The sequence below is a fragment of the Limanda limanda genome, chromosome 2 (assembly GCF_963576545.1).
Source record: "Limanda limanda chromosome 2, fLimLim1.1, whole genome shotgun sequence".
NCBI lineage: Eukaryota > Metazoa > Chordata > Actinopteri > Pleuronectiformes > Pleuronectidae > Limanda > Limanda limanda.
In genome coordinates this window covers 27,782,869-27,927,047 of record NC_083637.1, presented here as the reverse complement: position 1 = coordinate 27,927,047, position 144,179 = coordinate 27,782,869, and the positions used below count along the sequence as shown (strand labels likewise).

General features: G+C 40.5%; 3 protein-coding genes across 5 annotated transcripts; 1 reads left to right on the top strand and 2 right to left on the bottom strand.

Moving 5' to 3' along the window:
- Positions 1–76,551: 76,551 nt before the first annotated feature.
- On the top strand, positions 76,552–105,840 carry LOC132996700 (FERM and PDZ domain-containing protein 1). Its single transcript, XM_061067037.1, has 15 exons — positions 76,552–76,605; positions 84,774–84,896; positions 85,904–86,067; positions 89,165–89,267; positions 89,402–89,447; positions 90,528–90,632; positions 92,882–92,977; positions 93,300–93,425; positions 93,551–93,670; positions 95,609–95,745; positions 97,203–97,422; positions 97,544–97,726; positions 98,269–98,413; positions 99,166–100,497; positions 102,335–105,840. Exons 2-15 carry the CDS (start codon positions 84,778–84,780, stop codon positions 105,838–105,840), a joined length of 6,402 nt encoding a protein of 2,133 aa, XP_060923020.1. The 5' UTR covers positions 76,552–76,605; positions 84,774–84,777.
- A 2,001-nt stretch (positions 105,841–107,841) lies between these two features.
- LOC132996709 (high affinity choline transporter 1-like) lies at positions 107,842–120,335 on the bottom strand. 3 transcript variants are annotated; one of them, XM_061067065.1, is made up of 9 exons: positions 119,859–120,335; positions 119,583–119,790; positions 118,632–118,745; positions 117,766–117,921; positions 117,517–117,665; positions 116,408–116,551; positions 112,920–113,073; positions 111,548–111,765; positions 107,842–111,367 (listed from the first exon to the last, which is right to left on the bottom strand). In XM_061067065.1, exons 2-9 carry the CDS (start codon positions 119,764–119,766, stop codon positions 110,783–110,785), a joined length of 1,704 nt encoding a protein of 567 aa, XP_060923048.1. In that variant the 5' UTR covers positions 119,767–119,790; positions 119,859–120,335; the 3' UTR covers positions 107,842–110,782. The 3 variants fall into 3 exon arrangements, with proteins under 3 accessions (XP_060923048.1, XP_060923038.1, XP_060923030.1); XM_061067055.1 differs by having other exon boundaries at positions 120,108–120,335; XM_061067047.1 differs by having other exon boundaries at positions 119,583–120,335.
- Positions 120,336–122,837: 2,502 nt separating this feature from the next.
- On the bottom strand, positions 122,838–135,222 carry LOC133023172 (multidrug and toxin extrusion protein 1-like). Its single transcript, XM_061090139.1, has 16 exons — positions 134,983–135,222; positions 130,836–130,937; positions 130,635–130,703; positions 130,281–130,429; positions 129,661–129,703; positions 128,955–128,999; positions 128,764–128,861; positions 128,549–128,646; positions 127,165–127,346; positions 126,977–127,085; positions 125,665–125,740; positions 125,265–125,334; positions 125,040–125,172; positions 124,841–124,935; positions 124,674–124,737; positions 122,838–123,765 (listed from the first exon to the last, which is right to left on the bottom strand). Exons 1-16 carry the CDS (start codon positions 135,169–135,171, stop codon positions 123,521–123,523), a joined length of 1,767 nt encoding a protein of 588 aa, XP_060946122.1. The 5' UTR covers positions 135,172–135,222; the 3' UTR covers positions 122,838–123,520.
- Positions 135,223–144,179: the final 8,957 nt, after the last annotated feature.

The following is a 144,179-nucleotide window of genomic DNA, read 5'->3' as shown; positions in this document are numbered from 1 at the left end:
TTATGAAGGAATATAAATTAATAATGAGTGGAAAGCATTTTTTCCATGTTTTGGCCATTTAAGACACACACACACACACAGAAACACACACACACACACACATGCACAGGCTCCTCACCTTGAGAAGAGGAAAGAGGAAGCCTCTATCAAAGCTTTGATGTGAGACGGGAGACTGAGGGAAGTTCAAAGGGCATGTCAGGGAAGCGAGAAACAGAGGGAGAGAGAGGGAGACAGGGGGGGGGGGGGTGACATGGGAAGACTCTCACCAGGCTTCTCCAGGGGATAGCGAGGAGACTCTTAATAAGGACACCAGCTAATGAGGTGCAGGGACATTGGGTGTATACAAACCCTTTTTTCCGAACTGTCCCTCACAGCTGCTGATGTTTGTCCATCAAGAAATGAACAGCGTGCTCCTCGTGATCTTATGAAAAACAGGTTCTGGACCTGATAAAAGAGCCACTAACAGGGAAAGCAGGGCCATGTGAGGAGTATGTTGTTGTTTACCAGCATGCACTTCCCTCCATGGCACATTGTTAATCAAAACAGGATGCTTTTTGAAATAATTGTGCACTATGAGATGTTTGCAGTTTCAGCAAGGCCATACAAAAACAATCCCTCAACCAAGCAGATGGATCGTATCATTTCAGAAAACTTAGCGATGTTAAAATGTCACTGTCCCATGATATATTCAAAGCGGGGAAGGTGTGCTTATGATCAGGAACTCACTTGGGGAGTTTGAGATGTTGGTAGGAATTTCTTCATGCTTTGCACCGTTTAAAGATTTTGCCCTGGGGACACCATGCCACATCATCAGTTCTGGTGGAAAATATAAAAACTGTTCATGATTTTGCTAATGATTGAGATTAAATTGTGTATGCCTTTCTGTTTCTGGCCACCGGGGATGGAAAATGATTTAAAGAAGGCTTTTTACCCCCTCCTTATCAGTACAAGACAGCACATGGGGAAAAGGTGTGGGGTGAGACCCAACATTCCAACATGTAGCCCTCATTAAGCCAAGTGCAGAGAGGGAAAGACTGGTTTAGATTCATGGCCATTCCCAACCTCAGCTCAATTGGAGCATCTGAAAAGACCTTGTGATAGAAACAGTATGCAGCAGGAAATTGAATGCAGCTGCATCCCTGTTGATTCTTTCAGTGTTATAGCTTTTTTTTTTATCTGGAAATGAGGGAGAAGGACTGAGACTATTTAGACCTCAGGCTCCAGAGTTGAAGTAAAGGTTCTTTGCATATGCAATGATGTTTTCATGGATCTCATTGAGCGGGATCATCTGCCCACCCCCAACCTTGAGGTCTCTGCGGGACTTGTGCAGAATGCCTTTGTCAGCCATTACAGGGAAAACCAGGAATTTTCGCAATCACAAAGCCGTGTGTTTGGAAGTGGATGTCAGGCCCGCAGTCAATCAGTGGTGCCTCGGTCTGATCCTCAGAGCGATCTGAGGCAGCTTGAGAGTGTGACTAATGCTGCCGACACGTTGCTCCCATTTTATGCAAACCACTGAAATTGTTTGTCAATTTTAACAGGTGGAATTTTTTTCTATATCTATATCTCCCTCTAATGCATTTTTTGTATAAATTGGAAACATATGACAGTTGTGGTACAGAGAAAGAAAAAAAACATTTCAAACTCTTGCAATTTGTCACTTATCAAATCCTTTTCCAAATAACCCACACTGAGTCTCCCTCCCCTTGAATGTTAGTTTTGTGTCTTTACTGTAAGAGGGAAAAAATTTGAGGTATAGGCAACATTAATATAAGATGTTTCTTAGACATGAACTCCGTAGAATGTCCATACAATAGAGTTTGCCTTTAAAATATAAACAGCCCAGCTGATTCTCCACTCAGACACGTTCACAACAACATAAAATATTATAGTTTTTTTCAGTTTTGCCTCAACGTGCCCACCCATAGGACCTCCTATGTTCTCACATGGGTTTATTCTGATATTGTCCGAGTTTTGAGTAGAGGGCGGGCAGGAGAAACTCTGTAGAGTATCCGCAGCAACTGACTCAGATATTTGCGTTCTCACATACAGCTCCTGGGACTGTACTCTGGATAATCTCATGAGATTATCCAGAGTTCAGTGCACGTCTGACAGCAGCTTAAATTACAGAAGCAAGGATTTTGTGCCACCACAAGCCAATGAGGTGGGGAGCCAATCCTGGTCCAATCTGCAACTCACACAAATATACTTAAAACCTTGAGTGTTTATACACTGAGAATGGATCGTCCAACTCAGCAGAATATGTTAGTGTGGAGGTGGCTCAGTGAGCTCCTCCAGGTGAACCAGGGAGAGGGGATTTGCAGAGCTGAGACTAGTTGGCCAATCAACTCTCCCTGGATTCAAAAGGCAGCAGCGGAGCTGCCAGAGAGGGACACTTGGGAGAGAAGCACAGGAGACACACAAAGACTGAGACGCACATCAGCGGAGCTGAAAAGCTTGAGGCCAGCATGTTGCTTGTTTGTTCACGTTGTTAATAAATGATGCTGAAAAGCAACACCTTTGTCTCTGGCTGTGTGTGAGAGACCCCGGCGACATCAGACACAGTTAGATTCAAAATATTGAGAATATTTAGCTAATTAAAAATTTGGTGTATTAACATAAATTGAAACGCATGCATTCATCTTTGCAGAGTTGATATGTGTGTGCAATGAATACCAGCGGGAGGTTAAGCATAAATATACTTTTACTTTTAACCTTGTTGCACTATTAATCCATGAGTGGACAGAAGTCGTCAAGTCGTGCAAGGTCATGATGTTAAAATCGACCTTCCTGTGTCGGACGGCATCCTCACAACTTCTTCTCCACATGCTGCTGCTCGTCAGCTCTGTTACTGCCCAACGCACGCACGCACGCACGCACGCACACACACACACACACACACACACACACCTGCTCTGTTTGGTTTCACTGCTGCTGCTACCTGCTGAGTGAACAGCTGCACGCAGCCGTCGTAAATTCAACTTACTTCATATCAACACCTACCTAATGTCAGCTGTCTGACTGACTGTACCATCACATGGTTTATTTGAGATTTTATTCTGGTAATAGTCTCCATCTCCGTACAATGAAGGTGACATGTTTAGAAGCATTTTACATCGTTTAAACTGCACTAATCAATACTTTGATATTTACAATGGACAAAAATATTTTGTGATAAAACCAATGAGATTTTCTGCCGGGTTTCCTTTAGTTCTATGGACAGTTTTATAATGTTTTGGTTCTTATTTGTTATTTTTTGTATTATTACAGCCTGCTACATCATTGTTTTTTTTTACTTCTCTTTCATCATCCTGCTTGTGTTCAAATCAGACTTTATTTTGAAGCCACCGCAGACGAATAGACCTGTACCACCAGGGTGAGCAGTCTCTTTTAACTGTTCGTCCAATAAATGGACAGGCTCGGATATTTTTGAATAATAGATTTATGGATGAAGAGCTGAAGGTTTGTTACAATTTGACAAGTTGTCACCACTTACAGGGAATCACTATATTTAGTGATATTAAGTATATTTCGGTTCAGAGGTCTTGCGAGGTGTTGCAGGGGTTAGTTCCAAACTCAAGTGTTACAATGAAGCCGTTTTCAGACATTTACTTTCGATGATGTCCGGTCAATGGATCCTGAACTGTCCAGAGCTCAGATATGAAGTACGCAGCTTTCATTGCTCAGACACGTTCACAGTGACAGAGAAATGTATGGATGGTTCACTCCAATCAGAGAAGAGCAAGTGTGATACAACTTGTTGAAAACCTCATTGCTGGTCGTGATTTAAAGCTGTCAGAAAGCTCGGTGCAGTGCAGCTTCTTTTGCATGGGGCAATATGGCCGCAGAAGACACAGGAAGCCTGTGCTGGCCGCTGTCCACATACGGACATGTTGGCAATGGGATGAATTGAAATGTGGATGGCCAGGTGAGTGTGCATTGTTTACCTGGGGAAGAGATGGCATCAGGATGCACTGTGGGAAAATTGCAAGCCGGGCAAGGCGGCGTGCTTTTGTGATATCCTGCTTGGAAACCTTGGCTCCTGGTATGTATGTTGATGCTGAATGGTATTTATATATAACATTTATGAAGTATGTTGAAAGCGTGTTCTTTTATTCTTTAAGAGAAGATGAGCCAAACTCAGTTTGGTCAATCAAAGTATTTATTTAGGAAAGCAATGAACAGGTTACGCAAAGCAATGGGCTTCCAGTACATTAGTTGTATCAGAGCGCGCTGAACATCCGGCATCTGTCTATTTTATAGTAGTAGTTCTTCGTTCCTCCTCCTCGGAAGTGCGCAGGCGTAATCCATCCTCCTGGCTTTTGGAATACGGAAGTAGAACAGGGACACTCCCAAAGACGCTATAGTTGCTAGGCAACCTGTTTACTTCATAAAAGACCTTGAACCAGCAGATGCAATGTCGGCCAAAGATGCTTACAATTGGAGAAAAGATTATTATGTTTCAGCTATATCAAAACAAACCTGACTGTGTAAACATTCGGATCCTCGAAACCAAACAATGTCACAAAATTAAGTCAACAACGTCACTCTGTCTGACCTCCTATCAAGACAGCTGTGAGACTGACCATCAATGTGACGCATGCATTTATAATTTGTAGATTAAACATTAGGAGAGGAAAGGTTATTATTAAAATCATTTGTATGAATGCCTAATATCTACCTAAAACTACCTCTAGCTTTATTTGGTTGGGATTCTGTCAGCTCAAAGAGAAACTAAAATTTAGAAATCTCAACAAGTACTTTTCTAGACTCAAAGCACTTTACAGTACAGTTTTGCCATTCAAACATTCACACACACATTCATACAATGTGTCTAAGTGCAGCACTTTCTCGTTCACACATTACTCACACAGCAATCAAGGGCAATTTGGTAAAGTATCTTGCCCAAGGACATTCCAAGGGGGGACACTTTGGAATGGGGACAAACAGACGTCGGACCGCCATCCTTTTGATAAGTGGACAACCCACTCTACCTCCTAAGCCAAATGCAATGTTGATTTTACTTTGAATGTTCTACCTAAACACGGTTACATACCAAGTTCATTCCTTCATGCCGACGGTATTCCCTGATGGCAGCGCAGGACTCCTTCAGCAGAGTAATGCCTCACTACAAAACATGACAAAGAGTTCATATTGTTCAAGGTGTTGATCTTCCTTCCAAGTTCCCCAGACACTAATTCAATCATGCATTTGTGGAGTGTGTTGGTGAAACAATTCTGATCCGTGGACTCCCGACCTAACAGCTTACAGAACTTAGAGGATTTGATGCTGAAGTCGGTGCGCCTCACACCACACCACACCTTCCCAGGTCTTGTGGGATTGAAGCCTAGATGGATAAGAGCTGTTCTGTGACGCACACAGAGTCAGGCAGGTGGTTTCAATGCCGTGGCTGATGGGTGTAGATTTTGTGCAGCTTCACTCTCAACTTGTGTCCCTTCACTATACTTCCATATGTAGAACAGATGACAGTTGGTACAAACAGCAAACAAAAAGGAGAAAACCTTTAGGTGTGACTCGAGGAGAAACAGATATCACATATAGCAACCACTCTACTCATAGTGTACGATGAACCTGTTCACCTTGGTTCACAGATGACAATAAAATGGACTCCACATGACAGGATGTTCCAGCATGTTTATATTTCCGTTTTCACAAACACAAACACACATTGTAAATAAACAGAGGGCTCACCATGACTGTCACCGCAGCGCCAGATGACTGCGATGACGCACCATCAACCCCCGAACAGGGAGCTCGCTGTCATGATTCAACTACAATGTGGTTTCACCTCTGTGTCACTTCAGCTTTGACACCTCAGTTTCTGTTGTCACGGGTGAAGCACACAGTGTAACACTTCCAAGTTATGTTTTTGAAACAGAAAAGAGACAGAAAAAGTATTTTCTAACTGACACCTGTCAGGCTCACTGCTGTACATCCACAATGTCAGCAGAGGAGTAGCTGTGAGTGCAGCAGGTTGAACGCTGCCTTTACCCCCAATCTTAAATGTCCATTTAATGTTTCTAATGCTGTGGATGGGATTTGCCTGAAAATGTATGTTTCAGAAACCATGGATTCTATCCTGTATATTGGTGAAACCTGGGGGATGGTGTCGCTGTGCCTTACTTCTATGCTTTTCCCTGTGCACAAGGAAAAAATAATCATTTCATGGTCTGAATAGAACGAAGAATGATGACATGAAAAGAGAAATCATTAAAGCTGTAAATGTTCACATCTTTTTAAATCCTCACATTCAAATCAAATCTCACAATCTCATAAGTGCAGCAGCTGACACTATGGATGTCACTATTGGGGGGTTGCATTGCTGTGTAGTTTAAACATATTTCCCAGTAGTGACAAGTCGCTGGAGGATGGAAAACACAGATTAGCATATTAATGAAATCATTGTGCTGTTTTTACATTCAGCCTAGTGTCATTTGATTTCAGATCTTTATCCGTTGAGTTCTCCTCTATTGCCTATGTTCACTTATACACTCATTTAATACCACTGAATTCCAAATAAAGCTGTTCACATTTATGTTTGGAACAATGGAGCAAGAAGGAAAAAATCATGCAGCCCATTTAAATTGTTTTCAAACTGCAGTCATTTCCTATCAACTGCTGTAATATATTTTTCATAACCACGACACATGGCAGGATAAGCAACTCTCCTTTATGAAAAGTAAATATATCACTGTTTAGTTAATTGACTCAAGAAAATGCCTACTGTATCCTATTCCCAAATGCAACAGTCTACTTCACAACATATCAAGCATATTGGAGTAAATGTACTTCCCAGCACTGGTTAGAATAGTTACCTCTGTCAAAAAGGTGAAGTTTCATCTGCGTTTGTTTGTTTTTCTGTTAATTAGCAGCGTTACACAAAAACTACTGGACGGATATACACAAAGCTTATGTGTAGCTTTTACCTTTTAGCTTGCTATCAGACTGAAACAAGAGTGGTGTTGTTGTACCTTAGTCAGAGTATATAAATATATAATTATTTACTTATTGTAAGTCACTCTGGATAAAAGCGTCAGCTAAATGAAATCTAATGTAATATATATATATATATATATATATATATATTATTTGTATGTACCACTAGTGGGACAAACAAGTTGCTTTATAAAAGAATAAATCAGTAAACCCGAATGAAAGGCTGGCTTTTGTCAGAAGACAATAGTGGGCAGCTGAAACATGAATTTCATTTGTGGTTCAGTATTTTACAAAAACAGTATTGGTTTTGTTAAGTAGAAGACATGAGAGACTATAAATTATCATTCCAATGATCCATGGCTGTTTTTCAGTTATAGGGAGTTACATAGTGAAGCAAAGGAAAAAGCTCCCTCAACCTTTCAATTACAGCCCACAGAGGACCGCGACAGCTCCGTCCTCCTATATTTGGTCATCGTTTCTATTTACCCTAATGCTGCACAAAACAAACAAACATCTCATGATGTGCCCTAGCATGTAAACACATGGACAAAATCCTATGAAACATTATATATAGCTCCTTCTCATCTTCAGAAACATCGACACAAAGAATAGTTGCCATAACACTTCTCAAGTGTGGCCCTCCGTGGCTGACTCCTCTCTCTTTTAAGTCCTTCTTAATGTTTTTAGTGCTCTGCAGAATAGTAGAAAGCAACAATAACAGGAAATGCTGCCAAGACAGAGAGGCAGTGAGAAAGAAAGACCATCTTTCAAGACCTTTCCTCGTCATTTGTTTTTTTTCTTTGTAATTTTGGTTTCTCTCATGTTTGACATCAAAGATGTTGAAATTGTTTTCCCCGATGTTGTGTACTCTGTAATTATTAATCTGCCTTGCAAGACGACTGCCTTTGGGGCAAGTCAGACACAAAAGGCCCCTCTCTGGATCTCTGATGTGGAGCGACACACAAGGAAGAAAAATGGAGAAAAAAAAAAAAGTACATTGCTGCCACCAAACTAAATGTGTGAACTTTCAGACAATAGCTCTAAACTTTGAAAGTCAGACGAAGAGAGAGTTGTAGACGGTTGAAAAATGAGAAACACAAAGTGAGACACAGAGAGAAAGAGAGGGATGGGGGAGTGAGAGAGGGTGAGACAAGGCTTTAAAAGAGCAGTGTTGTTATGACAGTGTCAGGTGAAGGAATAGTGACTGGATGCAGTAATGAGCTACTCTTTTTCTTACAGGCTCACTCAGCTCCTACACTCGTCTTAACACCTTGAACTGATTAGTCCCCATTCACAAAACTGTGGATTTTGTGGATGTGGCAGCGGAACATGAAAAACACTGTGGCAGCTTTACACAGATACATTTCACTATTTGTACACGAGATAGTGCCAACCGTCTCTACTTGTTTCCAGGATGTTTCCAAGATGCTATACACCCCAGTTGGACATGAAAGAAAAAATATATACGCATAAAAGTTATTTTTCCTCAATAGGGTTACAAAATAACAGATATAATCTAAACTCTCTTATATTTTATTATTACTTTGCGTCCACCCATTAAAATGCTTTTCAACAGCTTCTAATCCTTGTGTAGACAATAGATAAGAGGTTTTTTGTTGACAAACTGGATGCATGCTCATCTGTTGTTGTAATCAATTTAGATTTGTCACTGTTTTCTGAATTCTTTTTGACTTAATAATTAAATGCCATACGCACAGCATTGAGACAAAAAAAAGATTTACACATGTCACAAAGCTGAACATTCTCACTATTTACTATGTAAAAACTACTGGACGGATTATCATGAAACTTAATGGAAGAGTCAAGGAAGAACCCCTTAACCTTTAGTGTGGACGCATGCATTTTTTTCTGTCTTTAAAATCATGAGATAGGACATGTTTTTTATATTTAATTCATGCATCTTGAAAAAAAAATATATATATGCCTGATTTGTGTGTGTGATTGTTGGGCCTTGGCAGAGGTATGCACTTTGCTGAGTGCCCTTCTAGTTGTATGTGTAACATGACATAAATCCTGCATTCTGGTTTCAAAGCCATCAATCTGAATCTATATTGACAACTGGTCCCAACCTGAAACTCTAAACTCAGACAGACAGTCATTAATCTGCCTCAAACACACAGTAACAGTGCAGCTGGCTGAAGGTGAAACAACAGTTTTAGAATAAAACCATCCACAGGCAAACAGCTAATTCTGCGCTCTGAGTTAACTGGCAGGTTTAGTTTGTGAGATAGTGATAATTTTCTAGCCATTATTTCTGCAATTAAAAAGGTTCTTATACAAAAATACTTTTTGTGTTGCTCTCCTCAAAGATTTTCAAGTAGCATACACAAACTACGCAAACTACCTGCGTGTACTTGAAAGCACGATGACACATTGTTGTTACACAAGCCGACGACACAGCAGAGAAGTCCCATCCTTGATTAAAGGGTTCCCAACCTAATCAAGTCAAAGCTAACAGTTCAAACTAAAGCCGTTTTCAGACATGCCCTGCAGGTAAAGTCTGGAGAATTGGCTCTGAAGTTTACCCCCATTTTGCCTTTCACACATGCACAATACAGCGGAATGTTCTCTGGACAGACACATTCACAACAGCAACAAATCCTCCACATTATTCAGGCGAGAGGTGGAGCAGCCGGGTGCAGCAAGTGGAGGCAGGAAATGACATATTAACTCCATTGCGGAGATCATGCGATTTTCTTGACAACACACAGACATACAGTAGGTGTGAGCTCTTATCACCTCAGACTCTTGGATTCTCACACTGATTGCCTTATTTTCAATTGACTTTATACGGGAGGCCATAGATTGGGAAAGTCTGCAATAACTGCGAAGCCTTTCACTTGGACATTTGTGGGGAAAATATAGGATCAGTGCATGACTGAAAGTAGCTTAAGTGTAGGTTCAATTAGGAAGACTATGTATCTGTTCGATTCATAATGCTATTTCACTTATGATGCCTCTTCTAATCAGGTGAATGTTGGATGTTTACGGTAATCCAGTCAGATATTGCCATGTTCTCAGTCGGCCCATCATATTGTTACTGCCAAAACTTAAATCTCTTCTCCTGAATGTCACCTCCAGTCTCCATATCCAGAGTCCCGCTCAAGCCCAACTCCGAGTCCAGTCATCTCATTAGATCCTCAAATTGATCCAGAGCCAATCCTCATCACCAGTGTTAAGACCCCGCTGGGTTTCCTATACAATGCAGCCATAACCACTTTCAACCTTGATGACATTACGAGGGTTTTAACTGCAGAATAGATTCATTTATATCACATCACTTTCATCTCTTATTGTGCACATTCTTATTTTTTCTTATCTAAGCGGGTTGAACTGCCTTTAAAAAACCCACATTTTCCCGCTAATTTTGGTGTAAAAGCGGTACATCTGAGAAGCTCCTTTAGTAGATGTCTCCCCACATCTCCAGACCCTGCACAAAGCTATCAAGTGCTAGCAGCTTGTTGTGCCATGCTGCACAGTAATAAGTGAATTTAAAGCTACTGTCATATACGCTACTTGTTATTAAATAGGTGGTTTAACACATTACTTAGTACCGTCCAATGCTGCTGGACAGACAGGTTTATGGTCTGATAATCTGACCTTGACAACACGTTAAAGTTGGTTGTTTGTGGGTAGCTACTAGTACCTGTTTTTCCCAGTGAGTCACTATTTTATGGCAGTTTTGAAACCTGCATTATGTTTTGCTGAACATCTCTTGCATTTCACAGTCAGTCTTTAGAAATCCAAGCCGAGCAGTTTTACCTTGCTTGACGGTGCGTGGCGCTCCGGAGGAGGGAGAGCTGACATGGTGGCTACACTGAGGTGCTGATAGTGAAATCCCATTAGCTGCCCTCCTACTGACGCCAAAATGACATCAATAGGTAGAGCCAGAGCAGGTGGGTGGTCTGTCAGTCTCTCAGCGCTCACTGGCAGAACAACCTGCTTGCACACACACACACACACACACACACACACACACACACACACACACACACACACACACACACAGCTGGGAGAGTGCAAACACATTGCTGCTGTTGTGCTGTGCCTGTCAGTGATAGTGTCTGTGTGTATGGAGTGGCTTTAGTGGTGGCAGTGGGGTTTTGTGTTCATGCTTGACTGTGATGATTTAATATGATGGACAATAAAGACAGGAAATACATTTTCTTTTAGTTCCAGCCAAGACAGTGGAAGGTGGAAGGAGAAGGAAAGAGAAATAAAAAAATCCACAGAAGTGAACAAACCATTAAAAAGAGGAGGAAAAGGGGAATGCCAGCTCCTATGAGGCCGCCAATTTGAAATGGTTTCTGGTCACGGGAAGTGGCAGGAGTGGATGCCCAAATTAGAGATGTCCTGTCGGATCTTAGGGAACCCTGTTATCCTCAGCATGCTGGCATTCCAGTGAATGAGCAGTATGGGAGCCGGAGCCACCCGGACAATGTTTGGTTCAGACGAGATGGGAGGGCCCCGCTTCGTGGCGGATTTTCCGTAACTCCTAAACCACAAGGCGCTTGGTGGGAAGACAGGGGCTGGGAGTCTATCGATCACAGCCGGGGCTGTTTGCTGTCAAACATGCAGCCAGGGAGGTCCCTATCGACTGTCACAGAGATGAAAACACTCTTCGCCCAGCAACATTTACACAGATTCCGAATGAGACGCTGTTTGAATGGTTGAATGATATTGTTTCCTTTGGAGCAGAGAATACTTAAGGATCAGGGTGAAAGGTTTAATTGTCTCATAATGCCCTGATTAGTAGCTCTGTATTGTATTAAAGCTCTTCTACTTTGCTATTACTCATTTTAGTGAGTCCAAAGTATTAGACAACTCTACAGTATCTGTTGTCATTGTTCCCATGCAGTTTTTCTTCTTAAAGGTAAGACTGCACTGTGAATCATAGTGGGTATGTGGGAGTGAAACGCATGTGGTTTAAAGTAAAGTATGTGAACATATGGAATTCATGGGGAAAATTTCTTTATTTGAGCATTTGTGGAGCGAGACTCATGCAGAGTGAACTCATCCAGATGGTGTGACATTCCAACCAAAGCCAGATCAAAGGACGTAAAGGAAAGACAGAGGATTAAACATATTCTTTTCTTTTGTTTTTTGTTTATCTCTTGAGCAGAGAAAAAAGGGAAAATAGCAGAGTGGGAAGAAGACGTATTAGATTGTGGTAATGCACCTTGAAATGGTTGCCACCTTAAACCGAACTAAAAAGAAGAAGAAGACAATAAGTAAAAACTGATACATAAAAATATGAATATATTCATCACAATCAAAACAGGCATCTTTCTTCCATCCCATGAGAATACACACTACCACTGTCAGCTTGTGACTTTCGCTTGAAGGCCCATGTGTATATGTATGTATATATACATATGCATGCATACATTAGCCAAATGACAATCACAACTATAAACAGGAGAGGAGAACAAAAACCCACAACAACCGCCTCTCATTGTACGCCTGACAGCGAAGGTCACGAAAGTCAAGATGAAATACGACACAAGCATAAAGCGACGAGACAGCTCGCCACAGATATTACATATCAGATGAAGAGCCACGCAAAGAAAACAACTCCCCTTGTAATGAACCAAGTCTTCTTCCTCTTGTTTACAGCTGAAGGGCCTTGATGTACCAGTGGAAGGGAATGAGGACTGGTAATGGCGAGAGGAGGGTGAGGCGGGTGGCTTGGGAGGGGGGCAGCAAAGGGGGCTTATGTTATCTGTTAGGCTTTGCCTGTCCAGTGCATTACGAGTCCTGCATCGCTCATTTCATGGCAAGTGTACTGGAACAGATTATCGCCGGCCGAGGGAGGAAGCGAGAGAGGAAGAGACGGAGTAAAGGGGTGGGGGGGTTGAGGGGGCCAGGCCTGGTTTTGTAGTCAGAAGATGAGCAGTGGAGTGAGCAGCCTCCAAATCCCTGATTATGCACACCCCTACAATTGCCTCACATTATCCAGTGATTTATTTACTTTATTTATTTACTCTGGCATTCAGCAGGTTTCTCTCTCAGCAAAATAATTCTCTGGCCTGACAGAAAGAAAGTTTTCTGTCTGAATAAGCAATCCAACTTTTCCAAACGCAAAAACCACTGGGACTGATTATTTTTTATTTAATTGAACAGTTTCCTCTGTATTCTTATATTATCATTGTGTCCGCATAACCTGTCAGATTCTATCCAAAATGCTCCCCAACGAGGCATAATTTGAATGTACCACAGAACATGGTTTTGTGTTGTGTTCTGTTTGTTGTCTTGAGGCTCAAAGGTTTACAATTGCCGAAGCCACATGGCCATCCCAGGAGGAAGCCATTTTGTGGCTTTCCCCCTGCATCTGTTGGTCCCCGTGGATATTTCCTGTCTCTTGTGATCTATGAAAGATGAGATGAGTGCAGACCACCGGGTGAGGATGGGATACCTTCACCCTGGGGAGGCAACAACTGGAGTCATCTGGTGGCCTAAACTTGGCCAAAGGGCCTGGAGAGGTAATACAGTTGTTTGGGGGCAAAGACAGGGATGACCTCTCACTCTGTGGCCGCGCTCGTTTAGTGTCCACGGCTGTCACATTTCTCAGATAACATGTCTCTTACATCTTCAGTTACAAACCTACAATGCTCAGGTCAAAGAGACAATTCATATACCACAGAAACTTAGGATCGATCAAATTACAAGTATTACAATCTATTGCCTTCTGGAACTATGCCGTGATTGTTTTTAAGTAGCAATGATAAAGACTTGCATTAAAAATAAACTAGTGCGGTGCTTGTTCTAAACCTGTCCTCTGTGTTAAGGCTGTAAAGCAACTTCAGGACTCACTAATGAGTCCTCCTCAAACTGTTCTTCAATATACTGGCAGTTTTTATTGTTTGTTTGCTTGACGTTGTGTGGAGAACCTACCTGGTTCAACTGCCAATAAAGATCAATGTTTTTCATAAAATTTAACTGAATTAGCTTTATTATGCATGTGTGTAGTTTATATATAAGTTTGAATGATCTACTGAACTACTGTTGTTTTTTTCATGAATTGCGTGTCGGCTATTTCATTGTTAAAGGCAGTCAACACAAACTTCAGACCCAAGTTCAAAACATTCTATGAATGTTACTGCCGTGACAGTACCTAGGTAAAGTCTGTGTCAAATTCGGTGAAATAAAAGGAAGAATACTATTATTGCGGGTGGGTCAGTTTTAGCGCACTGGCCAGATGCTAGCAACCACTGCTGTTGTTTATCCGATGTTGAAGAAGACATGCTCAGTGTTTGCAGACTGAAGCCACACTGCCCCGCCACTAATGACTGCAATGCCCTATTCGTCTGTTTATTGATTATCTTTCTCCAAATGAGTTGATTGAGCTTATAGGTCCACTGATAAAACTGTTGCAGTACTTGTATATTTGCAGTATTGCAAACTGGCTTCCAACGTGTGGCAACTTTTCCGCAAATAGAGCTGTATTCAGTCGCTGCTACAGAAAAACATTTACGACTGCTGCAGCTTCACATTTAAAGGTGACATATTATGCCCATTTTACCGCAGTTGATATGGTTCATTGGGGTCTCAATGAAATGTCTGAAACATATTTTGGTCAAAATACCACAAGGATCATTTAAAACAGCACCCTTTTTGCCGAGCCGTGTAGCGTGACTATGACGTGTCCTCTGGTCGTAATCCCATTCAAGGCCATCTAGCGTATCGTTTCTGACATAGAGGACCCACAAAAAATTGCGGGAGTTGTTTTTTTCTAGAGTTTTTGGGACGGTAGACATGCTAGATACCCAAATTAACGTGTAGAAGCACTACAAAAGTGGAATTTTCATAATATGTCCCCTTTAAAACATGTTACCGGCACAGCATAAAATTACATTTACCATATATTCACAGGAAATCCAATGGGTTTGTCAGTGATTTGAGCATTTACCACTACTAGTTAACCAAAATGCATATTTGTTCATTTTCAAAATTTCTTGACAGCAAACCAGTTTGATATATGACAGGGAGAAATGCTGTTACCTTCAACCTCTCATCCACGTAACCAGCTCCTCACTGTGCCCTGCTGTAAACAGACCGGCACAGAATAGAATCAGTTGACTGTCGGTCACAGAATGATGTTAGATTTAGCTTGTTGCCATTCAATCTGACAGCTGTAGTACAAGGTGCACATGCACCCAGTGTGGCTAAGAGGTTATTGATCATGTCACATTTACCTCGGTTTAACTTTCATTCAGGTTTCAATAATTCAAACTTGTCAGCTTTATATGTTTGAACCAGGACCTCCAGTATTTCAGTCAAGCAACTTGTAAAGTGTTAGCTGTGTGAGATGCAGTAGGTTACAGCTGTGTCAGGTACAGTCAGCAGTAAAAACACTTGAACTGGGATCATGTACAAATAAAACTGGGTAGACACTTTTAATCAGGATATCCTGTAAGCTAGTGAGTACATGTTGAGACTTGCCCAAATAAAAACACTTGCACAAGATGTCATTACTATGCATTTGTCGAAAGCCTTTTACATTTCCAATGTAAAGTATTTGTTGTCATTGTTAATTTGGGTTTGTGAGCAACTTGATGGGTCAACTTTATCTTGCTCGTGCTATTTTATATCGGATTTTCAAGTAATTTTATATTGTGTTTAAAAGATGAAGTGATTTAGTTTGATTTCAGAGAATGAGTTAGTGACAGGGGGCACTGGACATGGTTTGTGCTGCTATGAATTTGCTATTGACATTTCTCCTGTGCAGCTATTGACAGGATAGATGTTGAGATGGCAGACCTCCACCAAAGATCCATTCATTATCTATATCGGTTGTCCGTTTAAGGGTTGCAGGGGGATCTGGAGCTGAACCCAGCTGAACAAAATTACAAAAGAGGCGGGGTACATCCTGGACTGGTCGCCAGCGTAGCAATAGGGCCAACATACAGAGACAAACATTCACACCTGGGGTGGCTGTGATTCAGAGGGTGGGTGGTGCGGTCCAAGGCACCTCCTGTCAGCTTTCTGAATTCAACCCCATATTGTTGTGTATGAGTTGTGTGTAATAGAAAAGGTTTTTTGTGTAGAAGAGCTGTATCAATGTGTGTGAATGAGTGAATGCAAATGCTTTGAGTGGTCAATTAGACTGAAAAGGTGCCCCATAAATACAGTCCATTAACCATTTTAAAGTCAATTTTGAATCTCTACCTATCTCTGCACATAGGATTTGAACCAAGAACTCTCTTTCTGTGAGGAGGCATTGCACCACTGTGCCGCCCTCCCCCAATACCTGGAATTTAACATGCAAAATATCTCATAAATGAAACGTCTCTACAAGCTTATGAGAAGAATTATGAGATTTTATTTGTTATTTATTTACTCCCATGGTCATTAAAAGCAGTGGTTTTTGATTGTTCTGATCCTGTTACACAGCACAGCTGTTACACCACTATTGTGTGTGTATGGCATTAACATTGCAGGTTAACTCAACATACACCTTTCACACAATAGTGATTATTTGTAAATAAATAAATTGTCTGTGGATTGTGATCATGGTTTAAGCACAACAATTCACTCTGGGTTGTCCTCATGTAGAAAATTGTATAAAAATTATTTATTAAATTTTTTTTTTATATATACATGATACACACCAGATTTCCTTGCTGTTAAGTTCGGGTTTGTTGACTTGGTTTAGTGCTACTAAATCCTTGTGTGGTGATTCTCAGAGAGCACGAGAGGAGGAGAAACACACAGGAAGACGTTTGATTCAGTGTTACTATCAAAAATATCCTTTAATGGAGCTTTAAAACCTCTTTACACATGTGTTAAGATTCCTCGTACACTGTCGTAAATGAAGCTCGCCTCCACAGGCTATAGCATAGCCCATTGTTCTCCCTCCCTGTCTTCTTTCGTAGGAGCACCCACCACAGGGGTGTGCCAGTAAGACAGCTTTCCTCTTTCTTCTCTCTTTCCCCCTGATCTGGCCAGGAGACAAAGCATTCAAAGAAGAAGAAAGGTTCTTATCTGAGGCAGGGAAAAGGTTTTAACCCGAGAAGCCAGGGCAAAGAAACTCAGAGGTTGTTGAGCCCCCCCTCCCTTCGCTCTCACTTTTTCTCTTTCTGTTTCTCTGTTTTTTCTTTCTCTCTCCCTCCTTTAGTGTTCCTGAGGGGAACAGGCAGTGGGCCGCATTTTTGTGTTGCTCAGTGCCCACTTTATGCCGCGCTCCCCTGCCGAGCGAGGCTACGCAGCATGGAGTGAAAAGGCCATTTCGGAATGCCTATAACGCACTGTGGAAACTGTGACTGCTTTTGATTTAAATGGTTTCAGATGCGCCTTTTGGAGGTGTGCAGTGAGAAACAGCTGGTTGCTGTGGTTATTGATATGCACAAGGAGTGTTGAAGCTGTTAAAGTCGCCTCGTAGGCAGGATTGAGGATTTTGCGGAAACATGGCGTTTATCATATTTTGCTATGTAAATGGGTGTTTTTACTAGATTATCATGATACAGATTTGCCTAGGCCCTTTCATAAAAACATGTCTACCTTCCATCATCCTGAACTTAAAATATTATACTGTCAAATTAATATATGAAAATTACCACTGAGCTTTGAACTGCAACAATGGGCATCAGCCTATCTGCTGCTTAACTCCTTCCATGAAATGACTTTGAAAAATCTTCTAAAAGACTGTAGATTGCTATTAATCAAATGGGATTTGAGTTGATATCCCAGAGGGAAAAATCCCTTAATGGCTATTTTGAAAAATATAATTTACCAAAGGAACAATTTAAGCACAAGAAAAGTTTGTCACTGAGTTTAGACTTAATTGATGAGCGCATTGAACAAGAAAGAAAAACCTAGTGCCGTGTTTTGTTTTTTGGGGGATTAAGGGTTCAATCAGTGAGGAGCTCCAGTGAAATGTAATTTCCATCCGGATCCTTTGGTTTTGCCTTTGGTTGGACTGACCCGGCGTGATCACTCAGAATAGGGGCATGTAAGCAGGTTCATGGGAGTACAATATGCTGCCACAGAGAAACCAGCCTACCAGGTCATAGTCCTATCCAATCACCTTTATTATTCTGGGCCACATGGTTTTCACCCTAAACCAAGGGAGCTCAGTCAATTTCAGCTCCCGACTGAGCTGAAACTGACCGAGCACAGAAAAGAGGTGTAAGTTATTATCACCTACTGAGCGTCTTCTGAGGTGTTTTTAATGTTTGAATGGCATCGCAACACAAAGAACAGATAGAGCACTATGAAGTTATATTTGTCTGCAGATGAAAGACGGCACTGTATATAGGAGCACTCACTTTCAAAGACATAGAAAATGGATTTGTTTTCCTTGTTTTGTCTGATTAAAACTCAGTATTGCCAATCTGTAGTGGTTGCTGTATATATATATAGCTGTTGTATTTAGAAGCGGCTGCAGTGCATGTTGATTTGTCCCAGAAAACGTGACGTAGACTCCAAGAACACACTTAATTTTATTTTTTCCCCAGAAAGACTGATTAAATAAATGTTGAATGATAAATTGCATTTATGTTTGGAAGGGATGTTAGATTCTATTTTGCCCTAAATTATTAGTTTCAAGTGACAGACACATCCTACCGACATCATGTTGAGGGGATTTGGAATCAACCTGTGTTTCTTAGGAATGTAGCTAAGTAGGCAGTGAAACGTAATAACATGACACTCCAATTCTTCCAGTTTAAATGGTTGGTTGATGGTTGTTGTGGAAACAACCATCAATAGAGGCAACATTAAATTTGTAATGGGGAGAAAATCTGAAAGCCTGGAACCAGTCTGCGAAAGTTTTAGTTTAAGTTTGCTCCATCTCTAAACTGTTTTTTTTTCCTCCTTTTTAGTCTGGCACACAAAAGTAATTTACTTCATAAAGAGGAACTATTGTTATGTTCCACACGCTGTGAGAGACTGTTAGTGTTAAGCGCACATATACCCGCAGACACACACAAACACACTTACACAAACCTCCCTTGCCTCTACCTGCAGACAGTGTGGAGGGGAGATAAGGCTGCATCAAATGCACAATGCAGTATTGATTTCCATGCCAACCAATCTCACCCAATCAAAAAAGGTCACGCTGTGTAGAAATCAAAAAAGAGGCCTCTTTGTTTTAGAATTGCATGCTGGGTAGCCTACAGGCAGACAGATTCAGTGAGTGAGACAGTTTGAAGCGTAACGTTTTTCATCTGTGGCTAACCACCTCGTGCAGCAGGCAAAATTGGAAAACAATATTGATATCTGACCAATGTAATGGCTCAGATACCAGTGTGAGAAAAGGCAGTTGTTTTTGTCTGCTTTCTTTTCAGAAAAGTAGTCTGGGCCCACTCTCATGCATGGCCAAAGTACACCCGTTACACACTGGTGTTGGTGTGAATCTCACTTTGTCCGCCCCATGCTCCGACTTCCAAACTCAATCTGTAGCCTTTTTCTGTCCCTGCGGCTCACTGAGACACGATAAACAATTCAAATCTATGGGGCTAGTGGGCGGATTTCACAGCCTTCCTATGGCTTGGTGTAATGATGGTCAAGATGGGGGCTTTGGAAGGTGTTTTTGATGTGTTTGTGTTGTTCCATGCTGGGTCCGGGTCACCCCTACATGCATTAATGAGCTGATGCGGCGTTTGATGTTGGCCTTCAAATCTCCTTTGGTGCTCTGGCCCTGGTGTCGACCCCTCTATCCTCCCTCTTTCTCGCACACAAATACACTCTTACAACCACACATTCAACATCACACGCAAGCTGATACTCACTCATTTACATTGCCAGCAGGAAACCTTCAGCTCTGCTCTCCCGCAGCGCTGATGATGAAATGAGGAAGAATGTGTACCTAGTTTGTTTATTTCATGTTTGTATGGAAGTGGTAGAGGTGGAGACAGAATGTGGGACTGGTTTGTGTGTTTACATGTACATGTATATGTATGTTGACAGGATGACACTGATACAAACAGTGAGTGCAGTTACTGCAATGCCATGAAACCCTTTGTCCAGCAATATACTTTTATTTATTCTTCTGCTTGTCTATATTCTCATCATGATAGCTTTTTTTTCAGTGTGTTTTTTCCTCCACTCCTTAGCCAAGTTCCCCCCAAAACCCCCATTTTTGTTCAGGTAGCCAGCACGGCTTTCCAAACGCACAATTGCTTTCCTCTGTGTGCTCTCCTGTTTCCCGGTATGCTAATTTCCTGTGATGATCAGAGGGACATAGGGATAAAAGTGCTGCGCTTTAAGCACTTTGTAGTTTTTATGTTGTTGCCATAGTAACATGAAACTGGAGGCCAAATCTATGTGGCTTTTCTCATTTGCATGGAGAAATAGAAACCTTAAACAGAAACAGAAGGGAAAGAGAGAGGGAAGAGTCGAAAAAAATGAGGCAGAGGGAAAACAAATGCCATCCCACACAGCAGAGCATCACCCTTCCTTCAGTACAAGCTACTTTAACAAGAACCGCCACTACGTATGCATGGCAAACACTTCCACTACAACAAGGCCAATCCCTCATTTCAGCGAACTTGCAAGAAAACAGAAACAACCTAACTCACTCTCCTATCTTCTGTAGCCATGTACAGTATCTCCTATTCACTTGATATGCACACTGCATGCTGCTCCCTCCGCTTTGAAGTTGTTCGCAGGACTATGGAGCAATGATTATCCTGCCCCCCTGTCAAACCTTCCACTCCTCCTCTGAACCGTGTGCTGCCGACTGCAGGGGCCGTTCAGCTATCGCCCGAAAACCTTCCAAACTACTCCCACCAACCACAGCCCCGGTCCCATTCAGCTGCAGCTTGTGAATGCTTAATTACTTGTTAATTAGCTCAGCTCTGCCGAACGCCACTCACCCTATCTCATCATTTATCAGGTTCCCAGACAGGGCAGCTGTTAATGAATGGTGTAATTTATTCTGCCCAATCTGTTTGTGCTTAGAGTGCAGAGCGGCATAAAGACTGAGTGAGTGCACATGCATGAAATGATTAGGGAACATCTTACTGCGCCATCACAGCCGCACAGTCAAAGTGTCTGCAGGTAGTGCAGACCTACCCACTTTCTCTGAGTATTAACACCAAACCCCTCAGTGTAATTATCATTCACGCAGACAGATTGGAGGTGGCACCAAATACACACCTTCTGTCAGCGGTCTCCTCCCATTCATCTCATACTACACCCAACTGACTCCAGGGGATACAGGACTTGCACAAAACAGTTCCAGCGCGTCTGCATCACCTTTATAATCCATCAGGCAACAGTTGAAGTTAGTGACAGAAGGAGGTTGATGTCAGATCAGCGTTCAGGAGGCTCCCACACAGGAGAAGAGTTGAAGGGAGGTGATGGATGCAAAAAGATTCTATCTATCTATTCTATAAAAAGTTCTATGAGGTATTTGTAGCAGAACTCCACTGGATCTCATTATCTCCATGCATGGTGAAGAAGTCATGCTTTCTGTCGGTTCTGGTGACTGATATGAAAAAGAGAAGCAAGAAACAAATTCAAAATCAGAATCCACAGGATAATCGTGTGGATATTAGAAAAAACTCCAGTGGCCTGACATTATCAGAGGTCACAGACTGTACTCCCCTCAGGTTAGAGCCAGGGGTTATGCCAGTTCAAAGAGAAAAACTTCAGCAGGTTTAGCAACATCTCAAGGAAACATGTTGTTTGTAAGGGCTGGCATGTAATTACCTCCCAAAAGCCTTCTGATTCCACTTAGCACTGGGCTTAATCTTTATAGGCCTCCATAAAGTATGGCAGCCATTAGTCACTTCACATAGGTTATTTGTCATCTTGCTGCAACATGGAGTGTTGGAGAAAACTGAAGTCTGTTTTGAGCCCCGAGAGGGGAGGCGAGCGTGGAATTCCTGCAGCGGTATCAGAATTTCAGAAATCCCAAGAGGGAGTTTTGCAGAGACGGAGTCAGATAGTTGCAGTGAAAGGGTTTGGGAAAGGAATTCCGAGATGAAAGCCAGATCCCCTCACCATACTTCACACAAGGGGCCAAATTACAGATGACGTCGTCATTGTTTTCTACAGCCAAACAGATTAGTCTTAAATGAGGCCCTGGCTGGGCGACTACACAATCCACTCATCAGGCCCGAGTCCACGTGGTAGGCTGGTGTGATATCTCTCTGGCAGGAGCCGAGTAAACAAAGAGTAAACACTGACATCATCTGTGGGAACCAATCAAGAGTGACATCAGCGGGAAATCTTCAAAAGCAGTGCCTAGCAATGTAGGGGAAGTTGTATTTAGTGTTACTATTAGAACTTTTAGAAAAAAACAGCTGCCTATGTGTGGACCAATGAGAAGTCTTTATCTACCTTCGTTTTTCTTTTTCCTTTTAAATGGTAAATGGTTTGTCTTTATACAACACTTTTCTAGTCTTCACGACCAGTCAGCTTTGCCGTTCACCCATTCACATACACACACATATATATTAGGGCTGGGCAAGTTAACTCGTTTTAATCGAGTTAACTCAAGTGATGAGTTAACTATTAATTATTTTATCTTGCATTAACTCAGGTTGGTTATTTATTGTTTTATTGTGAAAGTCAGGCTTTTATTTTGTGAAAGTCTGTTGCTGAATGCTGCGGAACAGGAAAAAATAAAATAATTGGCGGATAAACAACCATGGATAAGGGTACGGAGCTTTTACATGGCCATTTTCATTTTAAAGTTCTTCCAGACGGCGGAGTCGACAGAACCAAAGTAATTTGTAGGCACTGCCAAGGTGAATTTTCTTATCACCGGAGTACTTCCAGTCTAAAATATCACCTAAATGCAAAACACACATTTGAAACAGCGAGCGGAGCGAGGCTTCGGCAGACTACGTTATACGCAGGGAGGAGTATACATTTTTCATAACGAAGAGGATAACATTAATGCCCTGGCAGTGGCATTGACCTTTAATTTTGTATTTGCTTTGATGACATTGTTAATATTTACACTGAATATTTTATTTAACTGCTACTGTATTAAATGCTGATGTTAAAAGTGTTTGCACAACAAATGTTATGGCACTTTCGTTCATATGGCAGAACATTGAAAATAAAATTGCGCTATACACTACTTTTTAATTCATTATTGGATTTTGCGTATCGTGATTAATCAGGGAAATCATGCGATTAATCGCGATTAAAATTTTAATCGTTGCCCAGCCCTAATATATATATATAAACTGCATCTATGTGCAACACTTTTTCTATCAAAAACAGCTGTCGGGGGCAATTTGGGCCCAATATCTTATCAATATTTTGCCCACTATATCTTGACACTTTGGGATGCAGAATGAGCCATAGTTCTCCCCATGTTTTATTTTCTTTTAATCCACATCAGCCTCAAAAACACATACAAACGTAAAGAAAGCACATATCATCTTCTAACTTGTCTATTTTGCACTATTGCCCCATCCTCTGTTTAATGTAATGCTTTACTTACTTTATTTGTATCTTCAGCAATAAAACATAATGAGGTTGTAGCAGAGTTGAAAATGTTCAGAATTTAAAATAAACATAATCATAATCCAAGATTTATGTATTTATTGCTGTTTAATGTATTAAGGTTTTGCATTCAAAAAACATATAACATGTGGTAAAAAAGTTGGTTTAAAACTGTTGTGGAATCACTGTAAACAAAATCAATGGAAAGTAAAAAGGCTGCTTGAAAACTTGCTGGATGATTACATTCATTTGTAAATAAAACAAGTTAACAAAAAAAATATTTAAAAAATGAAATACTGGATGTGGGCTATACAAAAACAATACAAATATTTAATAAAAAATATACTAAGAGTCTGAAATCTGCTGTAGTGAAAGCTAGCTATCTATTCATGTCGACAAAAATAAACATTATGATGTGCAATTCTCGTCCAAGCAGCCGCCTGGCTGTTCACACAGGAAGCGCATTTCTCCGCGCCGGTTTGTGTGCCAGATTGTGTGTCTGTGTGTTTCTGTCTGTTAAGACACAACTGACAAAGGTGTGGATTAAGTACATATTTAAGGATGAGGAAATGTCATCATGTGGGGGCAAAAATCGGTGAAATTGAAACTCCAGGAGAACAGCGGGGAAATGGAAAGTATGGGATGCATATTTAGATAGATAGATAGATAGATAGAGTACTTTATTCATCCCCGAAGGGAAATTAAGTTGTCATAGCAGCCGGTATATTTGAATACAATTAAATACAATACAATACAATAGAATAAAATTAAAAGGTAGAAAGAATAAAAAAACAGAAGCACAAGATAAAAATACAATAAAATAGGTAGATAAGGTGCATTGGCAAGATGATGGTAAAAGTACTGATGATATGATGGTAATGGTATTGTTAGACAGTATATAAGTATAGTACAGTATATATAGTATATAATATAACATAATATATATTTATATATGATAGTAATTATACCAATATAAAAGCAGTATATGGTAATAATGGCAGCAACAGTATATATAATAATAATAGTAATGGTGATATAATAATAGTAATTATAACATGTACACATAAATAAATATGTGTATATAGACTTATGTAAACAAGAATATACAGAGAGTATGATATGATATATAGTAGAAGTATGAATATGAATATAAGTATTTGACTATACAATAGGTAATATAATATACTATGAATCTAAGAATATGTATACAGAGTGTGCAAAAGACAATATTATTGTATAAAATGATATATAATATCAATATGGTTTATATGCACACATATCACATATGATGTGAAGTAAGTGTATAAGGAGCGGTTGTACAGGTACACAGTGCAATATTACATCAGTTATATTGTTTAAAATCGATTTTCCGGCCCGGTTTGCTCGCGGCAAACGCAACATTTTTTAACAGACCACGAAACCATCGGTGTAGAATGGGAGCTGGACAGAGGGATTCCCGGCTCTTCTCTGCGCTTCCCACTACTTCACTGCCGGTGCGAACAGCCCAATTGATTAACATGGGTGTAGAAAGGAGGCGGACAGCTTTTCGTGGCGCTTCACTGCGCTTCTACCTCCGGTGTGTCTCCTGGGTTAGAGGATGTTACTGCATTGGTTTACTTTGTATGTATCACGTCATGATTAATCAGTCTCTTGTGCCGCCCTTTCGGCATGTTGCGCCCTAGGCAACCGCCTATGTCGCCTATGCCAGGAGCCGCCCCTGCCCTGAAGTGCCCCTGTCCTGTCAGTGGTCTTCTATTTTTTTTAAATAAACTAAATATATAATAAGAATCTTAATTTTGAAGAACACAATGTGCTTGGACAAGGAACATTTTTCAATATGTTCAATGGTGTGTGTATTTGCTTAAAGCTATAGAGCTAACAGTGAACAAGTAATGACTTAAATGTGCATCTTACTGAATCAGGAATAGTGATTGGTTTTGCCAATATCATTGGCCTCTGTGTAAATTGTGGCCCCTGATAAAACAAAATCCTCGATCCACCACTGAGAACGACAAACACCATGGGATCATAGAAAAGCTCCAGCTAGCTATCAATAGTGCTCAAGGTTTTAGAAAAGGACATGTAATTAAATGTAGCTGGAACAAAATTTTCTTTAATAAACATGTTAAATGCATGGTCTTACCCAACCCTTGTTTGCTGATTGTTACTTCACCTGGATGTTTGTTTGCAGGTTGGATCATATTTTCTGCATCTTGGCTTTTATTCCTGTCTGTAAAACAGTACTTTTCTCATCAAGATCTGGAGACACAGCGAAAAGAAACAGCAGTCAGATATAGTAAGAAACATGAGCAGTTAAACAGCCAGACAGGTTTTAAACAAACCTCCAGGCTCAGCAAATTTGTTTAGAAGAAAATAACAAAGGTGAAAGGTCAAACTCAAACTGTCGGCTGCAACTGTCATACATAGTTTAGAGACCCACTTACTGGTTCAACTTAACCTGACATTCTTTTAAGCACCAGCATGGTTTAACCTCCAAACAAAATAAACTCTATCCAGCAGCTGTGGTATGGACTTTAAATTGATCACTTCTGATCACATATTCAACCCTAACCCTAACCTGATTTACATAATGCTGTGAGCCCACTTCAACAGTAATTGATGATGGATGTAATTGTCCCTTTTTTTATTTTATTTTTTTTACATTAAGAGGACCACACTGTGTTTAAGAATGATGTTCTCTGTCTCATGTAACATGCTTTTTTTATGCTAATTTCTATCGATGTGTATTATTAGGCACTGGTTCTGCATTACTTTGTATTTTTATTTCATTTAAAATAAATGTATATATTTTCATTTATATTTAACTTAATTGTGTATTGTTTTACTCACAGTATTATATATCATGTTATATTGTAATGATACTGTAATCTTGGAGCAAGCTGGCAAGATTTTCTTTTATTAACAAAGTATTATCTTATCTTGGTCAATATCTATACAATCAATACAATGATGGGAAAATTGACCAAAGTTGTAAAATACAACTGAATTGTTATTTAAATCAAGAATAGCTAGAGAGTGAACCCTTAGTGCAGGTGTCAGCAGTCAGGAGAAAAGGCCGGTGTGCAGGACACCCACACACACACCCAGACTTGGTCTTTCTGTAGTCTGATGACACGCACTTATTGACATAATGCATTTCTTGGGTCCTTACCCTTACACTAACCTAAACCTAATTCAAACCTGAACATTCAAACCAACACTGAACCATCAAACAGCCCTTTGAAGTTGTGTCGACAGGTCAAAATGTCCCCACAAGGACAGTTTCGAACTAAAATCTGTCCACACAGACACGTACACACACCCACACACTTCTCAGTTACAACTTAATTGACATTGCACCCCGAGACATTGACCAGGTGTTGCCTTCATGCTGTTCACATACCTGTCTCCTCTCAGCCACCTGACTGTGGAGAATGAAAGCCTTAATTAATTTAGGCTGTAGCTTCCCCTCTCAAACCAGTCCCCTGCTCACTTTGATCTGTTTGCACTGCATTTGATCTTTAGTGAGGCTGTTAACATCACCACTGAATTAGACCATTGGCCCCAGACGAAGTCCGTCCTAATTACTAACCCCTCTTCTTAACAAAGGGCCCGAAGCCTCAGGCCTAACCAGTCCACCCTCCTCAACACACCCATACGCACACACACACAAACACACACGTTCACATTCATTACCTCACCAAGGCTTCATGAAAAACACACCTAATGTTGTGATCATGCATCTGCATATTCTTAATAATTGTCATGTTCTTTTCTAAAAAACAAAGATGTAGACCTTATGCAATGCTACAATTTAAGGCTGGTATCTTGTCTTTTGAAAGCTTCTATTTATCTTTCATTTAATGATTTGCTTATAATTCAATTTCCAGAGACCCTATTGTTGATCAACCTAATTCTGACAAGTAATATCATGTACGTTATACATTATATATTAAGCCTTTAGTCTTATAAACACACTATATCTGCTGAGATGTGTGTTTTTCACGTGTTTTTTTTAAGCAATTGTATCATTCAGAGGATGTTTCTACAATTTCTAAGATAATATATTATTTATATGAATGCATGTCTATCACATTATAATAGTACCCCATTAAAACATAAATCCCCCTGGGCTGTCCATAATGAAGCCATTTGGGAATCTCCATATTTCTTTTCAAATCTCACCATTTCACCCTTGGTTGTAATTGTATTTCTTTTTAGGCTGATATAGATAAAGAGATAACAAAGTGTGCTTTTCAGATGCATGTTATCTAATCAGTTAAACCTTATTACATGTCAGTATCTCTGGAATGAAACAGGTTTATTATCTACTCATACATATATCCACCTTAAACCCTAACATTTAAAAAGTATTTATATTAAATAGACAGCAATAGTACCTGTTTAAAATAGCAGTCTCTTTAATGATTCATGGCCTGTCAGTCGAAATCTACATGTATGAGTCATGAATCTCCCTCACACACCTCAGGCATGCTCTGAAGACTTTCTACATCTAATCAGATTTTCTTTTTTAAACACGGACCTTTGATGATTTTGTAAAGCACAGCGACTCTGGCAAATTCCCACCAAACATCATGAGGGCTGTTCAAAAGGAACAGCGGAGTCACACGGTCAGGCCCACATTGTCTCTTCAACAGAATTCCACATAAAGAAAGGAATGGGAGGGAAAGTTGTTGTATATAGTTGAAACATTTATAAAATGACTAACTAAGTAAAACCAGTTACAACAGATACAGCTGCAGTTTTCAGTTAAATCATTGTAGGTAGTTTTAAATGTACTGTAAAAATGTATTTGTACCATCAAGCCAAACATGATAAGCCTAGATTCGATCAGAATGAGGCCATAAAAGACAAGAGACAACAAGTTTGAGCAAGATTTGGTGTTAAACAAGAACAAGGCACTTCATGTCGTAGATTAGACTTTAATTCTGAATATTGAAACAAGCATATGAACTTGAACATTATTCAAATTCATTTTGAACTGCCAATTGGGAAACTCAACACTTGGCCAGCCAACCAGTGGTGTAACCAGTTATGCGGCACTCAGCTGACCTATGGTATAACTTCATTCAAAATTAAACTTGAGTCAAAGACATCTGAGTATATAGGGCTGGGTTCCTTGTTCGGTCCAAAAAATGTATGAAAGAATTCTACTGAAAGGGAATTTGGGATTGGTAAAATCACATCAAATCAATTTTATGATCTGAAAAACTGCTGACAGTGTTACACCCAATCACATCACAGAACAATAACCTTTCAAAGTCTACATTAATTGAAGAAGAGTGAGTACTTATTGTGAGGACTGTATGCACTCAGTCACTATAGGGGACCAGGGACAACAGATGAATGGGCCACCAGAGCAGAGCAGCGAAAATACAGGTTGCCACCACAGTCTATGGTTGCCACGTATGGGCTAAGAGTAACAATGTTAAGGTAAAGAAAAACAATTATTACAGAACCATGGGACCATGACTCCAAGGAAAATAATAAATCATAAAATGAATAACTTATAAGTTTACAGGACCTGTCCTATGTATCAGTCAATTTCTGCTGTCAACAGCATTTAAACAGGCAGGCAGGCGGAAGAAATAGAGAAATTTGCTTTTTCTTTAGAGTGGCAAAATAACCCCAAAACCCTGAGGGCATTAAAGCGAATTCACACGAAAGAACTTGATCAGATTGACTCATGGTTCATTTAGCTTTCTGGACCAACCGTTTCTTCAAGACTTATTAAGGTTATTCTTGTCTTATTGACAAACAACCCATAAAAACCAGCACATAGAAGATGTTAAACGACTTTCAATAAAAGAATGATGAAAGTTACACATATATTCTTAGAGCGATTCAAAGAATTTAGCTTGCTCAGGAGAGTAAGCAGTCTGTCCAAAAACTAGAATGAAAGAAGTTTACTCCAAGATCCTCCAGTTGGAATGACAAAGGCTACATCCACACTTCTACCTTTCAATTGAAAATGCAACTCTGCTATGGACACATCTGGCATCCACGCTAATCTGCAGTTTAAGTGCCTCTAAAACTGAGAAGTTTGGAAAAGATGACGTAAACGCTCAAAAACGCTTGCTCTTTTCGGTCATGATGATGCCTTTGCTGATTTGTCAGCCTCCTATCACACGACCCTCTTGCGAAGCAACAGTCATCAGACTCAGCTACCTGTGTAGAACGCAACAAATTATCTACAAGCTGTTGTCTCTGCTGTTGTGTGTGAGTGATACAACTGTTGACATGTGTCATAGACTTATTGTTATACATGAGTGGTCACATGACATGCAATTTTAGGCATGTATTGGTAGCTGGTCATATTTATCCTGCAGTATCTGGCAGAACACTGCTGCACAGGTAGGAAATGCAGCAATTGTTATAAATATTGTTGCTGTCACTTCTGCTTCTTTTTAATGTTGCTTGAGCCAAATATGTCCGAGTGCTCTTTGTGTGGGTATGTGAAGAATGTAATGTTTTGGCATATGGATAGGATAGATGTACATACACTGCTAAAAATGAACGTGTGATTCGACTCATGCACAGACAGGGCTAGAATTTCGGAATGCAAGAGGTGCAGGTTTATACACCTGACGATGAAAGAGTTATTTGATTAAGGCTTTCAAGTTTCGAGCCAAGAGTTGATGTTAATGGCTTGCGGTGATTGAAGGTGAGCGCTCCTCTCTTTAAAGTATAAATCAGTTTTTTTCTCATGTAATTTATGATCACACTGACAAGCTCCAACAATAACATTGTTGTTATTCTTGTGGTGATTGTGAGTTAAAGTGTTTCTCATTCCAGCTCTCTGCCTCAAGTACATGCAGCTTACTTGTTCCTACATGACATCATAATTACCTGAAATCACCAAGTTGTTCCAGATATGTGAAGGAGTCTTTGTCAAGCTTTCAAAATGTATGACAAGCCGTCAAAAAACGTTTAACGAAACTCGAGATAATTACAGATGAAAGGAAAATCAAGTTTGCTTGAGGGGCACCAGAAAAAGAGAACGAGGAGATGATCAAGTGTACCACATACCATTAGGAGAAGTCATGCTCTGTGAAATGTCTGGAAATGTCATCTCATTATTGACAGGTAAGAGTTCAACAATGACAAGTATTACATTTTTTTTTACTGTGTATGCACTAAATGTACCCGTTGCAGTTGCTCCTGCATTGTTTTCTTAATTTTCAAAATTTCTTCTTTTATCATACTTGTTTGAAAACACTAGTTTTCTAGTAACTTCTTTAAAGGGCCCATATTCTGTAAAATACATTGTCTGGGCATTTACTATCTGTAATAACTTGAAGGGGGTCAGTGGGAACCCTCAAAGTATAAAGGCCAATTTATGCCTCTCCGTTTCTTCTATTACGGACAGATAAGACCGCCCTATCCGTCGTGAAACGCCCTCTCCGAATGCTTCGGACAGCTTTTCGTACACGTCTGATTTTTCTAACTATCCGTCTTCATGTTTGAGACCCGACGGACCGCTCTTGGCTGTGATTGGTCCGCGAACGACATCATTTCCGTATGACGTCATTTCCGTATTTCCGGACCTCAAACTTCCTGTTTACTTTCTGTTTACTTCCATGTAGCATCAAACCCAAACACAACTATGATTCTACGATTAATGTGACGTGTGTGTTAAGCCAGCGGAGTTGTCCGGCTGACGGTGGCTCGTTCGAGCACTGAGGGCATGTGTGCACGGTCACAGACGGTTATAACGAGCTTTCAAAACGGCGCTAGCAGGCTAGGCTAGCGGGCTAGGCTAGCCACCATGCTAACTGCGGTGGTAACAGTGCAAGAACCCGCCGTCACGACTTTAATTCCACTTCTATCATGACACTGTTTCTATAATACCGTCAGGTTAGAAGCAAACACTGGATAGTAGTAGTTAGTGTCGGGAGTCCCTGCTGACTGTGTGTGGAAGCTTGGGGGAGCTAGGTCCGTGTAGCTTCTAGCTACATGTAGCCTCAAGCAGATTCAAGCTGTGGAATCAGCAACACAGTTCAGAAACAAGACCGGGGAACCGCTGCGCTAAGAAACGATTACATCAGCATTTTGACCCGCTGGGTGTCACTTTATTTAGTTCTGTTAGTTGCCATGGTTCAGTGTGTGGGACGCAAGCTAACATGTCAACAGAGACACGTGGACTTCTTCTTCCCAAATGGGGTAGGCTTCTCTGAGCTCGTCTTCCGTTGCGCCACCTATGGGTTTGGCGAATTTTTTCCGGACGTAGACTGACGGAGAAGTAAAAATCAAAAAGAGTCTTTGCCCCCTGCTGAGAACTCTCCGAGAAATGGACACGTAGTAGTATATAAGAGCCTTAAACCCTCACAGTCACTCCGTTGACTTTTTCACTCAGTCCATTCTAAAGGCAGGCGAAAACAGCCTGTTCTGTCTGCTGCTCCAGAGAGAGGAGGAAGAGAGCACATGGAAATACACACTGCAGCGGTTTTTTCGACTTTAAACCACTGATATATCATCTTCGGGGTACCAATACCTCAAATTAAATCCCAGAAAGGTGTAAAATATGGGTTCAATGATTAAACTAATGGAGAAGCGACAATATCACCATGAGCAACATTAACCTCTAGTGAGGAATCGGAGGGACTTCTGTGAAAAGCGTCAGTGAACTTCCCACTTTTATCAACAACAGATGCCACCCTGGTCACATTTCATAAAGGAAAGTTTCTTCAGCTAAGGCATTGAAATGTTGGGGTAACATCCATATAACATTACCAGGTAGTTCTCATACACAATCTTGCTTGTTGTTTATCGCCCTATACTCCATTCGCGCTCACGTTGCAACCACATGTGATGTCATCCACTCTTGTTTCTGCCCGACTCCCGGCTCTTCACCCTGGTGCTTTCTTCATAATATATAGCTGCAGCTGCGAACAAGGATAATGAGAGCAGACAGAGTGCAGAAAAAACTGTTAAACTCTGTGTAGTAAACCAAACATTATCATCACTCATTCGAGTTGAGTGGCTGGCTATACTTATATAATTAAATTCTTTAGGTGGCCTCATGTGGCCTTTTGTGGTTTTATTAAAGCTGCCATATTAAAACTCTGGATGTCAAGTTTTTTGTAACATAACACACCAACCATCTCTCTCCTTGCTATATTAAGCTTCTTGTTGCATTGTTGGGCGCTTGCTAACCTGTGAGTCAGCCACAGTGAGCAGCAAATGCTAACCTGAATCCTCGGTGTGAGAGATGTGGTGGACCAGATGCACGTTCATGTATTCATTTAAATTCTTCTAGTTAATACCAATGCTTCCTGGGGCCTATTCTTTAACACAATCCATGCCCACCAGCCACCTAGTGAACTGAACTCCGGATATTATCCTGACATTATCTGGAGGGGTTGTTTGTGAGATCATAGATGTCAATGCAAGAGACTCTTGGGTCTCATTTATAAAACATTGTGTGGGATTCATACTAAAAGGGTACGTGTGCACAAAAGTCGGAGCACAACAGTGTGTGAGAGTGAGTATGATACAAAAAGAACGGAGCCTGAAATTAAAAAAGATCCAATACAAAGGTTGGGGCAAAAAAAACAGAGTCTTAAGGCTGATATATGCTACTCTGTTTTTTATGACACGGACAGAAACGGAGAGAAACGCCCTCTCCGAGCGCCTCGGAGAGCTTTTCGTGCACCTCTAATTTTTCTAACTGTCCGTGTTTTTTTCGGAGACCCCACGGACAGCCCTTGGCTGTGATTGGTCCGCGAACGACTTCATTTCTGTACAACGTCATTTCCGGATTTCACATTTCCGGACCTCAAACTTCCTGCTTCACAATAAACACAAACACAACTACGATTCTACGATTAATGTGACGTTTGTGTTAAGCCAGCGGAGTTGTCTGGCTGACGGTGGCTCGTGAGAGCAGTGACGGCATGTGTGCATGGTCACATACGGTTATAACGAGCTTTCAAAACGGCGCTAGCGGGCTAGGCTAGCTGGCTTGCAACAATGCTAACTGCGGTGGTAACAGTGCAAAAACCCGCTGTCACAACTTTAATTCCACTTCTATCATGACACTGTTTCTACAATACCGTCAGGTTAGAATCAAACACTGGGTAGTAGTTAGTGTCGGGAGTCCCTGCTGACTGTGTGTGGAAGCTGGGGGGGGAACTAGCTAGCTCCGTGTAGCCTCAAGCAGATTCAAGCTGTGGAATCAGCAACACAGTTGGGTGGGTCTGTTAGTTGCCATGGTTCAGTGTGTGGGAGGCAAGCTGACAGAGGTAAATAAACACACGTGGACTTCTTCTTCCCAGAAATGGGGTAGGCTTCTCTGAGCTCGTCTTCCGTTGCGCCACCTATGGGTTTGGCAGTGAATTGTTTTTAGACAGACTGTCGTCGTAGAAAAAAGACTGCTATCCGTGCGTTCCCCTCGGCGAAACGGATCAGGGAAGTATGGAGCAGATAATGGAGCCTTTAGAATTTGAGGGAACTTGTTGTCTGTTTGTATTTTAATCATCCCAAACTGCAGGATTATTAATTTCAGAGACAGCTGTGATGTCCTCAATCTATAGAAAAAAAACGAATTATTATTATATGCTCGTCTTGTTTGTAATGGGATGGTTTGGTTTAGTCGGTCGATCTGTGTGATACTGGACTCAGCTCAGCACAAAGATCACAGATCACAGATAAATAGAACCTATATTAAATGTTCAGACATCACTGAACCCTCTATTCTTCCTCATCCTTCCATTCACGTGCACACATCACGCAGAATCACGCACCAGTGTCACGGCAGGATTTTTTTTTAGAGCATTCAGACCAATTACCTCACATCAGTGGATCCTCTCCTCCACTCTTGGATATTATTTGGAAAGTTTCTTAATTTCTTGTAAGTGATCTCAAGTGTGCTATATGCGCTCTGTGCGCCTGATGGCACAGTCACGTTCACTGCAGTGATTTTATGATGCATTCACAGTGTATGAAGATATTATTAAAAACTGTTTACGACTCGGCTCTGTAACTCCGCTGTTTAATGGAATCTGAACGTAATTTGCTGTACGTGTGGAGCAGATATGTCATGCGAGGACAACTAAGCTGTTGGTATTAATGTAAATGATTAATTGGATTGTTAATCTGGCTTCAGTTAAACACCTCACGTCTGCATCACCACTTTCCCGTCTCCAAAACGTTTGTACCCATGGGTCAGAGACTAGCGTGGAAATGCGCAAAATTTCCGGTCAAGTTTGTTTTTATAAGTCCTAACGTTTGTGTGAGAAGTGGCCTACGCACGTTTCAGGCCCTGTTTTGTGCGTAAGCAACGGCTATAAATGAGACCCCTGGTCATTCTGCAGAGTTTCTCCGGCCATCCCTCTGCCAGCCCCCCAATGTTAGAGATAGAGAAATGAGAACAACAGTTCAGATTCTCCAGAGAATTCCCAGTAAGCAGGTGGGTGTGTTGATGACATTTCTCTTTCGCAAAAGAAGCTAAATTGAAAAAGGACAAAAAGAATACAAATATCTCAGGATGAAAAGACGAGCCTTACACATAGAGGACACAGACGGAGATGTCACGAGAGCTATCGGTGATACAGGTTGACACTAATGTCGATGTGCTGTAAACAAAAAGACAAGATCTACGCATCAGAATGTTTTTGTTATGTCCTGCCTATGCCTGCTGTGCCCCTCCTCACCTGAACACTGCAGTGATTATGTTATTGTGAACGCTTCTGAGCGGAGAATCTTCTGCTGCCATATTCAGCAAATGAAAGGCAAAGTCCACGGAAAGTCTGGACCCCATTGTGCAGACATTTTCTGGAGTTCATATCTGAACACAGCATTTGTCTCATATTGGTTTAGTAGAACTTTAAAATTTAAGAAAGCTAAAGTGTGTCATGGTATGGGGGGTTTAACAACTTCTAACTGGTGAGGCTAATATAGCCACACTCCTGCTACTCACAGGATTTATGTGGGAATGAGATTAACTAACGTAATTAAATCAGTTTGAAAACCAGAATAAAACCATTTCAGAATTTAATTGGTCTTGCTTTAGATTTTCTTTGGGTTCATACCTGGTCAATGTGTGTGCAGAACATGTTAGTGTCTTGATTAAACTGACTTGTCTACATGCCCTTGAGGAGCTTTCTGCACAATTTACTTTCAAGTCATCATCATCCGCATGTGACATCAGCGGCGCTCTTGCATACCTTTGTTGCCTCCTCGCTTTAATTCACAGCCACAAAAGATAAGAGGAGCCCATAGCGTACCAGCCAGCAGGAAGAAGAGCGCCAGAGAAAGAGCAATGCACAGGCAAAATAAACAGATTTCAAAGCACTTTTTGTATCAAGATCATCAAACGTCCCATGCGATGAAACAACATGCTGCGGCTCGCTTTAATTGACACACTGACAACCTCAAACTTATGATAAGAAGGGGAGAGTAGGGGGAAGAAGGATGTGGGGGAGGAGGGAGGTGAGAATAGAGGGGCTAAGGAATGAAAGAGAGATCAGCCTTAACTAACAACAATAATGGAATGATAGAAGGGCTTAATTTCGCCTGACAGACGGTGCTTTCATCAGATTATATGCCTTGAACTGCACCTTGATTAATAATTAAATAAGGCGGCCTGCTCTTCGGCTCCGGCCTCCATTTGATGCTCCCACAAATGTGTTTCTGCTGACAGATAGGGTCCACTACTGGCCCCTGTTTACATATACCAAAATAGAACAGCAGGCAAGTCCCAATACTGCGTTATAGAGCATGACTGGAGCTTTGATGGTATTACAGACGCCTCTGGGAGATTTTTTACGATCCAGTTTCAGCCTTACACATAGATGTTCTTCTTTGCCACTGTTAAATATTGAATGTTGATTAGTAAAATGTGTTTGTACTTATTTTCTCTAAACGAATAAAAATAAAGAATGTTTTTATCCCAAGACTATAAAAACGTGTGTTCCCACTCTTTGTTCATACCGACAGCAAAAGAATGTCCATCTTGCCCAAGTACCTTGTCTTTTACTTTATATTATATGATATTTACATGTTATTTTGTAATGGTTAATGTCTTTTACTTTGCTGGTGGGACCTTAAAACACACACACACACACACACACACACACACACACACACACACACACACAAACATGCATACATACAGATAGAAGTGACCTTTAATCAAAATGCTTTAATCAGAATGCTCCTGCTGACAGTGTGTTAATGTGTCTCTGTGGAAGTCACAAAAATAACTGATAAAAAAGTTGTGGTCATGAAAATGGAGGTGAAAAATGTGAGAGTTGTCATGACAGTTGAACATATTTTTCAAATCTGTGTTAATTAGATAGATAGATAGATAGTGCTACACCGATTGCATATAAGCTGTGTAGCTATAGCAATATCTCCTTCTATAGCAATGAAACATTACCAGCAGATGCTGCTGTACCTGGTTCCTCTTCTGTATTTGAAACCTCAGGGTTTAACTCTGACGGGCACATGTAATGCAGTGTACCACAGGCGTGCAGAGTTGTTGCAAGAGCATGATTTATGAATACCCATAAACAACATGGAACTGCCTGCATTTTGACATGCTTGTAAAAGCTCCCTCCAAATCATTTAGACATTGGAAACAATAACCCAGCCCGTCCTTCAACAAATTAATATCTCATGATTTCCCCTGAAATGGTCGCAGCCTTCGTTACCCACTGAAATCTATGCTTCTAGCCTCGATCTGACATGAGATTATATGGGATTGGTGTCGACCTTTCTTTTTCCCCCTATCGCTTTTCCTTTGATTTGGGAGCCCTCTGTGTGAGGCCTGCATCTCTTCAGCTCCTCTTGTTTGGTTTGGGCATATCTGGCATAACTTTGGTTTTGTGAAATCTTAACCCCCCAACTCAGTGAATATCCCTCCCACATACTCTATATATGACAACCCATGCATACGATGTAAATATACACATTCATAAAAGGAATACATAGGTTACCACACACAGATAGACAGGGTAATTTTACATTCTTCCCTGATGCCAGGTTTATCCTCAGTTAAATTGCCCAGCTTCCATTCCATGCTTGGTTTAGTTCTCTGAGGACATCTCCTGCCCATATACTCACACTTCTACTCCTCCTGAAAAAAAGAGGAGAAATTAGCACATATAAACAAGTACTCTTGGAAAGAGAGGTAGTAGTATTCAGTAAAGCCTTTGATCTAGCCTTAACAAGATCGCTCTGACAAGTCTAATTTACGGCTGCTTCTCAGCACAATAGCTCCTTGTGTGGAGACGCCGGAGACGATCTAATCACCGCTGCCCTCAGAAGTCTGAGTGATGAGTTGAAGAGGAAACATAGTGGAAACATTGTCATCCCTCACTTTTGATGTGAAAACACATGATGGCTCCGCCTTATCGGATTTTTCTTCCAAATTAGTAAAACCAAATGAAATAGAGCAGATCAAACAAGAAGGATAAGTCATTTAATTGCATTACACACCCACCCTCCACATCCTGCAGTAAACTGTCCTGTTCCTCTGTAGGAATGGACATTGTGCGAGGAGTAGATGGAGAACAATGCTCCTGCAGATGATGGATTGTTGAGTGTTTAACATGGCTCTATCAGATCTCAGCTACCCTGTTGACATAGCTACAAATACATGTCACATAAAAATACACACAAATAGTGTTTCAAAGATTTTAACTACAAATAAACCTGGTTACCAAGAGACAATCAGTGTCACCTTATCGTTCTGGTGAGACTTCAGATGTCAGCCACACACTCAAAGACAAAGCCGAGCAAAGATACTGACTCATGCCATGCTCCGCTCTGTGACAAAGAAAAAACACAAGGCAGATTCAGAAATGCCACCTTGTGACTTTTTGGAGGAGCTAATCTATTCTACTTAATGTAGTTCAGAGGGGCACCGGCTCCGCACTGAAGACACAAGGCAGGATTAGTCCTCATATAGTGGTGGCAAGATGAAAGGAGATAAACCACTTAGCCCGGTTCTTGGATGACTTTATATATTTATTTCCCACAAGTCTCTTCCCAACGTTTGAAAAGGGATTTAGCAGCAAAGACACTTAAGTCTCTGGAAGTTAATCTTTCTTTTTCCTCTTTCAAATAAGTTGTGGATTTCTTCTATTTTTTTTGCACAATGTTGAGTTTTATGAAGTTTCGACAGTAGCTCAGGGAGGGTTGAATGACAGAATTCCCTTGGCTAAATATGGCCGTTGTAATAAAACAAACTGTAGTGTTGCCTTTAAAGTGTTCCTGCTGTTCAACCAAAATCTGTGTTTGTTATAAACTGCTTTGACATGTTAATTTACTTAACAGGTCACAGACTGTTTTTCTCTCTGGATCATATATCTCTAGGTCACTAACCCCTTTTTTAATTTAGATGCAGATTTCCCCAGCCCTGAAATGTCTGGCTGAGAGTCTGACCCATCTGCTCCTCAGAATCTTCCCACTGCTCTATTGACTCTGCAGACCTTGTGCTCCGAGCTGAGCCCACTGAGGGGTGCCGACCCAAGGCTTTGGCCCCGTCACATCAAAGGCTCCTTATGGAGGATGTTAATATTTGCTCAGGTGCATCTCGCGGGTCTCCCTCTTTGAGCAGAGACTGGTCTGAGAATATAAATATATCCGAGGCCAAAGGGACGTCTGGTAACGCTGTCCCTCTGTGTGTGAGAACAGGGGAAAGGAGTCGATGACAGTGTGTGTTGTCACGAAACACATACACACACACACACACACACTCATATACTTAGACTCCACCCCTCCTATTGACTCCTCTGGCCTGTATTTGAACCCCCTCATCTCCCTCTTCCCTTTCTTCTTGGTGGCCTTCTGACCTTCTGGGTCTGCCCTTCGGTCAGGGGGGACATGGACAGGACAGCTGGGGACAACAGGAGCCCTGTCCCAACCGAATCCCCCCCTGCCTCCTGTCTCTTCCATCCCATGATCCCTGCATTGCCTTTGAACTTCTGCCGCCTGATACCGAGGCAAGAGATCCCTGCTGAGACGCCGCCTGTTTACCCAACAATGTTACAAATAGAAGCACAGTGGCAAGATTAGATGTAACCTTTCCCAGCCTTTTGTTTATGGCGCAAGACCTCCATCTCATATCGGCACCGATTCCGTCAGTGCCACTGATTACAGCGGCTATCAGAAAGCCTGGGCCCCATCTCCCAAAATGACTTGTTTTTGCCGATCTCAATATATATATATAAATAAATATATATATATATATATATATATGAATAAGATCTAACCCTCAGCAGCCTCTGTCGTCACACAATGCAGAGAGACAGACATGGAATGTAGAAACTCCAGCGTCACATCAAAGCAGCAGGAAGCCAGCCAGCCCCACATCTGTGGAACAATCTGACTGCGAGACTGATGTGTTTCATAACCGTCTCACTGACAATACCCAGTATGTTGAAGACCTGCAGAACTGCTTCTGCTGGAGAGAACACGTAAACACAGTCTCACATACAGTAAAAGCCTTAGGATCCCAGGCGACCAGGGAGTTCTGGTGTCTTTGTTAAAAGCTTGAACACAGCAGAGGCCTCCTGAGCAGCCCAATAACTTGTTTCATTAAGTAGGAGAGTATAATCATGAGAGAGATATTGAGTAATCAGACTTTAGCTATAAGCATTGAACAGACACTTATCTTTTTAATTTTTAATATTCAAACTAAAATGAGTGAGGTGGGACAGATTGTAGATTAGTGAGAGCAAGGTCAATACACATGGTCCCGACAGCAAATTGCCTTCAAGCTGTTTGTATCACATCATACATCTGTACATAATGAATTTCCCCAATGCCAGTGGCAGAAAATGTATGTTGTGAACGTCAGTTTTTCATCGATGTACTGATTTTGTATTTGACAAAGACCTTGTCTATCTAAACTCAGTAATGTTCCAAGGACATGTGCAGAAGGAAATGTCATTCTTTGATGGCATTTTCCCATATTGTCTGTGAATGAAGATAAGATTACGAGGAAAAATCAAACTGGAGTGGTAAATTATATAATATTGATCATCAGCTCTTATCAGTGGAGCCCAGGGCTCGTCCTTCATGCTATTGTTGTCCTCCCTGCTTGATATAATCATCACTTTCTCAAAGTTAAAGAAGTAGGACAGTATTACTTTTAACTGAGAAATTAAATGGTCACTCAAATAACCAAAAGATGTTTTCAAGTTAACTTTATTTGTCAGTAATCTTGTTGTTAGGGCTGGATTATCAGTCAAATTACCTGAGACACATCATCAAGTTGTGTTTGTGGTGATTTTAATCGTTGCAAATTTATTTGATAACACCAAATTCTGTATCGAAATCAGAATGTGGACTGAAAAGACCAGGGGCCTAATTCATAACCGTTGCGTACGCACAAAACGGGGCTTGAAACATTAACGTACTTCTTACGTTGGGATTTATAAAAACAAACGTGTCGGGAAAATGTGCGCATTTCCACGCAAACTCTGACCCATGCGTACAAACATTTTGGAGACAGGAAAGTGGCGATACAGGCATGAGGTGGTGAACTGAAGCAGATTATTAATCCACTACAGCATTAACATTAAAACCAACAGCGTTATTTGTGCTCACTCGACATAACTGTTCCATATGAACCTTCATTCGATAAAAGATATAAAACAACGTACAGCAAATTACATTCAAATAATAACAGCAGAGTTACAGAGCCGAGTTATTAATAGTAAATAATATCTTCTAAAACTGTGCATGTATCATCAAGGACGAGTGTGTGTCAAATCGCTGCAGTGAACTTGACTGTACCACGAGGAGATCTCTCAAAAAATAAAGAATAACTATTCACTTTCAAACTTCTATTTACCAAATAATACCCCATAGTGGGGTTCAGGATCCATGATGTGTGTAGCGATCGGTTAGATTGGCTAAATATATAAATACTGCGGTGACATTTTCTCGACTCCTGCGTAATGCTGCATGTTGGATGCGCCCAAATGGAATAGTGAGGATGAAATGAGGGTTCAGCAATCACGAAGAGTTTTGTCCCATGCCGATGACTAATCAGTTGATATAGATTCTATAGATAACTGCCATATATTTATTTTTTGGAAATAGTTTTTGGGTATTAAACCTTTATTGATAGGACAGAGTTTAGTGTGAAAGGATGAGACAGACAGTGAAGACAGCAGGCCACAGCAAAGACCACTGTGGGGCAAATAAGAGGGGGTATCAATCTTTCAAAACTTCCAAGTGTTTTATTTTGCATTTATAATTAATGCAAGTGCTTTATTGCATATTATTAAACTATGCAAAATTATATAGCTATGCGATTTTGTATATAATAACTCGTTGTTCTTCCTAAAATGGGTGTCTAGACCCTCCTGTTCTTTCTGGAGTTTCTCTGTCCAGTCCCCAATTGAAAACTCTAGCGAATGTTCAAATGAGCCGATGTGAGAATACTACATGAGGTCATCCAGAGGATTCACCAAGAGTGAATGGACCAGTTGAAAGCTTTTTTAAACACGGAACAGATGTCAAAATGAAAAAAAAACAGCAAAAGAATAAATATATGTCAGTGCATCGTGAAAAAGTGGTGCCAAACACGTACAAGATACAGACAAAGACGTCACGGGAGCTTTTGGTGATTCGGGCCAACGCCGGTGTCAATGTGCTGTAAACAAAACCACATGACCTCCACAGCAGAATTTAGACATTAAAGCTCTGCCTCTGCCTGCTGCGCCACCCCTCACCTGAACGATCCCGGGATTTCTGATTGGAGAATCTCCTGCTGATTTGTAAATGTTTGAATGACAAACTCTGAAGCTGTCACAGTCCTGACCTAATTCTGTTGACATTCTCCATAATTCATGTCTAAAAAAAGCTTTACAGTGGAAAAGCATGAGACCTCTCTGATTCGACACTTTGCGTGAATTCAGAGGTGAGGGAGGCTAGAACGCTTGTGTTGAGCACTTCTGCTTTCGTGTGACCATGAGCTGTGGGCGAATCAGTTGTGGTTTCAATTATATTGTATAGTATAGCAAAGACTACAACAGCCATAATTCATGTAGGGAATGAAGAGTCAGATCAGACCAAAGCAATCTTTTACAAGCGTAAGTATTTTATGTTTTATTAGACTACAACTAATCAAAACTTGTTATGATACTTGAAGCATTAACTGCTTTGAGGCTTTATTTTACTACCATGAAAACTCTATATATCATGTTTCCTTATGTATTATTTAATGAAATCGCATAACTGCACTCATGTGTTAATCTATATAAACTACACCCCCTAATTAATCCAATATTCTCTTTAATATACTATATGTAGTCGTGTGGTAACTCTATGTATAATTTTCTATCCAGTGAATGGGTGTTATGTCTGAAAATATCTCTTTGAGCACTTTTTCCCTGCTACACTTTCAGGTGGCTTTTGAGGATGACCTTCCACAAAGAGCACAAAATACTAACACAGCTTTTCTACTCTGTCTCAGTTGATTTACGTTCACAAGCAGCTTTAATAATACATAGAAAAGTCCCATAAATAAAAGAATAGATAACAAACAATGGATTTTTTTCTATCCTCTTGTGGAAGATACCAAACTACCACAGCGTTCCTCATTTCAAGTTTGTGGATTAACAGTAATCAGTAAAGTGTGAAGGAGGCAAAGACATTCTGAATCATTAATGAAGACTGACCTTGTCAGTATAATCAGTCTGATGTGCCGCCATGTCAGGACACACATAGTTGACTGGAATTAACACAGACTCCCAGAAGGAAAAAACTAAAGTGAGGGCACCATCTGTTCAGCAATATGGAGATTAATTAACTGCACACAAATGAAGTCAATAAACCCTATATCCATTTAAATTAGACAGAGATTAGTGGAAGAGAACAACCTGTGAAAAAAGACATAAATGTATGTTGTAAAATTATATAACTCAAATGACTCCTTGTATTTCAAAATATTCAGATAAGAAATGTCTTGTTGTAATCTGTGCAACTTTGAATTCAAATTCATGCCACAAACACTTATTGTGTTGTTTTTATCCCAATTGGAACTATTTCACAGTATTTGTGAGTTTCTTTTAACTGTTCATTTAATATTCTTACTTCCAGTGGTGAAATCTCTCATTACCCAGAAAGACTTCTAACCACCACAGAAACCAGCAGAACTGGGATGTTAGTGGATAAAAGTTGATACTGACAGCCAAGTATCCTCAAGAGAGAGTTGCAAGGCATGAAAACCAGAGTTGTGCTCGGTTTACTTAGAACATTTCTTCCTTTCTATGCATAGCTTTGTGATTGGCTGAGGCTACTTCCAATGGTTGTAGTGGTATCCTCTAATACTATGTTGCACTTCATTTGACATCTTAACTTTAGTGCACAACGATGTGGTCTATCAAGAAGCTTAATAGAGCAAAATGTGTGTTTTTTATGCTTCTTTATTCTCCTGATATTCCTAAATGTATTTGGGGTTTTGATTTATATAGCTTGATATTGCGACACCGAGTGCAGTTCTCAGCAGGTAATTAATCCTATAGCCTAAAGTTGTCCTTTAGTTTCAACAGTTTTAACTTATGGAGCGATGCTTGCTAGCTAATTCAGAAAACTTGAACTGCACGGCTCCAATCATGTGATGTGCCTCACTCTCAATCCTCTGTAATCCACACCCTCCAAACTTTTAGCGGTCTACTTAAGCTGCAAAAATGTCCCATCACTCCCTTTGCTTGTCCCCCTGCTGCTGCAGCGTCAGGTGGCTGCCGGTCGATTCAGCCCCTCCATTACACCTGTAGGCTCGGACAGGGGGTTATACATATCTGCTCATCAATCCCATCATATCTACAGTATGTAATCATATCTGGGCTGTTCAGAGCCAAACACTTACTATGTGCTGCTGCAATTTTTTCATGGCATATAACAATTTATCCCTCCTCTTCTCGACTTCAATGTGTGTGCATAGCAGGGCCCCCCCCCCCCCCCTGGATTCACTGCAAGCGAGTGGAGGCGTTGATGACGCTTCTAACACGCGGCAGACACAAAAATGCAAAAAACTAAAGGGAAACAAATATCTTGGTGAAAAATGGCACACAAGGACACCGACGAATATGTCAAGAGAGTTAATGGTTTTAAAAGCTGACGATGGCGTTTGGGTGATGTAAAAACATGATCTCTGCCATGGATTTGCAGAGTGTTTGTTGCTGTGTTTAAGCGTAACCGCTGGTCGTGAACAGTATCGTTCTTAGGAGGAATGTGCACCAACACATTGTCTTCCTTGCATCCCTCCATGCTGCTGTGTTTCTTCAGTGATGTTTGGTGTGCTTAGCGGGAGCGGGGGTGGTGGGTTCTGACGCTGGTCTGGTACCGGTTGGGTAGGGCTGAGAGACGAGTGCGATCCCGAATGACATCATACCGACAGGAAGTACAAAACATGAGGTTTCGATAACATATTTCTTAGAATTTACTAAGTGAAAAAGTCTGTGGAGTGACTCTTTTCATACTTTCAGGGAACCTACTGAACCCAGATAGTAATGGATAGTAAAAGCCCAGAAAATGTATTTTACACAATATGGGCCCTTTAATGAAATAATTTATTGAGCCTTTAAAAGTTTGGACAAGAGTGTAGGATGTAGATAAGGTCAGTGGAAGTGAAATAACAATAGGAGAGATGAATAATGCAGAGTAACACTGATGATACAAATCTATAATTATCAAAGATGATGTGGAACAACTCCTGAAAGGACGAGTGAAACAAGCACAGCAGGAATAAAACTGACTGTGAGGAAACCTCACTGACATATTGCACGTCACAAACTCTCCTTGTCAAATATTCATCACATCCCTTTTCCCTCCCGTTTTTATTCCAGCTTCAATAGTAATAAATATATTAGTGGATAAAAGAAAATCAAACCGGTTCCCAGAGGGAGCATGTGAAGCCTCACAATCTCCATGCTGTTTGTACTTGGGAAGAATCAATTAAAAATGTACAGCTGCCATAGATTTATTATTTATACACACATCTTTTTCAATTCGTCGATGGGCCGACACATGTATTTGTCAGGCGAGTAAATACATCAGCGAAGGAGGAAGCGAGAGGAGCTCAGGGAGCGTTTGGGATTTTCACCATCTCCTTCTTCTATCTGAGGTTTATATCCTTTCAGAGAGTAATGGCAGACCTTTTGCTCAATGCATCTTTTAAAACACTCTCTGTCCGTCTGCCTTTCTATCAAATCAGTACCTCCCTTTTCTTTCTTTACAACCCACTTTCCTTGATCTCTTTTTGTCTCATCTTCTTTGTCAGGCTGTCTCTCAAAACTCATTCTCAGAGCGCTCGCTCAGGTGCTTGGCCAAAAACATGGATTATTGACAGATGCATTTTTTTCAATTTTGACAGATTCTTATCTGATATTTTAGCATTTCGTCCTCACCCATCTGCCTGCCAGTCAGGTTGCCGGTGCTATAGATCCCTCATAGCGCAGCCAAAGAAACCATTGAAGCTTTGCTACGCAACCTTTCCCCCTGCGCTTTGCTTATAGGATCCACAACTAGACCTACAAAGATGTGATTGAAGTGAAAGAGTCAAGTCAATCTGAGCTCCCTCTTTGGCACGCACACACACGCACACACAAACACATGTGGGTGTTTCGTCTTGTAACATCAGAGATTCTTTGAATGCGCTTTTAAAAAAAGTTTCTCGCCAACCACATCAGTAGAGGCGAAACTTGTGAAAAGGGCTGCCAAGTAAGACACAAACACACACATGCACTGACGCACCTACCTTCAGGTTTCTCCTCCATAAGAAGAGTGTCCTTTCTTCCTCCTCCTCCTCCTCCACCTCCTCCTCTTCCTCCTCCTCCTCTTCCAACACTTCTTTCTCCTTATTACATTTTTATTAAAAACATCAGCCTGTGTGATGCTCGCCTGACATCTGTTCTGGCGAAAATTGTAGAGCCTTAATAGGGGATCAATAGAGGGAAAATTACTTGTGCTCAGGTGAATGGGTGAAGAATATAGTTTAGCAGATGTTCCATGCAACGATATGTGTCTGTGTGTGTGTCTGTGTGTGTGTGTGTGTGTATGCATGCATGAGCATAAAAATAAGCATATGTTAGAGCACATATGTACGTCGTGGTATGTGTGAGAAAGCAGATTTAGAGGATCCCTGAGGGAAATCTCTTCCTGAGAGCGTCATCCTTCAAGCAGAAAAGCTTTGGAGGAAACATTTCATACCTTCATAAATTACAAGCTTTGAAATGTGAGCGACTGATAGACAGCAGCGTTCAGGCTGAACTAACGCCTTCGTTTAGTCTTAATGTGTTGCCCTTGTCGAGCTGGATCTCTCCAACATGTCTTTGACCAAACTTGATGGAGGGTGCTCACACATCTTCTGTCCATCTGCTGTGTAAATGTTCCTTACATCTCTGAGATGTGTTGCCTCTAAAATAAGATGAGATCTGAGATGACTTTGCCCAAATCCCAAACCGAAAGTATGAGGGTGAAAAAAAAAGATAAATCTGGAATGTTGTTGATTTGCTCCTCAATCCTCTGCTGTTGTTCCAGCTATTCACCTCTAGAGGGCGAGTTTAGGCAGAGACTTCAACTGACATGTCGAGTTAATGACTCTCAACTTGCAGCGCCGTCGTTGTTCATTCACAATTTGGTAAGAAAACAAGTGCCCACTTTAATAAATAAATGCAATTTTGGTTCTGTGATAATTGATAGATAGTATAAAGTAAAACAGCCCATCTGATCACCAGAGCACCACTGTTTCAAATTCATCTATCTATCTATCTATCTATCTATCTATCTATCTATCTATCTATCTATCTATCTATCTATCTATCTATCTATCTATCTATCTATCTATCTATCTATCTATCTATCTATCTATCTATCTATCTATCTATCTATCTATCTATCTATCTATCTATCTATCTATCTATCTATCTATCTATCTATCTATCTATCTATCTATCTATCTATCTATCTATCTATCTATCTATCTATCTATCTATCTATCTAATAAACACAGATTTGAAAAATGTGTTCAGCTGATAAATTAAAATTACAATTTTATAAGTATGAAATCTTACAAAATAACTATGATTTTTTTTTTTTTATCCACCGGAATGTATTACTTTAATCCAGAAGCAAATAAAAATCTTATTGAAACTCTCTGACAAGCACTCCAGGTAAATCGCTATTCAAGACAAGCATATTAACATTCTGAGTTAGAGTGATGAGTAACGTTCATTACTACAGTGTCCCATATATGAAGTTAGAAAAAAACTTCCCCACTAATGTTGTAACGTTTTCAGTGCGGGCAGAAGCTTCTATGGTCAGGACTAACGTTACCATGATATACCCGATGTAGACACGCTATCTGACTTTGTATTGATCAATAGATCTATCATGCAGTTGTCGGCAGTGTATCTGTTATAATGTTGGTTGATATTGTTTGTCACTGTAACCATGTTGGTTGGCTGCTGATGACGTAGTGAGCGGTGTCCCAATTCCTTAGGGAAATTTACCATTGTGGCTTCGTTTGGAGGGAACACTCCCAGTGACGGGCCCTTCATATCCAAGGGATGGGCCAAGGGAGAAGAATATGGACAGGGCATTAAAACACAATTTTACTGTAATGTCTTATATTGACGGAAAGGTCTTTATAACTTGGTTAACAATGATGTCCCCTCTCTCATCAATCAATCCATCTCTTCATATTTACGAGCTGCACTGATGGCTCTGAAATTTGAAGCAAAAGTAAAATTATGGAGAGACAGAAAGGAGGAGTGAGTGAAAACACATGATGACCTGCTAAAGCAGCTTTCTGACACAATTCCTTCTGGCTCTTTGCCACAATCTCTCACCGCTTCTCTCCACATCTGGCGGTGGAACATAAAGGGGGTATTTGAAGGCTGGAGATACTGTAGGTTACTGGATGTTCCTCCACCTGCAGGTTGCTTCAATCACACACACGCACGCACACACACCTGCACACAGACACACACACACACACACACACACACACACACACACACACACACACACACACACACACACACACACACACACACACACACACACACACACACACACACACACACACACACACTGTAAAACAAGCTTTATCTGGTATGTTAAAAGCACATCCCAGACGCAGGAGGAGCAGCTTGGATGTTTCCAAAGGCGCTGTTTTAGATAGACAGCAGGAAAGGTGTGAGGTGGAAAAAATATGTGGTCTTTGCCCTCAGAGGAAGTGATTTATACAGGACTATAAAGCAAGCCCCCAGGTTTGGAGCTAGGCTGTGATTCTATAGCAGTGGCCACAGTCAGAATTACAGGACGAGAGATTTCCCCAGACCAAAAACATCATAATATTACAAGTTAAGCCATCACTGCCGACAAAAAATAGTATTATTGTATGAATCAATGATTTTACCAGTTAATTGAGTAATTATATTTGTCTATGTAAAACATCAGCATGATGTCAGCCTTGCAGTATTTGTGCACTGAGCAACTTTATCAGGAATGAAAGAGGAACACAGTCTTCAGTTTGCTCGATACATTTATAAAATCATGAAGGCAAAAAAAACATTTTTGAATAAAATGACAATGTCTGAGATAAAGTGACTTCAAAATTGATTCTCCTCGCTGCAGTTAATTGTGTTGCTAATATGACAAAGAACACATAAATGCTGGGTTTTTCCAAACTGATCTAATTATATCTCGATTATAATTGTCCAAAAATAAATGGTTGGGGGTTGAACAAGGTAGAGTTAATAATGTATATCAAATAGAATCCAAAACAAGTCCCGTTGAGATACTGACTAACTGAGGTACAGGTTCAGATTCACAGTACAATGACATAAGCTGTCTCCCACTCCACTGGTTGCCTTTTTCAGACGATACTGTCTACACTGCAAATGGAGGTTATTTTCGTGAGCCGCATAAGCCATGAGGGCCAAACCAAAAACGAGACGATCTGGTCTACAGAAGATTTCGGAGATCACTGTCACCAGCTTGTCCCACCCTAACTGCTGTCGCCTAGCAATGCAGCTGCAGATTGGATATGATAAGAAAGTTTGAATGACCTATGGATGTTGTTTTAAAGGACCCATCGTATGCCCATTTTACCACAAGTTGATATGGTTCCTTGGGGCCTTAATGAAATGTCTGTAACATATTTTGGTCAAAATACCACAAGGATCATTTAAAACAGCACCCTTTTTACCCTGTCTAAAACAGCCCTCCTCAGATTGACCTGTTTTGAGTGCCCATGCCAGATACCTAAATTAACATGTAGAAGCACTACAAAAGTGGAATTTTCATAATATGTGCCCTTTAACATGAGCACCGTTAGCTGTTCAGTTGAGCTGAAGCTTGATACTCAAGCACTAGAAATCTTGTCAGTTTCCGGCACCATTAACTCTTTAAAAAATGGTTTGTCACAGAAGCGCAAAGAATCCTGGGCCCGAGAAGGATACACCCGTTAGACTCTAACGGGTTAGAGCCTTCATTCCTCTGGGATGGACGGATGCACTGTCAGACAAATTTGGAGAAGCCTTCAAAATGGGATGATTGTCACAATGATACGTCATTGTGACGTAGCCCCTGAATTGAGACACATAGAGACAAACACGTAGAGACAAACTCCCATCACATGGAGCCATAGACATTTAATTTGAACCCAGAACCAGATACTTAATAGTTGCTCATCAATCATCCACTGTAATTAACATGCAAACTACCCAATGGAAAAAGTGACCTACTACACTGAAGGATCATGGGATCTTGCATGGATTTAATACTGCAAACTGCTTTGCTTGTCTGATTGGTCACAGAGGAACACACAGGAGGTATTCTGTCAAACGTATCTCTTTAGCTTGGTTTCTTCTCACAGCATCAACCAAATAGATGTTCGCACACTCATTTTCTCATCTCTCTCTCCCTCTCTGTGTCCTGCCCTTGCAAGAGAACAGGACGGGCTCAGACAGCCTGGGAACGGTTATAACTACCAGAGGATCCGAGCAGTGCTACATCAAAGGACATCCCATTTGCACAGCAGCGTACACACACCCACACATACACAAACTCCAGCTTACATATTTGGGCTTGCTTCCTCTGAAGTTCATTACGAGTGGCAGAACTATTACCCTCTTTGACAGAGTGTGTGTGTGAGTCAAATACAAGAGGGGAGAGTTCAGCTCATAAACAGTTTGAGTTGGCCCAAAACTTGGGAAGTTCGGGACGGTTCCCTGCATAATCATTGGTTTCTCTCTTATTTCCAGATTGTGAGGGAGAGTCGACTGTCTGTGTTTGAAAGTGTTTTATCAAAAGATGCTCCAAAAATGTGTCATTTTGGGTGACTGGTGGTTTAAGTTAATGGAACAAAGCAGTAAGAATCATAAGTAGATGGATTAGTGGACATCTCCTCCCACGTCCTATGATCTTTTACTGCAGCCTCATGAGAAGGAAGACCCCTTCAACAGTCATCTAGTACACTTAATCTGAAGTGGCAATAGTAGAACCCAGAGTGTGTGCCAAGACAAATGCAGCTCGTGCACACAACTGGCTGTTCTCAGTGGTTCCTGGTGTACTATGTCTGAGAAAGCAGAGGGGGGGATCTCACATGAGTAAATGCTTGGACGAGAGTGGAAATGAGTGAGGGAGGAACTGGTAGATTAACGTGAGAACAGAGGAGGAGTGTATCGTGTGTGGGAAGGACAGATGATGGATGCAAGATGTGTGAAGATCCTTAGGCAGGATGAAAGAGTTTGAGGAGTCATATTGAGTTATTGGAGCAAGGCTTTGAGCAATATGATAATAACAACAGAGACTGAGAGAGCGGAGGTCACTGTGACATCATAAAAAAGGGGATTAATGTGCAGTTTCTTCTTAAAAGTTGCGGTGGAAATGGACTCTAATCGGGCTGCTGCGCACTGTTAGTTAGAAAGGCTTCATTTCAAGGCCAGGCCTGGTCAAAACATGACATCTAAGTCCAGATGAATGTGAGCTCAATCAGGACTGAGGCCACAGTGGTTAAGGTGGTTAAGGTGGACCAAATACTGACTTTGTTGTAAAGTGGAGTTTGCATTTCAGCGTCCGCTGGTGGTTGGATACAAATCGTCTCACCACATGTTGGAACCATTACATGATGTCATGGCGGTACAATTTCCCACCAGCTCTTGCATGTGCAAGAGGAAGTGATGTCACAGACCTTGGCTGAACCCTGGCACAGATGGCACTCTGACAGTCCAATGGAGATACTATCTAAATCGTGTGTGTGTGTTTGTGTGCGTTAATGAGACATGTCAACAGATGGTTTATTTCCAAGACACCGCCCTGCAATATAATTTCCCATCCTCCCTTCTTCCTGTGTAAGATATGAGGTTAGCATTGGTTTGATGTTTAACAATTGGTCTGTGCCTTTAAAGCTGCTCTGCTCCAATGTGTATATATCAACACATTTTTATTCGAAATTCCAGTGTAAGTGAGGCAGAAGAGATGGCACCAAAGATAAGCAGAGCAACATCAAGTGTTCATCCTCTTCTGACTTGTGAGGGGGGTATTGTAATAAACAAATTGTGTGTCATGTCAATTTCATTCAAACTTGATTTTTCAGAAAAAGTGACTTACAATAATTTTTTTGTGAGTGTGAAACCCATTGAGAAATATCTCCTGAATCTGCCATCCTCTTAAGCTCATTGTTTTGGTTCATACTCCTTAATGTTGATTATAATGTCGGCAGGGTTAGGGTTATAATGTAAAGACACAGTATGGCCATTCATTTTATGTTACTTTATTATTTATTTCCATTTCTCATAAGAAAAGGTATTTGTTTATTTGTTTATTTGTTTATTTAGAAGGATCCCCATTTGCTCTACCCTAAGACAGAGCTACTTTTAGTGGGGTCCACATAGAAGACATACATACAGATATCAAACATTTAAAACATACATTACAATACCTATATCAAATATTTAAAACATACGTTAAATTACAAATATCAAAAGTTAAAATACATTGAATAATGATCATACAATTATATGTTACAAATATCAAAAATAAGTTAGTGGTTATATGCAGTTTTACCTTTGTCATGATATAAAATACTGATAGGTAATTCCATAGAAGTGAAAACGTCAAACCATGTAATGGAGTATTAAATGTTTTTATCTCGTGTTTTTATCTCGTGTTTTTAATTACAAATAGCCTTTCCACCTTGGGTTTTACCCTTTCTCTGATTCTTGTGTAGTATTTCTCATGATTCCCACTACATATACTTGATAAGTAACTACATTGCCCCCCCCACTACTTGCAGGATTAGGAGCTGCGAGCTACACATATATAAATCCCTACTATCAGGTATGATTCACATCATTGCAGTTTCATTCTTCCTGCACGTGAAAATGTCACGCATCTTAAAATAAGCTAAACTATTCACCCTGTGTAACTGACTATATATAATTAATTTATGATAGACCTTATGTGGAATGCCAAGAAATTGTTGGCTAAAACAGTGTTCAACATGGAAAGATACAATAAACGCTGCCAACAGCCATTTACATTTATATGCTGACAGTAAATTGGAACTAAATACTACCACAGCAGCTCACAAGACAATTTACCCAAACCTTAAAAATCCCAGGTGTTTTTTTGTTTGCATTTCAATCACATCTCATTTTGTGTGTAAACTGGTTAAGCACTTAATCATTAGTTTCAGGGGGAGGCAGAGAGGAAACTGAGTGGGGCGGTTAAAGTGGATTATTTAGCAAGAGGGAAAAAAATTGGGGGTAGAAGAGGGAAAAAAGGGAGAGGGAGGCTGAGCAGCAATCGATGTTTTTTTTTTTCTCAGCGCTCCACAGGGATTTATGCTGAGTGATCTGAAGTGGCACCCCGCTGTGCAAACCTGAGTGCCTTGACTCCACATAAAACCATTCAATCACAGAGCACCATGTTCTACTAAAAAGCCCCTTATGAGATCATTACCAAGGATGAACAAACAGGCGCTAATGAAAAGAGCCAGAGCATTTTTCCTTGTGTGAAGGGGACAGTCGGAAGTTGGAAGTGGGGCTTCAGTCACAGACTCATGAGTTTGAACTGTGGGTTTTCTCCCTGTCGCCAAACTAAGAGGTTATAGAGGCTCTTAACTCATGTCCTGCTTTGAAATGTTTTAGCTGGGAAAATTTCTGGTTTTGAGTCCAAGGGGAAGTCCACCAATTATAAGATCCCTTTACTCCGTGAGGAGCAGCACTGAGGATGTGAAAACAATGTCATGTTTTCTGTGGCTCTGGAGGATCATCGTCAAATCTGACATGACATCAGGGTCATTACAGCTGTAATATATAGATTGTACAAATTACAGGTATTGAGTATGTGGGTGATTGCCACACACAAATCATATGAGGAAAGATTCTACTGAGCTGAATTATGGGATTTGTAGAAATCCCCATTTCAATCCCTGGGTACTCCAGTCCACATGCAGTTTCTTAACTTCCAAAATACTGAACCCCAAATTGCCACTGACAACTGTGCCGGCAGTGTGCGAATGGTGTGTGATAGAAAAAGTGCAGCATATGTTAGCAATCTATATGTGGCTTGTAGTGTAAAGTCCATTCACCATTTAGTTATAGCTAAATAAGTTGAGGGCCGCTAAAACTTCCTGATGGTTGATGTAAGTCGTTCAACACTTAGTTTGTCAAGAATTTAAACATTTGGTTGAACAATTTAAAGATGTCCCCTTTCGCTCAAGGGCATTTTCACTGTTTCAATGTCTGTCTGAAGCTATATCTGATATACAGTGTCCATAAACATTACAACAGTGTACCCAGGCTCAAATGATTAATTTGCTCCTGGGAAACTGCCACTATACATCAGTTTTTAAATGGATCTCTGCCAAAATCAAACAAATCGGTAACCCATTACAAATGAGCCTCAACAATTCCAGACCAAAACAGAATCCTCCTTTCTTTCTGTGGCACTCAGGACCTGGGAAACATGAAACCCAAAACGGTCATATTGACAGTTCCTCCTGTTTGCACACACAGGAAAACAGAGTAAGGATAATGATGCAATCCATCAAACAGGAGTGGTAACAAGGGGCAGCCCCTATGCAAAGTGATACTGCTGTGCTTTAAAGCTCTCATAATGCACCTGCTTGTTTCCATAACACAAGACAATTGGTTCACATTTGAAAGCCAATGACTCTCTTTACACTTTGGCCTAATGGCTCTGACTTGGTCACACTCAAGTAGAATGGAAACATGTCTAAACCGAGGCATCTTAACTATTAGAGCTCCACTTTCATGTTCTCTGTGTTTGTTGGAATAGCGTCTGATACCCAGGATTACACAAACTCTTCTTTCATCTTTCCCAATAACATTTTGCGGGACTGTTCAAGAATAACCTGAGAACAAATGGGAACAAAGAAATTGTTATAAGCAAACTGCCAGTTGTCATGGACAGGTGACAAAGACTGTGTCAGTGCTTGAACAACACTGCGTGTCCAAAACACAGAGAGCAATACACATGTCAGCGGTGGATTAAGTAGCTATGCCTTGCACAAAGTCCTGCGTCTGAGGACAAATGCAGGGTGGACCACATGAAACGGCCAGCAGCAGCAGCACAAACTGTATCACAGGTCTGCCAGTAAAGAGCTCTTGGTCAACATACAGTGCTCCCTGTTTTACAGCCACATGCACAGATTAAAAGCCTAGGAACATTAAAGAGGTTGACCACCTGTCTCAGTCTTCTCTCTCAGGCCTGAATGAGACCACAGGGAGATCCTCTTCCTCCAGCACACCACCTGCTACCACTGCCTCCGCTTTAATGTTGGGCAACTCTTTAAAGATCCCACAATGGCACTTTGTAAGCGTGCCCAGTTTTACATGGAGGCTATTTGCACAATCACGCCACACTGTGCTGTGACTTGCCTTAAACTAAAAACAAATGAGGTGTTTATTATTCCAGATTTTCAAAAATGTATTCCCAAATGTAAACTCAGTGGGGCATTAATCCTTGTTGAAAATATTCCAACACATTTTTACAACATTTAAACCCTGAAATTACTTTTCAGTTTTTCTTGGCCACCTGGGGGCAGTAGAATATATCATCAGCTTTTAATTTGATAAGTGAAGATTGTTGACAAACAGTTTAGACAACAGTTTACAGCAAAAGCAAAGCAACGTCAGCATTCATTTGGAGTCACGTGTATGGCCACCTGGTGAATGAAAGTCTAATATTCACTCTCCTCCTTCCTATTCCTATGGGAAATATCTGTCCGTATAGCTGCTGAATGAGCAAAACAATGAGCTGAAGGACAATGTGGAGCAGAGGGGAGCTGCAGGGTCGGCTGATCTAATAGTCAGCACGTACACATACAATCTTTTGATCCATTGTTGATATAAAAACATTAATCATAGCAGCTTTACATTTCCATTAGAGGTTCAGTTGTTGATAATTTCCACAAAAGGAACCACTTGATTCCTAATAATTCAGCTGGCTTGTTATTGAGGATGATTCTGAATCTGAAAACATTTAAAGGAGACACTTGAAAGAGATGGGCATTGGTGGCATGCACCATGGACAGATAGCCAGTCCATCAAAGGTGTGATATAGAGGCTTAAAACACACCCACATTACATTTAGCAGGAGTGTGTTATGAAACATAATAAAAACACTTTCAGCGTGCATATATCTTACAAGAGGGGCCGGAAACTTTGGCCTCTGGAAGCTGATATGTGGGTTGAAGCGATGCTACATGTATGACACGTAGTGTGAAGAATGAGATGAAAATAAAGTGTTGGTTGTGCAACTGCAGCCTTTAGAAGTCGGCTCTGCAGTAGCATAAGAAGAAACAAAAACCAAGAAGTCAAAGCCTTCCTACAAAGCCTCTCTTTCTAACTCCGTCTGCCTCTCTTTGCTCAAGGCAAACCTTTTCATCTGCTGTACCCACCAAAACAGCCATCTTAGGAATCTGTTTAACTGTGATGGAATAATAACGACCACAAGAAGGAGCTGATCTCTCTAGAAAAGAGTAAATTATAGTAATAATGAGCAGCACAGATTATATAAGATGTCTGATGGATCGGGAAATACTCACTTTGATGGAAGTTTATCACACTGAACAGAAAAAAGAGTGAAAAGAAACGACTTTATGCCAAGTTGTAGCCAGTGTTAAATTTAATGGTACAAGTCAGAAAGGAGTCACATCAAAGGCTACTTAAAACAGGGGGTTGTTTTTTCTGGGCAAAAAAGACAAACTGTCGTCATCATTAAACTTGGCCACAGACTGTTTTTTCCCTCTGTTTCAGATAAAGAAAAAAGGGTCTATTTATCCTCCATTCCTCCCACTGCCATGTAGGTCAGAGTCAGTGAATCAGATGTAACATATATTAGTCGGAGAAAAAAGAGTCAGAGCCGCAGCCAGACCCAGACGGGGCCATCTGGCAATTTTGGCACACGCCCGAAGAGAGAGTCCACTTTTAAGCCATTGCTTACTGAAATGATTTAGTGATAGATATTTGTGAAATACTTTTGTATGAATGTGATGGGGTTGCTTCACTGAGCTGCTCCTCACCATTTCACTGTGAAGTCAAAACACTTTGATGTACTGTGCTTATTATAAATGTGTACGGTTTTCTGTTAAAGCATATGTTTATGTGTTTGCATTTGCTATTTTAAAGAAAGATTTTAATTAAGAAGTGATGTAGTGTACAAATATCTTTAATTATAATGTGCTGTACAACCCCTTATATAGCATTGTATACAGTTTCAAAATCTGATGTGAGGCTGCAATCGGACATTTTGACCATTTGTCAAACATATATCTGTACACAAGTATTTAACTTGTGTGGGACATAAACATTTCAATTGGAAAATAAAATTCAAACCAAAGCAGTTGCTCTAATTTGGCAATGTTTCCGTCATTTAAAACAGCACAACAGTATCTCCATTAGGAGACGGGCACGAGACCTGTTGTTGCATTTCTTAAAGAATTATAAAGTATTTTTTCGTGTCATAAGGTTTCACTCAAATCAGCACAATCTCAGCTAAGATAAATATCACTATACTGTATATGAGGATATGAAGACCCTTTTTAAAAACTAGTTGATTAATTTAAAGGGGTTTATCCCGAAAAATTTAAATAGGAAATCATATAATCATGACAAATCCATTTAAAAGAAAACAAAAAAGAATTTGAGTTTTATTATTTAGGACATGATATTTCCCCCCTGCCAATTCATATCCCTAATAATCCTAAATAAGATTCACATCCAGGCCACCTGGTATGCACTTTATGAACTTTATGTTATTTGAAATGATGAAGACATTTTACTAAACTCGGGTCAAAGGTAATATAATAGAGTCTCACCCTATGGCTCACTGAGGAAAATAATAACGATGTTTTATCAAGAACTTTCAAACAAAAATTCCAATAAAATGTGTGTTTTAAATTGCTGCTAATGTATCTCTAAAAATATATAATTGCAGAACGGTCAACAGATGACACCCGCTTGGTTCTGAGGATTGTTGCTAAACCAAACATTTGCTGCTGCAGTAGCCTTACATTATAGGCATTTAACTGAAGAAACCAAAATTCGTCCTTATTACCAAGTAGTCACATGAAATGTAAAGTTTTTGTCAGTAAGCTCAGCACTTACTGATATCATTCATCAAAAAAATATGTCTACAAAACCATGGATGGACCAGACAGGAGAAACCTCAGTGAGCTTTTAGATGAAGCAAAAGGCGACAGGCTGCAAAACGTCCAACCTTGTCATGCCGTGGGCAGGAAAGGCTCATTATTGCTTGACTTCTTAAAAATTATTAGAGCTTGAAGACTATACAGAATGAAAATCAGAGTAAAATAAGACCAAATAAAATTAGATATTTATAAACACTGACATATCCTTATAAGGTTGATACAGAAAACATGAAAAACATTGAGGAAACATGAAGCAACATTATCATTCTCTAATTGAATCTGTGACCTAGTTCAGATCTGCTATCAACATCCATTTCTCAGTGATCGATCACAAGTGGTCGGCTCTGAGTACAGTCCACGTGTGAACGCACCCAAGAGTGAGGTTGCATTTGAGATCTGATCATTTAGACCAGAATTTCAAAGGTTCTGGGATGCAGGTGAGCACATGTAAAGGACCGCCTACTTAGCTGACTTCTCTGACCTGCTGAAGTTTCACAATAAACAGAAAAGTATTTTAACATTTCTACTTCTAGCGGCCATACACTAATTTCTTGTGGCAACCACCGCAATATTAACACTGATATCCACACCACATGTTGATTCTTTAAATTGTTTCAATAAAGGGAAATATTATTTTATTGGAAAACTACACACAGTGTTTTGATTCTCTCAGCCCATCTTGTCTCTGCTCTCTCTCTCCCTCCCTATAGCCCCTTCTCCTACAGACACACACACAAACACATTGTCTTCAGACACATCTGATTCTCTGACGGGCAAAAACAGCAATCAGTTCTGTTTATTATACTGTCTGTTTTTTACCTTCTAAATGCTAGCTCTCTTGCAAATTGAAGGGGAATGATCAGACATGATTAAGTTCAACAACTGAGACCAACCAATTTAAAGACATATACATTGTTAATCATTGCTTCCCATGAGGTCACCATTACTTACCTGACTTGTTCCCCACTGTAAAGTCACATTTTGGTACTCATTTTTAAATAATTACTTCACAAAGATTTATTTAAATCAAGTATTAGCTGCTTTGAATTCTTACCATTTTCATTTTTGAGCTCAAAATTAATATTTCATTCTCGAAGTATAGCTTAATTTTTGTTAAAGGAGCAAAATCTAAATAGAACTTCTCCATTTGCGGGTGTACCTATTCACAGACAGCCTTGCCTGAGTGATTTGTACTGTGACATTGTGATTTTTCCTCTGCTGAGGTGCACATGTACATAGACCCTGTTCAGATCATCAAAGGAGGTGCAATACGTTCTCCTGCTTGTTCCTTGGGCCTTGCTATTAAATATAAGACGATCAGGTTAAGCGATCAAAGACCCTTGGTCTGTGGGTCTTAACTGTTGCTCCATTTCATCAAAGGCCAGCAGTCTTTTTAACCTCCACTACCTCATGGTAACATAACACTATCAGGTAATGGAGCTTTGCCTTTCCTGTAAATATTGTACGTGCCTTATTGAATGAGAAACAATATGAAAGAGGATATAAGTACACAAAATGGCAGCTCCTTTTCTCACATTCCACCAGTCTCCCGACAAAAAAGGCACCTGTTTCTTTTATCTACAAATAACAATGCAAACAGACTTCAAAAGAATATCCGGCTGACACTTGGTTTTCCTTTGACCACAGTGTTTATCAGACAGGCATATATCAGGCCACTCTGGGGCATTGTGTTGCCAGTAACCCGCTTCCTCCAGGCTCTGGTTAATTGTCACGACATGTGTCGTTCAGAAACCACAACTTGGGAGCCATTAGTATCAGCTTCCTGTTGATGACTAATGTGTCTACATGGTGCTGCGTGGCACTGGAGTCAACACAATAGCAGTTAACCATTTGTTTTACCTTAACTCAGATAGTAATACAACTAATAACTGTACAAATTAACCTTTTGATGCAAATCATTGTATGTAATTACTGCTTTGGTGAATTTATATATTCAGCAAATACTAAAGCATTGTCATGGACAATGAGCAGACATAAGACAGAGTTCTTGAGGCCACACATATTGTATCTGCACTTTTAGTGAAAATTATAGCTCAAGGTCAGATGTCAGGTAACAATCAGATAACCAGGAATCTAGGAGTCTCTACAGGTCCAGTGTTTTTCCTGCTGGTAAAGAAACTGTTTTTCTCACAGTCGTGTGATTTACTGTAACCATCTGCACGCCAGCTAGATCTTGACCAGATGGAGAGGAAAATGAATGTTCCTCTCTCTCTCTTTGTCTGTCTCTCTTTCTTCTGAGTGTGATAGAGAAAGCGTCTGACAATGTGCATGGAAGACACACAGTCTATTGAACATAAGGTCAGCATGTGTTGGCATTCTGCACCTATAGAATACTTGTCTAACTCAAGCACTGTGAGCGTGCACAGCCGCCACATCATCAGTCAGCTAATTCCACTCACTGTGTCAGCTTCAGTAACATACAACTTTACTTGTTGGCTGATAGCATGGTAACAAATTACATTGTTACCATTCCTAACAACTAAAAGGATGCTAAAGATTCGACAGAAATGAGCAAAATCATATCCTTTTTTTTCTTTTTCTCAACCCCAGATTTCATTGTTGTCTGATACTTCTTGTTACCCGTAAGATTTACCTTACCTCTAAGTGAAATGAATGCCCATATAACTTCAATGTGCTTGTGATGGTCAGCATATTTGGAGTCTGAGTTAAATTTAGTTGAGTTTTGGCTTAAAAGTCTGATGGAAAATCATAGTGATGCACACCTCCACTGAAGCACTCTTTAGCAGCTCCACTCTCCACTGGAAATTACCCGCCTTACTCTGGACAATACTGCTCTTGTGCATTGGGTGTATGAGTGCCTAAAATCTGGAGTTAAAAATCAGTAAGATAAGGCTTTATTTATATCTAACTTAATCTGTAAATAACCACTTGCTCTTATTTTGAAAGCAAAATAACCAACATGCTTTGGGGAACTACAAAAATTTTGGAAACTTCTCCCCTTTCACACCTGTGTCTGACAATTTTTGTGAGGTACCAAAACAGTCATTGTGATATCACAGAGGCAGAGGTGATGAAGATTCTGGGATGTTTTTATCAGGCCCACTCACAATTTTAATCTCATTCTGTCACGCTTTGTGTATATAGACAAAAACAACACCCTGGGAGAAAGTCCAAAAGGGAAATCTGTGAGACTTTTCCTCCCTTTTTTGTTGGTGGCCATTGAGAATATACATAAACACTTTTGCCCTCAGATGTGGTCAGACGACACTTCATACATATGTTTCAAGCATACTTTAGCCTTAAGGGTTCTCAAGCACCTGACTCCTTCCTCCAGTGGCACGGTCACTGCTTAGAATTCTTAGAAGAAGGAGAAGCAAGAGCGAGTTTTAATTTCAAAACATAATGCATCTTAATGGTGATAATGATTAGGGGATTTGACCGAAAAGTCATCTGAAAAATATGTATGCTTCACACGCTTCCTCCCTTTAACATAAAACATACCTTTGCTTTGTTCAAGCTGTATCGCTGTTGCTGGCCTCCTCTACACTTTCTCTGTCTGCGTCTCAGGATCTGTTGCCAGCTGGCTTGGAACCCAAGCCGTGCTCTGTGTATCGGTAAATATTCTTTGGCCACGCTTTTCTCTGACAGTATCTGGTGACTTCACAGCACTAATGATCTCACTTTGTTGCAGACAACAAATGACATGTACTTCTATTTCTTGCTCAACATTCTGTATTTTTCCCCCTAATCCTTTCAAGTTTGTCCTCAGCAGTAATGAAAGTGCGAAATTCCGTCTCTCGCTCCCTCCCCTATCCCTCATCCCTCTCTCTTTCTATCTAATCCCAGACGAAAGGGAGTTGGACACTCATTCCAAAAGTTGGAATTGTAAATAGCCTCAACAACATCTAACGGAGAGACAGAATTAGCAAGAAAACTCAGGGCAGAGAAAGGGAGATCGAAAAATACCACTGTTCTATACTCAGGCCCAGAAATCTTCTATTCTACTGCAAGTTGCACACAAGATGATCCAAAGAGTCCAGAGTAAACCTTGGAGAAATGATTTATTTTCATCCTCACTTAACTTAAGAAGTCTTGTATGATCTCTGTTATTCAGAAGAAATTATCAAAGGTAATGTGATCACGCTTAGTCCCATTAGATTAATCACTGTAACGTACAAATGTCTTCAAGAAGTGAGGAGGCGTTTATCCAGTGTGTGGTCAGATCACTGACCACAAAGTGACCCATAGTGGCCATCACAGCACTCTGTGACTGAGCACGGCCCCTTTCATGTGGGTGACGTGTTCTGCCCGCTTCTCCAGGAGACGTCAGCGAGCCACCGTGGTCCCAGTAGGGAGCTGCTGGCAAACAATGCCAGGGCCCGATGCCATCTCCAGCTGCTTCCTCTCCACAAAGGCCAGCGCTGAAGTGGATTGTACATATTTATTCCTCTTTTATAAGGCTGACATGAAAGACAGAGCCGTTTACGTGTGTTTATTATGACTTGGGTTCACAATAGGAACCTTAAGGAAGAGAATCAAAGTACTGGTCCACGTTTGATGCTGGAACCGAGTATTTTCAAATGCTGTGATCAGCAGGTTACACTGCATACATTCAATCTGCCGACTTTATACGTGATCTGGCATAACCCAAGATTCTCCTTCTCCTCATCTAAAAAGAAAAAAAAACACCCAAAACAGAAAGATGGTTCTCAAAACCCTAACGTGACAATGCTTCTGCCATTGTTGAGCTTGGTACCTCTGCACTCGCTCTGAAATCTTGGCCATATCCCATATGCAGCTCTGTGGGGAATAGCAAAGCCTTACGTCTGCAGCCGATTAGGGAGAGAGATTAAGGCCTGCCAGGAGAAACCGGGCCATGGTGGAGGTGTGGGTACCGGGAGTAATGGACTGAATAAAAGACGAGTTCAAACCAAATCAGGCCTGCTGGGTTTATCCACCATCAACTGCAGAGTGGATGGAGCTTCCTGATAAAGATGCAAGAAACCATGTTGAGAAGAAGAAGGAGGGAGAAAAAAAAACGCTGAACCATTAAGTTTACATAAGTTTCAATCCCTACCAATTGTCTGCGTGCTATCCAAAACCTCTTTCTGCCTTTACCTTCATCTCAGCTCCCACCCGATGTGATGGACCCTCGGATTCAGAGGCGGGCTGAGACTTTAAGCTCTTAACGAGCCCGTGGAGATTTTTCATCCTTCTCTGTCTATATTCATTTTCAGATAAGAGGACACTGTCTCATTCATTTATTTGCTCAAGTGGCATTAGATGAGTGTTTTAGATTGTACAATGTAATGGCTTATATCTGGCACTGCAAAAGTTATATGAATTTAACTTGTTTTGTCCTGTTTTTGTAATCTAAGAGCACATACCACCAGTGGGCACTGTGAGGATATTTTGTTATTAAGTCGTTTTGTACAAGATAAGGGTGAGTCTTTTATATATTAGTATATATTAGTTGTGCCCATTCAAATCATTCAAGGTCTGTGACAGACAATTAACTACTATTATGTGCTGCTGAATTAGATGTCTTCTCTCTGTGTTTTGTTGTGAATGTATGCATCAGTAAAAATATAGGGCAAGTGAATAAACTGTATATGTTTAAAAATATTGGAGGAGATGTATTGGAAAGGTTTGTCAGTACTTGATGGAAACATACTTGTTTTATTATAGGGTTATGTGGTTTATTTAATACGATTAAATCTTTAATATCTTCCAGCATTTCTACTCTTCTTCTCCATCACATCTCATTTTGAGGCAGGAGTAGCTCCACCATCTAGTGGTTGCATCTGAAACATGTCGGCTTTCCTCAAATCGCACCCACTACATTCTAAATGCAGTCTTCACAAACACAGGATATAACATAGCGCTCTTGTTGCATCTATGGTTACACAAATAACTCCAAGCCAGATATTTGAAGATCATCTATGGTGTGCTAATGATGCTAATAAGGCTAATGACATAGAAGACCTTCCGTTCTCTTTTCATGCCAGCCACAAAACAAGAGCATCTCCCTTTCATAGGACAGCGTTGAATGGATTTTGGCTTCAGAGGGTAGCTCAGTTCGCTTTGAAAAACTGTGATGTTTTGTTTTTTAATCACGAGAAAGGAAGCAACTGGAGCAAGCAAAAGATAGTGGGAAAGGATTGTTTGGAGTCAGAAACACATTTCAAAGGCTTCCCAAAAACAGCCTGGAAATCTGAGATGAAACCAGCTAATAAAGCGCCACACGGCAATAAATAATGCAACAAGAGGAAACAACATGAAAGATCTTTTCATCTCCATATAGAGAGGAAAAGGGAGAGGAAGCAATAAGAATGTGTATACACTCAGTTCTATCATCAATACGATAGTTAGTCTCCTCTGGTCTTCACACATCATTGCTTATGGTTTAATTTTCCATAAGCAGTGCTTCTTCTACCACCACAGCCCATCTCCCTCCTCTAAGCCAATTCTTATGACTCAGTGAAATCAACAGGCTAGAAAATCTCCTCATACCCACCCAATAGAGTTCTGTGCACCAGCTGACGGCCAAGGACAGAGATAAAAATGACCGCAAGGCAGGGGGAGGCCGAAGTAAGACCAACAAAAGAGTTTCTCCCCTAATCTCTGGTAAATTAGAATAGACGTGCGTTGCAGTGTGGTCTTCCTGGAGAGGATAAAGGGACTTGAGTAGTAACTGGAAGTGGACTGTGTGGTTATGATATTATTATTAAAGGCAGCATGGAGGGTGGACATGTGTGAAAGCCGTGTGTGTGCCTGTGTGTGGAAGAGAGAGAGAGAGAGAGAGAGAGAGAGAGAGAGAGAGAGAGAGAGAGAGAGAGAGAGAGAGAGAGAGAGAGAGAGAGAGAGAGAGAGAGAGAGAGAGAGAGAGAGAGAGAGAGAGAGAGAGAGAGAGAGAGAGAGAGAGAGAGAGAGAGAGAGAGAGAGAGAGAGAGAGAGAGAGAGAGAGAGAGAGAGAGAGAGAGAGAGAGAGAGAGAGAGAGAGAGAGAGAGAGAGAGAGAGAGAGAGAGAGAGAGAGAGAGAGCGAAGAAGGAGCAAAGTTGTGTAACACTGACATCTTGTGACCAAAATGTGAAAACTACAGACTACAAACAGTCGGACCACGGGAAGTTGATTTACTGTTTTATTTATCCACTGATCGCCACAATCACAAATCACTGCACAAAATGAACACAACTCTCTGTGTGCAGTGTTGTCATTGTGTAGTCAAATCTGCACATGCAGGAGCAAGATATAGAGATTCAAAAAAGTGATGCACTCCACCTCGTCGATTCGCCACAAAACCCCAAACGTCTTATGTTGTGGGTATACTATAAAGCAACGTCCATAGGTGGTTTGTTCATTCTGACAAGAGGTTATGTTATCAACCATGTCTGTTTGTTGGTAAGCAAGATAATGCGTCGCAATAACTGGCTGACCCCAATAGGAGGCGACAGAGATCAGTCTATCAATCTATCTATCTATCTATTTATCTATAAACTTTATTACAGGCTCAAGGCCCACATGATAAAAAACAATACATACATACAAACAATACATTACATAGAAATATACATCTATCTATCTATCTATCTATTTATCTATCTATCTATCTATCTATCTATCTATCTATCTATCTATCTATCTATCTATCTATCTATCTATCTATCTATCTATCTATCTATCTATCTATCTATCTATCTATCTATCTATCTATCTATCTATCTATCTATCTATCTATCGATATGTCATTCTGTCTGTCCAGTGTGTGTAATACTAATTCTCTTTGTGTACTGACAGGTAGTTGCCTACAGAAGGCTACTTCAGTAATAAAAAGTGAACTGATGATGCACAGATGTATACAGAAAGTTTCCCGTATGGAATCCAGGTAAGGGGGCATTTGGACACAAAAATACAGAGTTCTGCAAAAGTATTCTGCGGGAACTACTTGAATAAGACCAATATCCAGTACTTTATTATATCCTGAGAGCTAGCAGTGTAAAGCCCTTGCCTACCAGGAGTTGAACATAGAAAGGAGTCCCCTCAGCAAACTTGTCTCGAGGCTGGCTAACCTCTCCCCCTCTGACATCACCCCAACCAGCCTCAGAGCAGTTACACCATTCTTTGAAAGATCCGCCCTGAGAGGACAGGCTGTGCTCTCACTGTGATGAGGGAACAGAACTACACTTCCTCACAGTGTCAAAAATACACACACATTAGAGAGGAATTCCTTATAAAATTCCAAGAATAAATGCCAGAATTCCTAAGAGGAGAAATGACCCCCTTATTCTAGGGAAACAAAGAATGTGCAGTGCTGGCAGCTCAATATGTCACTTCCTGACCCAAAAAAAGAGACACCAGTGGACATGTAATATATTTTTTAGTTACCTTCAACTCCTGCTGGTTTTCCCTTTATAATATATTTTCATACATTATTGTTGCTTTAATATAATTATGGTAATTGGGATTTGGCAAGATGTTTTTAATGAACAGAATTGTGAGAGAGGGATAGGGAGGGGATAGTGTTGAGGAGGAGGAGGAGAGAGAGAGAGAGAGAGAGAGAGAGAGAGAGAGAGAGAGAGAGAGAGAGAGAGAGAGAGAGAGAGAGAGAGAGAGAGAGAGAGAGAGAGAGAGAGAGAGAGAGAGAGAGAGAGAGAGAGAGAGAGAGAGAGAGAGAGAGAGAGAGAGAGACAGATTACTGTCACTTACACCGCCTTCCTCTGGCGCGCTCACCTGCTCCGGGGAACCTGACCGAGCGCACCTCTCCGTGTGTAGCGAGGACCCGGCGGCTGGTCCCGGGGACGAGCGTGGACCTGCCTCGGTGCGAACAGGCTCCGGATGGATTCTTAAACGGCGCTTTTCGAAGTTGTCCCACATCCAGCCCGGTCGGCACGGCCCGCCCTGTGCTCAGGAGAGGATTACCCTGGAGACACCCGCTGCTCAGTAAGGTCTTTACAGCTAATACTTCACATACAGCCTCCCACACCTGAAGAGACACGCATGTATAATATTTGTTTCCCCTTCCTCGCCTCGAGCTAGCTAACAAAACACGCCGCTTTGATGCCATTAGCGAACCAAAACAATGAAAAGCCAGTTTATGTTCTGTGTCTTTCCACCAGCTCAGTATTGTCCGTCATTAATCTCTTACATGTAGAGCAGACAGAGAAGTGATGAATGCTACTGTGGTTGGGAGGGAGCAGGTGGGCGGTGCCCCCCCCCTAACTTCACCTGTTTAAATACTCCTATAGGTCATGTGGTGAAGCAGGGGCGCACATGAAGGGGACTGGGGGGGGCGGGGGGGGGGTACTCTTCAGACATTATCTGAACAGGGGGCTGAGTGACAGGCTCTGAGCTCAGTAACCGCAAAAACTCCAGACAATGTCCCCAAATTATCTATTGTGAGAACACAGCATCGCATCCTCCACTGGAATGACACGGAACTAGTGGAGCTGTGGGTGAAGTTTCTAACATGCTACGGAATCAAGAGTGAAAAGCCCTTCAAATATTGGTGTCATACATGTAGAAGACGCAGATGTCATGACATTTTTGAGGCCAGTGTCGATGTGCTGTAAATGAAAAAACATGTTGCGTCCTGCCTGTGCCCTGCTGCACCCCCCCTCACCTAAACGCTCCTGTGTTGTTGTGTTCATCTCTGAGTGGAGAGTCTCAGTTGTGCGGACGTTCTCCGGAATTCATGTCTGAAAGGTGTGAGGAGAAGGTGGATCTTCAGTCGAGCCGTTTTCAGACGTTCACCTCCGGGTAAAACGCAGAGAACTGTCTACAGAGTTAACCCAGAGTTCGCCTTTCACACATACACAACACAGACGCTTTCACCACAAAATAAATCCCATGAATTATTCAGGCGAGAGGAGGAGCCGTCGGGTGCAGCAGACTGAGACCGGAATCGGCATATTAACTCTGCTGTGTGGATCACATGATTTTGTTTACAGCACCCGGACACCATCGTCAGGTCTTATCACCACAAACTCTTTTGGCATCTTCATCGATGTCTTCAATAGGCGTCCCTGCTTTTGGTTTTATTATTTATTTTTCATGGTGAATCCAGCGAGGGATCCCCTGCTGTGTTCTAAAATTCGATTTTCTTGGAATTAGGGTTAGGGTTACAGCTATTATAGTAGGAGGCCAGGAAGAAGCTAATAGAAAATATGGAGCGTCTCACTCTGACATATACGTTCACACATGCACCTTCTCCTGAGAAAATACGGAGAATCTGCGGAGTCCAGTGCACGTCTGAAAGTAGCTTATGTGTAGATAAAAACTGACTGAGGTGTCCCTCCGGGCTCACTGTGAGATACTCACTCATTTCCCAGATTCAACCACCGCTGAAGATAGAATAGACTAATGCTACTTAGTCTGTGTGAAATTAAAGTGTATCTCACTAATGCATCAATTAGGAGCAAACACAGCCATAGTCACTCACTCACACTCACACACACACACACACACACACACACACACTCTGCAACATGCATATTACAGTAAGATATTGCTCTAGATTTTTTTGCTGCCTCATGCTCCAGCCTCCTGAAACACTGCCCACTGTGCAGATGCAGTTTTAACATGCTAATAAGGGTCACAATGTGCTGTGACACCATCTGCATGTGAATTGCATGTGCCCAGACCAGTGTGTTTGCCTGTGTGTCTGTGTGTGTGCAGTGTTGATGGTTGATGTGTAATGTGTACCTGTGTATCACAAAGAGATGAGAGTACAAAGCGAGCTCTGACACTTGCACAGAATTTAAATAGAAGAGCAAAAGAAGAAGAATATGAGGCTGGCAGTGTTCTGACGGCTCTCCCTTTACTAATTTATGATGTTATATTTAGGCCGAGCTACATTTTTGATGCTTTGTATTTGTCAATTTTAATACAAAGGGAAAACTTGGGGTGTGTCTGTCAACCTCCTTGTATGTAGCTGCATGCAAATCCAAACATACAGTACAAGCACACAGCCATAACAGCACATATGACTGTATTATTACATTAATTATTATTATGATCAAGTTTATTAGTGTCGCACCATTTCAGACCAATGTTATCAAAGCGTTTTACATGAAACGAAAGTGTAATGATCAGCTTAATTCCCTGATGTAACCAAATCTCCCTCAGCTGCATCTTCACTGTCAGAGGCTCAAAGCTTTAGACTCAACAGTAAAATAAGAAGTCACATTTTATTTTTTTCACCAGACTAATGAGGTTACATATTGAACTCTTGACCCCAGAACGTAAGACCCACACTGTGCTTCACTTAGGCTACATCTTAAACCTAAATATTGTAAGAGGTTGATCCCTCTGAAAAGGGGAACTGCTCTAACAAGGTGTAAAAGGTTTTAGGTCACTCTTAATCTCTCTTTCCGTGTAGACAGCACTTTCAGCCAAGTTTGGCTTCAATCCGAAACTCATGGTCAAAGGGATGTCCAACAACAGCAGAAATAGTTCTTTAAGCGCTTTGAGTGCAGTGGGGCCATCAGAGACTGTCCATCAGTTCGTTATGGACAGAGTTAGACAATAAACGGATACCTGCTGAATCAGGGAAGTTCCTTTTGACTTCAATACATTCTAGAATGTGCAGCTGTGTTGAGGGAATTTCTGAAGTTCAATGTAATAAAGGGGTTAACATTCATATACATTTACATAGTTTGAGACAAGCATTGGCTTTGTGTTTTCAGTTTGGTACAGAAGATCAGTTGTTCGCCATAATTTCTGTTACAAAGTTGTAACAGTATGGTCAATAGTGAAAATGAACACCAATATCAATATATCAGTAATGCTTCAGCATATAGCTTCTAATACCCTCCATTATATAGAATGTCATTAAGTCTTATCTAGTTATTACTGACTCACTGTAAATTGGGCATAAGAGACAGCAGTTAAAGGTTAATGTTCATACTCAGTGAAGTTTTACATCGTTACTTCATGTAGGCCTGAACACTCAGGCAATGATATCTTTTTACAGCAGACATGTCATAACCCAAAAAGCACATAATCTATTAACCAATTTGCCAAGCGTCTGTCTGTCTGTATGTGGAACACATCTCGCAAGCCATTTATCTAATCATCTTCACATATGGCATGTGCATTCTTATTGGCCCACGGAAGTTCAGAGCTGAGGTGAATGCAATTTGGACATGTGATACTTTCAATATGAATATAAATTGAATATTCAAGTGGCCAGCGCTCCATAACTGGCCATGTGGGGGGCAGGGCCGGGTGCCTTCTTCTACATCCACAGATTGTAACTGGTCCAAAACGCGTTCAAAATCGCCATCGGACCATTTTGATTTTAAAAAAATTCCAGAATTCCAAGCAATGCAATATATTCAAAAATAACAGCAGTTCTCTAAATCATTGAAATGTATATATAACAAATCACACACATGAACAGTTATAAAGAAAAGTCAGTTTTATATTATTAAAAAACATGTACTATAAAATCATCATTGCAGATAAACCAAATAGGATGTACACAAAGTTTTTCTAACTTCACTCTGCACCATAGACAAGGTCTAGAACACAAACAATAAAAAGTGACAGTATATTGTAGATTGGTTTGAGCAAGTATAGACTCCTGAGCATTACCATGGGCCGAGCAAACAGTCCATTCCAAACAGGTCTGTGCATTGCCCTAGTTTTAAAGAACATAAAATAAATAAGCCCTAGAAAAGTGTGTGTGTGTGTGTGTGTGTGTGTGTGTGTGTGTGTGTGTGTGTGTGTGTGTGTGTGTGTGTGTGTGTGTGTGTGTGTGTGTGTGTGTGTGTGTGTGTGTGTGTGTGTTTGTGTTACACGGTGCCAGGAACTTTATGTGTGTTGCTTTGGATTGAGCAAGCAAATAAAGTGAATTAGCCAAAAAGCTGATGAGAAAAAACAAGCCAGTGTCAAAAACATCCCCATCAGTAATAGACTTAAGTTACCAGACCAAGTCAAACTGCTTGCATATCAGTGGATTAACAGATGACTAACAGTAAAGCCAGTGGGTATATGTCTGTGTCTCGGAAGAACATGAAGACTAATGGCAGCTGCTGCCTGGGATGTAGTTTCTGACCCCCACTTACTTCCCTCTATGTATTGGTAGACAGATATTTCACAAGGAGATTCACAATCTAAAACGGTTGCGATCAATCCAAAGGATTTGTTGTATAAATAAATAGGATCACACTTTGACAGACAGACTGAAATACACATGAATGAATATAATAGCAACAGTGATACCACGTATTCTATACTCATATTTGCTGTAAACACCAATTGACCTTATTAATGAAGTGGAGAATATAAGGAAAATGTGTTTTCTGATACAAAGCCAACTTGCGGCTGCCTACCGCTCATTATAAAGTGCAATGCAATATTAATCAGCTAATGAGTGAAATGTAACATATCATCCAGACATTCATTATTTATGGGTCTACATACAAAACCAGTACATTTTAGAAATCTCTGTAAACGTACATCCCTGTAGCTAACTGTAAATTAGATGTACAACTTAAGACATACGCAGCGCACAAAACCTCTCTCAATTAAATATTTACAATTACCTCAAAAGGTTATAAGGTTACAAGGATTGTTTGTTGCATGTGTGTGTTTGTGTGTGTGTGTGTGTGTGTGTGTGTGCCTGAGAGGTGAGCTGCTAATTGGATTGTGTCCCCTCTGCTGCCTGAAGAGGAGTGACCATATGCAAACAGTGTAAAAGGGAGCTAAAATGATTAATCTGACTGTGATCTATGTTGACAGTTTCAAAACAGCTTTGCATTGAGTTGTGTGTTTAGCATCTCCGGTTGTAGCAGACGATTGTATAAGGATTTTAAATGCAGGAGAAACTCTCATTTACAGAAATCTGAGAAAAAAAACAGTTTTCCATGTGATGTATCTGAGTGGGCCACAACACAGACCACAACTTACTTTCGTATATAGAATCGAGATAAGAAATCCCACATATTTCTACCAAGCAGACAAAGCAACCTTTTACAGAAATCCAAGTGATAAAATGTGTTCCCAACTGATTTGTTTTCATCAGCTTGTTCTACTTGGATGGACTCACCACAGTCCTCCCGTGCTATATTTACAGCAGACATGACTTAGTAAGTGAAAGGACTGAGTTTATGAACAAACTACATAACATGACGTTGCAGCTTTAAAATCTGGAATTTAGTGTAACAGTTGATAAGGCTCTTGGGTGCTGTATATCCCATTCATACCACACACAGTCACATCACATTAGCCTAATCTCTGATATTGTGAAAGGAGAATGGACTATTTATTTGATGAATAATATCGAGATTGTTGTTCAAGGTTTGCTGCCAAATAGGGGGAAACGTCCAGACTCTGAGGGGGCGTACTTATACATGCAGGCTTGACAAGGAAAAACATACCTAGCTTTTTTACTCTGGCGTTTCATGGTGCTGCTCTCATTCCCGTACTCACCCATATGGTTTCACTCTCTTACTGTGATCAGAGCCTTTCTCAGGACTGTGTGTGATGACCAAGTTACAGGATTGACATCTTCCTCGCGCATTAAGTTTAGTTGCATCACACAATTCCCCAGTAATTTGATTTTCAGATAAGCAGAACGCTACTTAATTTTATGTTTCTTATTTTATGCCCCAAAACATCCAAAGATGCAGTAGGACAAACAATCAGCAACCACATTGCTGTTGTTTATAGTAAATAACATCCCCTTGGACGATTTCAATCACTTTGGTTGACTAGACGTCCTCTTAGGTTTGTATACAAACTGTGCTTGTCATTTGCCTCACTCTCTAATTCTCTATGTTGGTAGTTGTAAGTACGCAGGCTTTGGTGACTCTTAATTTTGGTCTTGGGTATTTGTGACCTTTAAGTAATTAAATTTGCAGCATAGTTTCACCTTCTGTCAACCCAAGATAGAGGTCTAATGAGACAGAATAAGAGAAAACTCCTCTTAATGACCTTTAGCTAATTCAATGTATTAATTTCTACTGGACGGCACGGTGGTGCAGTGATGAGCACTGTCGCCACATTGCAAGAAGGTTCTGGGTTTGAACCTTTAAGTGGGTGAGTTTTCATGTTCTCCCTGTGTCAGTGTGAGTTTATTGCGGGTACCCCAGCTTCCTCCCACGGTCCCATGACATGCAGCGTAGGTTAATTGGAGACTCTAAATTGCCTGTGAGTTGTTTCAGCCCTTTAATACACAGGGGACATGTCCGGGGTGTACCTTGCCTCTTGCCCAGTGTCAACTGGGATCGATTGCTGGAAAATAATTTTTTCAACTTTTAATAAATTGGGGAAACATTGTATGAAGCTGTATGTGCCCAAACAGCTTTTACTTTTTTTTTTTTTTTTTTTGTCTCCTTTATTATTACCTCTGCCAAGGAGGTTATGTTTTGAAACTTGGTGGAAGGATACAGTACTTTAGTTGTCAGAGAAGAACCCTTAAAATGTTGGTGTCGATCAGGATCAGTGGGCAGGTCCAGGAAGTTTTTTATCACTTTTTTAAACATTGCAAGATAGGGCTCACATTTTCAAGGATTTCCCAGGGAATAATAGATGAACAAATCTGGTATATTTATGGAACTGGTCTATCAGTGTGTGTATAACTTGGTGCAACTTGATTGGATTTGAGGCCACTAATGGAGGCATGTGCTCTACTGAGTGCCATTCTAGTTATTTATGTGTTCTGTTCAACCTATTGGTTTCAAGCAGTATAGAGCAAATGACTACTGTGGCAGAGTCATGTATAATATGGATCTTTTCAACCACCCCAACCTGCTCCTAACATGGGCTTTGTCACTCTGCTCATTATTACTATGGCCACTAACATTGGCCACTAACTATTGGTTACAATTAGCCGCTTACACAGACGACCTTTGACTTTGCTTTTATAGGGGGGCCCTTTTGGTATAGTAGGATGCATAAGCGGAGCGGCACATTTATTCTGTATGTGTATGACGGCCGTGCAGTTAATCGAAAATGTATCGAAACCAATATTGAGAACCTCTAACCGACTTACTCCTTCTCATGTCGGTTAATTCAGTTAATACTTCCCCAATGCGTGCATCCATGAACTGGGCCGAGGTACCTTGTACCGTACTGTATTACCCTGCTGCATGTCCTCCATTTTCACTCCCTCGATGACCTGCTCTCACTTTACTCGTTAACAAACACCAACGCTAATCAGAATTAATCAGTACATCTACACTCCTTGAAATTTAGTTTGTGTTTAATTTGCTCTAGAGTTTATGAGACATGAAATAAACGTTTTCTGCACACGCAGTTCACCAGCCACACACAACACTGGACGTAACATGACACACACAGCCAGGACATCAGGGTTAAGCAAAAATCTGTCCACTTCAGCTTCAGACTGCAAACTGCTAACACCCTCACCTGAATCTTTCCCCCTTCATGTATTGCTCACATTTCCCTTTCTCATCTTTCCGCTCTTTGCTACCTCATGTGTTTTCTGTCTCTCCCTCTCTATGTCTCTCCCCCTCTCTCCCCCTCATTCTCTGTCTTCCTCTGTGCGTTGGTATGCCTGTTAGTTGTTGGTAGAGTGAAGCGGCTGCATTATCTAGATACATTATTGATGCACGCAGCACTCTGACTAATGTGCAGACACACGCGCACCCCCCCACACACACACACAAACTCCATCCTCTCACTCACATAATCAAACCATACATACACTCACAAAATCAAACGTATTGTTGCATGTAGTCACACATATACATACTCACAAAGAGCTTTTACTTCAATTTGTTTTTGGATGTAAGTGGGTACAAGAGAGAAAAGAGGAACGGCAGCACATGTTCATGCTGTTTCTTTACAGCTGAGAGATCACAGCTGATTCTACCTACCATCCTCTCTGATATAAGGACGAAAAAGGAGCCGCCATGCTGTCTTAAAAGCAAAGAGTCAAATTAAGCAAGTACTGTAGTCGCAGCCTCATGCTGAGCTTATAGTTTAGTGTTGTGTGCTTGCCTAACACCCTGTACTACTTTGGGGGGAGACACAGGACCTGGAGGAAATAATCAATCTTTAAAAACAACTAAATGATGAAAATAGACACATTCAGAAAGCACAGAGAGACAACAGGGAACTGAGAGGAGGGAGAATTATGAAAGAAATGTATTAAGGGTGAGAATTGGAGTGGTGGGACGGCAGAGGTGGGAGGGAGGGGGGACAGCAGAGTTCCCAGCATCTCTTTTCCCAGGGCTTTGTCGGGGCCTCATTAAATATGGATGGTGTTTGGAGCAGTGCAGGGGCAAGTGGGACTCCACAAACAGCACAAGCAACGTAGGCAGCCAGGCAGGCCCATCCTGCCTGACTTGACTCATCTGTCTCTCTGTCTTCCTCCTCTCATCCCGCAAAACAGTTCATTGTCTCCCTCCCTCCTTTATTTGCCAGCACGTATCTCTTTTCCGACCTTTATCTCTGCCGTCATGTGTGTCTGCCTATCAAACTCTCTGATGGGACATTGTGTCTATTTTTTTCCCGCTGCTTGGCTTGTCTGTTCTTGTCTCTTTCCCTCACTCCCTACTGCTCTGTGCATCCTCCTTTCATCACTGCTACTTTCCCTTCCTCTGTGCTATTCAAACTCACTCTTTCTCACTCTCTAGGATGATTATCAAGATGTTTGATTACTGCAGGTGAATTAAGAGGGACATTCAATACATTGTTCACTCCTGTCATGAAAGCTTTCATCATTTTCTGTGGAGATTTTGATTATCGGGTTTAATATTATATCATATATACCATCCAAGGCAGATTTACCACAAGCTTCGAGATTGTGAAACAATGTTATATTGTCCTGTAGAAGCCACAAGACTGTATGACATCAACTGCATTTCACATCCTCAGGTGAAATAGCAACATCTCTGATTGGTGGAGCTTGCCTTTACTATGGAAATGTTTACCACCACAACAAGAATATTATATAATACTATTATATATTAATAGCATTGGCTACGATCAAGTACGATCCCATCATTCAGCTTTGCGACACAAGGTTACAACTCTATACTCTACATGAAACACTACACATACATAACACGAAACACATTATATTTTAACACTATATTGGGTTATATATTAGTTTTAATTCAAGAGGTAGTGCTGGATTTTGATGGATTCACTTGTACTGGTTTATGGGATGTGATGTTCCCTCACTCTTAAAATAATTATACACAAAATCTTTTGGTTTTGAATCAAATGTTTTATGGTCACAATTCATCTCACAGCTGGTCGACCTGGTTCCAACTTAAAACAATTTTTTATCTCTCTTAAAAAAATCATGTATGGATTCAGTCATATTATAGATACTTGTGCACATTCATCCTGTATCTATGATCTATATTTGTCTGCTTGTAAATGTGTGATCCATCAATCCATCTGATGCTGTCTCCGCAGCTTTGTGAAATGATCAATCCTAACGCTTGATCTGATGTTGTGTCCCTATCCTCAGGAGATGAAGACAAGCTTTCTCTGTCCTCTTCAGCAGAATGATGGACAGACAGGGAGCAGAGCGGGACTGTAACTGGCACCTTCATGTAGCCCTGATACTCAGGCAGGAGAGCAGGTATGCTTGTGTGTGTGCTCTTATGTTGTGGGGATTTAAATCTGTTTCACAGTCACATTATACATAAAGTAAATCAGGAAATCAATGTAGGTTAACATAAAGTCCTCTAAAGTCATAGAGACACGACTGTGTGTTTGTGTCCCATAAATCACTAAATATAGATATGTTTGTTTGTGCACACAAAAATAAAGATGGTGGATTTAGAGGATTAACAGAGTGTAAGATAAGGAGACACTAAGCCACACAGACATAAAGAGGAAAGTGAGTAGTGAACAAGTGAACAAGTGTCTGAGTTATAGTTTTACTCCGTCTGTTGGCCTTAACAGCCCTGTAAGGTTAAGGTGACGCTCAGTCTAATCTGGCTCAGCAGGAGTGACGCACAAACTCCCTGTCACAGTCTGCAGACACACACTCTAATCCTATTTGTCTCCTCTATGCTAGTATGTGCGTCTCTATGTGTGTGTATTCAGAGCATGATGCAAAACCATACTCTGTTGTAGAGGTGTGGACTTGGCACTACTTGGACTCCAGTCGGACACCATTCAAAATTTTAATGACTTCAAACTTGACTTGTCAAAATCAAAAATAACCTGCAACTCAACTTGGACTTTAACATCAATGACTCAAGACTTCACTTGGACTCATCACTTGACATATTTCATCTGTAAACATTACATTCATTTATCTTATTAAAATGTGTGCGGCTATTTCCTGTCAGCATTCTCACTCGTCAAGGGAAATGGTGGCTACCTGTGTTAAAGCTGGATGGGGTTGCCATGGCAACGTGGTCACTGGTCGTGGAAAAGTAGTGAGGATCTTTAGCCTTTGACTTCTGTGTTGTGTTTTCCCCAAAAATATAGCAAGAAATTAAATGTGAAGCCAGTTCAGTGGTTTATTTACCGGTATGAGTGATAACAAAAAAGTGGTCTAATAGACTAGTGTGCGCTTGTTTTTGTGTGTGCTTGAGTGAGGGTGTGTATGTGTTTCGATGACTTGCTAGACAAGTCCAAATCCACAAATAATGTGTCAGTCTAATTGTAAATTGGATTTGTTGATGTTTGCATTTTTGGGCCATTTTTTATGCCTCAAGTCAAGAAAGGAAAAAATATCCATCCTTGTTCACTTTTTTGTCCATGATCAGCAGTTTAAAATGACAGCTCACCTGATTTACATATTTTGGAATAACTAATTTTGTCTCCTCTGCTAAGCATTCCCATCCCTTACCAGCCTCTCTGTAAAACAGGCCTTTAGGATACAGTACCACACTAAAGGCCAATTTATGCTTCTACGTCTTTTCTAAAACGGACAGATAAGACCGCCCTATCCGTCGTGGAACGCCCTCTCCGAGCGCCTCGGAGAGCTTTTCGTACACCTCTGATTTTTCTAAAGGCCGGAGCATGCTTCTGCGTTGTTAGGGGCCTGCAAGCACGCAGTTGTAACGCAGGACTCGTTCTCATTCATGGTTTTCCAACCGTTGCGCGTGTTGCCATGCAATTCCCCGCCAGAACACAGGCGGAGTAATGTTTTTTGTCGAAGTCAGCTCTTCTTCGTGTGTGGCACGAAGAAGAGCGATTTATTTACATCGCCACGGCGGCTCCTCAGAGCCTTTTTCTGGCGGAAAAATCCGCTGGTCAGTGACGGGTAATACTAGTGGTCATAGTTTAGGATCTCTTCTGCCAAGTGCTCTTCTATTTGGTCCATATTCGTTCTTCTAAATCTTCCGTGGTTTCCGGGCATGAACCGGAAATGCGACTCCGGAAATGATGTAGTTAGCAGACCAATCACAGCCCTTGCGGGCGGGTGACGCTTGCGGGGCTTTGCCGTCTAGTTAGAAAAATTGGCCGACGCATGTAAGGACGTAAGAAGGGCTACGTTAGCACGTAGGGGGCCCGGCAGGGCTCTTGCGCTTCCGGGCCCGTGAAAACGCAGAAGCATGCTCCGGCCTTAACTGTCCGTGTTTATGTCGGAGAGCCCACGGACAGCCCTTGGCTGTGATTGGTCCGCGAACAACATCATTTCCCTACGACGTCATTTACGGATTTCACATTTACGGTTCTTAAACTTCCTGCTTGACAATAAACCCAAACACAACTACGATTCTACGATTAATGTGACATGTTTGTTAAGCCAGCGGAGTTGTCCTGCTGACGGTGGCTCGTTAGAGCACTGACGGCATGTGTGCACGTTCACATACGGTTATAACGAGCTTTCAAAACGGCGCTAGCGGGCTAGCAACCATGCTAACTGCGGTGGTAACAGAGCAAAAACCCGCCGTCACGACTTTAATTCCACTTCTATCATGACACTGTTTCTATAATACCGTCAGGTTAGAAGCAAACACTGGATAGTAGTTGTTAGTGCCGGGAGTCCCTGCTGACTGTGTGTGGAAGCTAGCTGGGAGGGGAGCTAGTTAGCTCCGTGTAGCTTCAAGCTACACGGAGCTGTGGAATCAGCAACACAGTTCGGAAACAAGACCGGGGAACCGCTGCGCTAAGAAACGATTACATCAGCATTTTGACCTGCTGGGTGTCACTTTATTTAGTTCTGTTAGTTGCCATGGTTCAGTGTGTTGGGACAAGCCGACAGAGGTTAACAGACACACGTGGACTTCTTCTTCCCAAAATTGGGGTAGGCTTCTCTGAGCTCGTCTTCCGTTGCGCCACCTATGGGTTTGGCGGTGAATTGTTTTCAACGTACAGTGGTCGGAGAAGTAAAATTCAAAAAGACTCTCCGCTCACCGTGCAACCCTCTCCGAGAAACGGATACGTAGAAGCATAATGGAGCCTTTACTATTCAGTAGTGTTCAGAAGCAGTATTCAGTATTCATTCTTATTTGTTTTGTCTGTAAGGGAATGTGTGAGTTATTTTTAAAATATGCATTTTTATCGGTGTTTCATTTATAAAATGTATTTGAAAATTACATTTCGTTTTAAAAGTGATTCACTATTTGTGTTAATTTATTACACAAAATTGTAAGTGTTAAGCCCAATTCATGGTTCTGCGTCGAAGCTAAGCTGTAGCCTACGCGTAGACATGTACGCTACACAGAGCCCTACGCCATACCCTGATGTGCCCCTCCCCAAAAATGTGACTATGGGTCGGGGTGACGCAGACCACAAGAGCTGTGATTGGTCCACTTGGTAACGTCGCATCTCCAGCAGACTTGCCACTATTTTTTAATTGAGTTGAAGGAAGAAACGGGGATGACGTCTCTTTTCTTCATTGCAGTTCTTTAAGAAAAACTAATTGCTCTTCAACATCTCTCAGCTCCAACTCCAACATGATCCACTTAGTAACAGAACCAGAAACTGGAAGACACTCCACCGGCATAGAAACTCTACTGCTTCTAGTGTATCGGTGGTGTTGTTGCAGCGCGACACACACACTCCTACGCACAACATGAATGCTCAGCCCTGTGTGTAAGCTAAGTGCTTAGGCTACGTACCTCCTCTTAACCCAAACATATATGTATATAACGATTAAAGGGGAAAGGGTACGGCTGTGCTTTAGACTAAACTACCACAAAGACCATTGTGCAGTGCAAAAACTGGATATGTGTGACATTCAACGATTCAGAGAGGAATAGAGAGCAGTCGACCTAGTGAATGAATGAAGAGAGAGTATAAGTGTGGGCAGTGGGGGATAGTCTACTATTTAAGTGCTGCTGCACCCCCATTCCGTAACTTGCGTATGTGTGTTTCTCTGCAGCATTTGTTATGCTGCTCAGCTCCAGTCCAGCATTTCTGGCAGATGGCATTAAAGTTCCCTGCAGCAATTTAATAGAAGAGTTGTGCCAACTGAAATAAAGCCCACCAACAGTTATAAATAACACCTACCCGCTTGATTATAATTTATTATGCATGATGTAAAGTGAGGTAAAAAAAAAAGTTTGTAAGTTTTACAAATTGGGAAAAGCAAAGGCAAACAGATCAGTATATTAAATGAGAGTTGGGTTTCTGAGAAAAAGCAGACCAGTGTAAGCAGATGTTCAGATCATGATTCATCGATTAAGGTTTGGATCAATTTGAGGATTGATGTGAGATATGGATAAGCTTCAGTAATAGTTTAAACATTATGTTTATCTTGAAGGTCTGTGACAACAACATCAATGGCTCTGATCAGTGGGTTATAAAGTCATTAGTACGGCACCTCAAATTGACCTTTTTATGTCTGAATAAAAAAAACTATATTAAAGGATCAGTCTAGGCAACTAGTAGTGGCAACTAAAGCTTTGTTTGTCTGCGATGCACCACCATTTTTCTACAGTGGCCCAGAATGGACAAATCAGATGCTGTGGAAGAGGACCCACCCCAGATGTGAAAACATAATAATGAATATTAAATAAAATTTCGACCAAAAGATTCTGCTAAATCCTGCACACTATGTCTTCATAAAATTATGTTCAATCATAAATGTGACTAGGTCTGCCCTTACTACCGAGTTGTTCCAACTGTGTACGTGTGGATACAGTAACACACCCGTGAATATGGCGACCCTGCAAAATGACCTTACTCTGAAGGTCGTCCAGGTCATTAAAATCTAATCTACTTGAAAATTAGATACACATTTTCGTTTGTCAATACAAAATTAATCATAATTTTCCTAATTATATGATAGCATAGTAATAATTGGTAATCTATTATTTCTCTTTGCACTTGTGACGAATCACAGGGAAAGAAACGTGAGAAACCTGATTCCTCCCACAGCTAAAAAATAATCTAATAGAAAGACAGGGAGGGGGACACACAAGCAGAGGATTAAATAGTGAATAGTGGGATATCTGAACCGTTATGTGACAATATGAGACAACAGACAATAATCTAAATGAAATCCAAGGAAGGATTGGAACAGCACACCTTAGTGATTGTCTTCATGAACACGCCATGTGGAAAAACACAGTTGTTTTCTGTCTCTAGATAATTGGTAATGTGTATTTAGTCTTTAACAGTCCTAAGAAGCAGAAAGCGGAAAGAATGTGCTCACACAAGGCTAAAAATACAAAAATGATAGCCATGAGCCATATTTTAGCTTCTGATGTTTTAAGTATTCGGCAAATGATTGTTTGTCAAGATGTTCCTCCCCTTTTTCAACTACTTCCCAAATCAGTGTATTTTAAGTACACAGTAATTGGACAGGAAAAATATGCATTTCTGCAACACAAAAACATTATTTACATTTTTTTCTTTCTCTGTGATCCTGCTGGATAATCCACAATCTTTCAGAATAATGTTTGTCTTTAAGAGACTGAGCTGAGCAAGTGGATGTTATTAACTGTATTAACATATTCAGACTCAACCTAACACAGTTTAACTGTGAATTAGCTGAACGACAGTGTGTTGGATTGAAATGTTGGTTTGAGGCATACAGTGCTTTAACACTGTTATCTGTTTTGTCTGTTTTTTCACAACTGACCTGTTTTTTGCCTAAGTGTCAAAGTTTTCCTTGAAATTCTGGTCTGGACCAAACAATAGAAATGTGTCTTGTGATTGATGTGAGAAGGAAGTACAGTATGATATACCCACCTTCATCTAATGTTACACCATGTCTTATCTCAAACACTGTGGTGGAAATACAAGAACCGTTGTGAATCCCTACAGCCAATGAAAGCCACAAAAGTAAAAGAGGGGATTGGCCATGTATGAAGAACCAGTTCCCAGTGTTTGATATTTGAAATGCACAGACATTTAGTTGTTATCCATCGCTGATAATCCTTTCTTAGAAAAAAGATAAATCCTCTGTCTCGTTTCCTTGCATTTGTGAATGTATCTATGTCACTCGTGAGATCACTGTGTGATTGAACTAGTTGGATTATTCTGACCTAACAAACATTGTGTCTCTGTAACCTGAGAAGTTAGATATTGCCAGCTAACAGGAAGAATGAGATATGGAAGAGCGAGAAGTGAGGGGCAGATAGGATGAAAAGAAGTGAGAGGCAGGAGCAGGAGAGGGGTATACACAGACAGATGGATGGATAATGTGCTTATGACTCAAGATCTCCCAGGAGACATTGCTGTCTGGCTGTGACACACACCACTTTCATCACTAAGCCCTCCTCCTGTCTCACCTTATATCACACTTGTGTCTATTCTGTCTTCCTCTCATTCAGTTTCCTGTGGTGGTCACATCACACTGTGCCTGAGGGACTCTTCTCCTCTCCTCTGTCCTTTCCTCTCTCCTCTCCTCTTCTCTCTTTCACTGCCCCCTCTAGTCACCCTCTTGTTTGCTCGTTTGCTTTAATGGATGTTGCTAATGCCCATCATCAGTTACATCCTTCTGGGGGAGATTCCTTCCTGCAGCTGCTCATTGAAGGACACAGTACGCCTGCTGAGATCATTCACTCTTTAATTCCATCCATTAGTCCATAAATGTTTTTATGTAATTAATCCATTGTTCTGCTTAGTATCCTTTTCACAAGACAACAGCTCTACTGCGTGTGGCTGAAAAGTTCCTTTTCATTAATCCATCAATTCACTGATCATTTAATTCATCCATCCTTTCATACATTCATTTGTCACTTATCTGCTTATCTAACATTTTCCGAATTAACAACTCCATCCATCCTTTTGTCCCCTTTGTGATACATTTATTGCTAAAATAAATGCTTCATTCATTCATTGTACACTTGAACCCATCGTTCATAGTGAAGTGATCTACACGAACGCTCACTGTCAGTATCTGTTTCCTAGTCACAGTCTGGTAGTTTCAGTCTGTGATTATGTGAAAGGGGTATTGGGTATCAGCTAACGACCAAGTCTTTGTCTGACAGCCTCAGTCATCTGGAGGGAGTTTGTGTGGGTGTGTGTAAGTGTATATACACTTGTATTATTGTAACCTCTTTAGCACTGTTCCAGCATAAACTCAAAGCATAAGGTTTGATGATTGAAGTCAAAGTTAAAGGGATAGTTAAAGGGATAGTTCACCGAAAAATGAAAATCCACCCATTATGTAGTCACCACTATGCAGATGGAGGGATGGGTGAGTGCACAAACACTTTTGGAGTCTCGGGGGTAAACGGCGTTGCAGCCAAATCCAATACAATTGAAATAACTGGTGACCGCTTTTTTCAAATGTAAAAAAAACCAACAGAGGATATAAGAGAACATTTATAAAAGCATAACTTATTGTAACTATTGAAATCTTGTTCCAATGTCCAGACTGAAATCTTAAAGTTTGTGTCATCATGTGTTTTTGGTGATTACACAAAAAGCAGAACAACAACATCTAGTATTTTAGTAAACTGTTAGGGTTCTTTGCCTTCGGGAGTGGTGCATGTAGGACTCCTAAAGATAAATGAGTATATAACACTGAAAGCTTCAGTCTACATTGATACAAGCTTTTAACAAGTTAGACTAACCAAAACATTTTCCCTGATTCCACAATCTCAGCTTTGGCTGTACAATTGTGGACATTTTTACTAAAACAAAAACAACAGCAAAAAAATCTGCTAAAGTATAATTAATGTTTGAGGAGTAATCAAACCATGGTCGATGTGTACATGTAATGAAAATGTATGAAGTAGTCAAAGGAAATATTCTCTAAACCATGTAATCTTTTGTTAGAGAGCACATGCATGTAAGGTGATATGACATGATATAAAATATTGAGGGGTTCCACAAGGACCCATTAAGTCACGACCATAGGATCATGCATTAGCCTGACTACGTCCCACTGAAACCAAAGACAACTCATGTCCATTACAGCCATTTCAGCAGCCACCACCGCCTGCCAGCAATCATTTATGATAACCACCAGCAATCAGCAGACACACATGGAGACACCTTCATTATTCAACGTTATTTATTACAATTTAGGGAATACTGATTCTGATGTTTGTTGAGATTTGAAACCAAAATGTGAGCAGTTGGCTCATTAATGGCACTGAGAGGCTTTTAGGCTGCATAAACCCAGAAGTGACATCATTGTTGGCCTCAGCCCATGTCTGATACTCAGAAGTCCCACTGTCAAGCCTAATGTGTGAGGGTTGTGTCTCTAATGCACTACAAGTTCTTAAATTTGCATTTGCTGTAAATATTTGATGACCTACCCTATTTATGTTCGTGATTTTATTCTAGCACCAAAATATTTAATCACAATACTTGACACTTTGCATATAAGTGGAGCATGTTACAGAATATATGTGATTTCTTTCACACTTTCTTCCATGCTAGGTAAATGGAGGTGGAGGACAGGAGCCGCTCCCCATCCCGTAAGACCAGCCGGGTGGAGCAGGTGGTGGGACGATGGCTGAGACGGTCTCGAGACTTGGGCAGCAGGTCTCACTCCCTGAGCAGGTAGACCTATTCCTAGTTCTGTTTCTTGGGTTAGATTCTCCCAGGAACGTATATACGATTTTTTTTAAACGAGGGCCATAACGTGGCCTTAGGGGCCAATTATATCCATGCAGAATTCCTGATTCAGTAACACATTAAAGTAATTCCTTGTTTACTTTTAGGCATATAGCTTTGAGCAAAGCCATCTATTGATTATATTTTTTTATTAATTTCTTAATTTCATTTGACTGGGTGTCCATTAGAGTTTAGCTGCAGTAATCAGTGTGTCCAGGCACCTAACAACTCTGTAACTTTCCCCAATTTTAGGTTAATTTTTGTATATTAATGGTAATGCCCACGTCACCAGTTATCAATACTGTCTGATTGTTGTCTGTGTCTGCACAGTGCAGCAGCAGTCATATCACAGAGTACCAAAGTCTAATCACATGATGAGTGGAGAGTTAACAGATGAGGATGATGTGACTTTGATGTTAAAATATGAATAAAACTGTGAATATTTTGAAGGTCTACCATCTCACAATTGCAACACTCTACAGTGAAGCAACAGCGCCAAACCTCTTAAAGATCTTTAATGTTCCTACGAGGAGTGGACCGCCACAGTCTAGATAATGTGCATACAACTTCAGTGCAGGAGAAGAGTGAGGCTGCTCAAAATAAAATGTAACGTTTCAGATTTTTAATTCAGTTAACACTGACACTGAACCAACACCATATCTGTTTTGGTTAATTGTGTGTTGTTGTTACGAGTTAATTACTGAGTCGAAAAATGTCCGTACCTTGGCATTCCTAGTGTCCACATAAGCGATTCACTAAATATTTAATAAGCCTTTTTACATCTGTGTTATGTTTTGATACTCTTTTTTGTATTCATTCTCATTCTGCTGATTATTCTAATATGCATGTATGAATAAGAATTGATTAAATTGCTTAAACAGAAGGTGTAATGTTCGAGTAAGATGTCAGAATTCACAGCTTATATTATTTTCTGGCCCTCTGTTCCTCTCTAGAGACCGGATTGCAGAGAATGGGAAGACTGCAGAGTCCAGTGGCTCTGATCAGAGGAATTACCCATTTCGATTCAATATTCAGATTCCTCGGGACCCCACCCTCAACTCTCATGGCCTCACACTCTCCCTACAAGCCCCCATCCTGGTACAAGAGGTCACCCCAGGTACGAAAGATTTATAAAAAGTTGACCTGGTAACGAGGAAAAAAGCAAAGTAAGACTACAAGAAAAGATCTGCAATTTTAACTATATATAGAGAAAATTACTAGGTTAATGACGAAACTTAAAATCTGGATTGTCTGAAGTACAAACCTTGTTGTTCTCATGCCTCCCAGTGGTGACAGCCAGTGGAAGGAGGCATTCTGTTTTGGGGTTGTCCGTCCTTCCTTATGTTCTTCTGTTCGTCTAATACACGTAGGTCAAGACCACCTTGAGGGAATTTCTTCAAATAAATATAAATGTTCACTTTGACTCACGAATGAACTGATTTGATTTTGGTGATGAAAGGTCAAGTTCACACAAAACTTTTCTTCTACTTTCTAAAGATGGATTTGGATTTGTATTTATATAGCGCTTTTCTAGTCTGATGATGACCACTCAAAGCGCTTTACAGTACAGTTACACATTCACCCATTCACAGACACATTCATACACCGCCGACCTTCAGGTTGGAGGACGACCACTCTACCCCTCAGCCACAGCCGCCTCAAGAAAGAAATTATCTTAAGTACGCCATCTAGAGAATCCGGTCAAATTTGGCACGAATGTTCACTAAGACTCTTGGATTAACAAATTTTATTTGGGTGGTCAAAGGTCAAGGTCATGGTTGCCTCACAAAACCTGGCCTCTTGAACATGATATCTTAAGTCTGCCTTTGGGGAATTTCTTCAAATTTTGACAATTTGTCACTTGTACGCAGAGATTATCTGAGTCAGAGGTAAAGGTTACGGTGACTTCAAAAGAGTCTGGAAAAAAATAGTTTGACTAAAGACTGCATCTGTATAAACAGATGTGTAACCCTCTTCTACACAAACCCTAAACACAGCACTCACCCTAGATATCTCTGGAGTAGAGGAAAAAAATATTTCTCAGTGTTAGGGAGTTTGGTTTCATAGCTGACACTGCGTGTTCAGTTTAGCTTTGTCGCCATTATATTTCTACATTGGCTTCGACTCCTTTTTCCATGGGGAGGCGATTGTACCGTTTGTCTTGGCATTGTCTGCAGTGTTTTGGTCTGCTTTATCAGTATCTCCTGCCCAAAATACACAGCTGCTACTGTGTACCTGAATACCTAAGAGAGCAGCCTGTCCACCAAAGTGAAAGGAGAGTAGGCCTCCAAATAACAAGTTGTGTCTCAATAGCCACTGGAGAAATTAATGAAGCCTAAGTGTACTGAACTTCTGTAGCAGGAGGTACCGATTGAGATGGCTCGTGGCCCTGGCAAGGAGGCCCCAGGGAACTAAACTACAGTAACAAGATCTTTATCCTGGAGTAGCGGTGTTAAACCTAACCTGACGTGTCTGTAACTCAATTCAAGCCACATCATTGGTTCGGCGTGGCACTATTGCCATTATCATTGGCTGTTCGTGTTGTCTGTTAAAACATGGATGGGATGAGTTTTATCAACGTTATATGGAACTGTCTAAAATTTCTATCGAGGTAAAAGTCATATCGCGATAAAAAGCGTTATCACTTTATCACCCAGCCCTAATATGATCTGTATATTTTTATTAATGTTCTTATTACCGCCCCAATTTTCAATTGTCTGGATACACAACCACTTCTTGCTCAGCTGCAGAGCCATGAGGACCTGAATTCCGCATTGGTCCGGGGATAGATAACCTTGCTTTCGGCTGTGTGGCGCACACACACACACACACACACACACACACACACACACACACACACACACACACACAGATACAAAGTGGCTCATGTCTCCAGTGACCCTCCTGAGCCTTGATTTTTATCCTCTCTGTCTCTGGCACATGCTTCAATATTTTGATATGAATCCTTTACTCCAAAGCATTTTTTAGATTGTCACCTGTGTTATCGTTCCATGTTCAAAACATCTGACTTAACACAACAAACACTCCATTGTCATCACTAACACACAACCACTCGTGATTGAACACACAAGTGTGCAATCATGTTACTTTAATACTCAAGTACTTTAGAGCATTGTGTTTATGTTAATTTGCGGTCAAAGAATATGTGAATTGTTTACATGTATTAATAACCAATGTTTTCTCAATGTTTGCCTTCCACCATACTCTCCCTTCCTAAATCTTACACAAGTATTTGTCTCAGAATGGCGATGTAAAGTGTATGACCAAAACCCCTCCACCCGGGAAAATCTCATCCATCAATGGATGCAGCGTTTGATGATATAAGATATATTGGATCGATTCTAACTGGTTGTAGTCAAGGCTTGATTCAGCAGGAAAAAGGATCCTTTGCAAGGGAGAGAATTACCTGTGATCTTGATGAAGTCCTGTGACCTGACCCGATCCACAGGCAGAATGCTGAGGCAGAATGAATCATTTCTTACTGTAAAATCATATAATGCAGTTTTTTATTATTTTTGCTTAGTGTAGTGTGTAATGATTGCTGATTTCTGCATTAGCTCGCTTTGTGTGTTATCTGACGGCAGTTTGATTTTGCGAAGGTGAGTGTAGCTTGAATTTCGGGGTTTGTGTTTACTGTTCTGAGAAAAGGAGAGGATGTTTAGGTCTGTAGGGTTCTTAAAACAACAACAACAATGCGCCAGACCTGGATCAAAGCCGGTCACCAGAATACAAGCTACTGCTGAGTCTAGTAAATTGTGTTGTTCTAAATTGTGACATGTCTCATTTAGATATCTCAATATTTTGCCAGTCATGGGTTGACGATACCTCTAAGCCTTTTTAGATCCAAGCAATGAAATTGTCAATGAATCTAAAGATACAAAAGACACCAACATGGGTAATTACAATTTACCATTAATAAAGAATACACAAAATAAAAAAATACAGAATTGTCCATGACATTTCCTAATCTTGCAATATATTTAGCTAAAAGATGTTAAAGGAGAAAAGTAAGGGGAGACTGTGGACTGCTAATTAACCTGTATCCGATCTTCCAGCAGTGGGACAGTAAAGTTTGTAGAGTTGTAAAAAAAAAAAGAAGGGCCACTACTTCTTATCAAGCCCTGTTGCAATATTAATGCAGAAAAATTGAACACCCCCAGGCTTGACAACACAAGGACATTTTGTGTACGCAGGTGGTCCTGCAGATGGCCGGCTCATCCCTGGCGACCAGCTAGTGAAGATCAATAACGTCGCTGTGGATGACCTGACCCCAGAGCAAACTGCTGAGATAATCAGGTCGAAACTGACAGCTGCATTCACAAACAAACATGCACATGCATGATTATTGGTACACGCACCACTCAAAATAGTTTGAAATAAGTTATGCACATCACGTCTAACAACAGCACCCTCCCTTTCTTGTATTTCAGGGAGTGTCAAGATATGTTGACAATGACGGTACTCAGAACAATGCTGGTGAGTCTGCTGTGTTAAACGTATCACGTGTAGAGACACACACCTAGCAAAAATGTACATTAACACACAAAGCTACACTGGAAGACTCTTTTATTATTGGATAATGACTGCCAGCAGAACTTTGGATGAACTTAACTTGAGTTTCCTGTTTCCTGTTTTCCTTATGTTGTAGAAAAACAAACATAAGCCTCTGTAGTGTATCTGAACTCAAGAACATACAATCAATACTGTACACACTGTCAATATACACACTGGATTCTAATTTGCTGTTGTCAGTACATCACTGATCAGCTTGGGGTCAAGTGTCATTGCTAACAACAATCTTGTCACCAAGGTACCACCACTACATCACTGTCAACAGTGACAACATGTTACACCCCATCCCCACTCACTTTCAAACACGCATACACACACAAGAGCTGTCTATCTGAGTGTGTGCGTTTGCGTGTGTGCTGCCTGTATCTGTGAAGGTGAGTTATGCATTTGCACTAAGGTGAAGTAGATGGGTAATCAAAGTGCTGCCAGTCAGTGTTTCTCATCAGCAGCTCTGCTGATGGAGGCACCATCACCATCTGATTCATAGCCCAGAGCTCTTCCAATAAATCATTACTGTGCTGCACGGATTTATTAGCATTGCCCAGAAAATATTTATTGTTGTGATGGTAACACAACATCAGAAGACTTTTGAAACTAGGCATGCCTAATTGAAGATTTGTTTTCATCTTGATCACAAGGTGATTTTAGAGCAGCAGTCTGACAGCTTCTAGTGCCTTCGATACACCAACAGTGACTGTTTGTGCAATAATTAAGGCATCAGTTCGATGCAAGTACCTGTACTTGGAAATCTCCAAACTTTTAAAACATTACATTAGCTCCCATTATTTACCCCAAAATTTTTTTTTTGATATACTGTATAACAATATATTTGGGTACATTTCTGTATGTATTGTTTTATTTCCCTCATATGTACCACTTCAGTGTACTTCACTGAAAATAACCCCCACACCTCCAAATCCAATGGCATTTAATTATAGAAAAATTACTATGACAACTTGATCTATTGATATGTGTTTGTTACAGGGCCCAAAGTCATCATTCATCACACCTGAGAAGAGGGCCAAGCTCAGATCTAACCCTGTAAAAGTTCACTTTGCGGAGGAGGTGGAAGTAAATGGGCACTGTCAGGTGAGTTGCAGAAGATGTTTTGCTGGTGTTGTTTACGATGCTATAACCCAGGTTCAACACAATTTGTCTTATAGGGCAACAAGATGTGACATCCTTTGACACTCAGTAAGAGTGAGGAAGAACAAAAAGGAAAAAAACTATTAAAATGGAGAAAAAAATGTAAAAACCTCAGAGTGAGCCACATGTGAGGGATCCCTCTACCAGGACGGACAGAAGTAAAATAGATACCACGTGTAGCTTAGCACAGCACCAAAATAACAATATTTACAACATTGATGAGAAAACATAGATAGATAGGTGTTTTTTAGCAATTTAGTTGTAATTATAATCCATGATCAGCTGCTAACACGATCCACCACCACATTGCTGGCATGTGCCAGCAACTGCGATAAGGCAGAAACTGGGAAGAAGTCAAGTTAGTAACATGCATTGATGTGACATTAATGTGATGAAGAGAGAGAAGAGGAAAGAGATGCTCCATGTGTCAAGTGTCAGAGGGTTAAAAAAAAATCGCTGTGCATTTTTGCATCACAATACACCCATTATACCTTTTCTTCACAGTTAACATACACTTTTTTTGATTTCTTAAACTTTCAGTGTGTAGAATTAAGTGGTGAAGTTTCATGTTGCAGCTGACTACCCCTCACCTCACACTCCCCTTCCAAACATGAGAACCTGTGGTAGCCTTCAGCTGTCATAAAAACTTTAAAAGTGTTTAGTTTGTGCTACTGTAAAAAATGGCGGTCTCTGTAGAGAGAATGTGCAGACAGACAGACAAATAACAGACGGAAGAAGTGCCATCTATTTCCTGTTTCCAGTTTTCTGTTTGGGACTCTTGAAGTCCAGCTCATGGTGCCATTCCGTATTAACCAAGCTGAGGACAGAATACTCCCTGCATGGCATCATTACATGTCACTTCAAGCAGCACAAAATAAATCTTAGGATGCAGTTGTCTCCAAAGGATAAGAATTACCCCAAACTAGGAGCTGGTTCCACAGGAGACAAGCCTGGCAACTGGAAGCTCTTCCTCCGATTCTACTCTGGCAGGCTGTAGGAACCTCAAGAGTATTTTTACAGGGAGCCAATGTAGATAAACTAAGACAGGTGTAATATGATCTCTTATTCTAGTTCCTGTCAGCACATGTGCTGCAGCATTTTGATCCTGATCATAAGATTATAATCCAGTCTGGAGGTAAAAAATGCATGGACGAGTTGCTCAGCATCCTTGTGAGACAGGATGTCCCTAATTTTCATAATATTGCGCAGGGTCTATCTATTGATATGGGTCTATAATTAGCTGAAACATTTGGGTCAAGAGTAGGCTTTGGTAGGTAGCCTATTTGAATCAGATCAGAATTGATTTAATATGGAACTGTTAATTCATGGTAAAACACTGGCCTCGAACACAATTGCTTTCGATGAAGAGAGGAATGAAGTGTGTTCGGACAGATCTATAGAAGAAAAATATATTATGTTGTGTAGTGTAATCATACACTTAGGTGAGGAGTGGTGTTTTTGCAGTTTTCTCTGAGTTCCTATCCTGCCAGCGGATGTGAAATGAGCTGGATGAGGAAAACCACAGAGCCTGGAGTGCCCATTACTAATCATAGGGAAAACACTGATCGATATCTACCTCATCCTCCAGTCCTTATGTCTGTGATTACAAGGCAGTAAACCTCAGATTAGGGAGAGAGAGAGCGGCTGATGGAGACAGAGATAAAAGAGGGGGTGAGCTGTGTCACCGTTGTTAAAAAGAAGACAAAACAGTAGAAATGGAAGATGGGGGTTGTCTAAAAGTTACACTGTCAATACATAAAAGCACTTTCTAAAATCTGAAGGGAACATGAATGAGGCAGGGAGAGATGAGTCACCACAGAGAACAAACCCGGCAGACAGAAGCAGGCCAGAGGATATGGCGCAGAGAAATGCTCAGTGAGAAGAGCTGAAAATTAGACAATGCTCTTGTTACTTACTGCAAGTACAGTATGTTATAATCTGTAGATTTTGCATCTCATATTTTAACTCCAAGGTAACCAAAGAGGTTTGTTTTGCCCCATGTGTTTGTTTGTCAGTAGGATTATAATGAGGATAGAATTATCATTAACATATACAAATCCATTTATTGTAATCTGTCTCTGTAAGTCTGTTACCCATAATCCTCTTGAACCAACAGGTTTACAATGCACATATTTTTATCTGACACCTTCTTTTAACCCTGACCCTGACCTGGACCCATGTCTGGTTTGCAGGGTAACTCGCTGCTCTTCCTGCCTAATGTTCTGAAGGTTTATCTGGAGAACGGGCAGACCAAGGCCTTTAAATTTGAACCCAGCACCACAGTCAAGGTACTGTACAATGTTCAGTATACCATAGAGACATCCATTCATACCTTACAATTATCATAGACTGACAGATAGCTGGAAATATAATACTTTCTGGAGTTCCATATGATACATAATGTGCTTATGAAGTGTGGAAGAACATTTTCAAAAACTATAGGCACTGATGTCAAATCTATATTAAATTAAAACTATACAATAAAGACATACAATTATAAATTATTATTATATTATAAAATAGTATTAAAATTCCATCCACCAGCTCAGCAAATGTTTCATGATGTAATAAAACATTGTCTTTGAGGTTGTGATCTTCTGTGTGCATCAGGACATTGTGATGACACTGAAGGAAAAGCTTTCTCTGAGCCGTATTGAACTCTTCTCCCTGGTGCTGGAGCAGCAGCACAGCATCAGTAAACTACTGCTGCTACACGATGAGGAGAGAATTCAGCAGGTACACAAAGCACACACACTAATAACAATTATTCTACATGATTCATCAAATATACATATCTTATCTGTGACAGTATTTAGCTGCATTGAAAAAGGATATTTAAGTGTGCATGTGTGTGTGTTCAGGTGGTCCAGAAGAAAGAGGCCCATGACTACAGGTGTCTCTTTCGCATTTGTTTCCTGCCCCAAAACTTCCAGACTCTGTTGCAAGAGGATCCCACAGCGTTTGAATACCTCTACCTGCAGGTAGACAGATGAAACTAGTTTGGCACTGTCAGACCAATTCAAATTTTAAAATGTGTCTGAAACCTTATTGTTCATTTCTTATTTCCATCAGTGGTCGCAAAGCAACCAATCAGACCAATGAAAAGATTAACATAGCACAGTGTGATGGAAAAATGTTGACGGTGTACACAACATATACAGGCATCAACACTTTCAGCTCTTTCATAGTATGGCTGCTCTCTTTTTTCTTTCTCAAACTCAGCATACTTTTTGAAATGTTTGGCTTTTTGGCCATTTTTAGGTTTTCGTGATCAACACCTGCTGCCTACTTCAACCGATTTTAACCATTCAATCAGCTTTATTTTGCCATTTTGTTTCTGTGGAAGGCATCTAGATATATCACATATAATGTTTGTTTGTATTACATTAGGTTTTTTGTCTTATACTGAGGTTTTATTCTATTTATTCACTTAACTGTATGTTGATATTTTAATCTGTGGCTCAGGTTATTTGTTTATAATAAATGGTCGAGATATGGTCAAGGCTTTTATGTGCTCGCATTAGAAAAATTATAAGATGGAAAATAAGTCAATAGACTATATTTATTTTGGAAAAAAAATTATGTACTTCGTCATTGTAACTGCCACTACCTGGAACCAAATTAAACATTTATATTAGTAAACATTATAACTAAGGGGTATTTAAATGTAATAAGGCGAAATAAAACTGGGCTTTTGGTTTTACCCTGCAAACCCCATAGTTACTCTATAAGTAAATGTAAGAAGGGGGATCTACCACCGTATATACTGTATATCTAACTCTATAACTACAGAGAACAATATAAGAACAGTCGTTGAGATTTTATTTGCGTCCAAACATGAAAAAACTCACTAAATGTACCACTGTTGTCAGAAGAGTATTGTAACCATATGGCTCATCATCCATACAGAGCTTTAAAAGGTTAAGACTGCACTTAACTGGAGCTGTATGATCCTCATCTGGTACCTTGGAAGCTGCTGCTGTTGGGGTTCTTCAGTAGGAATGGAACAGTTATTTGTGGTTATATAGTATAACCACAAATAACGCTGCTGGTTTAATGTTCATAATTAAGTGGATCTTTCATCTGGCTTCAATTCACAACCTTATGTCTGCATCACCAGTTTCTCTTGTCTTCAGAACGTTGGTACGCATGTGCATGGAAGTGGCTAACTCCAACAGTTAAAAATTGGGCCTCTGGTCAGTAGAACTGTTACATAAATGGCATGTGTTAAATTATATGCAGTTGGTGTGGAATTGCAGTGCCTCCAGTAGAGGGTACAAGCTGCTTGTTGAGGGATATAAAAAAAAAAAAAAAGTGACATTATTATTAAAAAACAGGTTGATGTTATGACTATAAACTTCAACTTTTAGAAATGGTTATTAGGGCCCAAGCACCAGCGGTATCAGGGCTGGGACATCCTAGTGAATGCAATATCTCAGGAATGACATGAAGGAATCCTCGCACATTTGGCACAAACTTGGACTCAGGGATTAATTGATTTGATTTTGATAGCCCAATGTCAGGATCACATGGCCTCACAAAGTGTGATTATGGTTTTTCTGGAATGTGGTATCCTAATTGTCTCCAAATAGACTTTAGAAATGGTCTAAGTCACGATGACCTTATAAGAGTCTGAAACAGTAGCTGAAGAAAAACATCAGCAGAGCGACTGATTAAGCTCTTTTTTGTTTGCCAGATTTAGTCATTTTTAATTCCCTGTGTGATATACACAAACATACATACACACGCACGTTTCCTGAAATCACAAAAAGTTGTATTCCCGTCTAATATAGCTTATATACACACTTCACAAGTGAAGAACTGTAAATACGCTATGATGTATGAAAGCAACATTTGATTTCAGTTGATTAAAATTTTCTTTTACTTATACTGTTTTTGTCACTTCTTTTTTGTCTCAGGGAGTGAATGATGTGCTGCAGGAGCGCTTTGCTGTAGAGATGAGGTGTAACACTGCCTTGCGACTCGCTGCCCTGCACATCCAGGAAAGGTTGGCGAGCTGTGGACAGTCATCAAAGACCAATCTGAAAATCATCACGTGAGACATGAACACATATTTACAGCCATTAATTTAAACTACAGGGAACCTAAGGTTTTCCTCTTGTAAAGATCCAAGGACAAAGTGGGGTTCCATGCTGGTACAACTGTGTTGAGGGGACATTAAATTAAGTCTTCGTTTAAGGCACAGACTGTGTTTTAGCACATTTATAAAGTAATAGAAGCCAATGGTTATATATATAATATTCATCCAATAAGGCACTTCTAGCTCTGGTGGTATTTAAGTGCCCATAATATAATTCGAATGTTTTTCCCTTTCCTTTAGTTTGTCATATAAAAGGTCTGCTAAAGGTGCCAAAGGTAGTGCTCCACTCCCCTATAACACACTGCCCATGAAACGTCATGTTTGCATTCCTGGCTTCTTTCCTCAAAGCAGCTATGTCACCAAAACGGACGTTTTGGCATGTTTCCACAGCATTGTTCACAGGTTACCAGGAAGTCGCTGAGTAAGAGGTGTGATATTTTCAACACACTCACATGAGGGCCATCTGACCAACTAGATTAGATATGAGGTTTTTGGGGGCTGAAGCAATGGGTGACGGTTTGGATTTCTGGTACAGTGCCCCTTCCTAACCACTCTTGCTTTGACTGTTAATGCTCCAGATCTACTTCAGAATTATTCCTTGTCATTAGTGAGTCCTCCTCAAACAGTTTTAAATGGTAAATGGATTTTACAATAAACTGTCACTTTTTACTGCTTGTGTTTTTTTTATGCAGAGCTTTTTACAGACAGTCTATGGTGCAGAGTAAAGTTAGAGAACTCTGTGTTTATCCTACCTAGTATGGAGGGTTGGGTGAATTGTTTCATTCCACAAAACACTGATGGAGTCTCAGGGGTAAACAGCATTGCAGCCAAATTCAATTGACGTAAATTGATTTTTCAACCGTAAAAAAAACAATAGAAAAAAAAGATGTGTTGTCATCCAATTGTCCGGAAGCCCTGACATTCAAATTCGACTAGAAAGAATGTCGTTTACACCACTGTTGTTTCTTTTGTTTTTTTACATTTGAAAATTTGATTACCAGTTACTTACATTTTATTTGATGGCTGCAATGCTGTTTACCCCTGTAGCTCCAAAAGTGATTTGTTGACATGGACACTTCACCCAGCCCTCCATCGGCATACGGGTGAGTAGATAATGAGTGAAGTTTAATTTTTCGGTGAACTATCCCTTTAAGGGTATGGCATCCACTAAACAACCTAACTGTATAAATATATATAGTTGCAAACGGCAACTCCTCTCTGTCTTGACATCTTGACAATACTCCCTTTCCTGTGAGGAATACTGTAGGCTACAGTACCAACAATACAGGTGGAATTCCAACGTTTAACTTACAATTTTCTCTACATTCCTACCTTTCATTTGCCAATATCTTAACATCAAGTCCAGCTCTCTCACTGTCTTTTATACTCATACCTGTATTTGTTTGTTCCAGGAAGACGTGGGGCATTGAGAACTTTGTGTCATCCACATTGTTGAGGAACATGCGGGAGAAGGATCTGAGGAAGGCCATCGGCTACCACATGAAGAAGAGCCAATCGCAGCACGATACCAAGCAGAAGGGCTTGGCAGTCGATCAGGCACGGATAAACTACCTGGAGGAGCTGGCAGAGCTCAAGTCATTTGGAGGCAAATCCTTCAGTGCCACCATGATGGTAGGTTTTGGGACTATTATTTGAACATGTGTATTCATTTTGTTGGGATTTGGTTGATTAAGTTCCCAATAATTTCTCCTCCTCCGTCCCTCTGTTAAACAACCCCTCTCCCACCCTGAAGCTCCAGGACAGGGAGTCCATGGTGACCCTGCTGGTGGGGGCGCGGTATGGGGTTAGCCAGGTGGTCAACCACAAGCTTAGCATCCTGTCTACCCTTACAGAGTTCACCTGTATCACACGCATTGAGCTGCTGCCTGAATCAGACAAGGTCAGCCTGGTCAAAATATACCTGCAGGACATTAAGGTAAGAGCAGTACGCACACAGACAAAATACTAAACACTTTTACATTTAAGTAACTGAACCAGACACTGCTACAAAGATGGGTCATATAAGGTTGAGCACCAATAATGTGCAGTGAATGTATTTGTATCTGTTGGTATTTTTACATATCATGAATTGTAATGTTGCTTTTTGTAATGCGCCTACAGTTTGGAAACTGTAGCAGGGAAACTTGGCCTCTTTGGTGTCTGAATGCGAATTAATCGAACCTGCCGGATGTCTGTAATAGATTTTGAAAATCGCTAATTATTTTTCACCTTAAAATGACCTACCCTTGTAGTTGTTTTAAGTTACATTAAATTGTTTTCATGGCCTGCAAATATCATGTTGTGTACATGATGTGGAGACATCAGTATATACAAAGGTAGAATTGCTTTTTCATCAGTATTACAACAGGAATACTGTATGTTCATTGTCTTTCCACTGCCAACATCATCTATCTATTTTCTCTTTTTCCGTGTCTCATCTCATCTCATGTCATCTTGTCTCCTCTCTCTTATTCAAAGCCCATCACATTGCTGTTGGAGTCAGTGTCAGCCAAAGATATGTCCTGCCTAATAGCAGGGTACTGTCGAGTTTTTGTTGACCCCAGCCTCAACATCTTTCCCTGGATAGATGACCCCAGGAAGCACAGAGTGTCTGCTGAGGAAGGTACAAGGAAAACACATTTACACTGAAATATACAGCTATAAATGAATGCATACCTCTCGGGTTGGGCAGATGGACAATACCATCATCCGTTGCAGATGGTGACAGTCGTCATTATGTTGAGCCCATTCCAAGATTAATCTTGTGACACGTTATTAATGAAAGTTACCTTTGGAGAATGACAGTGACATTAATGCCACACAACCGCAAAAGCTACAAAACAACTGCAAAAGCCACAACAAAAAACCCATAAAATACAAAAATAAAAACAATACAACTGAGTGAATTTTTACCATGAAATGAGCAAAGTTATTTCATGCAACCATTGAGCCGTTGTTTGTGAAAAACCAGACAAGTCGGTCACCACTTAAAATGAGATGCTTGCCATTTTGAGGTGTTACCGTACAGCTGCTTGGAGCATCCAAAAGAGAAGACGGCTCAGTTGACCCAAACGTCCAAGAATGACTGCAGCAGGTCTCTCTGCTCATTTCATTCTCAACATCTTTTGTGTTGCTTTTGCATTTGTGTTGTGTCTTGAGCATGTTTTACTGTTCATGCACTTGTGTGAGACATCTTGGTCACCGAATGACACTGTGTAAAAGTCAGTAAACCCCCCCTCTCATACCATCGTCCATTTGATTTTTCACTAGACACATTGTCATTTGCCAATTTTGCAGACATTGCAAAACCCGATATCATCTTTAAAGTTGGTTTCTAATCCAGATGATTGTCTTCTTTTTCAATCATTTTCGTAGGTTATGTCTCTCGCTGTGGCAGCAACTCAGATGACTCCTCAGACCTGGACATGGAACCACTAGTCAGCCTGGTGTCTTTCAACGAAAGGCCGTGCCCCCGTGTCAGATCCTCCTCTGATCCAGATGGAAGAAAAAGAAAAGACAAAAGGAGATACAAAGATAGGGAGAAGGGAGTTAAATCTTTGGAAGATAAGAAACTAAAACCAAATGAAGAAAAAGATGCTGACACTGAAAAGGAAAAGTCTCTGCCAAATACGAATAAAGAGGCTAAGATTGAAAACACTGAACACCAAGAGGAGACAGAAGGAGTGCGGGATGTTGGACAAATACAGATTGAAGTAGCAGACAATGACTCACAGGAACAACAGGAAAAAGTGGGAGAAGAGGGGAAGGTTGGGGTTGGAGAAGAGGTGCAAGTAGTAGAGGAGCTGCCGTCCGAACCATCAGATTCTTGTCAATCTGACTCTCGTGTCCTCAACAGCCCCTCCAGCGATTCCCTTGATGCTTTGGAGGAAGATGATTTACTGTTGTGTTCCTCTTCTTCCAGCTACCTAGATGTTCCCTCACAAACTTATTCACACATCAACTCTGCCCTTCAGCTGAATCCTTATTTTCATAGACATGTCCAGCCTCACCTCCTCGCCCCACCACCAGCTCACTCCCACCCCCTCATCCACTTCACAAGTCAGGAAAGGGGAGAAGGACGCTGCAGGAGGTCAGGCGATGGAGCTGATCCTCAACTCATCGCATCTATCTCCACCTCTCAGAACCATCACCACGCCCAAAAATGTTCAAGTAACCCCTGCTCTGATGGTAGTTCCCTGTGCTTCGCTGAGCTCTCTCGCCTGGTGGACTTCTTGCCGAGCCCTCCTGAGGCCAGTGAGGACGATGAAGATGAAGAAGAGGATTTGAGATGGAGGAGGGATATGTTGAAAGAAATGGACCAGTTAGTGAGAAGAGCAGGGGAAGGAGGATGTGTAAGTGGGGAGGATGGTTGTAAAGAATATCCATTGTCCCTTTCCCCATCCTCTGACTCCTCCCACATGGACTTTGTGTTTAACTTTGACAAGAGCGACGCTCGCTGCTACTACAAACTCTGCTCCAGCATCACCCCAGACAGCGCCCGTAGCCTACCCCGCCCCCTGTGTCATAATGAGGGAGAGGACTGCGAAGTAGTGGAGGGAGATGAGGATAAGGCTGAAGAGCTGGAGCCAATCCCCATCCTCCAGCCACCTCCAGGCTTTGGAGACAGCAGCTCTGACGAAGAGTTTTTTGACGCAAGAGATCGCTTCACCTCGCCTGAAGACCCAGCCTCAGGGGCCCTGCCAAAAGGTGATTGAGTTTCCATTGCTGTTTGAGATTCTTATTCAAATGTTCATAAACATTTACTGTCGTACTGTCATTGTCCTGAGAGTGATAAATGTACAGGCTGTAAAATCTGCTTTTGCTACCATCTAGTGGCTAAAGTGTCTACTTCTCATTAGTGATACAACAGTGTATTTTTGACTAAAGTAACATCATTGCCAGGAAAGTAGCAGACGTCACAGTGATGTTGGATGTGGTCCAAATAACCATCAAGAATCGGCTTTCAGAGCTCAATGCTCTCCTGCCAGATAAGCTACAACACTTCATCCATTACCCACTGCCCAGTGTTAGGTGCACATACTCAAGTTCTGTAGGTACAAATTTACTCCACTATTGATCTAGTTACCAGGTACTTCAGCAGTTTTAGACAGATTAAGGAATTAATTTAAACAACTGGTCGTAGACCTGAAATTATATATTAATTAATTGTGCACTCCCTAATCATGTGAAATATGCAATGTAAATTATGTTATTGAATTAATTGAGACCTGATACCTCATAACAAAGGGTAAATGTTGTATTTTCTGTCTTAACTTTCAAGTGGGAATATAATGAAAATAAAACAGAAATAATTGTTTTTACCTGGAGGGAAGACAGAGAGAAGCTGTACTTCTTAAGCCCAGGGTAGTGCCTGCAGGCTCCACTGAGCCACGATGGAAGTTTCAGTACACATTATCATTTTTTGAAACCAACACAATATTTGACCTATACTGCAAAAGATAACGCTTTTTAAACACAAACATGTTGAAGAGAAGAATATTTAGTCACAACTATAGTCACCTATCTTTAGGTTTTACAAACTGGTGTCTACGTAATTAATGTGTCACATGTTCCATAGTTTTTCAGCTACAGCTTTTATTTAAAATGTAATGTCCCAGTGTGGCCTGTTAAATCTAAAAACCTAGTTTATTTCTGTTCTGAGACGAGTGATGGCTCAGGAGACGCACAGGTAGCACCACACCAAGGTCTGTGGGTGCTAATAAGACATGGTATTTGTTAATATAAGAACACAGATGTAAGCAATTCTGCAGTTTAAAGGTTCAATATGTAGAATTTAGTGATATCTAGTGGTGATGTTGCATGTTGCAGCTGAATACCCCTCACCTCACCCTCCCCTTCCAAACATGAAAGAGAACCTGTGGTAGCCTCCAGTTGTCATAAAAACTCAAAAGGGGTTTAGTTTTTCCAGTTTGTGCTACTGTAAGAAACATGGCGGCCTCTGAAGAGACGACCCCCTGCCAATGTAAATGGAAAGTATTTCAACATGAAGGGCCCGTTCTGGGGTAAAGGCAATTTTACAATTTAGAGGATCAAACACTACTGAAAACATCACAAGGATTATAAACTTTTCAATTCTTAAGAAGATATGGGTAAATGAGACTCATTAGGTTTATGGGTTCCATTATACAGGAAAAAGTATGTATTTTACCTATATGCCAAAATCGTAAAAAAACGTTTTAATGGGTTTCCATGGGGAAATTTTGTGTGACGAAAAGCAGTATTTCATTACACAGTGAAAAAAAGACATATCAGGGGAAGGTAGAGCTATTTAAATTTTACAAAAATGTACATACCTTAGGAAAATGTCAGGCCATATGCGTTAACAAAACAATGTAATCCCAAAATAAAAACTGAAAAAGCAAAGAAAATGCAATGCATTTTATCACTAAGAGAATACAGCATACTTTCTGTTGTTGTACAATGAACACAGGAAGAGCCGATAAGCTTTCTGTTCCATAAAAAGCTAATTTTGATTCACATCGTACTTTCTTTTATGATTGAGCCTTTTTTTGCTGTCCCGCAGATATTTCCACAGAGATGAAGCTGGACTTGCTCAGAAAACTCAGCCTCAGTGACATCAGAGTGAGTCTTGGAGACAAAGCTGGAAGAGCACCAGAGGACAATAGAGGAGGAGAGGAAAAAGGAGGAGGCAGAGAAACATTGTTCCAGCTTAGAAAAAGATCTCGCAAGCGTCGCTCCTTCATGGAAACCACTTATACCTCCATGGTGTCATATCCAGAACCAGATCCAGAATCAAAGCAGGACCTTGTTTCCAATGGGCTTCATGTCAACCTTTTAGCAGACGATAGTGATGCCCAGATGTTGAGTTCAGATCCTGAACCTTCAGAGCAAAGCCAGAATCCCAGTCCGACTGTCTCCTCTCTGACTCACTCTGAAGGTGAACCAGCTCAGCTTGAGTCAAAACCCATCCTGTCAAAAGCCTGTTCTCATGGATCTGGCTCTCCCTCTTCCTCTGGGTCTCATGACCCGGCCATAGAGGCACAGCCCTCCTCCAGGACCAAGACGCAAGAAATGGAGATGGAACCTGACACAATGGAATCCAAATCGGTTACAGATCAGGTGAAGGCTAAGTCACCAACTATTACAGTCGTCCGCTGCCGGGTGGATCCAGACGGCAAGGAAAGTGCTGATCGGAGGGGTGATGGAAAGGAGGAAGGGGAGGGACCGCAGGAGAAGGGTGAGGGGAAAGAGGAGGAAGAAAAGGAGGAGACGACAGGTGTGTCCGGGAAGGGGCCTTTCACTTGTCATATGTTTTTGCCGGAGATTGTTAATGAGTTACAGAAGGAGGAAGACATGGGGGAAGAGAAGATAGAAGCAGTGAGAGGGTACAGTTCACAGAGACCACTCGTATGCCCTGATAAACAATCAGAAGCCAACACACTGCCAAAATACTTGATAGAAGGTAGTAATGGCTTTTTGGGATCTCATCTGACTACACAAGAGCTAAACTCAAGTGTAGAGGAATATATGCTTGAAGTTGTGCGTGACATGTCATACTCACCACCACCCCCTCCTCCTTCTTCTCCTCTACCTCCACTCGCAGTTTTTCACAAATCCAAAAGTGACTGTTTGGTGAGTGACGAAGACGCAAGCAAAAATGTGGAGACCTCGAGCAAAGCATCTTCTGAGGAGACACCATTTAGCAAACAAAATCACACTAACAAAGCACAATTACATTTACAGGTCACAACCACTGTTAATGAAAATGAAACTATTGGTGTTGTAAGTTCTGCTATGACTACAAGCGATGAAGTTAGCGACAGCACCAATTCTGACAGTGTGTTTGACGATGATGAGTTGAGTAATTCTTTAAATTCTAGTTTAAGTGACAAGAAAGATGACTGCAGTTTGGCTTCAAAGCATTGCCTCATATCTAAGTCCGTCACTGCAGGTAAAGGCGAGTCACAAATGAAGAAAAAGTCTCCAACCAACACTGAAGCTCATACAAGTATTCATTCAGTTAAGTCTGATTACACTCGTGCTATAAACTCCATCACAGCAAAGCTTGGAGCTGCAACTAGCATCACATCTCCGACCTTTAATTCAGCTACTGGATCGCAAAGTGCCGTCAAACATGAAAATGCTTCATGCTCAAACCAAAAAGTGGATAAACCCCGAAGTGGTACAACCTTGCCAAGTGCTGACGCTAACAACAGTTTAGCTAGTCCTAGCTTAGTGAAGGCAAACACAGACATGATCAATGATCTCTCCAAAGAGCCTCCCTCTCCAACTCACTTTCGATTCCAGGCCTGTTCCCACAGCATCATGGGCCGCTTATCTGCCTCAACACTTAGGGGGAAGATTCAGAATTTGCCCCTCTATTTATCGCGCTCCCAGGAAACCCCCCACCAGACTGGTTTGGGGAATCGAGCCCAGAGTCCTGCAGAGGACAGCAGCAGAAACAATGTTGAGATTGCCATCATAGTTACAGACGTTCATAATGTTACCCAAACTATAGATAGTGAACTGGGCACAATATCAGAAACTGTAGATTCAGACGATTCAGATACAACAGTTACAGGATCAGAGGTGGACGGTGAGTTTTTTGTGGAAACAAGCCCAATAGACACTTGTCATTCAAGTTTAGAGGTCAGAGATGTAAACTCTCCATTGCCTGTCCTGACCGAGCCCAAACCCAAATACCATCATCAGCTCCTTCACAGTATCCAGCACACACCGGGACCAATAACTGAGCCTCCAGCCTCCATTGTGAACAGCCTCCAGAGGGATACTTCAGGCATGACTGTAGACACCCCTGGCCCTATCAAACTCACTCCTGAACAGAACATGGTCACAAGTCCAGGTGAAGACAACTCAGGTTATAAAATGAACTCTCAGTCACCTTCCTTTCCCCCTCCAATTGTGGTGACCACACAGAATCTAAATAGGGCAGGACTCCCTTTTCATAATCAGTCACAGACAGTAAGACGGACCAGCAGCGACAGGCCTTTGATGGGCCTTTGTAGATCTTCAAAGCAGAGTTCAGACTCAGCAAAATCACTTTCCTCAGGCTGCAGAGTGTTTACGATCTGTGAGGATCCATCTGAAACAAAGTCTCCAGCCGAGCTTGGGACTATCGCGCCCTTAAAGTCTGAGTTTGGCTGCAGGTCTGTACTATCATCTGGATGTGAGTCTGTCGTGGATGGGTTGCAGGTACCACTGGACACTTGTGGTTGCCCAGTGGTTTATACAAACTGCTTTAGTGGAGGTGACAGCTTTGACGATGAGCTGACTGTCTATGAGTTCTCTTGCCGCACACAGAGCAGTGGTGTGACTCAGACTTCAGGAGCAGTTCTTCCTCTCATGACTTCTCCGCCTGTTCCTTCCTTTCTCTCCCCTTCCTCCACCCACTCTCCCTCCTTTCCACGCTCAATCCTCTTCTCCTCCTCTACCTCTGAGCTCAGCCCTCTCCTCTCCCCGCTGTACGACACCTCTGACTGTTTCCCTTCTCAAACGCACAAGGACATCATCAGTCGTTTAGGTCAGCAGCGCCATCTAGAGCCCCCTGCAGGTTTTCAAGAACTCCGTGTGGATGTGGACCAGCTCCTCTCAATTCTAGAGAGTAGCAGTAGTGACCGATCAGTGGCAGTTCATGGAGGTCGTCACCCCCGGGACACCTGTCCTGCTCACTTTACAGAGAACAAGCGGGTGCTCCAGATGGAGGCCCGGAGTCTGATGTCAAGCTGCCAGAAGGTAGTGGGGATAGAGCAGAGCCCCGTGGAAATGCTTCACTCCCTGGGAGACAGCTTCCGAACCCTGGTGAAGTTGGCCAGTATATGCCTGTGGTTCTCTGGTTGCGACAGGTGTGACCGGAGGAATGCGGAGGCAATTGCCGGGCTGGCAGATGTGGCACGCTCATTCAGGGACTTCTGTCTGGCAGCAGAACGAGCAAGCAGCAAGCGCAGCTGCCAGGACCTGAGCACCAAGTTGCTCGCCAAACAGTGCACGGCGCTCACCGCTTCCGTCTTCTGCTTCACTCAGCTGTTCCGCACCCTCACTGCACTATAAGCGGACTACAGCCTCTGAAGACTTTGAAGGGACCTTCCAGCAACCGCTGTGTCACCTGAGATATATGGGGTCGCCACAAGTGTGATATGGGACAGTCAGTGGTTTTAGAAGGGCAGACAAGTGGGAGATGAGGTTACCAAGGAGCTCCACGACTGTTCAAACTACCACAGAAACTCTCAACACCATAGAGCCAGTTTGCACCTTTGTGCACTGACTAGGTCAGAGATGGTTGAGATGCATGTGGTGAAAATGCTATATGCAAGTACTGTAGCCCTTAAGCAGACCCTGCTTGCATTCCAGTATTGAGGAAGTGATGTACTTGAATGTATTCTATGTAGTCTAACATGTTTATTTATTTTTTATTTTATCTGATTGATGAGTGTCTGTGCAAGGGAGGAATGTAAAGATAAGGAAGCAAGACATTTAAAAATGTTTAGAGGCATACCTTTAGAAAGAGGAACAGTGGTGTGTGAGAGTCATGGGCCTTTTACAAGCACATACATCCTCATATACAGGAAGTGAATCCGTCTTAGATTCATGCATTCATTAACAGGCTCACTGACTGTGAACGTTTTGTCCTCTCATCTTCTGATAAGAAACACTGCAGTTTACTGATGCTTACATACTGTATCTTTATAGTCTCTATAGGCGGACAGCCAGGACTTCTTTGAATGTTACTGTTTACAAAACCAAAAACTGGAGTGAGACATTATTTGATGGAATCACACAAATCAAGCCTGAAGTTTGCCATTTTATAAATATAGTAGCAGAATGCTGAAGTATGCACATTATATGACTTTATAAAACAATCATTTGAATGAGGTGCAGTCCTTCACATATTCAGTTTGTTGTCCTTTTGACATTTGGTATGATTTGTCTAAATGTAATGCATTTTGCTAGCTTTACTCTCATTGGTTTGTCAGCACTTTCTCCACCTCCAGATGAAACCCTCAACCCTCCAGTGCATGCTGATACAACCGCTGATCCTTTCAAAACATTTGTTTAATTTTTTTCTATTCGGCACTAACATTTTTCCATTGAGAACAAAAACCTCAATTCTAAATGAGACCGTCTGAAGATGCTATCCAACAACTATCTATGATATTCTGTATGGTTTTATGAGAATTTTAAGAATTTTAAGAATTTTAAGTTTCACACTTCACACTTGTGTCTGAGCTTTTTGATCAGCCAGGAGGGAAGCTGACATCGGCTGACTTAGACTACAGTGATGCTTACACAAAGTGCATTATAACTACAGATTTACCAGTATGGCCACAAGTAATATTAACCCTGTAACTGAATATGGGAACAGATACCCCAAGCAGTGCAGGAGTCCAGTATGCAGTACTGTTGGCTATCTGTATGTTCCTTTTTTAGTCTTTGATTGACATATTGAGTGGAAGAGTCCGAGTGTCAGAAAGTATCTGTTGGACTGATGCAATCATTGGTCGACAGCTTCTCATCAGAACTCAAGTCACAAAACCATGTTTTACCTGATTAACCTGAAGCTTATTGTAGTGGACAAGCTGTTGTATTGGAGCGTTTTCACTCAGAATCTTAAAATGATAAGGCTTGACGCACATTGGACCTGCATGTTCACTGGAGAGATTAAAGTTATCAGAAATAATTTCACCTCTACAATACAGGGAACACAATATGTTTTTGAGTGTTTCTATTTATATTTACTACAGAAATTGAAAGACTTTTATTGGCTAATGTGTAGTGCTGCGCTCCCTTTGTTTTAACTGAATATGATTTCCTCTACCTTTATTCCAGATTTGCATCAGAGAAAATATGAATTCCTTTAACCACAATCTCCATGTGGAAAACAAATTATAGAAAATCTTCTTTCTTCTTCTTTTAATCATCTGTGCTCACGAAGCATGCTTTAATAAGCCATACAATGCATTGTTTCATCAGGGACTTTATATGTGAATGAATCAATGATGATGTCTGCTCTGCTTTGTAATGCTCATGTCACCATTAAAAACAACGTCAATATTTTCTTTTTGCGGTTCCTTTATTACCACTTTTGCTAATACTGCCGAAAACCCACAAGGACAAGTTCATTTACAGTCATAGACAGAAAATCTTTACACAATTTACACAGTATGTTGCTCAAAAATAGACTAGTTCAACTAAAGTGCGTCAGACTGTGCTCATAGAAAAACCGTATTTGTTCATTTCTGATGGAAAAAAACAAGTTCTTTTACCTATGCCGTACTACAAATTTATTTTCTATGAGACAGGCGTGTTACCGACCTACCTATTAAATTAACATTAGACTGCTTATATATGGTGTAAAATATGGAATCTTAAACGTTAGCCAGTAGAACAAAGCTTCCTACACAAGAAAGAAACCCTCTGAAGGAAGAGCATATGTAGGTTGCGGGAAATCATTAAAACATCTGTAACATCACATTTCTCCAGCTTGTGTGAGACTGCAGTCATTATGTAATTCTCTACATTCCTAAATTTGTGTTGCAGCCAAATCCAATACAATTTACGGAAATAGTGACCAATTCTTTAGAAAAACATAACATGCCTCCATACTGCTTCTGTGGTGGCATCCAAGTGTCAGGTGGACATAACTGTATAGACTATATTTATTCTGGGTAAAATGTCGATGTACTATAACTGCCACTAACAGGAACCAAATAAACCATTTATATTAGTTTACAATATAACAAAGGGTACTGAACAAGGGGAAATAGAACTGCCCTTAAGATTACAATCTGCATACCCCATAGTTACTCTGTAAGTTATGTAAGAAGGGAGGATGTACCACTGTCTGTGTATACATCTAAGTTACCCTGTTACTACAGAGAACAATATAAGAACAGTTGTTGAGGTTTTATTTGCGTTAAAACATTGAACAAACTAAACACAGCACAAAGTCTGCTGTCAGATTAGTATTAACCATACAGTACATATGTGAAGAGTGTTCTTTGTGTTTTATCAACCTGTAATTGCATTTATTTCCTGGGATGAAAGAAGGCTGTGCACAGAGCTTGCAGCTTGAGGAACTGTAAGCTCCTACATTATATCCTGGGGACAAAACTTTAAATATGTTAAGTGTCAACATGTGATTGAAACCGCAACACAAGGGAGGCACATCCAGAGTGGAGTAACTCAACCAATCGATCATTCGATCAATTTTCATTTGTATAGCCCATATTAACAAATCAAAAAAATTCCTCATGAAACAACATGTGACGTCCTTTGCCCTTAACCCTCAGTAATCGTAAGGAAAAACTTCCCAAAACAAGAACCACAGTACACAGTCCGGTAGGTTCAGTAACCTGAGCTGGAGCATGGCTTTGCATTGGTGAGTTATCTTGGCTGGCCAGCTAGCTATGTTAGCTAACTTGCGCTATCCATGCATAACGACGAATGACATTTAACGCAAAAACAGATACGTTTTAAAGGATGTGGGCTACTTAAAAAAAACACTCTTCGGGTAAACTGCGATTTCTTTACAAATGTATCAGTGGGGCATCCCTCTTGTGAGCCATGTTTAGAGACAGCCCAAGTAGTGCATGTATTGGGGAGTTTACCTCCACCAGAGACCTGATGATATGATAGTCGGAAGTGTTATAATGCCCTATTATATTTCTGATGAGACAGCAATACGCCTCCGTACCTGTCACTTACTAAGCTGCTGTAGGTAGCTGGGAGAGCTCCTTTACCTGGACCAGAGGAACATCATCACTGATTGATCCTCTGGTACAGAAGGCAGCAGCAGAGCTGCCTCAGAGAGACACGCAGAGGAACACAGACACACAACAGACACTCAGAGACACATGCGAGACAGAGCAGTGCTAAGCTGTAAAGCTGTATCCCAGCAGAAAGTGCTGGATTTCTGTTGTGTTTAAGTATAAGTTTGCTCCTGGTCTCTAAATAAAAAGCTGAAGAATCGCTTGTCTGTGTCTGCCGTGATGAGATCCAGGTAGCAACATCCTTTGCCACAGCTACTAACATCAAATGTTTGACAATAAAAAAAAATTATATTTTGTAATATTTTTTAAACAAGGAACAACTTTCAATTTGTAATACTGTAGCTGTAGAACCAACAGTGAACAAGGACTGACTTAAATGTCCGCCTTACTGAATCAGGAATTGAACATGGATGTTGAACATATAATTGGTCCTTCTGTGTAAATTGTGGCCCCTTTATGGCCCCTGATTCAGAAAAATCCTCGATCCTCCACTGCTCTCCACCGAGGGAAAAATGGTGAAGATATGGGTCTGTTGTAATGAACTACACAGTCAGTCAGTCTGCTCAGTGAGGCCAGTGTTTAGTTCCACTCACTTCCCAATATGAGTTTATAAGCTGTGAGCAATGTCAAATGTATTGGTAAGTTGATTGATTACATGTTCACTCTTAAGTCGGTTTATGTCACAAATATATTCACACACTGAACCATGCTCTGACAACTTTTGGTTTTCTCTGCAAAATTGTTGACATCTTGTGTTATGATGATTTTAAATCTGGTTAAAATGGTTCATTTAGGTATGAAACTAAACAAATTATTGTGATTTAATTCACTATTAATTTAGACAATTGGGGATACACTATGTTATTTATTGGGAATGCTGGAAATAAAATTATTGATGTAATTGGTAATTTGGACAAAATATGTTTATTCACAAAATTTGTACATGAATATGGCATGGAATGCTGGTAGACACTTTGAGAGAACCATGTTTATAACCTGTGTTGTGAATTAACAAACGATTACAAACATAACTTGTCTCCCCCCCACACATACACACACACACACACACACACAAAATCATCCATCCAGAGAAAGAAAAGGAACTTATTTTAGAATGTAAAATGTTTATCAACACCTGAGGCACAACTAAGCAACTAACTTCAGCGACTTTAACTTTTTTCTAAATATACAGTTATTAAGCAAATTAAATGCTGGCCAGCAACTTAAGAAAGAGGGGGAAACGGTTTTGTTCCTTTCTGCAAAATTGGTTGTAAGACAACTCCATAAATGTCGTTGTCACACTCACCATCACTTCCAGCTTCTTCTTGGAGATTCTGAGTGACAGCGTCCGCTGATGATACAGCAGTGTTACATTTTACTTTAAAAATGTCCCAACTTTCAGGCAACAGGCTGTGGTTGAACATGAACAAAGAAAGCACAGAAAAGACCAAGATAGTTAACAGGGTGCACAGCATGGAGAATGTTCTGACCGGTAACATTTGGACATAGATGCCATCCTCCAGAGTGCAACCAGGAAGATGAAGAACAACAGGGAGACCGACAGTGTTCTCTCCCACCAGAATCCTTACAATCAGCCCTGTAACATAACCCACTGCGGCGCCATAAGCATTTGTCACTTCAAAGAAGAGCACGCAGACCAGATGGGGGAATATAAGGGTGTAGGAAATGTCTGCTCCAAGAATCCAGAGGACCAGGGTGCTGTTGGTGAAGAATGTTAAAGCTGTCCCAACCACACCCACAACAACCACTGTGATCCGAATCACCCATTGCATTTCATAATCTGAAGCCTGGGGACAAAAGGAGACACTTTATTAATTCATTCATGCATCTGTGCTTTCAAAAATGCTTGTAATGTAATCTGTCTTTTCATTTCCCGATGAACGAAAAGGTCAAGGACAGCCCGAGCTCACATCTTTAGAGACACACTGTGCCACAGAGCTGCCAACATCAACATCTTTACTCCTCACCTGTTGGCGCAGGATGTTCTTGTAGATGTTTGTTGCGAAAACTGAAGTTGCGGATAACAGGGCTGAGTCTGTTGACGACATGACAGCAGCAGCCACAGCTCCAATTCCAATGATGGAGATGTAGGATGGCGTGAGATATTGGAGAGTCAGGGGAAGGATAAACGTGTGCTCACCACGAATGTATGGAGATGGAGAGCCATACTGTGTCAGGTTCCAGTCTGGACAAGAGAATCAACCGTTAAAATGTTGTAAAGATTTCCTCAGCAGAATATAAATTCCGTACAGCACTCTAACAGAAATTACTTTAGCAAGTAAAGGAATTATAACCATTTTATGTTATCTCATTAATGACTAGTTATGTAGTTTATACTTGTAACACATGTTTTGGCCAGCTGTAAAAACAACGTTTATATACTTGGACCTAGATTAAGTTGTTGGCAAATGTAAGAATTATTTTCACATCCATCCAGCAGAAACATGGCATCATTGTATTTCATTCAATTATAATTTTGATTATATTATATTTTAACTTGTGGGGTAAAATCTCTCTCTCTCTCTCTCTCTCTCCCTCTCTCTCCCTCTCTCTATCTATTTCTCTCTCTCTGCCTTTTGGTGTTGAACAGGTTGCACAGCAAGTTTACCACTGAAACAGCTGCTAATAGTGGTTGTTAATGAGAGAACTGAAAGTGAAACCACATTAGGGGAGGAATAACAAAACTGGGTTCATCCCCTTGAGCAGTCGCTTCAACACTGTTTCACCCACTGTTAAAATGTTGATAGTTCTTTGACTTTAAGCGAGGCGGAGCTTTAAGTTACTATTTTTCAGTAACTTGAGAATTGTGCGATTCGTTACTATAAAGTCACAGGCTGCAACAACCATTCAATCATCAAAAACTAAGACCACTAAATGCAAGGCCAACATAAAACAACATACCAAAGATAATTAAAAGATTCTTGGTCCAGCTCTACATCAAAATTTAATTGGGGTTTCCTGTCTGACCCTTACAGCATCCTTCCATCAAGATCCATGGAAATCTGTTTAGTTGTTTCTGTGTCATCTTGCTAACAAGCAAATGGACATAGGTGAAAAGATAATCTCCTTGGCCAAAGTAACTGCAGATCTAGACATGCATTCGAGTTTAAATTTAATTTTAAACTGTTTTTAAACTATTACAGTACGGTTTAAAAGTCTTCAGACTTCAACCAAAAAGGCCTGCCTCACCTTACCCCACAGACAGAGCACATGTAGCTTAATATGAGACAATCCTTGACAAGGTTTTCAATATCTGAATTTTGTAACATATACATGGGGGAATAGGGGATATAGGAGAAAAAGAGAAGGATGATTAAACAAATGTCCAACAACTCCCACCTGTGGAGGCAGCGACAGCCCCAATCAAGACAGGGGGGATTCCCAGTATGGCGATGATGAGAGCAGCAGCATAGCAGGTAAACTGGGCCGTACGTGATGAGGAGGAAGACAGCATCCTCTGGTGGAAGCACTGAAATGAAACACTGCCAAGACCCTAGAAGCAGAGGGAGAGGAGGAAGCTGCACGATGAGGATGTAGAAAGATGAAATGAAAAGAAAGACCGAGGAGATATATCAGTCAAGTTGAAGAAGAAACAAGGCTGTAAAGATTTCTACCACTGCCCTGATTTATAATATTTGCAAAGACCAGTAAATACAGGCTCATATCAAAATGTTAGCCAACTAATGCTAAGCTAACATTACCTTTTGATTGTACAGTAATAATCAGTGTTGCCTGTTCTCTCCTCCACTTGTACTTCAGGCCGAACATGATGACAAATGGGTTTCTATTGTTACGCTCTACAATCTGCTAATGTTACAGCAGATAAATAGTAACATAGCATTGCTATTATATAATATATCATCTGATTATTATTATTACACTTGCAGGAGTTTACTGTTGTTGAGAAGGGGCTCATCTTAAAGTGTAGGATATATTGTATAAAATGTATAAAGTAATTGATTGCTTGGTTTCAAAAGTCCAAACTTAAAAATTACAATACACGAAAAAAACATTAAATTATTAAAAGTTAAATCAGTCAGAGCAATAATGTTTTACATTATTAATTACATTTTTATTTATCTGACCCTATTATCCAAAGTGACTGACAATAACTGCATTCAGTCATGAGCATACAAACCAACAAGAACAAAAAGAATCAAGAAAAGTACAACTTTCTTCAAGAAACCCAAATTGCTAAATCTTGCTCTTACAAATTGTTTTTAAAAAAGCTTTGAAGATCTCTCTAAATAGGACGCAGCCATAGTATGTAACTTTTACTGAGCAACAGCGCCCTCTTCAGCGATACCTGGTGATGAATTCTATTGAACCTCGAGCGATGAAGTACTTTCATGTAGAGCAAACACAAAGTCTATAAATCTGTTGACTAAATCTCTAACTGTGTCGTCCCACTGAACTGAACTGGCTGTTTCTCAAGAATGTGAAGATCTGCATGTATTTGGTGGGATATACAGTATATCGGTGGGAGGAGGCCAGAGTACCTGATAACAACTCCATACGGAAAGACTGCAGCCTCTCGCCACCACACCACCAAGTTGCCCTTTTGATATCCAGTAGTAAGAGCCAAATGTGGTGTTCAATATTACCAAAATTTAATTTTGATCCACCATTTGTCCTTTGGGTGTCACTGTGCGTGCCACTGTCACTGCCTCAGGTGTAAATGTGGGAGGAAGTGACTGCTTATCAGGTGTTTGACCCGGAAGGGCAAATGTTTTTTTAACCTCTATGGCACTGAATTGTTTGTTGTGCTGCACATTGAGTTTTTGGATCGATGAAATGGACTTTATACACAAGGGCTTAGTGAGAGAGAGAGATTAAAATTAACTTTTATACTGCAAACCAAGGAAGGCGTTTAGTCTCGTTACTGAACGCAACCCACAGCTTCAGCCTCCAAGTGAAAGTGCAGGTTACGTCAACCAGGTTACTCCAGGGTTAGCCACCTCAATAGCTGCAGTGTCAGACTCAGCTCCTTTAACACCAGTACTTTTACTTTTGGTACTTTTAGTATATTTTATGCTTATATATGAGAGGGTTTAGACCACAGAGAGCATATAAATACTATGATAATGATATGTCTGCTTTGGAAATACTTCTTTAGCCAGCTAAACGTTTTCAGTCTTAATCCTGTTCGATCTTCTGTCTCTGTTCCTATATCTGCCTTGAAGACCAGCCACCTGCCCTTTCACTATCACCCACCTGCTTGTGCTCTTTGGCCCGGTTTGCTTGTTTAGACTACTCCCACATTGACAACTGTAAGACTGCCAACTCTGCACTGGTTGCAAACAAGACTGTCTGTGTTTGTCTGCCTGGGCTCAAACTCTGATGAGCAATTACAGCTACAGTTGTAAGTGCAGAGGTCGGACAATAGGCCCAGTCGACTTGGGTGATTCAAATAGCAAATTCCCTTTCAAATGTCTTCTACATATTCAGGGTGGAACTGTGGCTCATGAGTTAGGATGCAAACCATTAACTGCAGCATTTCGGGTATAATGACTCCAATCAAGTCATATACTGTTTTATCTTGTATTTAATTACCTTCATGTATTCAATTTGTTATGCTTTGAGCCATTGCTCAGTTTCAAGACTATTTTACTCATCACCTGCTCTTAGTTATACACATGGGCCTTACATTTTTATACTTGTAGACATATTCAGAGTCTGTTTGCTTGACAATCTTAGTTCTCCTTGCCATGGTGTATTTCTTAGTTGTTTGCTACTATATGACCTCTGCCTGTTTTTTAAGTTTTTCATAAATTCGTGTTAAAGAAAGTGAAAGTCTGATTCTTCCTTGTGTACTGTTTTGTCCTCTTTCCACTCGCTGCTTGCTTTGTTTGTCTGCTGATTGAATCAATTTTTGAGTCCTGGCCATCACCTCTGGTTCAAATTCAGACAGGGGACTTTCATCTCCTCGCAGCTGGCATGGCCTGCATATGACAACAAGTCAATTTAAATGCATGCAATATATCCAGTAATAGTGGGATTTTCTCCCTTTCCAAAGATCCATGGCTATCTTATTTAAATTGTATTGTAGAAGTAGTACAAGGCATTTCTTCATGATCTTGGCGACTGAAAACAGAATCTGCACAGATTTTACTCTGAGATGTCAGAATTTTGTTAAATGTTAGGCTTAAATCCCAGAAATAACTCAAGAAATCTGTCGATGCCAAGTGCCAAATGCATTCTGTGAATGTGTGTCCTCACTAAGATAGAAGTACAAGAATGTGTGTGTCATAGACTGTAAGTGTGTGTGTGTGTGTGTGTGTGTGTGTGTGTGTGTGTGTGTGTGTGTGTTTGTCACAAGAATGCACCCAATGAAGTTAGTATCCACCAAGTTTCTGCCTACCCTCTGAGGATGCTTAAAACTGAATCATGTTTTTGACCATCTGCGGCCTCTGCTGGCCGCAGACGGTCAGTCTGACTGACGGTCAACTTGTTTCTGTTTGAGAGAGAGGGAGAGACCACAGTGGGACAAAGAAGCAACAACACAAAATGTAGAGCTAGTGATTGTTGATGTCATGTAAAAAACATTTTGGTTAATTATGAATCTGTAGTGGGACAAATATTTAAATATTGTGTCCCAGTGTTGTATGTCCAATGTGAGTGTGAAGGCTATCTGTTGCCCCTCTGATGCTTTTCATTTTAAACTGAACCTTCTGTGATATCACACTAATGCAGGCCCTGAGAGTTGGTATTTCTGTCCAGTAGCTGTCATCTGAGCTTGGTGATGGGAACAGAAAGAATAAATATACTTGCAAAAGAAAAGTGAGGTCCTGTAAGACAATGTATGCTATTGATGATTCAATATTTACCAGCAATAGGAAGTCATCAATCCACTTCCAGATTTTGTCGTGTTCCAGAGAGCCAACCCAGGGTTCTTGAAATGTGTTGTTGATAGCAGTATGGAAAATGTTTGCTGATGTGGGGTTGACCAGGAGGAAGGGGATGCACAGCCACTACAAACAGATACTGACATCAGAATTTTCCTTTTCGCTGATAGGTTCTTTGTGTTCATGTATGTCTCCATACTGCTCATTGTTGTTCAGATTTTTTTTCTGCCCATTTGCCATTCAACAGTCGACAGTGGAGACAGAAAATAGGTTAAGAATGCTGGAGCTACACAAAGACTTACCAGGATACAGGTAACTGTTCTTGTTGTTTTTGATGTGTGCTTCCAGTAAATTTACACTTGTATCAAACTTGGCCTCTTACATCATCAAATCTATGTCAAAATAATTTGGCTGCTTCCGTATTAGACTGTGTATTTTATCCTGCTTTTCAGAACTTTTTCCACTGAGCTGAGAGTCAATTCTGCTTTATACCTCCAAACAACTCCATTTCTTTTAGTAAATGAAGACGTGTTCAATTCAAACTTGAGACTGGGTGGATGTTTTTACTCATTACTCAAATTAAAGGTCCAAATAGACAATTATAAGAGCTAAAATAAAATAAAACCTTATGGTTTTACTAAACTGCAAGGAATAATTAGGCCATTACTAGGATCAAAAAGAAAAAACAAAAGTTAGGGGTTGGGACTAACTCCTACCCCATTTTTCAATTTCTTCCTTTTCTTTTAAACTTTAATCATATAATAATTAAATATTTATTATACTCATGGCCAAAATATCCTCCTTAAAAAATAAGGTAATTTGAAAGGGTTAGGGTTAAATAACGGTTAGTGAATAAACTGTAACCCTAACTCTGTGAGAAAAAACACTGGCTGACTGTTGCTTTGAAACATTCGTTCCATGAGAAAATAATTTTTTTTTCACATACTTACTCGAAACCAATAGAAAACTTCTTATGAACTTTTGATGGCACTGCTAACATCTAACATATAAATTGAGCTTTATAGAAGATGTTTAACTGCGCATAGTTGTAGAAAATGTATGTGTTAAAAATGTGCTGAATTGTAACTCACCAAACCGACAAAAACCAGAGAGAGCTGGATGATGTCAGTGTAGGCCACTGAATAGAGGCCTCCTAACAAAGTATAGATGATGGCCACAGACGATGAGATCCAAACAGTGTAGACATAGGGCAGGTCTAGAATCACACTCATAGTTGCTCCTGTTAGAAAAACCCACAAACACGGATATACAAATATCAATGCTTTAACCTTCATCCACATAATGGAAATGTGCGTATTGTAAGTATAATGTATGATTACCTAAACCGAGCAGAGTGCAGGCCACCCACAGCACATCCACCAGCAGAGCAGGCAGTACTAGAGCGCCACTCAGTAACCTGCCATACTTTATCTGGAATGGGTCCATCATGGTGACATACTTCTTGTCCCTCATTGGCTTGGCAAAGAAAAGACCACCTTTGAAGTGGATGAGATATGAACTATTATTTTTAAGGTGATACCCAAATACATTTTACATTGCATAGTATTGTTGATTTCTTTTGATTCAATGTGCACTATATATTAAAAAAAAAATGGATACAGTTAAGCACACCAAAATAAATTCCTGACTGACAAAGCCAAGTGTTGTTTTGTGAATGTAGATGATAAATAATGGTTTAGAACTATTTAAAAGACAAAGACTAACAACACTTAAAAAGCTAATGTCTGATCCTTTAGAATCAGTGTTTCTCATTAACTTTCTAGACTGTGGTGGCCTCTCATATTCTAATTTGTCCTGCTACAGTACCATAATGAATCAAATAAATGCTCTCAACGTGTTGTTTTGCTCTGTTGCGGAATTGTGTAGCTGTGTGCGGCGCTAGTGTCTTTTATTTGCTCAGGTCCATTAGGTTTTTGCCAACCACACTGACACTCAGAACCCACAGTTTCAGCTGCAGTAGTCTTCGAACCCACATGTGGTATGCAATGCACTTCTTTCTCTAACATGAGAAGTTATCTTTCTCTTTTTTGTCAGAATACGTGTCACACTAAATGAATGCAGTTGAAAACACAAGATCGAGTAAATGGTCTGTATCCATATAGAGTACGTAGTCGTATGAAAACATGCTGTTTGTGTCTGGTATCTAGAGCACCACAGCCTGATGTCTTCATGGTGTATTTCTTACCTATTATGAAAGACACAGAGTATTGTATCGGCATTAGAGCCCATATCAAGCCCATTTTAGGACTGTACACTGCCTCAGCAATCCCCAGGATAAAACCACCTCCGACCCATGTAGCTGCAAAAAAAGCACACACAAACACACACACACACACACACACACACACACACACACACACACACACACACACACACACACACACACACACACACACACAGTTTGGTAAATATTGCTGAGGATAGATGTTGACCTTTGACAGTCAAGCTGCCACAACGTTTCTTGTGCAAACTGGAAAATCTAATTTACTATTACTGTTAGTATTGTTATTTTTATAATAGTTTTGGCTGAAAAGACTAGCAATCAATCCTTTACTGAGGTTCATCACACAGCCAGCAGATCAGCACTACATCCTGAATATCCATCTATCCCTTGAATCACAAAACTACAGGTATACTGAATGCACTTGGCCTGTGACTCTGCAGCCTGCCTCCCCTGGCTCCATGAAAATACATAGATTCTAAGACTGTGTTCAATGGAACTACACAATGCTTTTCATGAGTTAACCTGCACTCTGTTGACCTGATCAACAATAAATAATTTCAGATTTACATTATCTGGTTAAGTCAGCAGCTTTACAAGCCAAGATCACACATCTGTGCTGACTGACATAACATTATATTTAACAATGTATTAATTTGCTTTTTTTTCTACTGTTTTTAATTTGTTCAGGATGACAAGATGATAACAAGACCAGATCTACCTGGGCATGTCAAGGTTAAATAAACAAGGAATAAAAATAATTACTTAAAACCAGACAACATTTTTCAAACGAAAAATAACGAGATTGTTACCTGATCTCACAAAAAATATTCAGCAAAATACAACAATTTATGATAGCTTTCCCTGCTATCAACTTGGCTAAGATTATTTTCTGAGTCCCACTGATCAACTTACCGGTCATGGTGAAAATCCCAACCAGCAAGCCGATATTCCTGCCCCCAAGAAGCACCACTTCTGTCCTGTCTCCATTGCAATTCCTCTCTTCCACCCTGGCCTTTCGGGCGGCCCACATCCCTGTGCCCAGAATAATTATGTAGAAGAACAGCACCGCAACCACACCGGGAATGTTCAGAGCCATGGTGGTCTGCCACTGTGGAGCACACTGACAGGAAGGTCGACTGGATGGCAAACAAATACTAATGCTTCAGGGTTAAGTTATCTATAGTTCACCTTGGATGACAAGATTGCTGATGTTGTTCAACTTAACCTGCATAAGTTAAAGTTTAGCAAGGCACAGGACATTCACTTCTTCTAAATATATTTTTGTCCTCTTAAATCTTAGGTGCAGCACACAAGTCTTGACTGAATAAATGTCAAATCAGTGTGGAGAGAGCTGAATGTGAGGTTAATAAAATAAATTGTTAAGCTATTCAGATGATCTACTACACTCAACTTATGGTTTCAAAACATTTTTCTCACTTTAGCCTCTGCCCTGGAAAAAGTCTCTGCACCTCCCTGTTGACAGATGACAAATAGCTTGTTAAACAGGGGTCCGTTGTCTAGTTTGTGTCCGTTGAGGGGTCCTTCAGGGACAAAAACACTATGTAGCTTCAAATGGTAGTAAGGTGCAGACTAACATGTTGTCTTAAAGAACAAAAAAGTGGATATAGTAAACAAACGTTGTTAAATTAGGTTAAACCTGAGGATCACTTATTCTCAATAATCCTAAAGTCAGGCTCAAAGTCTAACAAATGCAACACAGTGCCAACACAGTGCAAACACAGATCAAACACAACTGCCTATATCCAGCTGTTGGAGTGGGTGCCGTTCTCATAGCACCACCAGTTGGTGTAGTTATAATATTACACAGGAGAGCAGGGCCGGCCCTAGCACATTTGGCGCCCCCCAAAAAAAAACCGGAATTGCAACTCTGAGACGGTATTTTGCCCTGTAAGACTGCATTTCTTTCAAACAAACGCAACAACGATCGCAACAATGAACAATTTTTGATTAAAGAACAAAATCACTGAGATAATGTTTCAATATAGAATCAAAACAAACAATAATGATAAAAAACAAAACAATAATATATGTAAATGTAAGAGTGTAAAATGTAATAATATAATATTAAAAAAATATAATATTAAAAATAAACAAATAAATTGTATAATATAAAAAGTGCAAATGAACATTGCCTAAAGAACTATATACATTTCACTCCCTTCACTTCAAGTGTTACAGTGCAGTCCTTCTGGCTTTCCTCGCTGCAAAGTCATCAATTACATCATTGTATTGAATCTGACCACCAACTTCATGGTTAATGCTGATGACAGCCAGACCACTGAGGCGTTCTTGAGCCATGGTTGACCTCAGGTATGTTTTCAAAAGTTTTAATTTAGAAAAACTCCTCTGACTGAAGGGTTGCACTGCACGTTTCTCTTCTTCTTCCTTTCTTTTCTTCTTAAATTGCGCTCCGGATGGCTTTCCCTGAGCGACGCATGCACGCTGTGGAGGTGCATTGACAAGCAGACCGTCCCGATCGATGTTCGTAACAACATCGTCAAGGGCGCGCGGGCGCGCTCCCTCACTCAAGGGAGCGCGCCACCGCGGGCCGCGCTCCCTTGAGTGTGGAGCGCCCACCACACTCAAGGGCGGCGGGCGCGCGGTGGCAAAAAAAAAAAAAGGGGGACGTGCGCCGGAGCGTCCACGTAACTGCCTCTTGTCCAGTCCTGCGTTCGATCGGTAGATATTGGTTGGAGATATAAAAGGGGGCGCAAAAAACTCAGCTCAGCTTTTTTTTTTTGCTGGGCGCAGTTTTGGCGCCCCCTTCTGAGGGGCGCCCTAGGCAACCGCCTATGTCGCCTGTAGGAAAGACCGGCCCTGCAGGAGAGAATAATCATGACTTCAAAAGCAGAACAACTTACGCAGCATCATTCAATGCACAACTGTCGAGGGAATTTCACCCAGACATATAACAAATGCTGTAAGAACTCACTGAATCAAACACCACACATAAACAAGTACTTAAGTTTTCACTTGCAAGGGAAGCCCGTACCTCTGAGAAGGTATCAGCCAACTTCAACGGTACTTCCTTAATGCAGGGTTTTTATTCACATAGCTCAGTATTACAACACATCATGCGTGGGCTTTTTTAATTTCTCGATAACTCCTTTGTCTTCATACCACCTTCTGCACATAGCAAAAACAACGTCTATGGTTTCACAACCATATCAGACAGTTCCTCAAAAACAGCTTTCAGGCGAAACACAGCAGTGGTTAGTCAGGCTAACTCTGGCGTAAGAATGTCGCCACACAGCCCAGAAGCTTATTCTAGCATGTTTCATACAATGATGCATAACTACTCCAACGCAGGGTTAAATTCAGTTCATGATAACTTATGTACAATTATTCCAACAACAACTAAGGTGACTTTCTTAAAATGTCATTTTTAGTCGAGGACTCAATATGAAACCCGCCCTTAAAGTGAATCTGCAGGTCTAATTTATTCTGTATGAGAAAATGATGAAAGGATGAAAGGAAAGATCCTCATATTTAAAAATACATAAATATCAAACCTTTGAGACTCTCATAGGACAAGGTGCGACATCCTCCGTCAAACTACCCCAAAAAAACATTGCCAGGTTGAAAAAACTAAGAAACCTGAGAGAGAGCCACATGTGAGGGATCCCTCCCCCAAGTGCAATAGATGCCACGTGTATCTGAATGCATCAACAAAATAACAGTATTTACAACATTGATTGGAAGAGACAGTTTGTAACATGATAGAGAAGTGTGTCAATGTTTTACTAATATACATACAATACATTAACATCAATCATTTAACTGTTTATTTATATTGAGATGATTGAGAACATAACACATTAAAGAAAATGCTTTCAGTGTAATGCTTACATACCATCTTTGGCAATCCTAAATTAACTTTTTACTTATTTCAGTCTTTGTTATTTGGCAATAAAATTTAAAAAATTCAGAGATGTGGATGTATTGATAAAATTAATATATAAAGAGAACCCAAAATGCAATTAACGTCCATACTAAAAGCAAGAAAGTGATTCAGGTTCAGATTTTAAATTTGAAGGACAGCAATATCATCCATATGTTCTCCATATCCATAATGACTGACTAAAACAAGTCACCAAGAGGTGAAATATTCCCCCTGACAAAACCAAAATATCAAAAGGCACCAGATTTAGATTGATATTGTTTTATTTCAGCAACCACAACCATTTGATGACAATAAAGGGTTACAAAGTAACGTTAGAACAATCGAATATTTGTTCAGTGATACTGAGTCTTACACTAGATTGTGAAAGTATTCAAACAATTTTTTTTACATTTTGTTTTGATGCAGCCTATACGCCTCGTTTGTCTAAATTCAATATACCATTTAGTCTTCAGACCCTTTGCTACAACATTTGACACTTAATTCAGCTCCCTCCCATTCGTCTTGACATAGGAGATGTTGGGATATGGAATGGAGTCCACCTGTCGTGAGTTTAGATTGGACATGATCTAGAAAGGAACGCATTACAGAGACTATGAGGTCGAAGGAGCTGACTACAGAGCTCAGATACAGGAATGTGCTGAGGCACAGATCTGCAAAGGCTAAACAAATTATGCTACCTTCAAGGTTACCAAGAGAAAAAGGGCCTCCACAATTCTCAACTGAAGACATTTCTGGGACCATCACAGCTCTTCCCAGAATCTTCCAGAAGAACTGTCACTGCAACTCTGGGCTTTATGCCAGTGTCCACATGACACCATTTCATACTATAATGTCATTCAGTGTTAAAATAAGTGTTTTATGAAACTTTACGCTAACAAACCTGCCAACCATTATTCTGATTGCCAGCCTTGCATCATCCAAGGACTCATTTTAGCAGCTTATTGAGGAAGTAGCTGGCGATGATTCCAACGATGAGGATGAGGACCATAACTATCAGTGCCAGTCCCCGCCGTAAAACCAGTTGTGTTACTGAGAGAACATTTCCCACTGTCGTAGTTGTGAAACTGCTCTGGTTTGGATCATGCACCTCCTCGTATGGGTTACCCTCTTCAGTACTGTCGCAACTTGACTCAATGGTGCTGACCACCTGGGCCTGGTTGGGATTCGGATCTGGAGATTTGAGGAGAAACATATAGTATTAACACTTACACTACAATTACGATAGATCAGGGGTCTTCAACGTTTTTCAGTTCAAGGACCCCAAACTGATGAAGAGATGGAGCAGGGACCCCCTACTATATATATTGTAAAAAATAGTGTTTTTAAATTAAACTGGGCCTAATGTCATGTATAAACTTAGCTACCCTGTTATTGTGAATTCAATACTAAGCTATTCAAATAATACACAGGTTCATATATCCATGTTTTTATTATTGTGTGTCGCTGATTGAAAGATGACGTCTTCTGCCTCCATTTATCCGTTCGCTACAATATGCTGGATTCATGTTAATGTGTACTTAAAACAATTTAAATTTGTCGATTTTTTTTTTTACATTTTAAAAATATAAAAAATTGTCTAATCAACCAAAAATTTCCTGACCCCCCTGCAGCACACCCTGTTGAAGACCTCTGCAATAGATGATTCAGATGGGGCTGTGTGTGAGAACCCCCAGTCTGAGTGAGAGCCTCCAGACTTTCTAAAGAGTTTCTCCAGACAAAGGAGCCCATGTGAGAACACAGCAGGAGATTCTCTGCAGGATTCACTACCAGCGAGTGGGCACACTGATGATGATTCTCACACGCGACAGATGCAAAAAGAATACAAATATCTCATAATGAAAAAGTGGTGCCACAGAAGACACCGACGAAGAGTCTGTGGTGATAAGAGCTTACACCAGTTACCATTTTATGTAAACAAAAAGATGTGTTCTCCGCAGAGGAATTAATGTGTTACCTTTTGTCTCTGTTTGCTGCACCACCCCTCATCTCAGTAATCCAGAGATTTCTGTATGTTCTGAACGTATCCGAGCAGAGAATCTCCAACTGCGTTGTGCATGTGTGAACAGAATGTTATTTACCTTTGTTTTCTACCATCCCAATGTTGTTTTCTTCTTTGATCTGGACTCCTGCTCTCACACGAGCCTGAACATAGAAATACATTAAAAACAGCTAATAGCATGTTTCAACTCTAATTTAAGCCTATTGCCAATTTAACCCTGATTGATCAAGGGATGTAGGTACACACCTCTTCAGCAGCCTTCTTCCAATCAAGTTTGTACAAAAACATGATAAAGAAACTTGATTGGATCACCACACAAATGGTAGTTCCAGTCCATAGTCCTTTTACAGAAATGAAAGATGTTTAATGGCTTTCCTGAATGTTTCTTGACAAAAAGGAGGCAAGGTTAAGTTAAAATTGCTGGTGATTATTGGTCTTTTCTCACCTACAATCCCCATTTTTGCTGCAAACATAAGAGACACACCAATGGGGAAGCCAATGAAGTAGTATCCCACCAGGTTACACAGAGCACCAACCAATGGTTTACCTACTCCTCTAAGAACCCCTCCAGCCACACCCTATGAAAATCCAACAGATCTGGTCAAAAACATTATGTTTGTCTGCTACAGATATGAAATGCAGGAAATTGTAGTTTGAAACTGTTTCTCACCGCAGTGGCATCAAAAATATGCATGAAACAAAATATAATCATGACGTCAGCAACCCTCTGTAAAATGTCTCTGAAAAAACATGCAAATAGAGATTAGATTAGGTCTAATGCAGCTTGAAAGTGTGTTACATAATCATTTGAATAATGGTTATAATCAGGTTTGTTAGGGTTAACTGTACTGGAACTAACTGGGCATTTGGGCAACATATGATTTCTAAGCAGTGTTGTCTTTGGCAGCACAAATATGGACGACAACGTCTCTAACTCATGCTCATGACGACATTAATTAATGTATGACAGTCTGAACAGCAAGGTGAGATAGGCAGATAAGACAGACTAGATAACTGAACTGTTCTGTCTGTTCATGGAAGTAAAGAGTTTTTTAAAAGATGTTACTCACTGCTCTGAGGTGAAAATGTATCCAACGAGATTTCTGGCGATGCTGAGACTACCTCCAATAACACATGCAATGAAGACTGTAACAAGAGAAAGACACCAAAAAGTAAAATACCGTATATTGTTAAACTAAATAAATTAAAATGAAAGGAAAGCAGGGAAGACAAGAACCAAGGTACTTTTACTACGATGTTTCAGTGTTTAGCTAGATAACAACAGTTGTTAAAAGATCAAAAGTTAGTTGACGAGACAGTCAAATATATTTGTATATTCATGCCCCTGAAACAAAAAAGTATTTAATATATGTAAATAAAATGGCCATTCCTGAACCGATTAAAGACAATTTTGAGTACTATTTCACTATGATTAAAGATTATTTTTCATCATAACTGAATTTTAGGTGATATATTTTTTCAGTTTTTTATTTATTTTTATTTCGTAATTGCTGTTCATCAACACTCCTTGATGCTGGGCCAGCTAGGTCGACGCATGCAAAGTCTTACTAAGCTTACTCAGCTAACAAACCTTGGCTTCTAGTTGCAACTGTTTAGTGTGTTAGCAATCACAAGAGGAAAGAAAGGTAATCATGTGAGGGCATTGCACTGCCCTCCAGAAATACCATGATTAATTAACTTTGGTCAGGATTTATTTAACTCCCACGTAAAACTAATTTAAAGAACTCCACTTTTCACATGTGTAACTTTGAAATATTCTGTTTAAAAAATACGCAGATAAACTAGTTAATACATTTGTTTCTTCTGTGCTGGATTGATGTAATTTGTCTCTAAAGACTCCAGATGATCCTGACAGGAACTTTCAAAGATCATATACATTTTGATATATTCTCTTCATCCTCAGTGTTTTGGTTTGCCTGTGCAATCTAGAACAGATTTTAAAATCCTCCTCATTATCAACAAAGCCTGTGATGGTGTGGCACCATCATATCTTACAGAGATCATGATTCTAGAGTCCTGAAACCATCTTCTAGTTTTCAAGTACAATACATCTCGATGTGTAATGTGAATTGTGTTAAGATCTCTTCACATGCAAGCACCCCTACCACCAAATAGGTTCATTTGTTTTGGTTGGCTTGTGTTGTTTTGGTTTGGAATTGTTTAGTTTTGCTTGGTTCGGTATGGCTTGTCTTGGTTTGGAATTGTATGGTTTGGTTTGGTTTGGAATGGTTTAGTTTGGTATGGTTTGGTTTGGAACAGTTTGCTCTGGTTTGGAATTGCTTGGTTTTGTTTTGTTTTGTTTGGCTTGATTTGGCTTCGAAATGTTTGTTTTGTTTTGGTTTGGAATGGTTTGGTTCTTACATCCACAGATGATGGGGATTTTGGATGATAACTTGGCCTGTTCTATGTTTCCTGCACCAAGCGCGTTCCCCACTCGAACACTGGCAGCCGCAGAGAATCCCAATGGGAACTGAGGAAAAACAGAGAGGTAAAAATCCAAAGTGTATTCAAACGTCTACTTGGAGCAGAAAATCAGCATCAATAATTACCATGTAAGCTAAAACAGCTAGCTCATATGCTATCGACTGAGCTCCCAGCTCAGTGTCACTAATCAATCCGGCCAGGAATCCTCCCAACTCAAACATCCACCACTCCAGACACAGCATGAGCATACTGGGAATGGCCAACTGCATGAAGGGTCCCCACTCCTGCAAACAGTCCAGTGACCAACCTGTGAGTCACAGGTCCACAGGTTAAATATGGTAATACCTTTTTATTTCATCTCATTTCATGTTAGAGGCAGCATGGCCAAATGCTGATGTGAGATTTATACTTGTATGTATCTGTTTAAGGTCATTATTTGAAATCATTAGCACTAGTTCAGTGCCTGTTTCACACCCCTGACAGTCAGACAAATAGACACACAGACATCGCCGTACACACACAAACACAGTCAGACACACAGTCAGACATAGATACACACAGTCAGATAAATACACAGACATAAAGTCAGACCCACACACACAAACACACACACACAGAGTCAGACACACACACACACAAACACACACACACACACACAGAGTCAGACACACACACACAGAGATAGACACTCAGAGAGAAAGTAAGACACACAGACACACGTCAGACATTGTTTCATTATATTGCATGCGTATTTTAGGGCTTAACGTTTAATAGAGCAGGTTAAAAGTGCTCCCTTAATACATAACTAGTCCAGCAAATGTTAACTTCAAGTCAGAAAAAAAAATGGATTACTGTTTAACAAGCAAATGATCAGTTGTCTTATACAACAGTCTTCTGAGAAGCCCTAACTCTGAGCAGCTACATCACCTACAGGGGTTATTTTTATTTCTTTATTTAAGAGCATATTTTAAGACCATATTGCTACTTGAGATTTTGAAATGCCAGCATGATCAACGTCCATTCAGTTGGTTATGGAATTGTGACAGTGCTACTTCACTAATGCCTGATTATGAGAGCACAAATCTGAGAGCAGGACTTTTGTAAGTGCACAGAAGCAGCCTGAGTGTGAGAAGAAGGACTCCATGTGAAGTACAGCAACAACGTATAATCTGAGTGAAGAACAGTTTGGAGCAGGAGCAGAGGAAATCTGTTTATGAGCAGCGGCGATTTGAGGGCGGCAGGGTTTTGACATTACAAAATGTGAACATGAATGAAGAAATAATGAAACACTCTGGAATAAAGATCTGAGAGAAACTCCAGTCATCACTGTGACCTGTTCTCTACACAGTATTACACAGTTAGTACCTTGTCAAACATTACATAGAGGAATGTCTATAATGTACAACTATTATCGTCACAGTCCACGCACTTGAATGATGAAAGAGGATGAAATTAGTAGACAGAGTAGGACGAAGAGTCAACCATATAACGAGAAAGAACAGATCATACCTCCCCACGTGGCCTTGTGCAGACCCCTCCCGCAGATGTAAATGTATAAAAACACAGCCAACATATACTGAGAGATGGCATTGGCAGCTGCAGATCCACTTAGAGAAAAAGAAACAGACGAGTAAAGAGAAATTAAAAACTGTTGAAAGCAGTTAGGTCATTATAAGCAGAAAATTCAAATTTTCTTTCGAGATCGCAAATGTAAAAATACTTACGCAACACCCATATTCAGAATAAAGAGGAAAATGTAGTTGATGACAGCATTGAAGACATTAACAACCACTCCAGTTATAACCTGAGGCCATATAATTCCCTGTAAAGCACAACACAAGCTTGGCTCAACATTCATTTTAGGGACTGAAGGAAGTGTGTTAAGAAAGTTTGTAAAAGTGACAGAAAGTCTCACCTGATTTTGAAGATACCTCCCTTGTAGCTGGTACATAAACGCTGCCTGCAGAAGAAAAACATGAAATCACAACACAGGCACAGGCAAAGAAAAACGTTTGGGCATGAGAGTTTTGTTGAGCAATAAGACTAGAGTGTCTCAAATCGATTTACACAGTACACTCACTGGCTTAGTGTTTACATTTCAACAGGGCAGTCTTGTGCTTAATCAAACCAGGCTCTATAAAAATCAACAATTAACATTGAATAGCCTAGCTACATTTATTTTGACGTATTAACATGCTAATATTAGCCTCAATAGCACTGAAGTACAGCTGAGGCTCATGCAAATGTTATAATCCTGCAAATATTTTGTCCCAAACCAAGTTTCTTACAACTTAAAATTTTGATCAGATGATGAGGCTCAATGAAAATATCTGATCTTTTTCTATCTTAAATTAGCCTTGCATGATTAAATAATCCAATGGTTGTCAAGATATTTTAAGAACAACTTATGAACTTGTACCGAAAGAAAAGGAAGAACATCAACAAGTTTCATGGAAATCCATTGGATGGAGTGCCATGTGTTTTTTCAAGGATTTCAAATGATTTTTAAGATATTTGGTCTGAATCAATTTTGGTGGACTGACCCATAGTATGACTTAAAATGAGTTAAAATGAGTTAAAACCACTTTGATCCATCAATGTCTAGAATGTACCACACCCACCGGTAGAGCAGGCATGAAGATCTTCACATACATCTGTGACAGGCTTTATGTAGAAAGACAAACAGAACAAATAATGTTTAAATGTGAAACTGCATGTGTGACTGATTTTCATGATTGTACATCAAGTATGAGGTTATAAATCATAAGGATTCAGCTTTTGGGCAGAAGTCAACTTTGAGCCAACAGACAAGACAGATCACCTTAAATAATACTTCAGTCAAAAGAGCAGTTGGAATTATCATGAAATGTCGAGCACCCACAGAATCAGCACCTCTCTGAATCCTGTTTTCTTTTTTAAAGCTGCTGTATCCGATTCTTTTATGTTATCAGTTTAGCAAATAAAAACACCTGGCGCTTAATGCAAATTAATATTCCTCTGTATCTGTTCAATGTATAAATAAGGAAGTATTTGTTTACCATATAAATTTAGTAGGCCTTAGGTCAGTGTTGTATTTTACAGCTCGTTTCTGCTGCTCTCGTGTGGTTTAGTCAGTCAAGTGCAAGTAATCCTCAGCCCATAGTCGCAGTATTGTCAGTCTAGATAAGAATCCCCATCCAGCCGTGTCAGTGAAAAAGAAGCTGAAAGCATGTGTTGTTCAGGGGATTGAAAAATGACTGACCTGGCAACCTCTGGGCTTTGTCTGACAGCAAGGAGAAGAGGTTCAGTGTTGATGAGGATGGCCCAGCAAGGGAAACAGGCCAACAGCAGAATCAAAATCCCCCTCTGGAGAATCACACCCACTCGCTTCAAGTTACCGCTCCCATACGTCTGCATACAGGTAGACACAGACACTTAAATAAGCACTGAAAGAAAACACACAATCATGCCAATAACACCAAGGGTATGAGCTGACTCAATACAAAAGCTCATTGTTAAGCTGTTTTTCAGGAGACCCCAGGATAACCTGGGAACACAGTGGTACTGGCTAGGTTTGACTTGGTTAGATAGCAACCACCTCTGGTGAGGACAGTACCTGAGATATGAGGGTATCACAAGTTAGCGACAAACCACTTCCAATGGACACTCCACTGACATTAACCACCTGCAAATGACAACAAAAGATAATTTAGGAAAAAAATAAAAACAAAACACAATTCTAAACAACTGTCCTGGATTCCAGGGTTAAATACAGATTTAGACAAAGCAGAACTTAACAGCATGTTTGTCTCCTCACCGCAATTGCTAATGCTACTCCTGCAAGTTCAGTTTTCCCCATGTGACCACAAAACACTGTGCTGACGAAACTGATCATGAAAACCATCAACTGGGAAATGACCTGGAAGATAAAAACAGACATGACACCCTTTGTTAATTTGCTTATTAATTTAAATTCCAGATACATTCAAAGAAAAAAAGACATCAACATGACATGTCATAGACATTTTAAACACAGTAAGTAAAGCCCAGAGAAAAATCCTTCAAAAATATCACACATATTTAAGATAATATGCAGCATTTTAGATACAATATGTAATAATATGACTCTCAATAGGTCACCTATGCAGAGCAGTCAGTTTAGTGGAGGCGAGAGACCCTTAGCGTCCGGAGTTTGGTCGGGCTGCCTTGACAGGTTTACCTTCAGAAACTTTGCTAAGAGTTTTACTTCCTGTATAGAGTCCAGAGTTGATCGTCTTCTCGGCGCTCCGTCAGGGCCGTAACCGACTCTGGCAGGGCCGATCCGAGGACCTCACTAAACCATCCAATGGGGAGTAGCGATGTGTGTACAAAGGGCAGGGACTTAATCAACACGAGCACATTCCCCATCCATCTTTTCCCTTTAGAATTACCCAGGTGATCATGCAGGAGCTCGGTTAAGTTCACTCTTTACTATTCGGTCTGAAATTTGGCAGCAAAACGAGACTGTGTCCAGTGATTTTTCTTCTTCTTCTCTGTACTAGCACTGTGCAGGCTCTTAACAGAAGAGAAACTATCTTATTTTGTGTGCCTAGATCTTGTTTCCGTTTGCTGAGTTATCATAAGGGTCATTGTGTATCATTCCTGCTACTGATGAAAAGTCCATGTTTAGTGATTTTGACCTACTTTTTTAGTGGTTATACTGTGGTCTATTAGTGTTCTTAGGTAGACACAAGAGGAACTTGTTTATAGTTGATTCTATGTTGTCTCTGGAAGTTCAGATGCACGTTGGTACTTGTACTTTTACTTTTGAAACTTAAGTCCATTTCAACACCAGATACTTTTGATACTTAAGTACATTTAATATGAGCTACTCTAAGACTTTTACTCAAGTCATTTTCTGATGGGGGACTTTTACTTTTACCAGAGTCACTTTCAGGTAAGATGTCTGTACTTTTACTAAAGTATGGCTTTCAAGTACTTTATACACCACTGATCAGCGGCTAGTAACTGGCAGCCTTTGGTCAATAAAATCAATCCCACCACATAAATGTGATATATTGATTATTTTATCTGACCATATCGGACTGACACAGATATTCCTGGGTGTCACAGGTCCTGCTCAATGTCATGGCAAGATGTGTTGAACATTTTTTATTAGTTTGTGTGTCCATGTGGCGCTGGAGAGCCCATACCAGAAACACATCAAACATGCATGACATAAAAATAAAATAAAAAATCTTACTTCACTTACAAGGGAACATTTAATCATCACTTACTCATATGATATTTTGAACTGAACATATTAGTTTAATATGTTTGTTGTTACCAGATGTGAAATCAAGAGCTCAGACAATCAAGACCTCAGACGATCATGTGATGATTTACATCAGTTCTGCATCATGTGTGGAGAATAAAACTGATGTTCTGTTTTTTCATATTTATGTGGGTGTGTCATGGGGCAACTATGAGGTTTTGTCACTTTAAATGTTGCTGCTGCAAATAATTGTGGGACGGCATTTTTGCCTTTCCTTTCATAAAGAATGGTCCAGTGTTTCCTGTTATGGAAGTTTGCCTGAGTTCTCCTTTCACCAGCTGATGTCTAATGCAGAAGGTTTTCATGTAGACTTGATGCATCAAGGAGATCAGAAGCAAAACAATATACAAACGCTAACAGAGCAACATGAGCAATTGTCACCCCCCGAGTCTGAAGACGTCTCCCACAGCATTCCCAGTATATCTTCCTCTACTTGCGTCACCCATTCTAACAGCACATCCATGAATGACTACAATTGCTGTCACTCTCTATGTTATGTTATGTTATATGCATTCCTAAATCACGTTGTGTCCTCGAGTCTTGCCACTGGTGAAATATGTAAAAGAGTTCAAGATGGTGCCTCTCTGTCTGGAGCATCTGAGTTAGATATGAAAGTCCATGAGCATAGACACAATGTACTGTTGGTTGGTCCTTTATCTATAACCTGACCTTGGGTACTGCTTGGAGAGAGAAGGGAGTATCTGTGGAATTTAGCCGGGCACTATTCTCCTGTAAAGATATAATGTAATATACTGTACATTATATACATAATATATAGTGGCATTTACACCTATACATACCTATGCTAAAGGAGAAAAGTGAGGAAGCATTGAAGCTACTTTCCTTGTCATTTAGAGAGTTCAACAAGCTCTAATAATGGCGGCCACTGAAATACTCCCGGGTCATTTCACTCAGTTAGGAAGGTTCTTAACCAAAGTTGACTTTCCAAACACAGACTATATCTACAACATTGGACGTTTGGAACAGAATGGACAACAGATGTTTGAGTTACAACCACTTCCTATTTGATGGTAAAGCATGACATTTGTTCTCACCAGGGCAACAGTGTTCAACAAAAGTCTAAAACGCTTTACAATTTTGCATCTGAAGGTCTTTAGATTAAACTGATTCAATATGATGTCACAGTGAACATTTTTAACTCAATATTATTTGCATGTATTGTTAAAGAAAATATAGAAAGAAGAAAGTGAAGATAGTGTTTTGCCCTACACATTATTACACATCATTTAGCAATCAGATATGAAACTGGTGCATTTGGAACAGATATTCACTTAGACTCACAGATTAACTGATTGGATTTGGGGAGTTAAAGTTCAAGGTCGTGTGACCTCATACATCCTATATTTTGGCCTCTTGACCGTAGGGGATTTCTTCAAATTTTGACCAGTTGTCACTTGGCAAAGGTAAAGGTCATGGTAACGTCATATGAGACCGGGAAACAAATTTATGTTCTAGTTTTTCACAGAAGACATAAATAAATGAATAATAAAAAAAAAGTATAGGTGTACATAGTGAAATTAATTCTGGGACTATTGAATAGAGGTCATGTTATCAGGAGCACCAGAGCCTTTCTACTCTAATTGGTGAAAAGTCCCCTGTGAAGATGATCTTTTTCTTTGTCAAGTCATCCCCATTTAATCACTAACTAACATAAACACAACGTTCAGACAATGCAACATGAGCACTGTCAAACAAATTTCAACGTGAGCGGTCTTCACAAAAATCCTGCCCAGGAAGTGAAGAAATGTCTCCAGAAATCCTTTTTATACATGAACAAAACAATGGGAGATTCTCTGCTCAGACGCATTAACCACAACAGCAAATCCTCTGCAGGATTCAGGTGAAGCAGCAGGCGGAGGAAGGATTTAACGTATTAATTCTGCTGTGGAGATCACATGTTTTTACTTACAGCACATCTGTGAAGTACAGGGGGCCAGATGGAGAAAGTGTGCTGAAACTCTAGAGTCTCTCTCGGGCATTTGTGTTCACACATACATCCCCAGTGGAGAAATTGCAGATGTTCTCTAGAGATCAGTGCTCGTCTCAGCTCTTTTTAAAATCCACTGTGCTGGGCTACTGCACTGACCCCTTCACTGACACAAGCTAGAACACAGACCCTCATTTGACAAGTATGAAACTCAGGAACAAAACAGTCAAACGTGTGGATGTGGATGAAAATATAGTGAGAATAAATGATTACTCTTTTACAAGGGACCCCCTGCAACCCCTCAAGGACCATTGGGGATTCCAGGACCCCACTGTGAGAACCCCTGCACTAATATCAACAGTACAGGTAGACAACGCACCGTGGAATATACTCCTCCTCAACATGAGACCAGAAGAATCTGAAGTTTTGGTGAAAAACTCACATAGACGAGCATTGTTATCATTTTAATATGTATTGTATTGTTCTTCTTATATCTTTTATTGGATTGGATTGGAATGTGGATTTTGTAAATTTTCTCTCTTTGCAGTTATAGTTTATTTTATGAAGCACCCTGTTACTCTGGTTTTTAAATATTGTTTAATATTATTATTATTATTATTATTATCATGATCATGATTATTCCTATGATGATTATTATTATACAGTGACTACACAAGGAGGAGCATGCTGCCTCAGGCTTACCACTGGTCCCGCTAGTTTGCAGAGTTGAACCAGCTCATGTCCATACTCCGGTGTGATGAAGCCGCGCAGGCGCTTCTGGCAGGAGCCCCATGCTTCACCGGATCCCTCCACATGCGCCGTCATGTTGCCTTCTTGTAAATCTTCCACCACCTTTCCAGTGTTTTTCACATGCGTTGGGGCAGCGTCCATGATTTAAGAAAGCTTCAATGTTGGCTGCACTCATCATAACCACCGGTTATATGAAAGGAGGCAGAAGTGTGGTGGGAGGAGTGAGGGGAGGGGCTGGGGAGCGTCCTCTCAGCCAATCGTGCTGCAGTGTCATTAAGAACACATGGTGCTGCATTCACTGTCATTCACTGACTCGTCGTGTGCAGTATTCAACTCTCTGTAGTGTTTCATGACTGCAGCCATCAAGTTGCGTGTGAGGGTATAATAACCTGTGCGTGTTTCTGAACAGATGTTCTGACAAAGAGAAACTAGTAGGAGTGGGATCTCCTCATGATCAGTAAAAGATCAAAACAGTCAACAAGATGATATTATCGGTGGGTTTATTTTGTTGTGCAAATACCATACATAACAGATTTACAGTTTACTCTACCAATAGATGCCATTTTAGCACAAAAGTCATCGATCGATAAATCACATTTTTTATGTATAGCCCACATTCACAAATCTCAATCTGTGTCGTGGGGCTCAACAAGGTGTGACATCCTCTGCTCCTTACACTAAACTAGAGTGAGGAAAAAAAACTACGCCAAAAAAACCCTGACAGGAAGAAAAAAAAACATAAAAACCTCAGATTCACATGATACCTTCTGCTCGAGAGATCATTGCAGAAGTGTAATAGATGCTGCAAGTAGCAGAGCATGTCAACAAAATAATAATATTTAAGACGTTAAGTCAAGTCAAGAAATCTTTATTATCCTCGGTGGGCTATTTGCTGTACAGCCAGCAGTCAGAGCAGGACAAAAACAATCAATAACTACAATGTAAATAAATACAAAATATAAATCTCAAAGGAAAATTTTAAATGCCAATGGCAACAGGGACAAATTATGTTTTTAGCTTTTCCTCCAGGTGCAACCATCTTTTATATTCAGGGATACTTTAGTTGCATATATATTTTGAATACATTGTTTATAATCAGAGGCATGGAAGTTTCTATTTTCTATTGGAAACTGCAACTGTATTCCTAGAAGACATACAAATGCAACCAATTTCCACCACAGCAAATAACAGGACGTGTGGTTTTGTTCATTGTCATTTGATCCTCTGCGCTCCATAGGTCAAAGGTTAAAGTCATGAATGAATACTTCTGTTAATACAGAATGGCCTGAGAAAGGTTAGGAGCCTAGTGGCAGGATCCAAACCTATAGATTGTCTATAACCTAACATTTTAAATAGGTTTTGGCTCCAACGAAGAACTCCCAGTCAGTGCTCCTCACTTTGTCCCTGATCACTAAAAACTAGGGCTGTCAAAATTAACACGTCAACGTAGGAAGATTAATTTGTGGAATTAACGCGTACATTTTTATAACACATGCGCAGAATGACGCGCTCCATGTACCCATACCTGCCCCCACTCACTCGCTCAGAGCTACACACGCAGTGAGATCAGAGTTCATTCACGTGAAGCAGCCGGTCAGTGACATTGTAGTAGAACAGTGAAACAGTGAAACACAGAGTTTCTCTGGTCACAGCTGCTCAGTGATCAGCTGAGTCATGATCCGAACAGCAGCTGCAAGTGGTTTGTACCGAGCTGCAGTTACTGTTTCCTCCTCCACTCTGCTCTCACTTGAACTAATAAACATGCATCACTAGTTATCAGGACCTGATCAGTTCATGAATCAACTTGGTGTTTGTTTGATTCGCTCCAGAGTTTATGAGGCTGCATTTAAACATCATGAAAATGACTCGTCAACATATAGTGCTCTGTACAACATGAGACGTGACTTTCACGGTCAGGACTCGATGTTAAAGTGAGCGGAGCAAAACGCGGACATGATCCGACGTCATCAAGTCATATCCAAACACATGACCGTAGGTTTGCCATCTAAATCGTCCCAATAAAGAATTAACTATGAACGGGAACTAGTTTATTTTCATCTGCATGAACTGAACTTTGAACTCGTTCTTTTGAAGTTTGAACTTGAACAACACTGCTTTTACAGAAGGGATTCAGATTCACATTTCACATTCACATTTAATTTTGTAAGGTTTGATGGTTTGTTTGAAAAAGAAAAGAAAAAAGTTTTATTCAACCATCCTATATTTTCAAAAAAAAAAGAAAAGAAAAAAGGCACCAATTGTTTACGATAAAGGCTGTTATTGAGTGTGATAAAAAAAATGCCCTTAATAACATCATCGTATGTTTGCTCAGAGGCATAGCATTAAGACAGCCAAATGTAATTATGGTGTGGTATGTTTTAGTTGGATTTTATTTTTCAATCTTAATCACTATATCAACTGGATTTTACAACAAATGTTAAATGTATATATCCGCTTTCTGTCATTTATCTGTCCATTCCCAAAACAACATACATAGAAAATTGGAATTTTTGGGGCATTTAGAAATGGTGATTAATCGTGATTAATCGTGATAATTGTTTGACAGCCCCACTAAAAATATATAGCGGAGGTCTTAGTGCAGTCAAATATTTAAACGCGCCCCAAGGCAATAATAACGTCTCTCATGGCTTTATTTACTACTTTAATAATCATAAGAAAAGGGCGTCAAATACTATTGAATTTGATGTGTTTACCAGGTTAGTTTACAAATAAGACAACATTTAAATCAATAGAATCACTCGAGAAATCAATGAAACACACTTTTATTATAAATAAATTATAGTTTGGAAAAACATAAACTATTGAGTTCTGAAAGTTTCAAAGAATTCAAATAGGCTTGTTATTGTTGTATGAGCTTGCACCATTACCTTTAAATGAATTCAATCATCAGAGGTCCAACAGTGTAGATGGCTCATAAGTGAACCACATTAAACAAACTGGTGTCAATAAAGCAGTGTAAATACAGGACTGGTGGAGACAAGCTTGATGAGGGAAGTGTTAAAGGTGGGGTGTATCTTGGGGGCGGATGGAAGCTTGAGGCAAACAGTTACTGGGTTGACGACCTTCTCTAACACATAGGGGCCAACGAATTGGGGGACCAACTTGCGTGACTCCACCTGGAGTGGAAGGTCCCGGGAGGACAGCCAGACCTCCCAGAAGGCAGTTGCCCCAATACACGAAGGAGGTATGAGGGATTCTGTGGAATTGCTGTGGGTCGCAGGGATCGTCTGTCAGGAGAAGGCATCAGGTTTCAGGTTGCGGGAACTGGGTCTGTGAGTGTGAGTAAAGTTAAATTCTCCCAAGAAAAGAGCCCACTTAGCTTGCCGATGGTTTAATCTCTTGGCTGACTGGAGATATGCTAGGTTCTTATGGCCAGTCCATAAGATGGAGGGATGTTCCACCCCCTCCAGCGCCAGCCTCACTGCCAGTAGCTCACAGTTACCCTTACCCATATCATAATTTCTTTCGGCGGGGGAAGGCGATGAAAAAAGAAGGCCCAAGGGTTTCATTTGCCGTCCTCTGGAGAGCGTTGGGAGAGGATGGCCCCATCCCCGCTCTCCGAAGCATCAGCCTCTACCATGAACTGAAGGGAAAGGTCTGGTTGAGTGAAAACTGGAGCAGTGGAGAACAGAGTCTTACTCAGACTTAAGTTTTATAAATGCTTTGTCAGTGTCAGGAGACCAAGTTAAAGGAACTGTAGACGAGACGAGTCTTGGGAGGGGTGTGACTACCTTACTGTAGTCCCTGATAAATCGGCGGTAGAAGTTTGCAAATCCCAGGAAGCGTTGTAGATGTTTCCCGGTCTGGGGCATGGATCTGCCCTGATCTGCCCTTCTCAATGATGTAGCTCAGGAAAGTGTGGAACACATAAAGCCCAACCAATCAAGTCCAAAAGTTAACAATGTAGAGATAACTTCCCTTCTTCTCATTTTGAATCCAATTGTTATATTAGCAGCATAAGATACCTGAATCTAGAAATGGGGGAAATTATGCAATTTTTTATGTACCGTGATATCGATGGATGACTCTGCATCAATGCAGAGACAGAACATTATCGATTCAGGTTTTCGTACATTATATTTATGTCCCACCGCTGCATAATTATATCCACTGTTGCTTCAGGATCAGGATAGATGCACATTTAAGGTCCGATCGTCTTTACTGTGTCAGTGTCTCCTGGATGGTCCTCACCCCACTCTCCCCCTGACCTGAATTTCATGATCCGACCCCATCGTTTAATAACTGATAACATGTGATTATCAGTTTTTGTAAACGGCAGAGACAGCCAGCCCAGACACACACATAACCTACACCTCTGGAGTCAGAGATACCTGCAAAGAGAGAGAGAAAGAGAAAGACTATGGGAGGAAAAAGACACAGCTAGTGACATGTATTAAAATAAATAAATAAATGAATGAATGTAGGGCAGAGAGACAGAGAGAAGGGGAGAAGTGCTCAGTGCATGATGGGAGTTCCCCCAGCTGTCTAGACCTAAAGGAACATAACAAAGGGATGGTTCAGGACACACCTGATCCAGAACTGACTATAGGCTTTATCAAAAAGGAAGGTTTTAAGTTTAACCTTAAATGTAGAGATGGTGTCTGACCCCCGAACCCATAGTGGGAGCTGGTTCCACAGGAGAGGAGCCTGGTAGCTGAAGGCTCTCCCTCCTGTTCCACTCTTACAGATTCTTGAAACCACAAGAGAGCCTGTGTTTTGGGAGCAGAGTGATATATTTGGATAATATGGGGTTATGAGCTATTTGATATATGAAGCTGCTTGATTGTTCAGTGTTTTTGTAAAATTGTGTATCAATATCCTCAGTGACAAAGTAGAGCCACATCAGTACCTGGCAGAGAGTTGATATAAGAAAACACGTCTTCTTCTCTGTCAGTAACACTGCTTGTTTCTGGCATCCTTTGCTCTCTTGTATCTTAACTTGTAACTTGTATCCTGAGCCTGGTCTTCATGGGAATGGGAGGATTGTCTATCTTTTCCTCTTCATATTCCTCCTCCTTCTCCTCCCCCTCCTCCTCCTCCTCTCTCGGTGAGCACTGCTGAGTCTCCTCCGGGGCACCTGACCCATGAGCCTGTTGAGGACAAAGACAATGTCTTGTGTGTTTCCAATTGCGAGATTTTAATGTTCATGGTGCATAGTGATATTTTTCTAAATACATTTTTCATTTTAAAGAAGTCACACATAACTATTTTGATTTATCATTACCACTGTGTGAATAGATTTTAGAATGAAGGAAAAACTTAATTCAAACAACAAGATGACAGACTGTCATTGAGAAAAAACCCGTTTCCACAGACTAATTTCAGTTCACAGCCTCAGATTTCCACCCAGACACTATCAGCACAATCAAAATTTTTAAAGAAAAAACTTTTGGAATGACCATATTTTCACTGTTTTGGTTGTGGCAACAGAAATGGAGATTCATATGGCACTTGGCAAAGATGACATCCCTGAAAAGATGGCAGAGGGCAGTGATTTAACCCAAATTGGGTTAGCCTACAAAATTAGAGGTCTGATACTTTGCTCACAGTTTGGCCTGGAGTCGAATTCCCGGCCTGAATTATTGTCCCAATCAGTCCCTGTCTCCACCACAACATTTGTGTGGTCAGCATGGCTTTGAGATGTGATGCTTAACCTTGTCCCCTTTGGATGGTATACGTTTGGACCCCAGGTCAACTGTGAGGAACCTTGGATCTATGTTTGACCAGGACATGTAATTTGACCCATATTTAAAACAAGTCTCTAGAGGGCCTTATTAAAGGGATAGTTCATCCAAAAATGAAAATGCACTCATTATCTTCTCCCCACTATCTGGATGGAGGGGAAGGTTGAAGTGTTTGACTCCACAAAACACTGCTGGAGTTTCAGGGGTAAACTTTGTTAGAGCAGAATCCAATACAATTGAAGTCAATGGTGAGTCTGTCTTAAGACATAATAAAACAACAGAAAACCATAGCATGTCTCCAAACTGCTCCTGTGGTGTCATCCAAGTGTTTATGAGCCCTGACATTCATATTCGAAACGGCGTCATATTCGAAACGACGTCTTTTACACCATGTTTTTACACAATGTTTTTAGCTGAAATCCTCGAAGAGGTGTATTCTAACATGGAAATGCTAACAGCCGCTAGCTTAGCCACTTCTGATGGACTATTAGGGTTAAACAAGCACATAACCTCCTTGGCAGAGGTAAAAAACAACAAAAAAACAGTTAACCTACTTATTATCCAGTTTGGTAATAAAATTGAAATTAATCTCTTTGGTAGACTGGTAACATGGGATGAGCAACTGTACTCTCATTGTTAAACGCAGCATTACCATTACCATAAAAGAGGCTCATTAAACAATCCCAGAGAAGTGCTTGTACGTGAGTATGAACATGATGAGCTTAGTTAATAAACAACAGTGTTGAAGACATTTTGAAATCAAGCTGATTATGTCACATAATCGGTAACTAAAGGACATAAAATTGTGCCAAATATTTTCCTCCCTGTTCCTTCTGTATTCCAAAGATAATAAGGCTAGGTGAATTTGAAACTCTAAATTGCTACTTATGAGTGTGAATGTGATTGTGACTGTGTCTATCAGCATGCAATCACAGTTAGGCTGACAGTCTTAAGAATATACTAATACAGATTGAAAAGAAATATCTAGCTATGTAGCTAAATAGGGTAGTACCAAATGGTGATTTGACATGTGGGTAAAAGAAGGGGATAGCAGGGGATAATCTAGAGATCTATAGTCAGATTTACACAGTGAGGAAATGGAAATGACCACTTCTCAGATTGTATCTTCTGAATTGCAATAAAGCATCTGTGATCAGGAGCTGTATCTTATCACACTAGCGGCTATCCTAAGTAAGATGTAAGTGATGCGTCACTCTGCAAGATTGCATGCTTAACCAAAGGGTTGTTCCATTTTACCAGTTAGAAATCTGATACCTGTTGTCTAGAGCAACGCTAAAGTAATTTTATAAACCCAAGGATTGGAGTGGCACTAAAAGTTGAGTCCATTGCCTGCTACGATAACCAATATTACTGAGAGCAGAAACACTAAGTTTGTTATGAGACTGATGGTAAATGTGTTTTAAGGATAGATTGGTAACATCTGCTCAATATTCAATCTGCTAAATGATTTAAGTGTTGACAATTTTGGTGCAACATTTAACGTCACACTAAAAATTCTACACAATAATCCTTTAAGCTAGTTAAAAAAAACCTTTGCGGCTTTGTTTAGTTGATTTGGACTGTTGCTAAGCTTGGACTGTTCCAGGCGTGTCATTGTTGTATTGGTTAATGTTTTCCGGCCAAAGTATTATTGGTGACCATATCCCTTGATGGCCAGAGTTCAACATCTTCACACCCAGTTACCAATTGTCAAAGGAATTGCAACATTTTTAGAAGAACGTTTTTAAAAGAACTGAGGCTGTATCAAAAGCATAGTGACGTCTTAAAGTTTTTAATGAGTGTGCATCACCACAATTGAAGAGCTGTAAAAAACAAGATATGGATGTATTACAGCCATGATCTCATAATTTCACTCTACCTAACCCAGTGATAACCACACATAAGGAGGAACCCATGCTAGAGTAACGGTTCAAACTAAATTATTAAATCATCAGAAAAAAATGTGTCCTTTAATTTAACTGTAGGAATGTGAAGGATGGCCAAAAATAACAAAACATGTAGAAAATCTGGACTACCAGAACCCCAACTCAAAAAGGACAGAGAATTTGTCATCTTGACTGGAGGAGAGAGAGAGAGCTCCTTCTCTCCAGCCTTCCTTAGATCTCCCTCCCTGTAATCAGTAATTACGAATACTGTAAGGAGGAGCATGCAACATGCTGTTTCTGATCAAGCTGTTTGCAAAGCACCCACCGAGCCTCTTAATCCACTGAGACCTGGCTACCTCTGGGCTCTGCTTGACAGAAACAGGATCAGTGTTGTTGAGGATGACCCCATAAAATAAGCAGGTCATTAGCAGAATAAAAAGAAAACCCACTCTGATGAATCACACCCACGCAAGTTTCCGCTCCCATAAGTCTGCATGAAACAGATAGACGGATCAAGATGTGGAATGAGAAAACACACCACACCGCCACAAGAAAGGGTATGTTCGGGTTAAGAAAACAAACCTGACACGAAACCTCATGAGCTGCTTTTATTGGGAGAGAACAGCTTTTGTTGAAGAAACTGCCCAAGATATGAGGGAATCACAAGTTAACGAAAAACCACTGCCAATGCAAACTACCTGTCATTGGAAAAGAGATAACAACTTAAAGGCATGCTTATAGGAAGCTAAATCAGCAAAGAGACTGGGGTGCCATTATAAGCGAGTCTCTTGATACCCCTGATGATAAAGCCTACTTGTTCTAATTTCCCCCAGTTGACCACAGAGAGCACCATGCTGAGGATAATATCAACTGGGACATGACCTAGGTTACAAAAACCGACAAATACCCTCCAGATATCAATATTAAAATAACAAAGGGGATGTTTTATTTGAAACACAAGTTGTGAATGAAACTGTTCAAACCACTGTGTAAAGTTCAAATATCTGAAAAACCATGTGGGAAAGCTGTAGCAAAGCATATATGTAATACTGAGCAGTGTTAGAGACACTAAATAAATACATGCTGTCTCCTCCTCTCATCGTTCCAAACTCACACTGAAAACCCTACTTACTGTAATCAGCTGTTTTACTTTTGTGAAGGTAACAACTAGTATTGACTTTTAAAAGCCCCTACCAGGAGTTTTTAACTGGTTATGAAATGGTCTTAGTTTAATTTTGCTGCCTCTTTATGACCTACAACAGCAAATGAGATATTTAGGGAGAACACTTTCTTTTTCTATAAACTTTATTCTTTGTGGTTGGGTTGGATTACCCGCAAGGTAAGAGCAACGATGTATAGACAGAAGGAGAGGAAATGGTGGGGGAACCTGAATGATTAAAATCACCAAATTAACCCTCAGGCTCTACGATTATAGCAATAGAACAAGTGGGGCAATTACATCCCAACAAATATTTATATTTACACAAAATTTGCTAAACTAGTGTGTTCATTCAGATCAGACTGAGTGATATACGTTTTTTTAGATGTACATAGTTCA

Bases quoted from the DNA above. Each gene is read 5' to 3' on its own strand.
- LOC133023172 (XM_061090139.1), bottom strand. From the start codon at position 135,171: ATGGACGCTGCCCCAACGCATGTGAAAAACACTGGAAAGGTGGTGGAA. The intron at 128,862-128,954 runs GTGAGACTTTCT...TGTGCTTTACAG, and splicing joins GGAGGTATCTTCAAAATCAG to GGAATTATATGGCCTCAGGT. The intron at 124,738-124,840 runs GTGTGTACCTAC...TTCTATGTTCAG, and splicing joins GGAAGAAGGCTGCTGAAGAG to GCTCGTGTGAGAGCAGGAGT.
- LOC132996700 (XM_061067037.1), top strand. From the start codon at position 84,778: ATGGAGGTGGAGGACAGGAGCCGCTCCCCATCCCGTAAGACCAGCCGG. The intron at 86,068-89,164 runs GTACGAAAGATT...TTGTGTACGCAG, and splicing joins GGTACAAGAGGTCACCCCAG to GTGGTCCTGCAGATGGCCGG. The intron at 90,633-92,881 runs GTGAGTTGCAGA...TCTGGTTTGCAG, and splicing joins AAGTAAATGGGCACTGTCAG to GGTAACTCGCTGCTCTTCCT.
- LOC132996709 (XM_061067047.1), bottom strand. From the start codon at position 119,766: ATGGCTCTGAACATTCCCGGTGTGGTTGCGGTGCTGTTCTTCTACATA. The intron at 118,746-119,582 runs GTAAGTTGATCA...CTTTTTTTGCAG, and splicing joins TGGGATTTTCACCATGACCG to CTACATGGGTCGGAGGTGGT. The intron at 111,368-111,547 runs GTGAGGAGTAAA...TTTTGTCCCCAG, and splicing joins AGAACATCCTGCGCCAACAG to GCTTCAGATTATGAAATGCA.